The sequence below is a fragment of the Serinus canaria genome, chromosome 13, assembly GCF_022539315.1.
Source record: "Serinus canaria isolate serCan28SL12 chromosome 13, serCan2020, whole genome shotgun sequence".
Taxonomy (NCBI): Eukaryota; Metazoa; Chordata; class Aves; order Passeriformes; family Fringillidae; genus Serinus; species Serinus canaria.
In genome coordinates, this window is record NC_066327.1 from 17017006 (window position 1) to 17154263 (window position 137258).

Genomic DNA, 137258 nt, shown 5'->3' on the forward strand with positions numbered 1-137258 from the left:
GAAATTCCCAACTAACACAGAAAGAAACTAAAACTACTCAGCCCTGGAGCTGATGGGATGCTCGGATCCAACAGCTCAGCCCAGCAGGCTCTTTGTTATGTTAAGCTCGGATTTATGTAAAGAATGGGCATAAAATGGAAGATTTCTTCTTGCAAGTCTTCTGCTGGAACGCACCTTTTCAGCAGGTGTTGCTCGTGGAAAACATTCAAATGCAAATTGTTGTGTTTTCGATCCCCTGGCGTGGCCAGCAATTCCTGCGCTCCGTAGGGAACAGAGTGGGTGTATGGCTTGTTCTCTGCTTCACTGCAGTAACAGCAGATTATGTGCTTGACCCTACCGAGGGATCAAAATAAAACATAAACGGCTCCTCTGAATGTTGAAAGGTGCTGTGTGTGCTTTTAAAAAGAGGTACATCAGGACTTTTATAGCCCAGAATAATGCCCCACAGAAATACCATACCATAGGTAACTCTGCAATTCAACCTCACCAACATAGGCATGTGGATGCAGGATGGAACTTGTAAATTTAACCAAAAAAACCCTCACTATATAATTTTTTTCCATCTCAAATACCTTTGATCACCATTTAATTTCTATTTATTTCAAATCTAACCTGTAATCTCCTTAAGAAAGGATTTGCCTTAGAGACTGGTCTGCAGAGTGATTGCATAGTTGGAGTCTTTTTTTCTATCCTGGAACCTTTAGAAACTGCCAAAATAAAACTAATTAAGTTAATGAAACAGATTGCACTACCACACTCTCTAAATTAAAACAAGTTTCTCTGTGTTCAGCAAGTGGCAGGAAGGACAAAAATGGAGAGAAGAAACTATAAATTATAGAGGGGACGGAGACAATCGGAGGGAATATAACAATTAAAATGAAGGCAGGAAAAATGGTGAGCTCCATAAAGATCTGTTGCAGTAAATTGTTGGGATGAGCAGCTGAGGAAGATGAGTTTGGGTGGGGAGAGTGAGGGGATGTGGGGAAGCAGCAGATCCAGCTGGAGTTTGTGCACAGCACCCACGGGAAGGGAATTGTTTGTGTGGGACATGAGGAACCTCTAAACCCAGCGTCAGTGAAATTGATTTGCTCTGTCATGAAACTCCACTCTGGAGGTGTGAGCAGTCCCAGGAGGTCTGAGTTCTTCAGTAGGGAATAACTGATGGAGTGTGGAGTTTCCAGGTGCTGGACATGGAGAACATCCCTCTGGGCACCCTGGAAGTGCAGTGCCATGAAAGAGGCACCGCCAGTGCAGGGCTTTAAGGAGCAATCCTCACAAATGCACAGGAACCAGGGTCCCAGTGCAGCTTCCCTCAGCTCCCTTGGAGCCAGGCTGTGTCACAGGCTCCACAAGGAGCTGGCCCTGGAATTGCCCAGGGGCTGGAATTCGTGGTGCTGCTGGTATCCCAGGGCTGGAGGGGTCCAGGCTGCCTGAGCTGTCCCTGCTGCAGCTGATCCCTCTCAGTGTGGCACACAGGGCTCTGGAGGAGCGTGTGGATTTACAGGGACAGTTTGTCTTGGTGGCACAGCAGATCCCTGTCCCAATACCTGCACTGGGGGGGAGGAACTTTAGAGAGGAGGTTCTCAGTCTGCAGTTCCAACAGCCCCACTGCGGCCTTGGCACTCCCCATGTTCCAGGACGAGGTTTTTATCCTCACTGCAGCCTTTGCAGGCTCTGCTGCAGGAGCACAGAGCTCTGCTCAATCCCAACTAATGACACAGTGGCTTCCTGAGCCTGCCACAGTGACAGCAGCTTCCTGTGACCCTGGGCAGGGCCACCAAACCTCCCCAAGTCAGGTTGAGTGTTCACAGCTTTACACAGTGCTAATAAATCCACCAGTCAGCGTTTTCAAGGCATGATTGCTGGTGGGGAGTGTTCAAGGCTTTCTAAGTTAAAAAAGTGTAACCACTGAAAACCACTCTATGTGAGCAAAGGCAAATAAACTGAATATAAATCTGGGTCTTGGTTGTGTGCTACAAATTCACTGCTCCTCTAACAGATTGGGAAAGTAATGCTCTTACAACAATTGCTAATTATATTCAAGCTGGATTGAAATTTGTTAGTGAATTATTACAGAAAGTTAGTTTGGGGTGAGAAATTCATCAGTCCCTCCTGTAATGTTGGTAACTGATTTCTGTGGCCCTATGAACACGGAGCTCATTTAGTTTGGTTTAGGAATGAGCATTAAAGGATTTGAGAAACCTCACTGCAGTCTCACGTGCCCCAGAATTCTGCCCTGCCATCTGAAAAGTCAATTGTGTGCTGCATTTCCTGTGAACAAGAGATGAAGCCAATGAGTGGGGCTTAATCTAATGTCCAGATGGAGAATTGATTGAAAGAGAATTGCAGAGTTGGGGTTGCTTTAAAAAGATGGTAATTGTGAGCCCTTGGTGTGAAGGACTGGCACTGACTCACTGCTGAGATCTCACTTGGTAATTGTAAGGAAGTGGAGTCTGAAGGTACTTCCTGTCTTGTCTCTGCTCTGACTGGTTCCTGCCTTCTTCTGCAGCCTGTGCAGCTGCAGGTGCTGCTGGCAGCCACACTCCATCTCCATGGATTTCTTCATTCAGAGAAAATGGGCATCAGCACTGGAGCCAGGACAGATGGGGAGGCCAAACTCCTCAGCTTGGGCAAGGCAGCTTGGTAATTAATAGGGAATTTCTCATTAAGGTCTTCTGAGAAATTACAGAAGTCTCTTTAGCCATAAATATGTCAGAGCAACTTTTTTGTTCCTTGTGGTGTTTCTGAGGTTATTCTACATCTGCAGCCAAGCCCTGTTCACATCAAGAGTGCCCAACTGGTGAGGTGGGACCTTTCCTCACCTGTGGTCCCTGGAGATGAATCCTATTTCAAATAGGAATAGCAGGAAGGGTAAAACACCTTAATTAAGGAGTGGGAATCCTACACAGTCTGTTCTCATCGGGCTTGGTTGCTGACAGAGCTCAAGGGGACAGGACAATGGAGGAAATGGAACTGACTGGGAACCATTTGGGTCCTTTGTACTTCTGAGCTGAGGAGCAGCTGCCAACTGCCTGTGTCACTGTGTCCTTCTCTTTGGCACCTACTGGAGCCTCAGCTCTGCTGGCTGTGAAAAATGGACAATAACATTTCATCCACACAAGAGTGATGTGGTTTAATTATAGTGAAGGTTTAAAAACAACTTGAGGATGAAGTGCTGTGTAAGTGCTGAATGTTACCCTTGACAATGACACAGGGATCAGAAAATTGGTCTTTCAGATGCATCAAGTTATTCCATAAATTACAAACTAATTTCTCTCCTTAAATGAAGAGTTACTGAGGCATTCAGCTTTCTTGCTAATTGTTTGACTTCAACAATTGGATGGATTTCAGTAAATTGACTGGTGGAGACAAATGTGTTTTCCAGCTCGACATTGTGTGACATACAACAATTGGAAATGGGCTGGCTGCAGAGCAGAGCCAAGCACTGCAGGTGGTCCCCAAAAGAAAACAAACTTGTGGTGGGATTTTCTAGAGAGAGCTCAAAAGGGCCTGCAACAGGCTGTCCCTCCTGAAGGCAGCTTGCCTTCATGCTTTACCTGAGTAAAACCAGGTAACTCTTGTCTCACACCCTTGCCTGCTTCTCCATGTCACTCAGAACTCATAGGGTTTGTACCTGGACCTTGCTGGGACTTCAGTCTGTGATGGAGGCACTGCAGAGCCTGGGGTTCCACACTCCCCTGGTCCCTCTGCCTCTCTTGTGGTACTTTTGAAGCTGTTCCAAAGGCAGGGGTGGGGCATAAATGACAATGCAGTCAAGTTTTTAAAAAGCAAAAGTATTGAAAGCTCAGCTTTGCCATGCAGTTAGTCTTTCAGTCAAAACCCAAAGAAACCAACCCAAAAAATAAGTCCCAGCTCTTCCTGAGGTCTGCAGCTCTCCTGGGAGGGGTGGGAGCAAAGAAGTGCTGTCATCACAGGCAAGTATTTTTAGCTTTCTGATTTTGAAGGTAGACCTTGGTCTGTGTGTCCCTGTCTGCTTTGTGTATTTTTGCATTCTGGATAAAAATAATGAAGGGACCCCAGTAATGAATAAAAATGGCAAGTTTGTTATTATTTTAAAATATCACAGGGGTTGAAGGGGAATATGTAAGGAAGTTGCAGATTGCTCTCAGTCAGTGTTACAGACCTTGGTTCTTGTCATGGTCTCATCTTCTGGTTTCTTGTGGACTTGGAACCTCTTGTGCCAAGTGAATTTCAAGCAAGAGATGTATCCCTGTATTTTATGGATATCTGGTGGCATCTTCTCTCACCCTTTCCTAATCCAACTCCAAGTAGGATCAATTTATGGAGTGCCCAGGCCCAGCCTGAATTCCTGTCAGAGCTCACCTGCAAATCCCAGCATGGTCCTTTGCAAGTCACTTCCTTTGGTAAAGTCAGGTCAATTTTTAATTTCTCCTCCCAGGTAATCTTGTACATTCTGACTCTGAGCAACAGCATTTGCAAGGGGCTTGCACATCAAGAGAAAGAATTCTTCACACCAAGAGCTTGCTCTGTTGCCTTTCCAGGATTGTCAAAGGTTGAAAATTGTGTTGCCCTCATTCAGAGACTCTCTTTAACTCGGGCCAGGGAAAAAACATCCCATCACCTCCAGAAGAAAACAGGCTCTGATACTGGAATCAATGAAGCCCTGGGATTTGTGGTGGCAGGGTGGGTGATTGGCAGCTGCTCCACAAAGCCACAGCAGAGATGATTGACACGAGAGATGTGATAAGGACACGTGGTGATCTGTGCAAAGACAGTAAATGTTGCTTGTCCAAGAGTTTTGGGGAGTGTAGAGCTGGAGTGATGCAATCAGAAGGGGAACTCTAAAAAACCATTTTCCTTGGTCCTGTCACAGACAAGTCCATGAAGTGACAAATGCCAGGAGTGAGAACATCTCTGTCAGGGGTCATTCAGCTGTGACTCTTGCACATCTGTCTGTTAGCAGCTCCAAAGGCAGAAGATGAATGCAATTAGAAGCAATCTTGATGATTTGCAGAGCATTGTTTGTGCTTTTCACTGCACTCCCTGGGATCAGGGCTGGATCTTGCCTCTGACCCTCTTTCTAGAGCTGGCCCAGTGACACTCTCCCCACTCACCCTTCAGCAAATAATAAACAGGAAAGTGCAAGCCTTCAACACTGTGTCACTACCTTCTGAGGAAATGTGTTGGTGTAGCCAATATTTCTCTATATTGCCCTAATCTAATCCTCCATGTGGGGCTTATCACAGAGCAGGGCCTGAGCTGCTGTGCCCAGGATGTGCTGCTGGAGCTGGATAATACTTTATTCTTAACAGTTCCGTCCCCAGTGCTGCTGAAACCACCGTGCTGAGCAGCACAAACTCTGCTGGCAAAAGATACCTTTGCCAGCTTACATTTATTTCTGTTCTGGAACAACTGGTTGGAAGTGTGTAGTTGTTTCTCTTGGGTGTAGGCAAGGTTAGGCTTCCAAAACAGTGAGAAATGCTCTAAAAAATGCATTTTCTAGGCGCAGTTCATACTAGTTTAGGAAATACAGAAATGAAACCACAACAGAGGTACTTGATGCTGAAAAGGAAGCACCCAGTAATGGCTGCTCTGCTGCAAGATTGTAGGCTTCCTCTGTTTAGGCTCAGCCTAACTTCTGGAGTAAAAGGGGATGGAAAACTGTAAGGGAAACAAATGAACTGTGCCCATGTAATTGTATTTGTTCTGAGGAAAAGACTGAGAATTACAGCCACTGTCTGCAAGCAATCTGCCCTTCACCCAGGGTCCATCCCTTGTGTCTGGAGACCTGGCAGAGCCCCTGGCACTGCTCTGCTGTCTCCTGGGGTTTACTGAGAGCTCCTTCTCCACCTCTGGTGCCTCAGTCTAGGACATCTCTGGGGTGCTCTGTTTGTTCTGCTTTGGCAAAAATGTTCTGAAATCTGGAATTTCATGCTGCACCCTTCAAGGGACACAATTCAGTAGGAAATTCTCTTGGTGAACCACACAATGCAAGGTGAGGGACTGGGTCCCAAAAGAATTACCAGGACTGAATCAAGTTATCCCTTGATGAAAATGGAGAAGTCTCAGACAAGATTCTGCATGAAAGCAGCCACACATCCCCAGTGCAGGAAGGAACAGAGGAGGAAGGAGAAAATCTCTAGTCCTCTCTGAGATGAAGAAGGAAAGATGTAAAAATCAGTGTTGTTTAAAATTTGGTAAATAGAATATAATCAGTCCTCACAAAGCATCCTCTGTGCTCATCTGTGCTGCAGGCACAGAACAGACTTGGCAAGTGTCTCCTGCATGAAATAGGAAAGGTTTAAATGCTTGTGTAAGCTCTTCAAACAAAACAGCTCTCTGCAGTTAAAACACTGTTCTCTAGGACATTGTATCTGGGAAATGTGAAACAGTTTCTCTGCCTGCTCACCATGGGTTCCTGGCTGTGGGTGAGTGAGGTTCGGAAATCTTTTTCTCTGTGGTACAGGGAATTTTATGTCATTGCAAAGGGTTTTCCTCTAGGGAATAAATTTAATATGAAAGGGATTCCTGATTCTCATGATATTTTCCCCTCAGAATGAAATCAAATTGGCTGGTGGATGCAGGCTTGGACCAGTGACAGAGCAGATGAATCCTCTTCTGCCTGCAGACTGAGTCAGGAATACTTTGTCACACCAGTAGTTACAATCTGACTTCAGTTTTGCTTTTTCTCCACCAATCTCAATTTGGTTTGAATTTCTGAAGTCACCCGGGGTGAGTCAGATGTGGTCAGGCCAGAGGAAGTTCTTGAATCATTCCCAAATGAGGGAAAACATGAGTCAGTTCCGAGGGCTCAGCACACTGGGACACAAAGCTCCACAGATCTTTCCAGGTCCAGGGGGAGAGAAGGAGCCCAGGCTGGAGGTGCTGGATTGCAGGGCTCTGGTGGCTGCAGGACTGAGAGCTGTGGATGTGTTTTCCACAGGGAGGACACAATTCCTGGCACTCATGAGCATTCCTGCTGCAGCTGGAGCAGCCTGGGTGCACAGACTGCAGTGAATGGCAGTGCTTCCCCCAGAGCCCTGGGCAAACCTGGGCTCCTGGCAGGGCTCACAGGAGCAGGCACTGCCCAGCACCAGGGAAAAGCTCTCCTGCAGGACTTCACCCTCACAGTGACACAGCAAAACTCCTGTTTAAATGTGCTTGGGTTTGGGGTGCTGGTGCTTCCTGTCCATCAGCACAGGCACAACACATTGCAGAGCCCAGAGGAGCTGCTACAGTGCAGGGCACTGGGGGTGGGGCTACAAAACCAGGTGAAAAATCCTCTGATAAAGGCAGGACCTCAGTGATAATTTTAATTTACAGCCAGGAATGTGCCAAGGCAAATCCCTTTCTTTGAGCTGCTCTCTCCTGATTCGTAGCCCATTGCTGCTGCCTCATTACCCCCCTGGCCTCTGGTGGGGCAGTAAATCTGGAGGCCTAATGGTGCTCAGGGCCCTTGGAGGACAGCCCTGCCTTTTCAAATATTCATTTCTATGCGGATCAGGGATGTCCCAGTCTGGCTGTAATCAGGGGAAGAGGGAAGGAGACAAATAATCACTGAACATGACTGTTTGGGGAGCAATTCCTGTCAAAAAAACAATCAGCAGCTGAGGTGGATGCGAGCTGGCCCTGCAGCCCCAAGCACAAGGAGTGATGGGGGCCTGTTTGATCCCCATAAACTCTGATTTGCTTCCTCCTTCAGCCCCAGCCAGCTGCTTCCCTCAGCTGGGCTGAAATGCCAGTTGTTCTCTGGGAGCAGGGAAAGGTGCCAGGCTGGGGGAGCTGCCCTTCTTTGTGCAGACCCTGCTGCAGGAGCACCAGCCCTGCTCTGCAGGGACAGGGCACTGAGCACAGCTCCCTGCAGGGACAGGGACACCGAGCACAGCTCCCTGCAGGGACAGGGACAGGGCACTGAGCTCAGCTCCCTGCAGGGACAGGGACAGGGACAGGGCACCGAGCACAGCTCTCCGCAGGGACAGGGCACTGAGCACAGCTCCCTGCAGGGACAGGGACAGGGACAGGGCACTGAGCACAGCTCCCTGCAGGGACAGGGACAGGGACAGGGCACCGAGCACAGCTCCCTGCAGGGACAGGGACAGGGCACCGAGCACAGCTCCCTGCAGGGACAGGGCACCGAGCACAGCTCCCTGCAGGGACAGGGACAGGACACCAAGCTCAGCTCCCTGCAGGGACAGGGACAGGGCACCAAGCACAGCTCCCTGCAGGGACAGGGACAGGACACCGAGCACAGCTCCCTGCAGGGCACCTCAGCCCCAGGGTGTTCTTGTTTCTCCAGGTGCTGCCAGCTGGGGCAGGGAGTGCAGGGCTGGAGCAGCAGCACAGCTCTCCTCCAGCTCAGGGCTTGGGTTATTCCAGGTGGAACAGACCCCTGGGCTAGGAAATCAGTTTGCAGCAAGTTTGCAGCCCTGGGATTTGAGCTGATCCCAGACTGATCTCACCCAGCTTAAGGAGCAGTCAGCAGGAGTCATGGTGCCACTAATCCTGATTTAAATGGGAGTTAGAGCAGGGTTTGGATTCCACATCTCCAGAGTGATTCCTTGTGCCATCCAGACCTCATCAAAGTGTCCTGGGGAAAATTATTTTAACCCAGAAACTGGTTAAAATTTTTGGGTTAAAATCATTTAACTGTTGTGCTGTGTTTTGGCTCAGGAACCTGGGGCTCAGGGTGACTGAGCTCCCAGAACATCCCCCTGTGCTCAGTCCTGGGCTTTATTCAGAGGCACAGCTCCAGGCTGGGCTTTTCTTTACACTATCAGGATAACAGCCCTGGCAAGGGTGTGTCCATCCCTTCATCCTCGGGGGGTAAACTCTACATTTTTCCTTGAGGAGGGATATTTAAACATTCATATGATAATGAAGAAAAGAACCCAACCATACAAAATTTATATAAATTCATATCTGGCCCTGTGTGAAAAAGTAATCCAGAGGCCACAGAACTGCAGGGCTGGCTCAGCCAGGCAGTGTCACAGAGAGCTCTTTCTCTTTAATTTTTTATTTGGATCCTCTCAGTATGTAGGTCACAATGACTTAAAAGAGCAGGCACTGACCAGACAAAACCAAACCTCTCAGAACAAAGCCATTGTTGCAGGAGGAGGATTTTTTCCTCAGACAAGACCCTAAATCAGCACTGAAGGATTGCAGCATTCCCTGGGATTCCCACTCCCAGCACAGGCAGAGCTGCAGCCCCGTGTGCTCTGCTGGGGAGGGCTGGAGCTGCTCCCTGGGGCCTGGATTCCCATGGAATCCATCCTGGCTGGGCCCCCCTGCTCCCTGCACCCCTGGGGGAATTCCTCCTGCTTGCAGGGACACACAGCCCAAACACCTTCCCTGAGCTGCTCTCCAGCTTTGGGGAGGGAAGGCAGATCCTGGCTTTGGCCCTGGCTCAGCCTTGTGCCAGCACAGAACAGCAGGGAGTACCAACAACCTGCAAGGTTTGATTCTGGGAGAGGAGGGGGAGGCAGCCAAAGGTTGGTGCTCAGGAGGTTCAAATGCTCTCAAGGAGTCTTAGGGAGGCCTGGCTTGCAAACAATGCTGGGTGGCAACAGTGCAGATAAAAATACCCCCAAAAACCAGAGCTAAACAGACCCTGAGTACAGATCACAGGTAGAAAAGCTCTCTAGAAATGCAGATTAAAACCCAACAGATTCCCCTTTGGCTTCAAAATCTGTATTGTGCCCCAAAACTTTGCATCAGGGGGTTGGAAATGGAGGATCTTCAGGGTCCTTCTAACCCAAACCAGTCTATGATCCTGTGATCCTGAATTTTGTAAATGTGACAAAACCCCCAGTTCTGACACAGGGAGAGCTGAAATTTTGATTTCTTTACCTCTCCTGCCTTTTAGGACAGAGCTGCAGCTTGGCCCTGGAATTCCCAGGGCAGGGCTCAGCAGCAGGGAGCTGGCACTGGATGGTGCTGTGGCCCAGCACAGGTGAGCTCACCTGGCTGCCAGACAAATCCTGCTGCTCCTGGAACCACCAGGGGAGCCACAGGGACAGCCAGGATCCTGCTTTACTCCTGGGTGCAAATTCTTTTCAAAAGCAGATTTTGCAAGAGCATTTTGTGCCCGAGGAAGAAGAATTTTGGGAAGTTGGCTCCTCCCCAGTCACCGAGCTTTTAAGCACCCTGAGAGTGACCTGTGCATGTTACCAGTCTGAGCCACTGAAAAAGGCAAGTTTAGGTTAAAAATCAAGTTTTCAAAAAAATAAACCAATTTCCAGATCACAGAATGCTCTGAGTTGGAAGGGAGCCACAAGGATCATCAAGTCCAACTCTCAAGTCCATAGAGGGACTGAACCCACAAACCTGGTGTTCACAGCACCCTGCTCTGATCAACTGAACCAATCTGGCACTTTTTAGGGGCTTTCTGGCCCCAGATGCTTTCCCATTGTTTAGGAGGCAAACAGCTGTTGTTTGGTACTCTGGAGAAAAGCAGCACTTAAGTAGAAGTTCAGATTTTGAAGTGTTTTCCAGATTTTTCTTCTGATTCTTGCAGGAATCTTTAAGAGAAATGTGGCTTATTCCAGGGTTTGAGAAAATCACAGCTGTTACCAACCCAGTCTCATTTTCCCACTTTTCCATCAATGTTGTTTGATTAATAAGAGCCAGCTTATTGCTGAGCAACTCAGGAATAAATCAAACTGTAGAAGAGGGACTCCAGATGTAATAAAAGCAGCTCCTAGAACAAGGAGATGCAAAGATCTGCTTGGTGTGGAGGTGGGGAAGGACTAGCACGTGCGAGATGTGTGTATTTTCTCTGCCACAGAAGTATATTTTCTTCTCCTGATAAATGTATCCAAGGCAATATAAACAATTTCAAAGAGCTGAAAGTATGCAGTGAGATGTTGCTGTGGATCACACACATCAAAGCAGAGCTGAGGCCCAGAAGAGGCTTTCTGTGCAAAGAAAACTGGCTTTTCTTGTATTTCAAGGAAAGAAATCCTTCTCTGCTTCTCAGACTCTCTCTGTCCCTGCACACTTGTCTTGGATCAACATTTTCAGTAGGGCACTTACTAAACACTGCACTGGCCTAAGAAAAATTCAGTCAAATATTGGTTTCTCCTTTGTGCCTTTGAGGTTATTTCAGATCAAATCCCTCTTTGGCTGGTTCCTGGGGTGGTTTCTCCCCAGCTCCAGGCAGGTGCTGCTCCACCTGAGCCCTCTCCCAGGTGAGCTGCAGGGGAAGGGAGAGCAGGAAAGGCTTCAGAGGGTGACACAAACAGGAGGGGACTTGGGAACACCAAAAGGTCAACTGCAAACCAGATGTGGCCTCAGAGAAAGAAAAGAGCAGTGTCTGAATTGAATGTTCCCTTTGACAGAGCTTGGGGAAGCAGAGCTGAGGGAATGTTCTGGAACAGCAGGATTTCTCTGGGTGGGAAGCCACGGCCTGGGAGGAAATCCCAATTAGATTCCCTGGAGGATAAGCTCCGTTTGGATCTGTGTTATCTGATGTGTCAGCAAGGACAAGCACACAGATATTATCAAGTAATAATACCTTTACAACCCAGCCCATGAGCTGTGTAGATAAAGGGGGTGGGTGGGTGGCTTTGGGGTTTGCTCAGAACAGTCCAGAAGAGTTGCAATGATTCCTCTCCTCAGGGCTGTCAGTTATTCACCTTAATAGGACTTTATTTCTATATAAGAAATCCATAGAGAGAGGGGCTTTAACTCTGATTTTTGACCAGAAGACTCTGCAGAAAAAGCTGAATTATATCTTCCTTTTTAGCAACCTTTGAACTATTGTCTATATTAGACTAAAGCCATTGGAATTCAAAATATTCCACAGTGGCTCTTAATCCAAGGATGATACTTCAAAGGAATCTGAGCAGTTTTGTGGGAGCCCAATTGAGAGCAGCCAAAATCAGTCTTCCCATGCCTCTTCAGGATACACAAATCCAAACTGGCTTAACAAAATTCAAGTCTTCTGTTATAGTTGTTAAAAATCAAGGTAGCTTCCCATTTCTGCCGTCCATCCCCATCCCATTTAACTAGATATCAGTGAATTTAACTGCTGATAACATTTACTAGAGGATAACTCATTAAAGGGAAGAATCCTGGAGAAAGGAGGGAGTTGAATTCCCAAGAAGTTGTGGTACCAGGTACATTTTCCCCAGGTTTAGTTTTCTGTCTGTAACTCCCAGCCCAGACCCCAGCAGTGCCCCTGAGGTTCCACCTGGAGATCAGGAACACCAGAGGCATCCAAGCCCTTCCTACAGAGGCTCTGCCAGCCGGTGCAGCCTGGATGAATCCTTTGGTTGTCTTGTTTTTCTGGATATTTCTTTTCTGGAGGTCCAGACACACTGAAGGTTCTCCTGATGGAGTGTTATCACACAAAATATTTGACTTTTCTTTTAGGGAATCCCCAAAACGGTGGGATTTTTGGGAGATCTGTGCCTTCTTGCCCTGCAGGTGTTGCTGTCTCTGAATGTCTGTGAGCTCCAGTTTTTCCTGCTTTTGTCAGGCAGGTCCACGTCCCCTCTGGAGCAGGGACAGGCTCTGGGCTGTGTCACCTGTGGAGCTTGGCAGGTGCATTTCTGTGCAGTCTCTGAGCTCTGCCCAAGCTGTGTGATGAATATTTCAGCCCCACTCTGATGATGAATTCTCAGCTCTTTAGGGCTGGAGAGCGGCAACACCTCGGACCAGACTAAACGGGCACTTAACGAGGCCGAGTGGAACAGGGCTCCCCTGGAATTACCCAGCACATTAAGGCCAAATGAGCTCATCCTGAATTCATTAGCAATGATTACTCTGAGTGCCAGAGGAATTAATAATCATTAGCATTTCCTAAGGAGGGCTGCCGGATCCGGCTGCTCGGGGCTCCGCAGGCTTCCCCAGGCAGTTGCATTGGAGGGAGTCATTAACTGCAGCTCTGCGGGCGCTGCCGAGTTCCCTCTGATATCTTCGAGTCCGCACTCCCAGTTCAGTTGCAATCCAGCTCTAAAAGCACTTCAAAGCCCGGCACTGCCTGCCTCAGTCACTGCTGGAATTACCTCCCTTATCCTCGTTTTGTCTCCGAGTGAATCTCCCTGGCTTTCTGCAACTCTTCTGAAAGGTTAATAAACCTGGGAGGCTGCTGGGAGCCACCCAAGGGCAAGGGGACTCCATAGACAAAAGGAATGCAAAAACGCTGTGTTATTATTTTGTGCAAGCAAATTCTCAAAGTAAAGACATCCAAGGCTTTGATTTGGCTCCTTAAAGCTCCCTCTGTTCCCAGCAGCATTTGAAGACTCGGCTGTTTTGCATATCAGAGGCAGCTGACTTGGAGGCACAGGGAATTCACTGCTCACTTTGGATGACCTTTTCCTTTGGGGATGAGCTTCCACAAGAGTTTTACTTCTCTGACAACTTACTCCTGTTCACTGTCTCCAAATACCACACACTTGGAATTTACATCATCCTGGTACATTCAAATACAGCAATGAGCTTTTCTGCATAGCTGCTCCTTGTCACCAGCAGAATCAAATCATGGCATGATGGAATCTCCTGCCCATGTCTATATGGAGCTGTCAGCATTTTTGTATCTCATCATGGAACAGCTATCAATATAATCTGATCTTTATGGACAGGGAGCATAAAAGCTCAAGTACCGTTCATATAATCTGATTATCTCCTTCCTTTTGCACAGGACTGGGCTGCTCTCCTTATCCAGTTTGATCTCTGTCCCAAGGTCCCTGTGGCGTTACTCTGCCAGTGGAATTGTCCCCTGCAAGTTTTATGTGAGCAGGAGATTTTATGGCTTGAGTTCATGGACCTCCTTCCCAAGGCTGTGCAGGCCCCTCTGGAGCAGAGCAGTGAGGACTGAGGCTCCCATGGCTGTGCCCCCCTTGCCCTGCTCCCTGTGCCAATGCTGCTTTGCTCTTTACAGCTGGGGCCTCAGCACTGAGGTCCAGATGGGAAAGAAAGTTTCCTTTTGTTGGCTTCAGCAATCTTGGATTAAGCTGAAGGAGTTTTAATTAACAAACTCAGCATCAAATATGTTTTCAGGAGAGTCAGAGTCAGATTACAGCCACCTTTATATCAAAAGTGCAAAGGAAACCCTGGTGGTGACACAAGTTTCCCCAGGTGTTTCTCTGCAGAGCTGAGAACTGGTGCATGGTTCATTCATATTTTACTTTTATTCCATCCTGAATCCAAAACCAGTGAAATCTTAAAAGTAAAAATGCATATTTTGTTTTAATCTGCACTAAAGGAAAGCTGAGCCTTTGGCCTTGATTCCTGCTGATCTCCAGGTTATTGGCAAGGATGCTCAATTGCTTGATGACCTTGATTGTCCCAGGTCGATGGCATCGCTGTGACGCAGGGGCCATAAAGCTCCACTTCCAAGGGGTGTGGGCCAGGTGGGCTGAGAGCTGGGGCTGCTCTATAAAGCCAGGGCTCAGCCCAGCTGGTCCATCCTGCTCCATCCAGCTGCTCTTCTGCTTCCCAGGCTCATCCCAAGGGAACCATGGCATTCTCAGGCAAATACGAGTTCGAGTCCGACGAGAACTACGATGCCTTTGTGCAGAAGATTGGTGAGTCTGGCTGGGGTTTGTGCAGAAGATTGGTGACTCTGGCTGGGGTTTGTGCAGAAGATTGGTGACTCTGGCTGGGGTCAGGCACGGGGCATGGATTGGGAAAGATACTGGGGAAAGGCTGGGAGAGCTGAGATTGTTCAGCCTGGAGAGGAGAAACTTTGGGGTGACCCAGCTGTGGCCTCCCAGTGCCTGAAGGGGCTACAGGAAGGATGAAGAGAGACTTTACAAGGAATGGAGTGACAGGACAAGGGAGAATGGATTCAAATTTTGCAGGGTGTAGGTTTAAATGGGATATTAGGAAGAAATTCTTCCCTGGAAGGGTGGGCAGGCCCTGGCACAGGATGCCCAGAGAAGCTGTGGTGCCCCTGGACCCCTGGAAGTGTCTGAAGCCAAGCTGGACACTGGGGCTTGGAGCAGCCTGGGTTAGTAGAAGGTGTCCCTGCCCCTGGCAGGGGGTTGGACGATCTTTAAGCTCCCTCCCAACCCAAACTATCCAAAGATTCCATGTGCCTCTAGTTAAAGAGCAGGAGCAAATATCCGAATTGGTGTGTGCAGCTAAATAGCAAAGGCCCAAGGTCCCACAGATGAAACTCCATGCATTGCATGTGTAGGTTTAGGAGAAGAGAATATTTTATGCACTTTGTACATTTTTCCTGTGTATTGTTTCTTAAGGAAAAGAATGCAAGATTTGTTTTAGCAAATGTCTTAACGTACTAATATCTTCCTTTGCATCAGTAATTTCAACTCAGAGCTTTGATATTGTAAAAAAATTAAAAATAAGAAATTAATAACAAATCAGATGCTCTGAGAACAAACACACCACTACCATCCTTCAGTTCAAATTCAGCTTAGATTTGACAAACTCTGTGGTTTTGCTGTTTAAGGTCTCCCCAGTGACAAGGTTGAAATGGGAAGGAACTGCAAGATTGTGACCGAGGTGGTGCAGAATGGGAATGACTTCACGTGGACACTGCACTTCCCAGGAGGCCGCACCACCACCAACACCTTCACCGTGGGCAAGGAGGCAGACATGGAGACCATGGGAGGGAAGAAGTTCAAGGTAAATTCACAGAACTCCTCAGCTACCCAGCCCCAGGTGGATTTGGATTTAGGGTGAAAAGCAAACCTGTGTCAGGCCTAGTGAAGGTGTCCCTGGGGTTCCCTGAGTCCATCATCACTGATTCCTGGGCTGCCTGCCAGGACTGTTTCCAGAGCTGTTAATGAGTCATGTACAGATCTGGAACGTGCAGGAACTGGAAGATGAACAAGTGTTAACCTGAGAACATTCAAGAACTAAAGCCCACAGATTTCAGCCCTGTGCAACACACAACCTCTGTCTCATAAACTTCCAGCACCAGGTGTGCAGGTGTTTACAGAATCTGGCAACAGAAATTCCAGCAACCCCAGCAATATGAACTGTTTCTCTCTCACAGGCAACTGTCAAAATGGAAGATGGGAAACTTATAGCTGATTTCCCCAACTACCGCCACATTTCAGAGATCTGTGGGGGGAAGCTGGTAGAGGTGAGTGCTCAAAGATCCAGGGTAGTTCGTAAAAAACAAGGAAAATCCCCAATATTTGAAATTTAGAAAAAATCTTAAGCGAAGAACAGGTTCTGAGCCATCCCCAGGGCTGATTCCCTGGGACTCTGGGGCTCTGATTACACTGTTCAACCAAAGTTTTGGGTTGTTCTTTGTTCCAGACTTCTACCTGCTCTGGTGTAGTCTACAAAAGGACCAGCAAAAAGATTGCCTAAGGCAGCAAGGCCAGTCTCTTCCAGTGCACTGAAAGCCAACAATAAAATAAATAAAATAAAACTCTGTCTTCATCTCTGTCTTGGTTTTGCAAACGTCATCATGTTAATGCTGACCCCATTCCTAAGTATCTGACGGGGGGGGGAACTAGATAAGATTTAAGGTCCCTCCCAACCAAACCCTTCTGTGGCTCTGATTCTCTGCTCTGAGGGACACCAGGGAGCACCACTTTGTGCCCCGAGAGGAGCCCTGAGCCTTGAAAACAAGACCTTTTAATCACTTCCTGTGCAGACCAGATGCCTTTGCTATTAGAGCTGCCTTGATGGGGCTGGGAGGGATTTTACAACTCCAGCTGACAAATTCCTGACTCTTTTTGGCTGGCAAAGCCCGATTCCATTAACAAGGACTGTGCTGGAGTATGGGGGAGGAGGCCCAGTGACACAATTTCCAGCATCAGTGGCACTTCCAGCATCAGTGGCACTTCCCAGCTTTAGGAAAAGACTGTTGGTTTCCATGCTTTATTATAACAATGCAATAACCAAAGCATTCTGCACCAGTATTTGAGTTACATGTCCATTGCATGTTGGAATAATCAGGGAATACAGAATGGCTGGCTTTGGGATGGAGACATTCATGAGGCTGCTGAAAGCCTGGTACCCTGTGGAAAAGTCTAAATAGCCATACGGGGTGCAATCAGCTGATAGACCCATAGGCAACTGTGGAATCATCTGATAATCCCAGGCATGTCCCATGTAAGGCCCCACTTCATTGGATTGAGGCCCATTTCCTATTTTTTTCCCCATAGTTTCTCCTCCTACACTTCATTGAGATAATCTTGGTCAGGATAAATCAAGAATCCAGTAAATAAGCTGTCTGTCCAGTAGGGATCATAAAAGAGTCCATTTTGCTCTGAGTAAAAGATTTGCAGCCACACCTCATCCTCCTGCTTCAGTGCCAGGATGGTGGATCCAGAGGCCACGTCGTGGTTCCCGGTGTTGGCATCGAAAGTCTTGATCCGGTACTGGCCGTTGTGGACCAGGCCGATGGCCAGGTGCTTGTTGGCCAAAGTGATGTCGTAGGTGAAGTAGTAAATCCCTGGGATGCTGCAGATGAACTTCCCGCTGGAAGCATTGTAATGTCCTCCCTCATTCATCAGGATCCTGTCGAACTTGATGGGCAGCCTCTCCCTGGGGTAGCTGGTGGACACGGCCACCGAGAAGGCAGACCTGGCCCTGCTGGCCCCGCAGCTGCAGGGCCCCGGCAGCCCGGCCTCGCCCTTGCTCCCTTTGGGCCCTTTCTTCCCCGGGGCCCCGTTTTTCCCGGGATTGCCCTTTAAACCCTTGGGCCCCCGGGGCCCTGCCTTGCCAATGGCTCCTGCTTTCCCCTTCGGGCCTGGCTTGCCAGGGTTTCCTGTTTTGCCCTGGGGACCTGGAAGACAAATGATCTTATCAGGTTTTCTTATCACTCTTGAGGGAAAGAGCTGATACAGCGTGGAAGGGGGTTAGAGCATTGCAGCAGGGATTTCATTTAGGAGGGAACCTTTGCTGGTGTGAGAATCCCAATGAAATCCCACCTGAGGCTGGACTGACTGACCAGCCAAGGCAGGCAGGGAGCTGGTGTGGTAACAGTGGAATTCTGTCCTTTTTAAGGACCAAAGGACTGATTCCATTATCTGGCTCACTTGAGAAAAAGAAGGAATTAAAGAACAAACTTTAAATGTTTGGGTTTTATAGAGTGGGGCAGGTTTGTGAAGCTTTCAGATCCTCAGTTTGAGTAGGTGAACACTTCTGGTCTCATGACTTTAGTTTTTCTTTGCATGAGACTGTATAAAAACAAGGTAAAAGTAAGCCTAGATGTGGTAAAAAGCCCAGCCCAGCCCAGCTGGGGGACGAACCAGCAAACAAGGGGGGCAGGGGCAGCCTTGAGATGGGAAGGGAGTTGGGCTGGCAGTGATTCTGGCTCGGTGGTGTCTGATTTGAGCAAAACCAGGAGGATTTATGCAGTGCCTCCTGACCTGCTGTTAGCAAGAGCTGATCGAAATGCGGCTGTGGCTGGCAATCTGCTCTCCAGATTGCCGGCTGGGGAGGGAGGAGGCAGGCAGCCGCAGGCTGGGCTGGCTGGCGTTGCTGAGGCAGGAGTGCTCTCTAGTGTGGCAGAAGGAAATCTCTGCTGTGCGCAGGGCCGCTCCTGCTGCCTCTGACTCCGGCACAGCCCCGCCTCAGCTCTGCTTGCTCTGCGCTAGGTCCGGCAGGGCCAGCCCCTGTCCCGTTACAGCGCTCAGCGCAGCCCATGCTGCCTTTTCTCTCGTGGCTCTGGTTTTCCTGGGAGCAGGAACCTGAGACCAGTTCCTTGTCTGCTCTAGAGAGCCCTGAGCAGCGCAGGGCCAACCTCACTGTTTCACAAAATGAAGCCAACACAAACTGCAGCTGTGAGGACATGGTGAGAGTCTGGGATCATTCGGAGGAGTTTCCTGTGAGGTGGAGCTGTGAAGGAGCTGTTGCCCCACAGCTTCCACCCTTCCATTGTCATGCTGGGCGCCTCCCTCTTACCTTCATCGCCGTGCTCGCCCTTGTCCCCGTCCTGGCCGTCCTTGCCATCCTTGCCCGGGAAGCCCATCCTGCCCACGGTGCCGGGAGTGCCGGGCACGCCCGGGGGCCCGGGGGGCCCGGGGGGCCCTGGCAGGCTGCAGGCCAGCTGGGCACCCTCCTGCAGCTCCCGCTTGGCAAAGCCGCCCAGGATGTGGTTTGCCACGCAGGGCATGGTCCAGAGGAGCAGCACAGCAGAGATCATGGCACAGCCTGTGGGAAGCAGACGGGATAAGGGAGCAGCCTGTGGGCACCGCTGGCATGGGTGGTGTAGAAACTTGCACAAAAATGGGAGATTATTTGGCTTGTCCTGGCAGGGTGGTGAGCAGTTTGCTTTGGTGTGATGCGATTCCAAGGACTTGGCTCACGGAGTTTTCTAGCGCAGACCAATATTTTTATCAAAGTTACTCTTCTCCAAGTCTGTGTCTTTGGCCATCCCTCATTTCATTTTGCTCCCTGAGCCTCTTTTCCCCCAAAACACCAGCAGCAATGGCAGAGAGGTGCAGAAAGCAGCTGCTTGGGAGCAGGGGAGTGGAAGAAGGAGAAGGGGCTTGGTGTGAATATCCCCAGCATGATGTGCCATGGTTGGGTCACTGGGTTTCTTCAAAGCACAAAGCCCATCATGGGATGTAGGGCAGGACTCAGAAGAGAGGCTGGGCAGGTTTTGGGCCAGGCCTTAGTGCCTTTTGCCTGTCAGATGAGCTGAGCCTCATCCCCCTTCCCCAGCAGCTCAGCTTTAGCAGCTCTCCAGTACTGGAAATAAGATGCTTAAAGCACTGGCTAAATTCCATGTTGGCCTTAGCTCTCATCCTGCTCTCAGCTCCTGAGGGGTGGAAATGCATATTTAGATGCTCCAAATCCAGCCAGCTGATCCTACATATTTATGCTCAGTGGGAGCCCCCAGCTCTGTGATATTATAATTAAGAACATGCAGAGGAGAGGGAAATGCAAACCAGATCCAGGGCTGGATTTGGCTTCTTAAGCCCTTTGGTTCTTCAGCTCTGATTTGCTGCTGGTTGGTTTAATGGACTTGTGAGATGGAAAACACCACCCAGTGTTCATGTGGAAAGTTGAAAGAAGGCTTCTGAGTTCATGGGAAGAGAAACAAATGCCTGTGGAGCAGGACGTCACAAGGCAAGCTGCATCCCTGCTTCCCAGGAACCTCTCCAACAGGGCAGAGAAGTGAGAGGTGTCTGGAGGTAGATGTGACTCAAGCTGTGGCAGGGAAAAATGTCATTGTGGAGCACAACCCAGAGAAAAGCTGGGAATGCCTCATGTGGAGAAGGAAGGTGTGAGAAGGAGCAGAGGGTGGGAGAGCAGCTCCTCCTGTGACAGTTTCTTACCATAATTACTTCTGATACCTTGAGACAGCCCAGCTCATTGACCTGATGGGATAAAAAGGGCAAACAAAATCCCCTGAGGTCGGGAGGCCTGTGGTACCAGTACTTGGATAAGTGGGGAGTATCCAAGATGGGGCTGTGCTCTGGCGCAGCTCCAGAGCTGGTGCTAATTAACAGCACCACAAGAACACTTCATCCCATATCCCAGCAATGTGTGTGGGATGCAAAGCACCACCACATCCACAAGAGCATCTATAAATACCCTCTTCAAGAAATCTTTTTGAAAGAGAACAAACCTCATGCTGTTCCACCTTAAAAGGAAAATTGTTCCTCGATGTAGATAGTCCAATGAGCTCCAAAAAGCAAATTGGAAGCAGATCAGCATCTCCCCTCTCCGTGGTGTGGGCAGCCAGCCCAGCACAGGAGGCTGTGCAGCAGCAGGGCAGATTTTCCAATGACATTTTAACCAACGGCTTTGTCACCAGGGTTAGAGACCTTTGGGCTGTGACCAATGCCTGTTGTGCATTAAAGAAGTGTTTCTGTAAGAAAAGATCCTGCCTGGAAGAGTCAGGATCAGCTGTACTTTCTGCTGCTTCCAGGGCAGCTGGGCTCAAATCCCAGAGGAAAATCCCTGAGGGTTGCCAGATGCAGGGTTTGGTGGCACGTGCAGTGACGATGATTTTTTGGCCAGTGAAGCCAGCCTGTGCCATGTGCTGGTGGGAACAGAAAACTGAGGGAGTTACTGCTTGGAGGGAGGCAGGAGCAGGATGAGGGGACTCAGCAGTGAGTGAACACCATGACTTTCTTCTCTATTTCCTTTCAGTATTGGAGGCTTTCCCAAATAAAACATCCATCTTTCTGCTTCACAATTTCCTAGTGTACCTCAAGGTGTCTTAATTAATCTTCAAGATTAATAATTATCTCCATGAGCCTAATTCTCAGCTCTGGAGGCTGCCCTGCAGCATCCCTGGGGTGGAAGCAAAAGGAGCCCTTGGGTGTGAGGCTGATTTCAGTGAAATCAGGTGTGACAGCAGTGGCAGAACAGTAGAAATGGGTAGATTTAACTGATAGGAGCCAGGGAAGCACTTAGCCCACAGGGGTTTGATGTGTTCCCTGCTGCTGCACAAAGCAAAGGAGGGAAAGCAGAGGATGCACCTCCTGTCCTTGGCTGCAGGCACCGGGAATTCCTGTGCCAAACCTTTCCTAACCCCGAGCTCAAACCCGTCTCGGCAGCTGCCCAGTGCAGGGACAGGCTCAAGGAGGTGGGAGCTCCCAGCAAAAGCTGAGGAATGTTTCCCTCATGGTGTTATTTCTTTAACTGGCAACTGTTGCCTTTATGGATTCCTGTGCAGGCTTTGGAAACCCGAGTGCTCAGTGACTTAGACCTTATTTGGGAAGTTTTCAAAGTTAAGGTTAAGAGAAGGGAGAGGCAGAGGAAGGAAAAGTGGATCTACTCACCAGCCTGATCTCCTCAGTGAGATCCTGACAGGCGCTGGCAGCCCCCAGGGCTTCAGGCAGATGTCTTGCTGCAGATCCACAGCCCCGTCCTGCCACAGCAGGTCCTGGGAGGGCTGTGCAGGATTGACTTTGGTCCTTTTTATTCTTGTTTTACTCCTTCTTGTGCGTAGTTTGAGCTCCCTGCAGCAGCTCCACTTTGGCTCCACGTTGCCAAAGGCATATTTTTATTATTGTGTAATGGATCTGTGCCTCTTCCTCGGTCACGTGGCACGGGAAGGGATTTTTACGCACATGTGGCTGGAAAGCTCTTGATGCTTAGGGAGCTTTTCCCATTCTCCCTCTCCCTCACAGTCCTGCAGGAAAGGCTCAGGGGCTGCCTGGATCCTCTCTGACTGGTGCTGCCCTCTCTGCTGTAGCTGCTGCCCTCAAGAGCAAGGAACGTTTAACGTTAATCCTACTGGGGAACAACTTTCACACTTTATCCTGGAGCATTAAAGGGTAGAAAATCTTGTCCTAGGGGTGGAAACTCACTTGAATCACTCCAGGCTTGAATTTAAGGACTAAGTAATGAAGCAGCAGTTCTGCAAATGCAAATTTGTACCTCAGCACTTCTTCAGGCTGATGTGCACTACAAAATACAACTTTGTCATAGGGGTGGAAGGACAGGAATGCTTCTGTCTTGGGAAAGGATTGGGATTTTGTTTTAAGCTTGGAAAGTAATTACAACCCCCCAACAAGTGCTTCAGGTAAGGCAGAACAGCAGCTGAAGCTGGAGGAGGATGCTCTTGGATGCTGCCAGGGCTGGTATTGACCAGACTCCTCTTTGGTTGTGGGTTCCTGCTCTGGCCCCACCAGGATCCCTCATGGGCATGGGACAGGCATGTGCCTGGTGGCAGGGCTCCAAACCCTGCCCTGCAGCCAGTAAATCCTTTCTGCTCAGTGCAGAACATCAGCTGATCAGGAGAATGCTAGAATTGTCATTCCTTGCTCTGCCCAAATTCATCCTTCTCAGAGCTGTCATGGTTTATTTTTAAGCTTTCTCCTGTGCTTGCTTTTGGCACTTGGTGGGAATGGATCTAATATAAAAATGAAGTCTATACACAGTTGGCTTTGTGAGCTGGGCCAGTTTAGATGCTCCTGGGAGAACTGGGAACATTTGGCTGAGGAAGCACAGGGCTGTTTTCGTGCTGACAGTCCCACAGAGCTCCTGCAGAGCCAGTGCCCAGCCCCAGCTCCCTGGCACTGAATAACCTCCAGGGGAACAGCCCTTCCCAGCCCGTGCAATCTTCAGCTTTGCATTTCCCTGGGAAAAGGGCTGCTCTAGAAAAGCTGGCTCACCTCTGGCACTGGGGTGAACACAGCTGGGACAGACCCAGACACTGCTCCAAGGGTTGCTCTGGAAGTTGGTCAGACAGAAACTCTCACTTTTTGCCTGTTCCTATGAATTTGTAAGAACCCAGATCTCGTGCTGGGCCCCTCTGCCTGGGTGTAGGGCAAAAGGCTCAAGGCACTGCATGTGAAATAGGAAACCAGGTGAAAGCTTCCCCTGGGCTTTGCTGCCGTGCCAGTGGGATGGGCCTGGGAAGCCACAGTGGTTTCCTCAGATGGTGTGGAAAAGGAACAGTTCCTCTGCTGACCCTGCTCCTACCCCATGGCACCTGTGCTTTGGGATGGGTGTGACATGGGCCGGGAACGAGAGAATGCTTGGACACACAGCAATCCTGCCAGGCAGCTCCATGCAGGAGCAGGGAGTTCATAGTTCAGGGTGCTTTTGTGCCCAGGTCTGCAGCATGGGGAAGGCAGTGAGAGCCTGACCCAGTACAGCAGTGTGGGGAGAAACTGCTGGGAAGCTCCTGCCAGGCAGATGGAAAATCTGTCTGTGCTGCACGGCCAGGCCAGGCTCCACCAGGGTCCCAGACAGCTCTGCTGAGAACACTTGGCAGCACAATTTGTTAAATAAACAAACTGCACAGAAAATCAGAGCAGCCTGAGACTCGTGCTCAGTGCTTTTTGTGTCAGTGAGACACTGCAGGGGACATTCAGCAGAACTTGTCCCCTCTGTGCTGCTTTTTAGCAGAAGTCTCTGTGCTGTGACTGCTGGGGTGTCCCCAGGGAAGGGGGGCTGGCTCAGGGACAGGTGTGGGCTGGGGGTGCAGTCCCTGCTCAGGATGCTGTGCCTGGAGTGGGGAGGAACAACTCAAACAACGCCCTGCTTGAAAAACTGTCAGTGAGTGGAGAAGGTGTTCATGCTGCTTTTGGGGTGAATAATGCTAAAACCAGCCTGATCCATGGATGCCAAAGTTTAACATCCTGGGAGCCAGGCAAAAATGTGGCAGATGATAAAGTGCCTGATAAAGGAACAAACAAATGATGCTGCTGCCACCTCACCCACAGCTGCTGAGCTGGCACAGCTGGCCCAGACACATCTGCCTGAGAGCCCAGGCCCACTGTTTAATAGAGGGTTTTCCAACAGACCCCTCCCTGGAGTGGGGACTCCACTCAAGGCCACTCCTCAGGGTGAGCCAAAGAGATTTGCCCACAGTCATTGGTCTGGCTGAGTACCCCCATTCTCTAGCTAATACCTTTTGCTGTCTTTAGTATATATGCCTCAATATAACTGCTTTAATATAAATGCTTCAGTTTTGCTTCAAAACTAGTGCACTGTACTATAAATAGTAGTTCTGGCTACCCATACTAGGTAGCAAATAATTCTGTTTAAGGCCTTTTTAGTCTTATCACTAGCATGATAAATCATTTATTTCTATATAAATATATCTGGTTTGCCATCCTTAATCCTGCAGGACAAAGTCACCGAAAGGTTCATTCACCCTTTGCTGTTGCTGTGCATGTGCTGAGGGGGAGACGTGGGAGTGCCCAAACGTGGGTAACCATCAGTTCCCAGCCCAGGGCAGGGCTGTGTCCCAGCCTGGAAGGATTTTCCCTTGTTTACCTTCTGAAAACTCACTGGTTTCATCCTTAGGCACTGACCTTGCAGCCACTACTTTGTAACCAAATAAAATGATTCAGCAAATGCCAGAAGAGCTGAAATTCACACCAAGGCTGGAAGCAGCTTAAAATCCAGCAGTAACAATGGGAGTGTGCCTCACCACAGATGAGTGTCAGTGCTTTGGGGTTTTGGGGAGATACTAATGGGAAGGAAGAAGCATTTTTCCACCCAACAGGCCGCCAGTCTTACTGTGGGATGGTGATTTGAGTAATTTTTATTGCCCTGCATAAAAGCAGTTTGGAAGTCTGTAAGCAGCCTACAGAGAGTGATTGTCCCTCTCCAAAAGCCCCCATAAAAATGAGTCAAAACCCTGTTTAAGCTTAAAGGATGCCCTTGAGACCATTAGCTCTGCTTAGGAACTGCAGCCCTGACCCATTAAGATAAAAATAAATAGAGCTTATTTTGGGAAGACAGAAGTGGGAACCAGCCCAATCACCAGTGAGCCACTGCCAGCACTGAGCAGATGCTGTGTAAAGCTTGGGGTTATTACTTTTTGTTCCATATACCTTCTACTAATATTTCAAAGTAAATTCAGTAATTCAAAGAAAATTCAGCAACCTTTTTGACTCACCACACTTGGCCCCTGCCTTGATACCAAGTAACAGAGGTAGACAAGAAGGGATTTCTGAAAACAAGTTGTATTGCCCAATCACAAAAACCTCCAGCCCTCCTGCTCTGGAGTCTGCAGCACCAGACTTGCACCTTAACCACACCCAACAATAATGTAAAATAAACAAGACACCAACAAAATGAGAAACAATTTCCCAACTCCTACCTTAAAGCCACAACTGAAACCCCATGGCAGAGATCCTGCAAGAAGGACCAGTATAAAAAAATTCTGAAAAAATAACTCAAATCTGGTGTACAGCAGATGACCTCAAACCTCACCTCAGGCAGCAAACAGGGCAGGTAACACCAGCAGACTCTCAATTTTTCACAATTTTTGATTCTTCGGGGCTTTCTTTGGTCTTCAGCTTGTAAACAAGAGCTTGTCAGGCAGGAAAATACACCAGGGAAGCTGAAAGAGATAGTAACAAGTTTGGCAAACTCAGTTTTCCACTGCAGCACACCAAGGCAAGAGGGAGAACATCTGATATAACCCCTAAATTAAGCTACCTGTAAGATGCTCTCAAAGCAGCCTCAAACCTTCTTCCTTAACAAAACCCACAACTTTATACCCAGTGAGCAGCTAGGGGCTGGGTTCTTCAGCTCAGAGCTGATAAAACTACTCTACAGCACATGGAGAAAGGCCAAAGGCTAAGAGCACTAATATTTAGCTTTATATATTCCTGCAAATAAACCAGGATTAATTAGAGCAGGCAGCACTAACACCTCCCCAGCTCCCTCTGCGGGCTGGCACTCTCTCCCAGCCTGTAATTTCCCATGTGAAAAAGGTTAATTCAGCATTAGTATCTCTTTATAAAAAGCTCCCAGGGCCAAGGCTTAACCCAAATGCTCTGAACCTGGTTTCAGGGACCAGCTGCAGATCTTTCTCTTTGTTTCCTAATCAGAAGGAAACCTCCCTCACATTCCACAGCTGCAACCTATATAAGGGATGGGGCTCAGGCACTCTTGTTTTTCCTGGAATACTTGAGGGGAGGTAATTTTTCATCTGCAGCCCTCAAGAGTATGGAGAGCACTTGGAGGATTTGTGTTTGTTTGTACTGCTGCTTGCCCTGGCTCTCTGCTGGCACCCAGTACTCGCCTCGCTCCAGGGGCCGGGGGGGCTCTGCGGAGGCCCCCGGGTTTTTGGCAGCTCCCGAGGATGCTGCCAGCCAGCTCAGTGCGGAGCTGCAGCTGCCCCAGGGTGCGGCACCTGCCCATGCCCTCCTGCCCCCCCTGCTCAAGGTGCTGCACGACCGCGGCCCTCGGGGCTGGCACAGCGAGGCGCCGCGGCTGCAGCCGGACTCCAGGGCCCTTCGGTACATGAAGAGGCTGTACAGGATGTCTGCCACTAGGGACGGCATCCCCAAGGCGCAGCGAGGCCGCCTCTATAACACGGTGCGGCTCTTCACCCCGTGCTGGGAATGCGAGCGCAGCCCCTCGCACCTGGGCAAAGGTAGGTGTGCAGTACTGCTGCGAAGGGCACAAGGGGTTTCTGTGTGTTCTGTGCCGGCAGCACCAGATAAAAATACCTCATTTCTTTAGCTCTGCTGCTATTTTAGTCCTGGAGGCTCTGCTCCTAAACTGGGGGAGTTTTTCAAAGCCTACTTCTCCTTCAGTGGCATTAGGTACAGACTTTACAGGCTGGGGAACACCACACAAGTGCTATGTACAAGACATGCTGATGTTTCAGGCTGACTCATCTCCTCATGAGTCAGAAAAAGCCACAAGCAGATCTAAGTGAAGTAAGAAAAGTAGAAAAAATGTTGAGGCATAATGGGCAGTACACTTCCTTCTGCAGCCCATCTTGGCTTTGCTTTTTTCAAAGAACTGCAGCACAGGTATGAGACTTGTACCAAACTGCCAGAGACTCCTCTTCTTGCCCGGTACATTTGCTAGAGAAGAATCGTGACCAAACCCTGAAGGGAAGAGTAGAATTACTCATAAATTAGGCTCAGAACTGGGATGGCTGGGCACACTCTAACCTATGGTGCTTCTATGGCTATCTTAAATGTGGGCTGATCACAACAACAGCACCTAGAAATCGTTGGCTGTTAATCCTGCTGAGGTGACCTGAGTTCTCCTGGCTTGTGTTTTTCACTAGAAAGACAGATAAACACAAGCATTGTGCTGCTGCACAGGAACAGCCCTTTGAGGTAGAGTTCATGGTTTGCATCATCTGGAGCCTTTAGGTCTGTTACACCACAGCAGCACTAAAGAGACAACAGCTGACTTCCTTCTGTTCTTTTAAAGAAATTAATCCAAACAACTGTTAAAATCAGGGGTTTTCTTTGTTTTTTTTTTTAATTTCTTAATTTTTAACTCGTATGTCCCTGACCAAAGTAGAAATTTTACATAGTAAATGTAAGGGAGGGCATTGAAATTTTTACTTATCCACTACAACAGTCTAGGAGGAAAAATAAGACACACTAACACTACAGGAATCTGTTTCCTTTCCCAGGAGATGTTCACTCGGTGGATTTACTCTTCAGCTTGGATCGTGTTACTGCTTTGGAGCACTTACTCAAGTCTGTCTTGCTCTATTCCTTTGACACATCTGTTCCCATTTCCTCTTCCATTACCTGCATATGCCATTTATCCCTTAAGGAACATGATTTTTCCAGCCAAGTTTGTCCCAGCATTTCCCACTCCTTAGCTTTTAGCCTGCACTTTGATGTTAGGAAACGAAAATGGGTGGAGATGGATGTGACTTCTTTCCTCCAGCCTCTGATCGCTACAAACAGGAGGAATGTGCACATGGCTCTGAACTTCACTTGCCTGATGGGTGACCCACAAGGGAGCACGAAACTGGGAAACGCTGTGAATGTGACACTGGTTCCCCCTTCCCTTCTGCTGTATCTGAATGACACCAGCGAGCAAGCTTATCACCGGGGGAGCTCACTGGGGCACGGGAGGAAAAGCAACAGCCCGCTTGTGGATCCTCCAAAGGGTGACCGAGGCCAAGGCAATCCCCAGGGTAAAAGGGCCTCTCGCCAGCGAAGGAACGAGAATCCCAAAGCGGCCCCGGCCTCCTCACCTCACAACCTGAGCGAGTACCTGAAGCAGTTTGTGTTCCCTCAGCACGAGTGCGAGCTGCACAACTTCCGCCTGAGCTTCAGCCAGCTGCGCTGGGACCGCTGGATCATCGCCCCGCACCGCTACAGCCCGCAGTTCTGCCGGGGGGACTGTCCCCGCGCCCTGGGCCACCGCTACGGCTCCCCGGTGCACACCATGGTGCAGACCCTCATCTACGAGCGCCTGGACCCCGCGGTGCCCCGGCCCTCGTGCGTGCCCGCCGCCTACAGCCCGCTCAGCGTGCTGACCATCGAGCCCGACGGCTCCATCGCCTACAAGGAGTACGAGGACATGATCGCCACCAAGTGCACCTGCCGCTAGTGGCACTCTGCTTGTGCGCACTCCCAAACACAGGTTTTACTTTTGCATCCTCAGGGTCCTGCAGCTACGATCGACTGAGCAGCGCTGCTGTAACTCCGGGAGCTGGGATTTAGCACCGAGTTAGCAGGAGGGGGTTCACATCAGAGCACTGGTTTTTGTACTCACTCAGCCTTTCTAGAATGTGCAATTAAATGTAAATAGCGTCTTTTTATGGGGAGAATTTTGCATGTAAAATGGGGGAAAGGTTTCAACTACTAAATGTCTATTTTTAAGCTGCTTTATTACAGATTAAGAAAAAAAGAGAAATAAATGGCTGTCACACATACCCTGACATGCAGTGCCTGCTACTCTGCCTCTACAGAAACCTTGTGTGGCATCTCCAGCAACGACTAGGAAAGGGAGAAAGTCTTTAATGTCAGAATTATTTCTTCAGTTTTTCATTCTCTTCCCCTATCACATTCCAGCTCTTCCAAGCAGGGAGACAAAACCCTTCCTCACCGTTCTATAAAGATTAACAGGTTGTTTTTTGCTTTTCTTCTGTTGCACTCTTTGGGCTTTCTCATCTAAAAGAAGGGTAAGGATTTAAGGGCAGCTGTGGGTAATTTGTGAACACTTAAGGCACTTATTTTGGTAACAATTGGCATCAGGTGAGGAGGCTTCCTTTGATTCAAGAATAAGGAGCAGCTGTCCATGGGGTGAGGGCAGAGGATTGTCCACTGGAGCCACACTGCCACTGGCTTCTGAAGTAGAAAGAATTGTTTAAAAAGCTGCATCCTCCCAAAATGGCTTCTAAAAGCCTTAAATGTGTTGATGTAAATGCTGTTCAATGGGTTTAAAATTCTGAAATGTGGGGCTGCAGCTTTGTTTCCTCTCACAATGAAACTATAGGTAACAAGTGCCTCAACTCTAGATGCTTTCACACCAAATTTTTACTGTAATTGATTTATTATGATTTATTTTCTCCTCCTGGACTTGGGGTTCATACACAAAACCTCTCAGCTTTAGTGGGGATTTTTCTTGTTTGTTACAGGCTGTGGAGCAGCGCTATCTTGTAAAACTTGTTCAGAACATTCTTTAACATTGACTTGCTAATGGATTGATAAATAAATGCTGTAACTTTCTGCACTCAGCCACCCAACCAGCCCCTACCTGAGATCCTGAGCACTTCCAGAGGCTGGGAATTCAGCCTGGCAGGGCAGGGACTGCTGAGTGGTGCCACTCTGGTTCACCTGGTCACTGAACCCACGCATGGTGGGGTGTCTGGAGAGCTCCTGGAGCACAAATCTGCCTGGAAGTGAATATCCTGCTCCAGGTTTCAGTCTCTGACTGCTGAAATCAAAGTGGTTGACACCAAAAGCTCAAAACAGAACCCTGGTGTCACAAAAAACCATCCTGGTGCCAGCCCTGTGGGCAGCTGGGTCAGTTTGGATTGTATCACTTCTGCTTTTCCCTCCAGACTCTGGGAATTTGGCTTTGCTCACCTGCCAGAAAAGAAAATAAATGGAATTGTTTCCTGAGACACATCCTTCTAATTATGGTGACATGTCTAATGTAGTCCAATAATCCTAATATATTCTATTAGTCCATTAATAGGTATAATCTTTGATATTGTCTAACAATTCACTAATAATGTATTAAATATGTGTAATATAGTGTAATAATTCCAGTAATGTTGAACCTATCTAATATATTCCAATAATAATTCCAACAATGTTGAAGATGTTTAACATATTCTAACAAATCTAATACAGTGTAATATTAGTTTAAATAATGGCAAATATGTCTAATATAGCATAATGATCCAAATAAAGTTGAAAATGCCTAATACAGTCCAATAATTCTACTATAATTCAAATTGTGGTGAAAATGTCTAATATTCTAACAATTGTCATCTAGTCCAATAATAATTCCAATAATGTTAAATATGCCTAACAATTCTAGTATCTTCTAATAATTTCAATTTTGTGGAAGATAATTATAGTAATTCCAATAATTATCCATTAATGTGGAAGCTGATATACTATTACAATTCTAATATATTCTAATAATAATTGCAATAATGTTGAAGATCTCTAATATATTCTAATAATAAATTGAATAAGTTTGATGTTGAATGTATTCTATGATTCGAATATGAAATATGTCTAATATAGTTTAATAATTATAGACTTTATTAATAATTCCAGTATATTGAAGATATCTAATACAGTCTAGCAGTAATTTCAGTTATGTGGCAGGTGTCTCATATATGCTAATAATAATTCCAATATTGTTTACGATGCTCATGGCTGGGGGGGGGGGAGGGTAGTGTGGCAGGTTATTTAACCTTTAAAAGCCTTTTCCAGCTCAAACTCTTCCATAATTCCACGATTTTCTGCTTCAGACACTTCCGCTGTTCATCGGAACTCCACAATCGCCACACAAAAGTGGGTTTTTTCCTCAGACCCTTATTTATTTTCCATGGGAACTCTACAATCGCCACACAAAAGTGGGTTTTTTCCTCAGACCCTTATTTATTTTCCATGGGAACTCCACAATCGCCACACAAAAGTGTTTTTTTCTCCCTTATTTATTTCAGGCGCTTTCCCGCTCTGAGGCACCGCCCCCCCCCCGCCCCTCACGGCGCAGGTGCCTCGCGTGACCCCCCCCCCCCCCCCCTTCAGGGCAGGGCCGGTTTATGGCGCACATCATTTATTACAAACGGCCTGGTAAAAACGCACTTTAGTGTAACTGTGATTTATCACACACGCATTTCACCGCCTCTACCGTTTGTTACAAACGGAAAGCGCGGCTCGCGGTGCCCCGGAAGGCCTCGCCGAGGCAGTTCCGGGGGAAGCGCCGGCCATTGCGCTGTGACCGAGGGGACACCGCAGCCATGGGGAAGCACTTCGGGAACCTGGCGCGGGTGCGCCATGTCATCTCCTACAGCCTGTCGCCCTTCGAGCAGCAAGCCTTCCCCAATATCCTGTCCCACGGTGTCCCCAACGTGGGCCGCCGCTTCGCCTCCCAGGTGTTGAAGGTGGTGCCCCGTGAGTAGAGAGGGGGATTCCCTCTTTTTTTTAACTCCTTCGTAGTGTAAATTTGGGGAGAGGGAGCACCGGGGCAGGGTGGGGGTTGTGGGATGTTGTTGTGTCGCAGGAGGTAGGTGCTGTGCGCGGTGCGGTGTCCCCTCACTGCGGTGTCTCCATATTGTGAATATTCCGTCCTCCCAGTGTTCCCGAGTGGTGAAATCTCCTTCTCCCAGTGTCCTCGGGTGGTGAAATCCCCTTATTCCAGTGTCCCCTCCCTGCAGTGTCCTTTTGTAGGTGTCCCGTCGCTGCATCGTATGCCACTTTATTGTGAATGCCCCCTTACTGCAGTGTCCCCTCACTGCATTATTCCCTTAGAGCAGTGTTCCCTCATTCCACTGTCCTTTTCTGGAGAGTGTCCCTTTCTGGCAGTGTCCCCTCACTGTGGTGTCCCCTGACCGTGCCTGTCCTCTGTCCCTGCCAGCCCTGGCCCTCGGTTACCTCATTTATTCCTGGGGGACGCAGGAGTTCGAGCGGCTCAAGAGGAAGAACCCGGCTGACTACGAGCACGACCAGTGACCAGGAGCAGTGACCAGTGACCACGAGCAGTGCCCACGTGGCTCCGGAGCTCCCCGGGGACCTGCTGTGCTTGTTCCCATGGCCGGAGGGGATTAACAGGGAGATAAGCCTTGGCTAATAAACTGTAACTTTGCCCCATGACTCTGTGTGAAATCCGTGTCTTGAGCTGTTTGAGGTGAGGAGCATCAAATCCCTTGTCTGGTTCTCTCTGTACAGGCAGATAATCAGGCTGAAGTTCCATGTGCTCGGATGTTTTATCTTAGAGCACTTCCAGCCTTCGTAATTCCTGTTTCTTTGAAAACAGGAATATATATTCCTCAGTATAAAGTGCAGCAGTGGCTGGTTTGAAATTGTTCCTTGTCCCCTTTATTTTTCCCATCACTGGCCACTGGTTTTCCTCCAGCCTTGAGATCTGTGAACAACAAACACTCCCTGGTTTGCTATCGATTAAAACTGGATGGGCTGGCTGGCGGCTTGGGATTTGGGATGGACCCTGACCTCTGGCTGGAGGCTCACTCTTCACAGGAGCCGTGGGCAGAAGATGAAGGGGAACAGGTACAGGCTGCACCAGGAGAGGTTTCATTCTGTGTAACAAAGGAATATTTTCCAGTGAGAACAATCCGTCCCTGGAACAGCCTGGCGGTTTCAGGAGGTGACTGGACGGGGTGCCAGGTAACCTCCTCTGGGCTGCCTTCCCACAGATGCCTGCACCAGCTGATCTGCCAAGGTCCCTTCCAACCTGGGCTGTTCTCTGATCCCATGATTCTAATTACCTAGTTATGCTAATGTTAATTGGGTAATTAACTACACTGATATCTGATCAGTCGTAAGAGACTGCATCAGAACCTTCTTTAAAACTGCCAGGAGAAGCAAGACTGTTTAATGCCTGAAGATGATTAAAAATCAGCTGCTGGTAATAAAGTTGACACAGGGTGACAAATTCACCCTGTGTCTCTGAGTATAGAAACACCTTCACTGTTGGAAACTCAGAACACCTGGCTGGTTCCTTTATCCTAATTTTTTCCTCCCAGTGTTCCAGTGACTGCCTCCAGCTCCCACCCCATGCAGAGCAACACGTTGGTGTCCCTGCTGTTCTATTCCTGGAGCTGTCCTGGGAGTTTATCTTATCTGCAGGGCAGGAATGACGTTTCCCTGCGTGCTCAGGACTGGGCTGTCAGGAAGACGATGCTCAGGCTCTCACTTCAGGAAGCTGGAGTGATGCAATTTTTATAGCTCAGTGCTGGAGTATTTTGGGGATCATAGCACGTGAGACCGAGCTCAGCCTCTGGTGTTTCCTCCAAGCACAGCCTGAGGTTGGCATAAATAGCAATAAAATCAATCAGGCAGTGCTCCCAAGTCGTCCCAAAAATATTCTATGCTTAACTGCATTTTGGGTCACTGTTATTTTCTAGGCAGTTTAAGCAAGTGGGGAGACAACAAACTGGCTGCTGTAGCTGTGAGCTGGCAGAGATGTATAGAGGCAGATTTATGCCAGAAGAGACCTCAAAGCCCATCCAGTGCCACCCCTGCAGTGGGCAGGGACACCTTCCACTATCCCAGGCTGCTCCAAGCCCTGGCCTTGGGCACTTGCAGGGATCCAGGGGCAGCCACAGCTTCTCTAGAAAATGTGTGTCAGGGCCTCCCAGGGAACAATTCCCAATATCCCATCTAACCCTGCCTCTGGCAGTCTAAGCCATCCCCCCATGTCACTGTGCCTGTATAAAAGTCCCTCTCTCTCCCTGAGATGTTTCATTCAGAACGTGGTGTCCTGCTCACAGTGCCTCCGAGAGGCACAGAGCTGGTGGCCTCAGTGCCAGCCCCGTCACCGTGTGCGGTCCCAGCAGCTGCCCAGGGCTCTCACGAGCTCCCTGCTCCTGCTCACAGACGGCTGAACTGTGCCTGGCCCAGGGGCCAGACTAATGCAAACAGAGGGGCAGCGGCACCGCGGCCGCGCACCGGCCCCGGGCAGGGTCAGCACGGAGGGACAGGGTCAGCACCGAGCTGCTCCACCAGCAGACAGCTGCTACCCTGCCCTGCCCCATCCTGACCCTGCCCTGCCGTCCTGTGACCTTACCCACCCACCCCAAACTTTCCCAGCTATCCTAATCCTGCCCTGCCAACCCCTACACCTCGGATGCAGGCCCCATTCCCAGCTGGGATGGCTCCTGCCAGCCCTGTGGCAGTGGGAGTCCAACCCATGGGCATTTCAGAGAAGTTTTCACTCATTTATTTCTGTTCTCCTTTGGGCAATTATTAGAAGTGGCAACAGAGCAACATTTTGTGTTTCTTTTCTCACATCTCTGCTGTGGGGTCTTACTGGCCTGTGGGAGTTGAGGGCATGGAAAGGACCAGCTCAGTTATACTCTTTTTTCCCCCAGTTTCTTGCACAGAGCAGTTTGTTGCCTAAGGGGGACAGTCTGATGCTATTAGTGACCCAGAGGGTCAGACAACAATTCTGATCTATCACCACAAAGTACCAGCCTTCCCCAGCCAGAAAAGCTGAGAGACAATGACTTACAGAGGGCTCTGCTTCTTTTCCAAACTCTGTGCTTCTTGGAAGTTGTCAGGGCTCCTGCTCCTGCTGCTTGTCCTCCTTTGTGTTCTGCACTAGGGCCTAATGGAAACAGCAGAAATTAGTTACATGAAACAGCAGAACCCAGCAGAACCCAGTTACATGAAAAGGAAGGACTCCATGGGAAAAACTCCCACCCAAATCTAAAATAAACTTTTTCAGTTCAGCTACTTGTCTGCCATGATTTACTGTCCCATTTCCTTTCCTTCTTAAGATCCAATAAGGTGAAATAATGAAAATTTTGCTTCCTCCTCCCAAAGAAGCAAAGCAAGTAGGGCAGAGGAAGGTGTGTAAGAACCACCCTGTGATGGGAATGATCAAACAGTGATTGTACACTATGCTGGGAAGGTTTTTCTTTTCATCCCAGGGAAATTTGGGCTAAGGGGTAATCATCTGACATCGCAGCATTATCTTAATCTAAGTCACTTGCCCTCCACGCTGGCACTTGTGCCTTCATATTAAGCAATCAGAGAAACAGAGCCTGTGACATCCAGATCTGTATTTAAAATTCAGCTAAAACAGTTCATTACACACTTATTCCTTTATAAAGTATTTACTTGAATTCAAACAGTGTGTTCCAAAACCTGCGCAGAGTGACAGAGATTGGAATTCTCTATATCACTCTGCAATCTCAGATGTCTTGACCTGACAGAGGTGGGTGCCAGACAGAACCACAGGGTTGGAAAGGCCCTTAAAGCTCTTGCAGTTCCCCCCACCCTTCACTGGCCCAGGGTGCTCCAAGCCCCATCCAAGGAGATCCACAAGATCCCACAGGTGAGGAGCCACAAGACACTGGGACAGGCACAAGTGTGTAAGCAGAGGGGAGAGGAGATGAGAGGTACCAGCTGTGCTCACACCTTTCTCTGCTGCTGCAATCTCACTCCACAATGGAAAAACCGAATTTTCCTCTCAATGACAATGAGCCCCTCCACGCCCGTGGGAGCTGCTGGCACTTCTGGAAGCCTGATGGTGAGTGACACAGCTTGGGGCAGAGATGGCTCATCCATGAAAACACAGTCTGCACATGGAGCTCCTCAGCTCCAGACAAGCCCTGAGCAGCCTCTTCCATTATCTACCTAGAGATGATTATCTTTGACACCTTGGGATTCCTGGGGGAAGAGCTCTGTGAGTTATCACATATTTTGCATTCCCAAACCCAGCTGGAAAGTGTTACACCTGCTTTTTGAGCAATGTGTGCCTGGAAATAAAGGTTAAGCAACTTCCTTATGGCTCATTCATGTAGCAAGAATGAGAAACAAATCAAAAGCACAATTCTCTGCTCCACATCAGCTTGGTAAGACAACCCTTACCCCTGGTTGGCTAACTCAGAGCTACAGAAGTTAAATTAGGCTTTTGATCTTGACCACAATAATTAGGGCCAGTCCCCCTTTTGCTTACAAATAGACCATGGAGTTCTGGTAACAGCTTAGGAGGGCTTTAAAAAAGGAACAGCTGGCACAAGGGGTCAGCACAACTGACCAGACAAAGTACAAGTGAGAGGGGAGTAAATCATTAGCTCGAGACAGGCCTTGAACCAGATCACTGCAGCAGATGTAGACTTAGCAATTCCCTCTTGCTCCAAAGCGAACTTTGCTCCTGTAATATCTGGCAGCTGATATAACGATAAGAGAATGAAGTCTATAAAAATGTAGCTGACAGTCTGGGAAGTCCTGACTGGAGCTCTTTGTGCCTCCTCTGCCCACGGCTGCTCCAAGTGACAGCTCTCGCTGGGAAGATGCACTGGTGGAAAGTGACGGCAGCCCTTCTGCTCTGCTCACTGCTGCTCAGCCAGGTAAACTGAGACCATACTGAAATAAACTACTTAAAGGGCTAATTCAAAGGACAGGCAGTCCATAAAAGCTGTCATGATTTGGATGGACAACTGGCAGGAGTTAAGACGTGACAGCAGGGCTTTTTAAAGGATTCTGCATCATAAAAATGTAGAGTTACTGCCTAGTGAATACTGGGCTACTCTGAGCCACAGCTCAGCCAGTGATTCTGCCTTCACTGCCAAGAAGATGAAAACCATCACTAATTTGGGTAGATATTTCTTTGGGGTCGGGCTGCAAGCCGTGCTTTACCCAGAGGGTGCCGCGATCTGCAAACCAGAGAGATTTCAAGTTAAGCTTCATTTAAAATGAAAACTGTTGACCTCAGCAGCAGAACAGGGAGCGCTGCAGCTGCCACGTGTGCTGACGGTCACCCTGCTCTGTTTCAGAGCCACGGCGTGTCCCTGTCCCCGAGGCAGCCCCAGGCCCAGCCCCGCAGTGCCCGGCAGCGGCGCATGACGCCCTTCTGGAGAGGAGTGTCCCTGAGACCCATCGGGGCCTCGTGCAGGGACAACAGCGAGTGCCTCACCATGCTCTGCAGGTAAGCACACTCAGCACTGCCACCAGCAGCAACTCCCACCTGGGCTCCTCCAGGAGGGATCCAGAGGTCGGTCTGTGCATAAAAAAGATACCAGGAATGGGGATGGGGTAACAGCCTCAGACTCTTTAGTAAGCAGAACAAACAGAGCAGAGTCCAGGTCTCCTGAGTGCCAGCCCCAGTCCTTTCACTGCAACCCCAAATAACCCAGCTGGGCAAAGAGAACAAAGGGCTCCAGACAGCTTTTGGGCAATTTATAGACCTTCCCATTAATCCTTCCTTCTAGAGGATGTACTAATGAAAAGTGAAAAGGCCTGTATTGATATCTTACCCTAAATTAATCACTTTGAGCTGATTATTTAAGCTCATAGTTTAAAAAGCAACTACAATATCAAAAGTTATTTAATTGCTCATTAGGCATAAGCAAATTGTCCAACTACATATAAATTAGTTAAAATTATTAATTAATGACTGAAAGGTGACTTTGTATAGCACTTGCTGTACACATACACCAGCACTCAGAGACAAGATAGAAAACAGTCATTTTCTACTATATGTAAATAGCAGTTACAGATAAGTACATCCTATTATTAATAAATATTATATCCTATATATAGTATAGTATATACAATATCTAATAATATAAAGACAACATACTATACGTATATCCTATTATTAATTAATATTATTATAAATAAGCTTATTTTATATTATAAATTATCAGGATGAGTAAGTAAATAGGACAGGGTGGTTGGGCTGCTATGCTATGTTTGGAATTCTAATGGAAAGCAAAGACCAAAAAATGAATCGAGACTGAGTAGCTGAGGGGAAATACAGAATGCCTGAGCCCAGCACTGCTGGCAGAGGGGCACAAAGATGTACCTGGGACCCCTGGCAGGGCAGCCCCAGCCCTCAGTGCCTCATGATGGTTTTTGTTCCCCCAGGAAAAACCGCTGCCTCCTCTCCACGGCCTCGGCGTGAGCTGGCACCAAGCACAGCCTGCACTGTTACTGCTGACCATGCTCCACACACTTGGGATGTATTTATGGACTGCTCAGGAGCTGCAAGGGCCTCGAGCAAGCAGAGTATTTAATATTTCTGTCACATGTGCTGACAGAAGGACTTCAAGGAGCTCGAGAGCACCTCCTCCCCAGCCACGCCTCTGGAGGCCTCTGGCCAAGCTCAATAAAAGGGCTCTGCATCTCCTGCTCGTTTGTTTTTTTTTTGTAATGCTTCATATTATTTATTTGAAGGTGTGAATTAAAATATATATTCAGCAAAGCAACTTGGTTTTCCTTGTATCTTGAGCAAAGTGGATGGTGAGCAGAGCTGGGGCTCAGTTCCAGCCAGACTTTGGACATTTATCCTTCCCCCTGGCAAGAGCATCAAGTAGATCAGACCCCATCCCCTCCCAATCTGGCTCTTATCAGCCCTCTGATAAAGGCCTGTTGGAAAGAGGGAGCCAAACTGATAATACTGATAGCAATTCCAATATCCTAAATACATCCAGCAGTAAGTGGAATGAGAACTATTTACTTTTAATTACTTCTAATCAAATTTACTTAAATACATGTCCTAGACTGACTTTTGCCACTGACCTTCTCTCCTGTCTTAAAATGAATTGATCAAAATGCTGGTTTGATGTGCTGGATGTCAACTTGGAGGCTGAAAGACAAAAAAAAATATCAGCAAGTCTGGACACACACACTGGATGCTACTTTTCTTTTGTTTCACAGAGCAATAGGATCAATGAAAGAAAATTCTGCCTAAAAATGCACTTCCAGGGAGGAGAAGGCCCCACAAAACATACAAGCACAGGGGGTTGGAAGTTTAATACAGAAAATCTATTTGATATTTATTAAACTTAGTTTCTCCAGTTACAGTTTTGCATTGTACAAAGCATTTTAATGACACAGTAGTTAAAAAGATCTTTACAAATTGAAATGTGATACCCTTTTCTCCAAATATTTTAATTGCCATAAATTTGTTTAAAAATACACATTAAACGCATGTTTCAGACACTAAACTTTCTATAATCTCAATACCACAAAATACATAGAATATACTATACAGATGTGGAAAAAATCTAGTTAGTATATAATACTTTGCTCACCATTAACAGCTTTATTACGTGAAATGCACATACTGACTTAGAAATCCTAATTTTGAGCCCCAAAGTACCCTTTGAAATTTCAAATGTATTGCAACAAATAAAATCACAGTTTGTTTCTATTTTTTCTGGTTTTGGTTGAAGACAGATGCCCAAATCTTTTGATAGAAAACAAAATGTAACACATGGACTTGTCATGTACAAAGCATAAAACAGAGACATCCCATTAGTTACTAATAGTACCTTTCTGAAGGATTAATCAGGGCTTCATTTATAAGTGACAGGTTAAAAGTTACCTCCCCTCCCCAGCCCTCCCCCAAAAGAAAAACCCCTTCTTCACCAAATAATAATTTCAAATAAGATAAAGGATTTTTAATAAATATATAAGCACTTTATCCTCCATATACAAAATTTTTTTAAAACAATTTAAAAGGGGGACCAGATACAAATGTCAGGAACTGTGCTTGGAAAGTCATGCCTGGTCCTTGGAGTAGAGTTTGGGATGTGGAATGCCAAGGCAGCACCAGGAGCCGGTGCTGGGACAGGGCTGGGGACTGGGGCAGGCTGCCCTAGGAAGGGGCACACAGCCATCCATGGGGGACTCAGCTCCCAGCTGGAATGGAAGCAGGGGAGGCAAGGCCACACCAAGCCCAGCTCACACAGCCACAGGAACTCAGCTCCCAGCTGGAATGGAAGCAGGGGAAGCATGGCCACACCAAGCCCAGCTCACACAGCCACAGGAACTCAGCTCCCAGCTGGAATGGAAGCAGGGGAGGCAAGGCCACACCAAGCCCAGCTCACACAGCCACAGGAACTCAGCTCCCAGCTGGAATGGAAGCAGGGGAGGCAAGGCCACACCAAGCCCAGCTCACACAGCCACAGGAACTCAGCTCCCAGCTGGAATGGAAGCAGGGGAAGCATGGCCACACCAAGCCCAGCTCCCTGGGAGCTGCCACAGCAGCTGGAGCTGCTCCAGAGCAGCCAGGGCTGAGCCTGAGCTGCCCGGGAGAGCCCAGCCCTGGAGCCCTTCCCTCCCCAGGGGCACCACAGCCCCAAAGCTCAGACACAGCAGGATCCCACTGCCACCTCCTGCCCGGGAAGCCCCTCCTGGAACAGCTCTGGATCTGGGTGAGTTGGCAAGCAAAGCTCTGGCTCCTCTCTGTCCTTCAGGATGCCCAGCACTGACCTCACTGCTCGGAACAGGGGGTTTCCAGAACACTGACACAGCACAGGGAGAAGTTTCAACCCTGACCCAAGGATTTGTCGTGAAGGTAAGAATTTGGAAGTTTACTCCCCAATGGGTAATTCAAACTTGACTTGCTCAGGCCCTTGTGGATCTGCCTCAATGGAAACACTGCAGTGACAGCAAAGTTCTGTTCAGAAAATGACATTAAATACAGCAAAGGTAGTTTCTCTCTCTCTCCAGCAGTTTGCCTTTTGGGCAAACTCCACAATTCTCTGCCTACGGCTTTATTTTACTTGCCCCAGGCAAGTGCTACATCATTCCCATAAATTCTGACTCTGTGTGTGTTGGGGCCATTCATAAATACGTTTCAGGGCATTTTTTGTTACCACAGCAATCAAGCCTCAGCAATCTAAAGGAATATACATTGCACTCCTGGATAATATGCAATATTTATCACCAATAAGATGGTGACTCAGCACTCAATAAATAATATATCAATATAGTCAGTTGCACCATAATCTAAAAACAAGTATAACATATACTTTGGACAGACTGAGTCATATATATATACACATATATATTAAAAGACACATACAATACAAATTGCATACTGCCATCAAAGCCAAGGAGAGCCATCCGTCTGCTCTGCTTTATGGCTGAGATTCAAATCAAAACAAAACTCTTGGGCTGGTTTACTCTGGGGTCCTGAAGATTTGTTTGGAATTATAAATGGTTTGCACCTTTATCACCTGGAACCTGCAAGTCTGAGAGCAAAGTCAAACAGCACAGATAGCTGAGCAAGCCTAGTCTGATTGAGCCATTTTTAAGATTCACCAACTGGGGCCATGATCAGCAAGGGAATTAAAATTACAGCATTGATATGTATTCATCCATATTCCCTGTCCAGGGAATCATTTGGGAAGCCAGGATTGGGGAGTCCCTCCTTAGTCACTCCTGTGACCTGCACTCCCCCTGTGGTGCTGGAAGCTGCCCAGGACAGGGACAGAGCCCTCCTGCTTTGGCAGAGGGATGGAAGCCTAGGACTTAATTGCTTTTTTTTTGGCTATAAAAATCTGATCAAGTACAGAACTTTCCTCTTGGAAACAAGGGTCAATCCCAAATTAAGATATGCTTTTGGAATTATAAGGTTTGAACTGATCTGTTTGCATCAGCCCCAGCTGCACAAGGCATTTCCTATCCATCCCCAAGGCCCCTGCGGATCCCCCGCACGGACACAACGCCCGGGACAGCACTCCAGAGGATAGGCCACCATGGAGCTCACCCTTCAGCTGGGACACTTCCAACCAGCTCAGGTCCACATTTTGACATGATGCTAAAAAAGCCTTCTGGTTGTTTGAAGCCAATTTCTAAGATCCACTGCTCTAGGGATAAGCGATGCGTTTTCAAGGGGCCGATTTCGCGTGACACCAAAAGTTATTTGTGGGACTCTAGTTAAGGAAGAAAAAATTCCCCGAGATGACACCATTCCTGCTGACAGCAATGGTGACTGTGCACAAAGGAGCAAGCCAAGAACAGCCACGCTGGCTAGTGCAGCACTACACACAAACCCACCCACGAATGCAACTTCTACCAAGGGATTTCTCAGCGTCAGAGGTGTGCGAGGCACTTCAGAGGAGGAAAGGAAACACAGCTGACAGTGTCCCATGCCCACGGCGGGGAGTTTGAGGGTACAGAGTTCTGTCTCCAACAGCAAAGACTAACAGAAAGGTGACCTTGCACAGTGATTCCATAAAAAGGATGCTCCAACAGACCTGAAGAGTCGAGTCAGGGAGAGCCCCAGGTCTGTTCCCCGTTTATCAATCCGGATGTAGCAAAGCTTTTCTGGAAGTACAAAACACGCTGGGACGCAAAGGAAGCTCTACGAAGATGCAGCTACCTTGTAGTAGGTTACTAATTTGCAAAACTTCTAAACTCTTAAAGCCCATAGGACATACTGCAGTACTAAGGAGCGTAGAATTCTATTCCTTCTCTCGAGGTTGCCGTGATTTTGGCACTTAACTACACCTACACAAAAAATTTAGTGCAATAATTTTCCTGAACATGCACGTTCATATCTGGTACAGAATAAAGGGTTCAGTGGGAGAGAAAACAAAGCAGCATTCCACAATCTCACTCCAAAGGATTCAGAGTTGGACTCTGGGGAAGGAGACCACCACGATGAGTCAGTTTGTGTGACAGACACCGGGACTTTGAAAAAGGAAATGGAATTTTACCCAAGTACTGCAGAAGACCACTGCATACAGTATACCTGGTCCTGCTGTAAAACATCTTGTAAACAGTTCATAAAATCTTCATCTAAAAGTAAGGCATAAGGCACACCAGACATGTTGGGGGCACTAAGCAATACTGAAAGCAGTAGCATTTGAAACCTTTAACTCAGACAAGCACCTCACATGGAAAGGTACTTTGGTTTGCACTCGGAGAGGGGCCACCTGCAGCTCCACCACCCCTCCATGGCACCCAGCAGCCCCCTCAGGAGTGGACGTTACGTGACATGAACGGGACCTTCATTAGCACGGGGTAAAGCCAAGTTTGCCATCCATCCTGCACACAACAGTGCTTCCTGCAGGAGCAGCTCTGCTCCCACCCCACGCCGGCTGCTGCACGGCCAGCCTGTAGTGTCCATCACCCAGCAGACCCTAAGAGGACAAAATGGACCTAGAGTTCTACTAAAGATTCCTGGTTTCTCAGTCCATGGAAAAGATGCAAATGACCATTCTGGAAGGAACTGAGCTACTCTTGGGTTTGGAACCACAAAGTTCCCCAATTTCGTAACTGTCAAAAAGTGACAAGCATGGAAACAAAAGGTATTTGAAATGAAGAGATGCAAAAAAAGCACAAGATTGTCCTTTTCCAAAGCCTTTCCTGTTTGCATCGCACCCATCAAACTGAAGGTCATTCCTACACCGTTGCCTGGACGTTACATTAAATGCAATTACTGTAATGTTTTGTGATTGTTATAGTGTTAATCGATGGCTTGAAGCTGCCTGGGAAACAATCCAAGGCAGATTCAGCTAAATATTTTTCCATATAAATTTCTTTATAATTCATTTAAATGAAGTATCTCAATACGTAGAAGAATATCAGGAACTTTTCTATTTAGTACAAATTCTGCAATAATAAATCTGTAGTTGTCATTTATTAGTCGACTCATAGGCATTAGGCATGAGAAGTATGGTGTCCCTACTCGTTAGAACCTATCAACCCTAGTTGCTTTTACAGGCTCTACCACAAGACATTACAGAGTAACAAAGCTCACAAAGTACTTAAATAAAGTGTCTAGGTTTAATTTCTAAGTACTCAAAAGGGGAAATTTAGGGAAGAAGAAATAGCTAAAACCAGCCCCAAAGGGGGCTTTTCAAAATTAAAATTAAAAAAAATTAAAATAAATAGGATTTAAACTGACTATTCATGTATTGTGACTGGAATCCCAATGATCTATCCATGACAGATCAGCAAAACTACAACTTTGACGTAGCAAATTTTCAAATATTTAAATAACTTAAACCGGGAATACTGGAGAAGTCCATGAACCAGCTGATTTGGGGTTAAACACAAAACACAAATGAGGATGGGAGACATGGGAAAGCATTCCTTGCTCTTAGTGTCAACTAAGCAATGTGTTATGGCAGTCTTCCTTATTGACATGACACAGTGTTGTGGAGAGGAATCAGAGGCAGCTGCAGAGGGGCTGGGCTGGGCTCCTCACTTGGCGTCCAGGCGCAGCCAGTGCAGGCCCTGCCGCGTGTAACGCACCAGCTCCGTCATGATGCTCGTGTTAAACACCAGGGGCCCCATCACCTTGTCCAGTTCTGCAAAGAACTCTGCAACAGCACAAACACACGTTAAAGGAGCACGCTTGGTAACCACACCCAACCCCAGGTCCCAGCAGCCATGGCTGGGGTGGACAGAAAGGGAACGAGGAGAGAGAGGTGGGGGAGTGAGTGGGGAGTCAAGGAGAAAGGTCATTCCTAATCCCTGTCTCTGCTCTTCTGCACAAGACTGCTTGGAAACAACTGAACCATTGCCAAACTTCTTGGTCTTCCCCTAAAACTTATATTTCACTAGTTGAAAATAATTAAACTATGCCAAACTTCCTTAAGAAGTCTTTACTAAAGAATTTCAGAAAGGGAAATGCACCAAATTCCTCTTCCTATACTGAACATTTCACAGGAAACTGAACATTTCACTATACTGAACATTTCAAAGGAAACACAACAAAGATTTTTATGTCACAACTCCAACACTACCTTGACAACCACAACACCCAGCCTGGGGTATCCCTGCAACCCAAGGTGTCACTTTCCCCCTGATTTTGTAGAGGTTCAGCACCCAGGGTTCCATCACCAGAATCAAAGCCTGGCAGTGTTCCAGCCCCCCCTGGAGGTTTCCATCCCCCCAAGGCAGCCCCTACCTTTCTGTTCTCTCGAGAGCTGTTCTGCTTGTTCCCAGATTTCAGTGGCATAGAGGAAGTTGGAGGTGACCTGGACGTAGCTGGCAGCCATCTGATGGATGCGCTGCGGGATCGTCACCGAGGACCCGCTCCCTGAAGGGTTGGCTGCCCCGGAAGAGTAATTTCCTGAATTCCCTGGAGACAGCTTTGGAGAGACTGGAGATGGCATCCCAACAGGTTTGCTGCTCACCCAGAAGGGAAGATGGAAAGGCAGAAATGCACCAGCTTTAGACACACCATGCTCTGAGATGTCTCCTAAGATCCCTCTGCCACACTCAGGGTGTGGGATGGGAAAACACTCCCACTTTACACACCAAAAATCAGGATTTGCCCTACAACAAATGGAAATCTTGAGCTGGGAACTGCTGAGGATCCTCCAATAATTATTTATAGCTTACAAAACCTCATCACCAAACCTCAGCATCTCAGAATTCAATAGAATCTTAAATTCATTGTTTAAATGAACGTTAAAGAGTAAGAACAAAAAAATTACAGCTACCTGGTAACTCCACTGTCAGAATATTGCACTGCATATCATTACTGCAGATAACACAATGGAAATCTGAAGTGCCTCCACCCTTAAACTCATGGAATAATTTATCAAAGGTTCATTATTGGGTTTAAAAGAGCAGAAATAATTACTAAACTATGGAACAGAGAATCCTGCAAGTGCTGGTGACCTCTGGCCCTGCAGCACTAACAAAGCTCTTGTTTGGGGGAGAAGCATTAAATTAAACACCAAAACTCCCTGGGATAAATGGTTTGTGGGTTAGTGTCACACTGCTCCTTTTTTAGCTTGACAAACCCTGCAGAGCTGCAGCATCTCCCTCCACCATGATAATTGCACAAAAAATGGATCCAAATCCACACCCTTCAAATAACCACCCCAAAAGCTGCTCCCCAAGCCCCCTGGCACCCAGGAAATGGAGAAAACCTCCTTTAAGTTAAGAAATAGAAGTAACAGCTTTTACCACTCACCTTCCCATACCAGGGGATGGTGCTTGAGAATTATTGTAGCAATTCTGTGGGGAGGAAAAAGACACATTTCACCTGATTTGTACTTATACTTCACTAGTTACATTTTATCTCTGTGTTTAATTGGTTCTTTTAACCAAGTTCTTTTTTTGCAGTTGTACTTTGAAGTAATGTTCTCAATAATATCACAGTAAACTGTAATTTAGGGAAATACCCTTTTTTACTGATGGCCAAGACACAAATTAAGGGGTTATTTTAGCAAAACAAATAAGTATAAGTCCATTGCCCCTTAAGGGAACGTTTTAGTTTTTTCTGGCCCTTTAACAGGAAGAATCTGTTATCACTGGCAGTGAACAATTAAAGATATCCCAAATCTGAGAGATTTGCTGTGTCATGAGCCTGTTTCCTCTCAGCACTGAGAGCTGCAAGCCTCAGAATCAGCTGCACAGAAACTTAGATAAATTCACAGGGAATTTCCCTAAACCCAGCCAACATCCCACTGCAAACATTCCCTTCTCCTTGAAGCCTACTACATGTATTAAAGAAGATCAAATTAACAGAGTTGTCATGCCAGGACCAGCAGGGTCATGGCTGTTAAAGCTCTGCCCAGCTTTAATACACCTTCAAGTCCAGTTCTAAACAGGTGTTCACATGCAGCAGTCTGAAACTGAATTTGGGAACTTGAAGTGATGCAGAGCTTCCACACCATTAGGTTTTAATGTTCAGAAAATACAGATGCAATTACCTTCAGATGTTCAGTCAGAGTTTTGGAGTATTTCAATGCACTTTCCTTTTTCAGTTTGAAAAGCCTCAGGTACAGCAGAGCTTGGCACCGAAGGCTGCCCAAAGACAGGACAAATCAGTCACAATTCAAGTCAGGTTTATCTCAACTCAGTGAATTCCAAAAATCTAATAGCTGTGCTCTTGATGTTCTCTCTGCCAACTCAGCTCTCAAGTTGTAACTCAACCAGAAAATCCACAACCACCTTGAAATTCTGAAGGGAATCCAGAACTGGAACAGCTCCGTGTGCCTCGAGCTGGAACTGAACTCTCAGTGCTGCTGCTGGGTTTGGGAGGCAGCACCCAGCTCAGGCAAGGGGTTCATTCACTGCTCACCTGGGCCAGCACAGCCCCTGCCAGGGCCTGCCCTCTGCTCTCCCCTGAACCTCTGGTCCTCCACACCTCCTGCAGCCACTCCCTGAGCCTCAGGGCTCCTGCCAGCCCCCAGAGCCAGTCCAGGTGTGATTTATCCCTGGCTCAGAGCTCAGGAGGCACCTCCTGCTCTCACCCTGCAATGAGGCAAAGCCTTGGCCCTTGCTGGCAGCGTCCCCATCTACAGCCATCAGACACAGATGAATGTTTGTGCACAGCCAAGTGGAAATCTCCAGTGTTTGGCTCAGGAACACCCCAGAGCTCAGTGCAAAGCAGCATTTTGTGTAGGTTACAGATGTGGAGAGCAGGAGGGCACTGCAGGAAGTCCCAGCACACTCACCAAAGCACTGCCAGCCTTTTGTCTGCAGCCGTCGCATCCGGGGCCAAGTAATTCTTCAGTTTCATAGTGTACCTGCAGAGGAAGGCAGCAAATCAGCCCCAAAACAAAACCCACCTTCAGTTATCATTCACAAAACACTCATGTTCTCATCAATTTCCAGTTTCAGCTGTCCCCACTGTTTTAGGAACATCTTTCAGCCCCAGATAAAGCCCTGACTCAGCAGTAACCAGAATAATTCTGCTCCTTGTGGGTCACTCACTGTAGAGGGACTTGAAGCCTCAGCAGGAATCACCTCCCCCTTCCTGGAAATGCTTTAAACCCCAACAACTGGAAAGAACTGGTCACTGCTCCAGTGTTACTGGGAATGACAACAGATCTCAAAAACTGGGGGCAAAACCTCTGATCCCCAGAGCTCCCCCCAGCCACCTGGCCCTGCAGGAGCTCTGCAAAGCTTACTTGATTAATTCCACAGTTTCTGAATACATAGGGAACGGGGACTTGGATTCCTGAGCATTTTTCTCCAATGCATTCCCACACTCGATGAAGGACACGACAGCATCCAGGTAGAACACGGCCTTCTCGAACCTGTCCGACTGCAGAGGGAGAACAGCTCAGCCACCAGAGCAGCCAGGGAGTGCCAGCCCAGGGGCAGGAGCACGGCAGAGGCAGCAAAGCAGCCCCAGGATGGGGGCACACACTGGGGGGGCACTGCAGAGCCACTCACCAAAGCGTCTGCATTGTGTTTCAGCTTCTTTGCTTCCTGCAAATAGTGATCAGCTGAGTAAGTCCTGCAAGAGAGGACACGGACTGAGGGACTGGAGCCACCCATGGCACTGCCTGTTCTAGCTGCAGCTCACTGCCACATTTCAGGGCTTGCTCTGCCCTAACTCCAGCTACAGTACACTAAAACTGTTTGAAGGATTCTGTCAAATTAGCTGACTACTATGATAAAATTGCTAAAAGTAGTTTCAAGTTAGTTCTGTAGTTTCAGGTAATTCCAACAATATTGCAAGCAAGTACTTAAGCAGAAAGTTATTTTACATTTGGTGCAAACATAATTTCATTTGTAAAGTGAATTTAAAGAAGTGCTTTCAGAGCAAGATGACACCTGAAACCTCAAGCCCAAATGAAACCTCAAGTCTGCACAAGATGGTGAAAAATTTGTTTTACTTTCTTTTCAAGGTGTTTTTTTTTTTGACAAAGAGCTTGTGTGCAACATCTTCTGCAGAGCAAAATGCCAGCTCTGCCCCATGGGAGCTGCCTGTGCTCCAGATCCAGAGCCCCCCAGAGGGAAAGGGAATTTTCTCTCCTTACCTATCATCAAAAACAAGCTTTGCTCTCCTCGACTTCACACTTTCCGTGGCCTGAGCAGAGGCAGGAGGGCAGCTGGAGGAATTGTTCAGGATCTTTTCCTGGAAGGGAAATCCATGCCATGATTACAAGAAGAGCATTTGTTGTATAAATTCCCCCCTGGCTTCCCCATTCCATCCAGGAAGGACAGGCTGCAGGAGCTCTGGGAATAGCTCAGCTCCCAGGATGCTCCCACAGGGCTGGGCTGGGGCTCCTGCAGAGGGGAGGGTGCAGCCAAAGCTTTCCAGATACACCAGGGTCAGGAAATCCCTCCCTCCATCTCACCTGTCACTGTTTCTAAATCCTGCTTTTCTACTCTAACAGAGATGAGGAGGATTTGGAGGATTTCTATCAACAATACTCTCTCTGAATGCCTTTGCCTTGAAAAACTCACACAGGAGTAATTACTTCCTTTGAGGAAGACATGAGTAAGCACACCTGAGTATAAAACAACAAACATATCACAAATTAACAGCTGGCTGGGGGACCTTCATAGTTTTAAATTTCATCACATCTGTCTTTCCAACCTCAATCTCTTACAAACCATTTTCTGCACCATCTCCATAACAATGTTTTCTCCCCTCCAGCCATGGAGAGCTCTGTAAATTGCTGAGCTGGAGTTGAAATAATCTTTCTACAATTTCATAAAATGAGAGCCAGAGCTTCCCATGCCAGCAGTGAGCATGGACTGAGCTCCTGCTGTCCTCTGAAACCAGGACAAGCTCTGTATCTGCTCTGAGGAGACCAGAGCAGCCCCACAGTTCCAGTTCCAGCTTTCCAGTGATGTTCTTGTTAACCACCTAAACAATGACCAGGCAGCACCAGTCACAGGGTGACTGAACCCATTCCTCTACTAGCACAGGAGTCTGGCAGGATAAGCATTCATGCTCCATGATCTCTCCAAGGTGTCTTCTCATTCATGGCTTTCCAAGGCACTTGAGCTCTCTGACAGGAAACAATGCACATCCCACAGCAATGATGTTTAAACTGAACTGGAAATGGTTGTTTAGATCAAACTAAACAAAACCCAGGAGGCAGGGTCAGAACCAGCCCTTTACCTTGGCTTCCTTGGCACTGCTGGACCCCTTCCCCTCTGTCTTCTTCTGCTTGGAAGAGGAGCTGCTCTTGCTGCCACTGCTGCCCTCCTTGCCTGGGTTGCTGCTGGATTTTAGGGATGAGGACTGACTGACTGTTCTCTTCCTGGAGCTGTGTTCCTGCTTGGAATCCTTCTGCAGGGCTGGGGCAGCAGGGGAGGGCAGCAAATCCTTCTCTTTAACAGCACTTGGCTTTGAAGACCTGGAAAAGAAGAACAAATTCAGGGTTTGGGTTTCTTCCTTAACAAAAACAAAAACAAAACCACCAACAAACAAACAAAACAAAACAAAACAAACAAAAACAATGCACAAAAGTCTGATTTATAAATCTCTAACTAAACACCTTTTTTCCCCCCAAGATTTTTACTGTCAGTCCCAGCTTTGGAGAAAAGCAGATTTATAATCCTCTCAGTGAGTAGGTTTCTCCAAAGCCAGATTGAACTTGTTTTCACCATTTTATTTGTTCTGACCTGAAAGCACAGGCAAAGCCAGACAAGTTTGAACCATAAAACTCCACCCCTGCACCAGTTCTGTCCAAAAACCAGCCCAAATCCCAGCAGTGGGAGCCAGTGCCAGCGCCAGGCTGTCTGTGCACACCAGCCAGCCAACAGCTCCAGGGAAAGATGCTCCAGATAAAGCCCTGGAACCCAGGGAATGGGAAACTTCCCCAGCACAGCCTTTCAGGACACTCTCACTTGGCTGCTGAGGAATGCTGCTGGCTATTCCTGCCCTCCCACCATCAATATTTTTACACATTATTTCTGGAAAAATCATATTTAATTTAATTAAATGTCCTTTAGAGTACTCCACTGGCAGTCAGACAAACAACAGAAAAAAATCAAATATCAGGTAAAAACCAAACTATCCTTTCGTTCTGCAGCTGTTTCCTAACAAACAGTAAGACACTGTTTCATTCAGAAGGGGCAAACAAAAGTCATAGCATCCAAACTGCTGCAGCTTCTCCCACCTCTGTAATTTGGCAATTGCTCACTGGACAGGAATATTTTCCATGACACAATTATAGCAGTTTTCATTGCCTGAACTGAAACAGAAGTTTCAAAATGCAGTGGAAAAAAACTTCATCTCTCCTGTGGATTAATACTGGCCAAGAAATCAAATAAATAAAGGCAAAACAGGTGCTGCAAAAAGCATGGGGAATCCAGAATTAACATATTAAACAATGGGACTGATCTGCTCATTCTGTACTACCTTGCTTTGGGATCACACCTTTCTTGCCCTGACAAACCAAGGGGATGGGAGGTAAATCCATGGATCCAAAGCTCAATGCCATCAGCTTCCCAAAGAAAGCCAGCTCAGGAGTTTATTCCCAGTTTAAAACTTACTAAACAGAGAATTACCAGATGGGTTAATTGAAAAGCACAGATTTTGGTTTCTAGACCAAACCCAAGTCCCACTGTGTATCAGAGAAAACCAGGAAGGAAATATTCCCTTCACAGGAGGGGTCACCTCATTTTGTTAAGGAGCACAATTGTCCTTGGCCAATGTTTTTGGGGATGGAAATTCATTTCCACCAATTGCTTGTAGAAGCTCTGAAGTAAATTTGTTTCAAGGGTAAGAAAAAATGAAATTTTAGCAATTATTTGAGGAAAACTTGGGGTGGGAGTGAGAAGAGGAGGGGGAAGATGAGCACCATTCTCTCCACAGGCACCCTGACCCTCAGAGCAGGAAGAGCAGAGATACTCACTCCCTGCTGCTGGAATTCTTGTGTCCTGAGGGAGCTTTTTCTTCCAGTTTCGTTTTCTTGCTTTCACTGGCTCTGTTTTCATCCTCGTTCTGAGCAAAGCAAATGAGAAAAACATCCAGCAAAGATTCACATTTACACATCACTGAGAGTGGAGTATTTCACCCAGAGACAGCACTGAGCAGGTGTTTCACAGTTATTACAGACCCCAAAGCCACAGCCCATCCTCATCCTTACAAATCCTTACCAGACCCTGATATTGGAACAGAATGAAAATCCCAGGCTGGCTGCTAAATTACAACCTGATAAAAGCAGCAACAGCCAAGTTGTTCATTTCAGCAGAGATAAATTACAGCCATGAAGTCTCAGGAAAATCTGCCAAAGGCTCTGGCAAGATCAGGAGACAGATTTGATGTTATGGGGTCTAAAGAGGTGTCTGAGGAATGCCAGGAAAAGGTAAAAATCTAATCAGTCCTTTAAAGTCAGCTCAGAGATGCTGAAGACTAAGTATTGATATCAATTTAATCCTCAGGTCACAGGGTCCTGAAGGTAAATTTCTAAGATATCCTCACTGAGCACTGGAGGGATCAATCCAGTGAGTAAGAGGGAAATGGGGCCTCACAGAATAAATCATCTGGTAGCAAACCCCAGTTTTGTTACTGATGCTGCAGCAAGAAAACCCAGGAAATTAGGAAATCAAGTGGTGGCACTTGGGTTTGGAGCACTAACTTAAACTGCAGGGTGGGGAAAGGGGTTGTGTCCTTGCCTCACCCAGGTTTCCATCCTCTCAGGAAGCAGCAGAGCAACCTGAGGCTTCACAGCATTTACCCACCACTGTTTCCTGGGATAAAGCCTGAGGCTAACTGGTCTCACCAAAGCTTTGTGGTTTGGGTGTGAGAGCACAGATCTTTAATGCTGTAAAATTCCAAATGTGTGCTTAAAGGCAAAACTGGCCAAAGAGAGAGAAGTCAGGGAATTCAGACCCACTGGAATGTGTGAGTGCATTCCCAGGAACATCAGGAGTTATACAGCAACACCTGCAGAAGTAATTGTTCACTGTAGTGGGCAGAGTTATTCCCTTTTTACAAAAGCAGCTCATTTCTCATGCCAGAGAAAACAGGAGCCTCAGTGAGGAACAGAACAGGATAAATCTGTTTGCAGTTACACGTCAGGGCTCCTGCACACACTGACTTCAGCCAGGGATCCAGTTCACTTTGGTTGCCCAGTAGGAAACTGGTGTAACTGGGATGATCCATCTCCTCAAGTGACTCTGGAATGATCTGCCACAATCCTGGGGTTGCAGATGTCAACAAACTCTCCAACCCCTGTCAGATCCCTTGGACATGGTAAAATGGAGTTTTCAGAGGGACATCCAGAGCAGCACAGGGATTTCTGAATCCCTGCCCCAGGGCCTCATGGCCCTACACTCCTGGAAACCAGACTCCCTGGATCACTGAGCCCAGCTGACAGCCCCAGCTTTGCCCTTTATACAGGGTCCCTGTGCTGAGCTTTCAAAAAGCAGTTTAAAATTACACCAGCATTGACTTCTCACATTCCCCCCTCCAAGAGTATCCCTTCTGTTCAGCTCCCTCACTGACTCCTGCCATGGCACTGCCCCCCAGCCATTCTTACTTCTAGCTGAAAAGATGAAATGCTTTTGGGAAATAGTCAGTGTTCTTATGGAGAGATGATCCTGCTCCCAGGAAAGCAGCACCTGAGATGTTTGCTGCTGCTGCTGCCATGCCCCAGGCCCAGTCCTGCCCCATCCCTTATCCTGGCAGTGGGCATTTCCATGGCTCGGGGAGCTGATCCAGCTGAAAACTGACTTTTGGGGTTTTTTCCCAGGTGGATTTCCCATTGGCTCAGCTGCCTGAGCTGGCCTGCAGAGCACCAGGGGCTGGTTCCAGGGAGGCAGCAGAGGGCTGGATGCAGAGCTCAGAGGCACAGGATCCCCCTGAGCTCTGGCTACAGGGCTGACACTCCCACAGGTGTTTCTGCAAGAAAATCCCAACAGTCTCCTGGACCAGCACAGGGATGATCCAGGGGATCTACACATGGCAGCAAAGCCACTCCTGCCCAGCTCAGTCCCTGCCCTGAGCTGTCACCTGCACTCTGGGTTACCCAAGGCTCTGAGAGGACAGGGAGCTGTCCCCAGAGGGCTCACCAGGGCTCACCTGTTTGTGTTTCCTCTTGCCTTTGGTGGAGCTCTTGTCCGAGGGCACTTTCTGGGCCTCGCGGGCGTGCTTCTCCGGGGCGCTCTTCTTCTCTGCCTTGGCTGCCTCGGGGTCCTTGTAAGGCTTCCCTGGTATCCTGGATAAGAGGCTCAGGTCAATCTTCACAATGAGTGGGTACCTTTCATCAGGATCACTCAGTGGGGACAGAAGCTCTTTCTCTTCCATAGGAGAGAACATTCTTTGCCGGAAAAAGCTGTCATCCTCCTCCATGGAAGATTTAACAGGAGTCCTATTGCTCTCAGAGTATTTGGGTGTTTGTGAGGAAGGAGGCAGACTCTCATTTTCATCTGAATCAGAGGATGAGGTATCTGTTTCGATGAATTCCCTGGATTTCTGGGCAGATTTGCTCGAAGCCTTGTATTTCTTTTTCTCTGTTGTAGGTCGAGGGGAAGACTTGGGCTCCTTCTTTATATTGGGTTTCCTGGAGCCTTTGGTGGCTGCCTTGTGCCTGTTTGAAGGGATGTTTGTTGCCATGTCTACTGGGGTTTCGCTTTCTATTTTAAGACCTCCTCTGGGCTCTTCCACAGATGTCTTTTCTGCTTTCTTGGGCTGTTTTTTCCCTACAGTCCTCCTCTGAGTCGAGCTGTCGCTCTGGGCAGGTGATTTCTGCCTCCCACGACTGCTCTCCGAGCCCTTCTGGGTGGGTTTGGAATCTCTCCCTGGTGTAGAAGAAATGGAGTCCTTGGATCCACCTTGATCAGTGTACCCACTCCCTGTACCCTGATCCCGTCCCTCTTTCTTGTAGCCTTGGGAAGAAGGGATATTGCTGTCCACGGAAGAAGCTGGTGACACTTTATGGGAATTAACTTTGTTCAACCAGTTATCCAGCTGCCACTTGTTTGTGGGTGGTGGCTCTGGCTAAAAACAAAGTAAAAAACAGAGTTAGATAAAATATTTCCCATTTCTTCCTTCTTTTCCACGTGGCAGCTGTATCAGGCTGCACACTAAAGCATGAGGTACACCCAAAACCTGATAAATGAATAAAATGATAAATAAATGAAATACAGACCCAAATAAAACAATTTTTCCCTTTGTCTGTTACGAACAGGCAAAATGTGATGCCATGGTTTTTTAGGGTTCTGATACCATATCTAATTCTGCTCTTCAACAGACAACTGGTGGTAAAAACCACTTCAAATCAAACATCAGATATGGGCTTATCTAGAGAACTGTCTCATGCAGCACAGGAACTGCAGCAGAACAGCAGGGCCTGACAGCAAGCCCATGTTGGTGTTTTGTCTTTAGCAGGGAGAGTTTAGTGAACTTTGGTGCTGCTGAATGGCAGGGCTGGAGGCAGCTGCTGGAGGCCAGGCCCTGGCTGCCCTACCTCGGGGGATGCACTCTGGGAGGGCTCGTTGGCCTCGCTGTCACTGGAGCTGCTCTCGCTCTCCGAGTCGGAGCCGGAGCTGCTCTCGGAGCCGCTGTGGCTGCTCGAGTCATCCCTGGAGTTGTCTGCTCCTTCACTGTTGTGCTGGGAAGGCTCAGAATTACTGCAACAGAGAGGAGGGAAACCAAGCATTACCCGAGGCACAGGTACATCCTTCCAACCCTTTCATTAGAAGTAACAAAATGGAACATTTCATCAACCTTTGAGAAAAAAAATCAGCCTTAGTGAGCGAGGTTCAGCCTGGAAACAACGAGCCTTTGACCTTCCCAAAGTGGTCAGTCTCATTTGCAGGAAATATTTAATATTATATTTATCACCATTTAATCACTGATTAAATTCTCATCACTTTTGCTTTAGTACAAGCCAAAGGACAAAGATGAATTTTGGAAACAAGACCAAGCCAGGAATGCTGACTGAGCTGAACTTCCCCACGGTGCTGCAATCCCCCAGGAATTCCATTCCTACCTTCCAGGTGTGCTCCTTGGCACGGTCTTATCACAGTCCTGCAATTAAAAAAAAGAGCATGAAGCTTCTAGAAGCTATTTTAGGCTGGTATATACAATTAAGTTGCAAAACATTGGTTTAGAGCCTTTCGTTTTTAAGAAATTCATTATTTGCAGTAGTTTAAATTTATCTGCATTCTCCTTATACAGTAAGAGAAGCAGCATTATTTTCTCCAAGTTTTCAGCACAAATCTCTATATTCTGACTCCATTTGTGAGAGTTCTCATTTCCACCACTAATTTAATATCCTGGTTCCACCTTTCTGAATCAGCATTTCACAATGATTTCCCTGAGATACCCAGGGTTAAGTGGAGTTCACCAACTCCAAGTTTTCCACTTGAAGAAAATCAAGTACCAGAACTTAGAAGAAACCCCAGAGCAGTGGGGGTTACTGGGCAGCACAGACATGTATTTTATTTTTATTGAATATGTTAAGTGCCAGTCTGGCAGAGGCTGCACAAAGTTAATCCTGGAAAGAGTAAAAAAGAGACTTTTTGATAAATATAAAGGTGATCTGTACTCCCAGGGACTCCTTGTCACCCCAAACATCCCAGGGCACCAATGCACCCAGATCTTCACGCCACGGGCTCTGTAGGGATGGCAGAACACAAAGGGGTTTATCTCTAATTAAGGAGCCATGATACAAAGTGCACTATGGTAATTTGATGTTCAGAGAAGGCCCACGTGAAATCAGTTGATAAGAACTTCTAGATAAAAGCAAACCGTTTCCACAAAACCCCACATTCCCATTTGTTGGCACAAAGTTTTCCTCAAGATTACTTTTAGGAATGCCTGAGGTTTGTCTAAAACCATTCCAGGAGATTTCAGTTCCTGCTAAGCTGCCCAGGTTGCTGCTGGGCCACTGCTCCCTGCCCAGGCTGGATGAGGGCAGTGCTTTTTGGGAAGCCCTCTGAGGAACATACCTGCTCTCCATCGCTGTCTTCACTACTGCTGAGTTTTAAGTCATCTTTCAACATACTAAGGGGAAAAGGAGAAAGTGAGACAAGTTTTTCCAAGTACTTTAATTACTTCCAAAGCATTCTGCTGGATTTGAGCACGGCACTGTTTATCCTGCAGAGGCTGCGTGGGTGAGAGCCACCAGACAGCACTCACTCATCTCATGGTTAAGAATGGTGAGTTGAGTCATTCTCAGAGAAGAATGAGGATTCAGGTACTTTGGCTCCTGAGCCCATTCTGTTAAACTTAGAAAGGAAATCTGACACAATTTACTGGAGTGGGAGGAGGTAACTTGTGTTATGTGCAACTTCTTCCACACAATGGGCAAGGATTGTTTGAGATGGAGGAAAGCAAGGCAGCCCCAGTGGCTGCTTCCTGTCCCGTGGCAGCAGTGCAACTGTCCTAAGCCTTCATTAATTCCTGTACCCAAAGCCATAATTACTGCTGCTAGTCACACACACACAGCTCCACACACTGAGAATGCATGAGCACAATGAAAACACACAGCAGGGCCTTTGTGATTAGTGGAAACATTCGATTATAAACAGAAAACATCTTACTCTGTCTGGTTCGATTCACATCTGTGGAGGGAAAATGAGAAAGAATTAAAAGTCTGACTCTCCCGAGTTTCCCAGTGAGCTGCTCTGCTGATCTGAACAGCAACCCAACCTCTAGGAGCTCACTCCTGAACTACTGCTCATTGCTACCATTTTACAAATGATGCATTTATCTCCTTTTCAAGGGTTTTCTTTACCAGAACATAATCAGTTAAAAATATATATTTTAAGTTGTTTTGTCACAGCAAACTGGTAAATATTTATTGTTATGGGCAGATTTATTTGGAAACCATCTTTTAACTGCATATCACTGACATTTAAGTCTGAGAAAGGTTGAGTACAACCATGCAGAACATTCCAGTTGCCTCTGAGTTTTTCTGTGTTGCTGGGTCTGTGTTCAAAACATTTGTTTGGATCATTAAAGGGAGAGCAGAACAAACCTCACAAGATCCCAGACCCAGTTTTCTGTCTCCTCCAATCCAAAACTTTTCCTCATCCTCAATTTGTGCAACCTCCAGCTGCCAGCTCTGTTAGGTCCCATCCCATGCTGATGCCCTTTCTGATTCCCAAGCCAATTCCAAAGTCCAAACTCCTGCTCCTCTCCTGGCAGCTGACAGGAAAGCAAAGGAGCAGAAAGGCAGCTCAGGGTATTTTTTGCTCACTCCAGTGAGCAATATTTGGTTTATTGTCCCAAAGAACCTTTCCCTGCCAGCCAAGGAGAGGGATGCTGGAGTGTCACTCCCATTCCACCACACACCTTTTCCTACATCTCTTAAAACACAACTTTTATTTGTGAAGCGTTTTCTCAGCAGGCACTTACGATTTGGATTGATGACCATTGGAGGTTTTGGATGAGGGATTGTATCGTTCTAGGAGGAGAAAAGAAGAAAAGCACAGCTGAAAACTCAGGCACAGCAGAAGAAGCCCCCCAAAGGTGCCACAAGGATGGACAAAGCAAGGCCATGTGAGGGGACAGGAGGGAGCAGCACCAGGGGACAGCAGGTACCACCGCCCCCAGGCTGAGGCAGGGAGGATGCAGAGGCAAAACACCAAATACAGCAAAAGATTTAACCAAGAAAACAGAGAAAATCATTTAAATCATTGCGGTGTGAACCAATACACAAGAATTTGTTATTAATGGTGTGGAAAATTGTTCTGCTCCTAGCAAGATGAAATTCTTGCCTTACACATGCAGGATCTGGGACACAGATCCACCTGCTGAGCTCTGACTGCTCCAGCATCCCCACACAGCTTCTGATGGATCAGAACCCCCACACCCCAAAATCCAGCTCACACACTAATTCTGACAGCAGGAATACATAAATAAGTTCCCTTCCCTTTTCTTTTGTTCTGGTAAATAAATAACTGGGTGCAGCTCAACAAAAACAAGAACTGAGGCTGTTAAAAGCTCCTCAGAAAATCCAAGCAGGCACAGGAGCCTGGCTCTGTGTTTAATTAACCTTGGCTCTTCTTTTCCACACCTAAAGATCAGCTGCTCCCATAACGTGAGCCTATGGTTTAGCATCATGGAATTAAGCTTGAATTTGTTTCCTTAATTCCCCACTGTATCAGGTGTTCAGATTAAGCTGCTTGTGAATATCTAAGAATAAACCATTCTTCTTTTACTATTTAAGCTGTTTAATCACTTCAAAAGGGAGTGAAAGGACTTTTGGAAGTTAACAGCACTAATTTAATTCAATTTTACCTGATATTTACTGAGTGTCGTGTTCTTTTCAATAACCAAAATAATGACAGTTTAAAGAAATAAAAGCTATTTTTTTCCAAAGTCTAAAAGTGCAAGAAACTCAAGGACAATAGCATGTGATTAAAGTTCTTGACCAGTTCTCTCTCTTGACTTTAAAATGTCAATAAATGGTGAAACTGCCATATGCTTTTTCTACTGAAATAAAAGCAAAAGTACTCTTCTGGTTTCTAATATGCCCCTAAGCAGGGAGTTGGGTTTTTTAAGGTGTTTTGGTTTAGTACTCAGTTATTTTCAAATCAACCATAGAGGCATTTTGTAAAGAATTGGATCAAATAAAATCTGTTTATCTTCTCCCTCGAACACACCACCCTTCCACTCAGTGATAACCTCCAAGATCTGAACAAGAAATGCAAAAGAAAATCAAGCAACTGTTTAACAGCTTCAAACTTGAGAAAGCAGAGAAAATCTGAAGTCAGCCTCCATCCTGAGAGCAGTCTGGAAAACCTCATTTCCTAAAAGCCCTGACATCTTGGGAGATGCTGAGAGCAGAGAGACAACAAAAACATTCAACACATTCCAGGAAGTTTCATGTACTCACTCTGTTCTCCAGTGCCAAAACTGGACTGCTGAGACTCCTGGGGGAATAAAACATCACAAGTGGGTTTTTTCCAGTGGGAATTCAAGGTACTAAAACCAGGCTGTAAGGAAGAGATTCTTTCTACCTAATGGTTGACACTTAATCTCTGGAAAAGGGGAAAAAACAACAACAAGCAAAAAAAAAGAGGGAATCTTTCTCTGGGCCCTAGGGCACCCCAGGTGAGACCTTGACACTCCTCTTCCCCAGCCACTTCCTGCTGTTCCCAAGGGCACATCAGGGCTGAGCCTCCCAAATCCCTGTGACTTCCCTAAATCCCCTCCTCCCGTGTTTAGGATGGAGAGGAACTGTTCAGGATGTTTGTTTATGCTCCTGATTCACACACAAACTTTGCTGCTCTTTGAAGTGCTTTCCTTCCAACCCTTTCCTCCTCATTTTCCTTCTCCAGGCACACACAGCAATTGGAACAAAATATCTCCACAAAAAATATTCCTCAGCCACAAAGGAGCCTTAGGGACAAGGTGAGGCTGCAAATGGGACCAGCTCTGCACACTCTGCCCCAAGGGCTCCAGGTGGGTCCCTGGCAGGCCCAGCCTGGGTGGGCAGCACAGCACTCCAGCCCAGAACTGCCAGATCTGCTAGAAAAGCCAATAAAATGGTATTTTAGAGTCACAGGATGGGCTGGAAGGGACCTCAAAGCCCATCCAGTGCCACCCCTGCCATGGCAGGGACACTTCCACTGTCCCAGGTGCTCCCAGCCCTGTCCAGCCTGGCCTTGGGCACTGCCAGGGATCAGGGGCAGCCCCAGCTGCTCTGGGCACCTGTGCCAGGGCCTCCCACCCTGCCAGGGAACAATTCCTCATTCCCAATATCCTATAACACCAGCCAGGAAAGAGGAAGCCTTGCAGATTTCAGCATTTTTATCATCCTCAGTATTCCCATTTCAGCAACTCCAATTCTGACTCCCAAGACATAGCAGATTATGGACTTTATTGAAATCCCAAACCCCTGTTTTAACAAATACACAGAGGCTACTGAGCCACTGCAAACTCCCTTCCAGGCTCCAGTGCCTTTTTAAAATAGGACCTTCCTGACCTCATTTCAAAATGAGGACAACTGACAGCCCCAGAAAAATAAATTGAGTCCAGTATTTGCAATTTCTGGTTGTATACACACATTTTACTTACATGCTCTGGCAATGGCAAACCAGAACTGCAATTCAACAATGAATTCCATTTTTCCTGGTCCACCTGTGACCTGGTTTTCCCTCACACCAATCCAGTGCCAGGCAGTGGTTCCAGAGGCAATTTACAGAACGAAGTTTTTAAACACACAAAAGCTTTACACAGCAAAGCACCCTTGAGATGTTTTCAATTTCCCTCAGCTTTGTATTTCAAAAAAGGAACAATGCATTGAACAAGAATTTTGTGGATGGAGAACTTCCTAAGGAGCTTTGCTTGGGAGGTGTTTCCAATACCTCTGATCTTTACAAACTGAAAGGGACAATAAAAACAACAATAAATTAAGAAAGAACTCAAGAGCAAAGCGAAGATGGAGAGAGGCCTCGTGAACAGCCACACTCCCTTCCAAATAAATCCATTTCTTTTCATTTCACAGGTAGGAGGAGGCAGGTGGGAATCCCTGGTTTCCTTTTGCCATTGGCAGCTCAGCCAAGCCAACAAACTGAGTGAAAAAAGAAATAAAGACCTCAAACTCTACATTTCCAAAGCCACAGCACTGGGGGAGCACGGGATGGGGAACTGGCACCCCCTTCCAGCAGCACATGGATGGGGAAATCTGCAGAGCACACCTGCCTAATTCCCCACTTGAGTCAACTTCCTATTTCAGAGGCAAAGCACTGGCTCCCAGCTAAGTGCACTTTAATGAAGTGTTATGGTCCAATGTGCAACTTTTTCCAACTCCCTTGCCATCTACTGGATACATATTTCTTTAAGAAACTCAGAGACGAAAAAAAAAAAAGCAGCTCTACTTTCAACTCCCAGGTTATTGAGAGCAGCAGCTTCTAAAGGTCTGCTTCAGAAAGGAACTGCAACCAGCTGAAAGGAAGGAAACCCTTAAAAGCAGAGCAGGATGGACTGAGGTTACACAGGGAAGACACTGGAGCAGGAAACAGAAACACCTGGAGAGAGGAATTCTCCAGCTGGCCAGGAGGCAGCAGGGCTGGGTTCCCATCCCACAGCCCTGGCTGAGAGGAACATTCCCAGGTGACACCTGAAACCTCAGGGCAGATCTCCTTTCTGCTTCCCAGGAGGAAGTCTGTGTGTCCCAGCAGGGAAGGGATGGCAGGAGGGCTCCTGCTGGCCCCAGCTCTGCAGAGGGACAGGCACAGCCAAGCCTTCCCTCCCAGCCAGCAGCTGGGCTGCTCACTGCATTTCAGAAACACTGCCAGCATTTCTGGAGTGTCTGACTGTGAGCCCATGGACAAAATTATAGAGTGTTAGGTCACAGCATAACATTTTTTATCAAGACACAGCAATCTGCATTTTTCCATAGCATCCATAAAACTTTCCCTGACCTATTTTCATGGAGTTTTCTCTTCTGATCCAAGACTTCCTGGGAACTATGAGATATATTTATAGTAATCAGAGAGGCCCCAGTCAGGAGGTTGGGTACCTTCGAGTTACTCACTCCCTACACACAGGGAAAGTGATCCCACCCCAAGAGTCTGACAAATAAAATCGAGTGGTGCACCAAGGGCAGCTTCATTTAATGTGAGCAGGAAGAACACACCAGGCTCTGCCCACAGGGGCAGTGCTGTGAAACACTTCAGCAATAAATGGAGCACAGTATTACAGAGAAGGAGCTTTCCTCCAACAGAACTGCTTGATTAAAGCAAACCACTGTTGTGTTTTGTTTGGTGGATTCTGCTCTGGGCCCAGACTGCACAGGCCCATGGCTCACTAACTCCCTGGAATTCTGCAGAGCTGCTGCTGCCAAGAATGACAGAGGGGAGAAGGCAGAGGAAATTATAGGCTTTGGATGCAGGGAGAGAATTTGACAGAGTTCCATGGCTAAGATGTGCAGCCACAAAATAAAAAAGCTGGCAAAAAGTCAAAAAGACTCAGAGCAGCCATAAATGGAATTTTTTGCAAACTGGGTGAAGAGACACAATCCAGGTTGAGAGGCTGAAAAAGCTCCTTTTTGTTCAGACCCTGCCAGAGCTGTGCAGTGTTACATGGCCTCTGTGTCACAGCCATGGGGTCTTGTGCACACCTTCCTCTTCCCAAACTCAGTCAAAGGCCAGGGAAACTAAAACCAAGCAGCCCCACAGCCAAGGGTGCTCAAAATGCAAAGGGAAAATATCTCCCCAAAGGTTCAGGAATGAGTACTCAAAGCAGAGGAATAAGGACCTTTGTTGATGAGGAAAGGTGTGGAATTTCCTTGTAAGAAAAGGTATGAATTATTTCCAGGCTGACAGTTTTACATAGCACACAAATAAACCCTGACTAAAGTAATATTTGCAAGATTAATATTGATCTAATGCTAGGAAAACAGAAAACAGGATTTATTTCTAGGTATGCCTTCCAAAGTAAAGCTGAGAACTGAATGGTAAATTCTGCATTTTTTTGACACTGAAGGGAAGCAAAAAGCAGTGACCAGGGACAGGTCACACAGAGGTGGTGACAGCAGGACTGCCCCTGGTCTGGGATATCCAGCCAGGATGAGAACCTGAACCTGGACCACTCTGGGGGAGGTTTGTGCCCTTCCAACAGGGACTGGAACCTTTGGCTGAAGGAAGGTCATGTCAAAGCATTCACATAAAAGGATGGGATCAGAGAGATGACAGTAGAAACCTCAGTGAGAAACTCATCTCAAAATTATTCCCTCAGATGTTCTGTTTTGGGGAGCAATTTGGATCAGAAAGGAAATTAAGAGCAATTAAGTGGTGTCTAGAACAGCAGCTGGTCAGAGAGAGCAAGGTCTGAATTACTACACAGGTAACTTTTAAAAGACAAACAGGGCAATTTCTTCACTCTGAAGCTCTGCCAAGTTAGGGGTGGAGCACCCCAATTCATCCCAGAGAGATGTTGAGTCTAGAGAAAAATCACATTGTGGAGTTGAATCTTTTACTGGTAATCAGCAGCCCCAGGAAGCAGACCATGGATTCCTGGGTGAGTCAGCTCCCCATGCTGGCTTTTACCCACAGCTGCCTCCTCTGGCCTTCCAGGATCCTGCAGAGCTGCTCTTCCAGGCAAACAATTCCCAGTGCCCCCAGTGTGCCCTGGAACCCTGGAGCTGCCAGGCCCAGCCCAGGGGAGGCAGCAGCAGAATTCCTTCCTCAGAGGTGTCAGCTCCAGCAGCTCCCCTGGCCACGTGCCCTGTGCTCTCAGCAGCAGCAGCAGAGGTGGATTTCTCTCTGGAATTAACTGCTTAAACCCTTCAGCACTTCTTAAGAACACAGGAGGTTGGGAAGAGGATCTTTTGGAACAACTGATTTCTTCAGCAAAACATGTGATTCCTAAACTGTCCTAATTTTTTTGTGATTGAAAATGCAAAAAAAAAAAATCTCACACAACTGTTAGTGGACTTCAAACTAAGAGGAAAATTCAGTTTATGCAGAAAAGCCCATTCAAATTTCTCAGCATTTGCCATTCAGCCTCTGTTTTGCTACCTGGAGGGAAACTCACTTGGTTGTACACAAAATGGTGCAGAGCATTTCCCTGTTAGGGAAAGGGCTCAAAGGCATTTCCACACTTCAAAAGTTTGAAAGTTTGAATTTATCCAACACAAATTAAAAAGGTAAGTTGTATCACAGATAACTTTGCAGACTGTCTGTGCAAAGCAGAGGAAAACCAAGGACATTTTTCATAAGGCCACTGCTGACAGATAAGGTGAAGATAAATAAAGAGGGCCAAAGCACTGAAACAAACCCAGATTATACAGAACTGAATGCAGGAACTCCAAAATCCTGATCTTTAACTGGAGTTACTTTTTCAACAGCATCCACTGCTGGATTCAGCACTGACCTTGGTTGGAAAGGGGAATTTGGAGGGTTCAGTTTTGCAGGGGGTGTGGATGGCAGTCAGTGGAGGAGGCCAGGAGTGGGTCATCTCCTGAAACACAGCAAAAACAAAAGTTATTAACAAAATAAATCAGGTTTCAACTTGCAATCTGGATTCTCTCAATTTTCAGTTCGTTGTTCACCCTTCACTAAGCTTTATATTCAAATCTTAATTTCCCAAATGTGCAACAAAGATTTTGCATGTAAACCTGAATGTCAAATTGCTCCCCAGGAGAAGAGAGAGTTATGACATAATAACAGGCAGCAAGGCATAAATCAATCAGCTGGGCTGGCCTGAAGATAAACTGCAGTGCAAGTCAGAGTCTGATCCTTTCAGAGTGTGTGGGAAGAAGAATCCTAGGAGAGGGAAGCCTGTAGAGTTTGAGGAAAAGGGGGAAATCAAATGCCTGCAGCTGGAAAGTGCCTCCTATGCTCTCAGAGCAACCCCAAGGTCCCTGGAGGACTGAAGGTCACAGGAAGTAATAAGCCTTGGAAATGCTCCAGAGGGACCTGCTGATCCTTTTGTGAGAGCAGACACAGGACAGGACATCAGGAGGTGTAAAAGGACTTGGGAAAATGACCCAGGTATGGGAGGGGGGAAGTGCTGCCATGGGGCAGCAAAGCATTGACTAGGTTCTAAAATACCAGGACTAAGGATTGTACTTTGGTGGAAGACATGTAGTTCTGGTTATCAGGGAGGAGGAATGCAGTGAGGATCTCCAGGAGATGATGTGCACACCACAACACTCAGGGCCAGCTCTGCTCCCAGTTTGGCCCAGTCCCCCTGTGCTGGAGGGGCACCAGGAGAGCCCTCCTGTGCCAACCTGCACCTGGACAGGCTCTGGCACTGCAGAGTCCTTCCCCCTCCTTGGGAGTGGCTGCACTTTCAACAACGTAGGGAACAAGAACACCAAAGAACTTACTTTGAGGATTTCATCCACGCAGCTGACCTCACCAGAGGCTGATGCCTACAAATCAAAACTCAAAATTAACATCTCCCAAATTTTCCAGGGACTAGAAACAGTTAAAAACAAACTTCAATCCTTATTGTGACTCATGTGGACTCTACACAGACACAAACAGCCCTTGCTAACTCTTTTCATCAATTTGAACATCAGATAGATCCATGTTTTTATGGTGTGAGTCACAGTTATGAAAAGCAAATACATGACATCCATAAAACTGTGATAATAATCTCTCACTTTTCACTTGACAGTTAAAGTGATCACAGGCAGGCAGGGATATTAAAAACTTGTAGAGAGGGGAAACAGAATCACAGCTTTCAGTCATTTCCTGGAAGCAGCCCCAGGATAATATCTGAATTCAAGTGCAGGATGGTGAATGCACAGGAATGACAAACTGCATTCCCAAGTAAAACACTCATCACAGAGAGATCCCAGAAACAGCAATAATTACCAAACTATGAATCCTCTGCATCCCTGGCTGCCACAAGCAGAAAGAAGCAAAGCTACTTCACGATTCACTGCATCAGCATTGATGTGGCAGGCCTTCACAAATAAAGTAATTTCTGATTTCCTTACCTGTGTGCTGGATCTTACTTTGCTATCTGTTGCAATCCCAGGAAAAAGAGCTTTTCTCTGGCTACCATGACTCCAGCAGTTGGACAGGAGATGAAATGAGACTTTATTACTAGCAAAGGCACTCTCCTTGTAAGTGAGCTGGAGTCAGAGGCTGTGTCCTAATGGTTTGGGAATTACCAAACTCCTCCAAGTTGTTAACCCAATAGTATTTTATATCCAGCACAACTGATAAAAGTTCTGCACCCTGTTCAATGTGGGGTGAAGGTATAATAATCACATCTAGTAATTGCTACTGACTTCAAAAGAAAATCTGATATAGGGATATTGTATCAACAACTTTAAGTCAATTCAGCTCCTAGGAACAACAATGTATTTACCCAGCTTGTCAAAATATTTGTGGATATCCTACAATTTCCCTAACTCCTGACTAGAGAAATACTCTGTGAAAATTGGCCTCTGGGGGTTAAGTAAGCCTTTCTGAGTGTCTCAGCCTGTATTTAATAAAAAACCCAGTATCCACACTGAAGAAGCAGAAGACAAAACCAATTACTTTTGCATGCTCCCCACTGAAAATACAGCTTAGGTGAAGGTGCTTTGAGTAACAAAAACACAGTGTTTACTAAAAACTCCATTTGGGTTAGGCAAATTGGGATTTTGGAGACGCTGGAAAATCCCAGCCCAGGTGGATTTACACTTAAGAAGACAGGACACAGCCAGCAACTTACATCCAGCGGCTGAGAGGGAATTTTCAGCTTGGTCAGGTGCGCTTTGCTGCTGGGCTTCAGCTCGTTGACGCCGCCGCCGTGGCTCTGGCTGCTGTAGTGTTCCGAGGAAAGCTTTGGCTCCATGGACTCCTGCCCGTCCATCGGCCTGACGTAGGCAGTGGGTTTCTGTAACATCGAGCTGGATTTGGACATCAGCGAGGGGGGGAAGGACTGGGTCGAGTGCTGCCCGCTGGCGAAGGAGGGCACGCGGGAGGGAGAGTCCCAGCTGGGCTCGGGGTCCCGGGGCGACTTGGAGCGCTGGTGCTCCTTGCCGTGGTGCTCGCCGCCGTGGGCTCTGGAGTGCCCGGGGGCCAGCGAGGCCACGGCCGGCGGCTTCCCGGGGCTGCCGGAGCGGCCCTTGGAGTGCTCGGAGCCGTGCTGGCCCTTCTTGCGGCCGCCGCCGTAGGAGTCGCGCTCGTGCCGGGCCCCCGCGCCGGCCGCGCCGCCCCCGGAGCGCTGCCCGTGGCCCCCCAGCCCCTGGGAGCGCTTCTGGGACTGGGCCGAGGTGCTGGGGGCCGGCCCCACCGGGGTCCATTTGCTGCTCTGGTGGGAGCCCGCGCCGTGCCGCTGCTCGCCGAAGAAGCCGGGCACGGGTTTGTCATCGGGCGCCGCGGGAACCGAGGGCTTGGGGATGGCGACGATCTTCTGGAGCGGCCGGTCCCCGATGAGATCCGTCATCTCATCATAGTTCCCCAGCATGCTCTGGATGCGGCTCGACAGCTTGTCTTCTTTGCTGGTCTGGGACAAGAAGCCACCAAAACCGGGATTTAGAACCGATCACAACTTCACAGGAAGTTAAATGGGCTGGTAACTGCAGCACTCAGCCTGGATTTCAGCTAGAATACACTTCCTTCTAGCACTCCACCAGGATTTCAGCTAGAATACACCTCTTTCTAGCACTCCACCTGGATTCCAGCTAGAATACACCTCTTTCTAGCACTCCACCAGGATTCCAGCTAGAATACACCTCTTTCTAGCACTCAGCCTGGATTTCAGCTAGAGTACACCTCTTTCTAGCACTCAGCCTGGATTCCAGCTAGAGTACACCTCTTTCTAGCACTCAACCCGAATTCCAGCTAGAATACACCTCTTTCTTTGCCAGTGTTTCCAATTCTGAATTTTACCTCTTAAAACAGCAATTTGACTCCCTAAAACATATTAAAAATATGTAACAATAAAGATGTAGCTCCCTAAAACATACTAAAAATTCAGCAGCAGGGACAGCTGAAGCAGCAATAACCAAATAACGCACTGCTGATCTGGATGCCAGTTCCACAGCTGCAGATGCTGTCACCTTACAGACTGTAACTTCTCTAACACAGAAAGCATCAGTCCTAAAAGGTTTTAATTAGCAGTAAAATAAAATCAACTTAACCTCACCCCCATAAGTCATTTTTAATTGGTGTTTATATTGGCACAACGTTTGTTGCACACAGTTAAAAGGGTTCTTTGTTCTTTAGAAAACAAACATTTTGTTTTCTAAATCTGGGATCCTGGATCATTCCCCCATGCATCCCAGCTAACTCCAGTTAACTTCACACATGTGGAATTTGGTTATCAAGCACAGGAACAAAAAAACCATCAGGCATTTCTCAACTTTCCTCTTGCAGGAAGAGAGTTTGCAGTCATGTTTTACTTCTTGCAAACCAGCTGAAATTGCAGCAAGGGAAGGGTTTGCCTTCAAAGAGTTTTGAAATACGTAATTAACCTATTAAATAATATTTTATTAGTTATTCCAGAATTAGGTTACTTTTTCCAGTACTGTTCAGCAAAGCAACCTGGAAGGAAACCCAGAACAGGCTGAAAGCTGTGCAGGACCACAGACAGAATCAACTCCTTCAAAACAAACTAAAACATCAGATACAAACTATTGGAGCACTAGTTAGAGCTGAGAATTCATGTCAAACATAGTCATATCAAACATTCCAGCACTTTAAATTAACCTCCTATTTAAACTTTTTCTTTGTGAATTTATCCAGGTCTGGATTATGTTGATGAAAGGTTAGAAAGTTTAGCAACAGTCTAAAGCACCCCAAAAATGGCAATTTGGCATCACACAATGGATAATTTAATTATTTTGAGTCACTGTATAGAAGGCAAAGGAAGGAAGGAAATATTTTTGATGGTTTTATTTTCCTTTTTCTCACTCCCTATAAAGGCTCCTCCCCTTCCCAAACATTATAAATCTGCCAGTGGAGCTGTGACTGCCCAGCTTCATTTTCAAGCCCTGCTTCAATATTTGGTTGCCCTAAGAGCTTTCAAGAACAGAGATAAAAATAAAGCATGAATTTGCAGATGATTTCTGTTCTAAAGCCTGCATTTTCCTGAGGTGCAGGAACTCACCACTTTGTAGGGTTCAGCAAAGAGAGGAGAGTTGGGTGGGAAGGCTTCGTCACCCTGCTGAATTTCTTGATTTCGCCTTTCCCTTTCTTTCATACGCAGCACATTCCGGTCTTCACGGTTCATGTTGCTACGAGCAAAAAGATCAGTGCTGATCACACAGGGAACCAGGAGGGATGTGAGGGCCCAGGGGAGGGATGAGAGTGCCCGAAGGAGGGATCTGAGTGTCCCCAAGCAGCCCCTGGCCCTGTTTGGCCACGGAATGATCTCTGTTAAGAACCCACTGAGGGCCACAATTCCTCAGAACTGTCCAATTTCAGCCCCCTCCAAAGGGCTGTAACCCCCAACCCACAGCTGGCTTCTAACAGGGAAACTTTATACAGCAATAAAAAAAAAAAATAGGGAAAAATCCCACCAGGTCCTCAGGCAAGCAGCAATTCCAAACCACTTCACCCGCTCCAATCATCTCGGCTCCAGCCCACGCCAAACATCTCCCATTCATTTCTAAAATACCTTTTCTCCCCCACATCCCCCAGATGTTCTGCCACCCCCCCACGAAGCAGTGCTTCACTTGTTCTGTAGATTAGAGTTATTTTTGGTGCTGACATACCTTTTTTTGGCACCCATTCTCCAACATATTCTAACCTCAAGCTTTGATGTGGTTTCCAGGTCTCTCTCCCTCCCTGATTCCCAAAAGGCATTTCAACTCAAAGCAGTAATTTCAGGGAACTTCTGGCAATAATGCACCTTTTGCCTTGGACCATATCCTCCTACTGCAAAAATGCAGATTAAGAACCTGCCAATCCCCCTTCTTAACAAACTTTCCTTTGCACTTTGGTCTTGCTGCTTGTGTTAACAAAAATACATCAAATTCTTGCAAAACACACACAAAAGTTGGAAAAGATTCCCTGTGAGCTTGACACAGCATTGGGAGACATAAATGAGTAAACAAAATGAGATGATAAATAAGGTGCCGCTAACTCCTTTAACATCAAACCCCAGGATGGTTTGGGTTGGGAGGACCTCAAAGCCCACCCAGTGCCACCTTTGCCATGGCAGGGACACTTCCCAGTGTCCCAGCTGCTCCCAGCCCTGCCCAGCCTGGCCTTGGGCACTGCCAGGGATCCAGGGGCACCCACAATATGTGCTACACTCTGCATCAGGAGATTTAGAAATGTTCCTTCCTGATCTGCACAAAGTAGAGTTGGTGCATCCAGGAAAGACACTGATGCTCCACCACATAATTTGCAGTCTAAAATGAAAGTGCTGGCTGCTTAGAAAATCATTATTTCATGTCTTTAGACAGCTGATTATTAAAAATAATAAATGACTTGCTACAGCATGACTCTGAAAGCTGTGCAAACCCAGCTATTGCATTCTCAACAAGAAAACTTTAACCCATCAGTCAGTTTTTAAAACATGAGTCTCCTCACCTCAGTAACATTTCTGCCTCTTTCATTTCTTCCCCATTTGGCTTCACCTTGCCTATTGCTCTGTAAGCAGTGAAATCTCAGAGGCTGCCCAGAGCAGACCAAGCCCAGGGTGGAAGCTGAGATCTCTGATGCCTTCCAAAGCATCAGCTTTGTTGTCTCTCCCTGCCTTGCAAACAAGGTACAAGCACTGGCATAACCCAACGCTGTGCTGACACCAAAGCCAGGAACACAACTCACATTCTACATGAAAAATCACTTTTCTCTCCAGTTCTCCTGTAACCTGCCAAACTCATGTAACCATAAGTGGCCACCAGGGCTGAGAGAGGGACTGGCACTGGAATGTGGCCAGCAGACTCCTGGGATCATTCTGGCATTCGTGACAAACTTGTTTTAGAAATCTGAGGCTTGAAAAGAACATTCTTGAGACTGCAGCCCAATTTGTCACATATGTAGGATTTCAACACAGATAAATATCAGATTTAATTGCAGACACTGATCAGTTAAAGCCAACTGGAACAGTCTGAGTCCATGGCATTCAGAATTAAAGGCAATTTTTGAGGCAGGGAATGGGAATGCTCTGGTTCTGGGTGGTTCATTCCCACCAATACACTAAGATCAGGAATTACATACAGCTATATATCCAGAATATTATAATCTTAACAAATAACTTTACCTCTCTGGTTTCCAAATAGAGGGTTAAATATTTACCTTCACTATTTTTTACAGAGATAAGCATCATCTTTTAAAATTGCATCAACATTTCCTGTGACTCTTAGAGCTGAAGAAAAACTATCATTTGTACCAACACTGCCACAGAAAAGGCACATTACAACAAAGATTCACTTGAGATCTGAGTTGATGCAAACCCAGAGCTGGTCTGGCTGTACCTGCCCAGGTCAATGTAAAATTAGTCATCAGAAAGCCACCAGTTAATGACACTTTTAACCACTCCTCCCCAGCCTTTTGTAATAGAGTCAATGATAAACACCCTCATGGGGAGTCACCTTGACTGTGTGGGGATTTAGTTTAGCTTTCTTTAACTCTTTTACATTTTTTATTAGAGCAAATAGTTTGACTGTGATACAAGTTAGACTTGTTGGTATCTAATCATCCAATCTCCACACAGAGCTATTTTAAGTGCCTATAATGTGTACAAGGCCATTAAAATCACACCAGATGAAATGTGTAAATAGAGGAAGTTCATGTGGCTTCCTTAGCTCTGTACCTCAGACAACTTCCCAGTCCAACCCAACCCTCCACAGCCACCAGCTACAGAAGGGAAATGCTCCCATGCCCAGGAAAGCAAGCAGAGGTACTTTGAAAGGCAGATGACCAAGGCCTGGCTGCTGATCAGCAGTGCTGGCAATGAACTCCAGCAGGAGTTGTAACAAACCTTTAATATCCACTAAAATGCCCTGCTCCCAGCAGTCCTACCCCATCCCCTGGGAACAAGGACAGCACCTCTGCTCCTCCCTGCACAGGCCTGGAAGTGGAAGATGAAGAACCTGGTGCCTTGTACTTTATGCTACCAAGATAATCCTGCTAAAATTCCCCTTTTTCCCAGGTGGCCTGAGCTAAAGAGTGAAGGAGGAGCAGAGCCAGGCTGAGAGAGCCAGAACAATGCCCCTGCAGCAAGGGCCAAATCTGGGAAAAGAGAAGTTAAAAAAATTTTTAAAAAATCAGAGAACTGGCCTCAAGCACAGGAGAGTATTTCCATTTTTAGGAAGTTGAACTCCACATGGTTTGAGTCACTCCTCCTGCAGTGTCCCCCTGTACTTTGAACAGTCCCTGTGTCTGAGACTTCCCTGCACAACCAACCCTTCAGATCTCATGCCTCTGCTCCAGCTCAACAGGAAGAGCTGAAAGCAAGCAGGAAATCCAGCAGGGAATTCACAGAAACTCCTGGCCCAGCCTCCCCCGTGTGTATTCCTGAAGCACCATTCCAGGCTGCTCCAGGCACGCTGAGCACATCAACACCAGCACCACCACATCCCCCAGAGCAGACACAGCTTTCCTTTCTCCTTCCAACCTCTTCCTAAATCCCACCTGGTATTTCTGCTCTTCCCTAATCCAACAAGAGCATGCCTTTGGTTTGAGAGATCACCACCTCGGGTGTGTAACCTGTGGGATGAAATGGCTGAGCTGGTGCTGCCTTCTCCTCCCACTCCCTCAGCTCTGGGCAGGGGGCACATCCCAGCTCTGGGGCTTTTGGAGCACAACTCCAGACTAAAGACAAACCCCAGCCAGCACACCCACACTGCCTGAGTTTTCCTGGCAAAGCAGTTAAAAGAAAAGAGGACCTTGGCCAAACCCTTCTCACCCCCTGAACCACATCAGGCACCCAAGTCCTCGCTCCAGCTCAGCACCAGCAGCATCTCCTCATCTTGCCAGGCTCCAAGAGGCAAACCCATCAAAGGCCAGGCTGGCCCAGGAGCCCTGCCCAGGCAGCCCAGCCCCAGGGAACCGACCCCAAACACCTCCCCAGCCACCAGGGCACCTTCAAAGCCTGCTGCAACACCTCCACTTCCTTCAAGACCTCCTCACCTAACTCCAGGGCTTCTTCAGTCTCAATGGGTTTTGTGAGCAAGAGGAACCAAACAGTTAATTGGTTAATTGGCTGCGATGAAAGCCCAATTTTGGCTACCAAGGATAAACAGGCTGAGAGGGAACGTGCAGGATCCCGGCTCCGTGTGGGGCACACCCAGCTGCAGGGGCACACCCAGCTCCCATGATTTCATCTTTTTTTCTTAAAAGGAAGGGGGAAAAGAGCTGGAGAGCATGCCTGTAACAAGGAATGATGTTTTCAGGAGGCATTTAACAATACCTGAAGCTGCCTTAATGCTGCATCCAAAGATGCCTGTTGATTATTTTAAATATTCTTTTTACCATGGGCAAGGGGTGTCTCAGGAGCTGGCACAGGACACTTCTCCCAGACTGTGCATCAAGTAGGACATCACCACAAATCCTGCCCTGAAATCATGTGCACGAGCCTAAAATGCTACTCTGTCAGCTTTTAATAAAACACACCCCCAGAGGAGCTGTTTAAAAAGGGAGACATTGAAAAATAACTGTCCTGCAACAACAAAATGAACACAAAAACACCAACACACAAAGAGGAACATGCCCTGGTGTCATCAAGAGCTACTTACAGAAGTGCCCATAGAATCTTTACTTCCATGTTCTATGTGATGGTGAAGAAGAAAAACACAGAAAAAAAGACAACATTTCCTACTAAAACAATACAGCTTTGCCCAAAAAAGCACAAACAGGATGATTCTCCAGGACAGGTTTAGAGGATAACTGTGATGGTGCAAATACAGAAGCAGCAGAGTCACCTTCAGAGTTTTATAACTGAAATAAGGAACACAATTAAAAACAAGAGTTTACACAGAATTCAAGTAGTTTTTGAATGTGTCCAGACAGAGAAAAAACCCAACTTCTCAAAAGCATGAAGTTTTCTGTTTCTGTCCCTCACCTTCTGACACAGAGGCTCCATGCCAAGGGAGGGGATTTGCTTTGGGATGGCTCCTGCTGCATTTGGGACCTGCTCTGCCAAAGGAAAGGCTGGGATACCACCAAGATCCCAAAATTCCATCCCAGGAACTCAGAATCACAGGAAACCCTGAGCCACCATCCTGCTCAGCTATTTTGATGAGAATGAACTTTTCCTCAGCTCCATCTCCCTCTTTCCAAGGTTTCATTTGAGCTCTTGGGAATACAATTCAAATACAATTGTACTGGTAATATGATACAAACATAAATCAGATTCACCACTAACTGAAACATAAACATTTCTCATTCCTACAACACAAACACAAATGCTTCTAATCCCACCCCTCACATCAGGAGTTCCTACTGCACATTCAACAGGGAGAACACAAAGTGCCCCAAGAGCTGTCTGGGAACACCTTTGGACGTACCGAGGGTGGGAGAGCTTTAAATAAAAATAATAAAAAAGTGAGTTGGCCTAGGTCTGGTTAATGTTTGACAAGAACTCCCAGGGAGGGCAGAGCCAGCAGTTTGCTGCAGGCACTTCTCCTTCCCACTCAGCTCTGGAGCACCCAGAAATCCCCAGCAAGCACGATGTGCCTGGACTTGTGCTGCTCCCCAGACAAAGCAGCACAAATCCTTCACCACCGTTAGCTGAGAGAATTCCAGAGCACTTCTGTGGGAGCACTGCCTTAATTCCAGCATCTCAGACAAGTGATGGTGCAAGTAATTACACCCTGCTCTTGAGTTTGAGCTGCCTGAGTCCCCTTCATCCCTCAAATATCAGGTTACCTGAGGATCAGTCAGCATCTTCCACCTGAGAAGCCAACGCACAGCGATGGTGGATAAAAGAATTACAGTGATCATTTGTAACTCAACACTAACCACTGGAAAAGGACTTGGGGATCCTTTAGAAAGAGGCTCTGTAAGTGTAAAATTTCATTTAACAAGTCCAGATGAGAACTGGGTGCATCAATCATCATACATGAGATTCAGCACACAGAAGCATGGGAGAAATGGAGTTTGGGTTGGAAGAGCCTTTAAAAATCATCCAGTTCCAAGGTAAGGTAGAAGAACTAAGGTAAAAGTGAACCCCCAGCAACTGGATTTTAGAAGCCAAGTCAAGGAGGACATTTCTAAATTCAGCACTTGCTGTGCAGTTCATTTAAAACCATTTTAAAGTCAATTTTAAAATCATACAACTAAAACAGCTTAAAATTGTTTATATCCAAGAATTTGCAAGACTGGTTTGATGTCATTCACTCAAGGGACCTTAAAAATGCACAACCACACATCTTAAATGTCTCCTTTTTGTGAAGTACTACCCAGGAGGGAACATGTCTGGTCCCCCCTCCCTGATGAACACAGAAATTAATTCCCAACTCTTCTCCTTCACAGGGAGCAGAGCTGCTCAAAGGACACCAGTCCCCCCTTTCTGTCCTGCCTCTTCAGGAAGGGGAGAGGAACAGGAAAGGCCAGCAAGTGAGAGCAGAGCCCTGCTCCCTCCTCCTCTCTGCACAGCCAGGGAGCAGAGGGAGGGTCACTTCCCAGCCAACTTCAGCCCAATTCCACCTCCCACTCAGCCAAGGACATCCTCATCCTCCCCATCTTTTCCACTCTCCATCGCTGGGAGAGTCTTTAATTCCCCCAGTGCAAAGATGGACCATCAAAAATGCAACATTTTTACATGCAATCCTTTCATGTCCACACAGGCTACCAAAGCATATTCTAACACAGTTTCCCAACAAATTTCTGCCCTTTAATTGGGCAGAAACTTAATAACCCAATTCCTGTGCCTACATGCCCATCTGCTTAAACTTTGAAGCCAAGACAATTGGCATTTAGATTTTATTAAGCAATAGTTATTCAGACATCTAACATTAATCTGGCTATTATCATTCTGACTTCCTCCCAATAATTTACTTTCATAAAAGACATCATTACATTTGAGTGCTATGAACTCTGAGGCAGAAGGATTAGGAAAGTATTCACTTGACAGAAATTCTCAGATAAATCTGCTCCCTGTAAGATTTGAAACAGCAGACAAGGTTTTAATGAGGTGCCATCTATACCAAGAGTGAAAAGGCAAAAGGGAAAATCACACTCAAGGTTCACATCCTTCTCCCACCTCAACTACAGAAAAAGAAAGGAGAGAGAAGTTTGTCAGACCCTTCAGCCTGGTTTAGCTGTCACCTCCTCCAGCCCTGGTGTAAGATCAGGAATGCACTGTCTCTCAGGACATTTATCCTGGACTTCCCATCGTGACCAAGGTTCACCCCCTGTGCTGCATCCCCACTCAGCTGAACACAGGGTTTGAGATAATAACTCTGCAATGAGCTTGTGAGGGATGGAGGAAGAGCAGGAGGATGCTGGGGAGCAGGGCAACCAGAATTAAAAACTGCATTGCTCAATGATTTAACTCTCCCCAGGACCATGGGAACCCACTGGGGGTGAGCCACAGAACAAGTGAGAGGCCTAAAGGGAAATCTGTCCAGGCTGTTCCCAGCACAACTGCAGGGGAAGCCCCAAAGCCACCAGGGTGGATCCAGGGCAGCAGCCATGGATTTTCTGCATTAGCACCAATTCATTATTATCTGTACCTTTTCAAAAGTGCTGGCTTCAACTCTCACAGGGCACTGCTCCCCCCAGCAGCTGCAGCAGTTCTGGGACTGCTTTACAGATTTCACAAAATCCACAATTCTGAGTACCAGAGAAGTGAGAACATGAGTTTTCCCTCCCAGTTTTCAGCCCTAACTGGCATTCAAAGGGCTCACCAAACTCAGCATCATTTCCTACTTGTCTAAAATCTGCTGTCAGAACACGACAGCTTTGAGACCTAGGATGCTTCCTGGTACCTTCAAACTTTCTTTTTCAATTTCAACACGCTGAAGATGAGAGCACAGAGTAGTTAAAACTCTGGAAAAACCTCGGGAAGAGGAGCATTCAAGACTTGCAGGCAAAGCAAAAAACTTTGGAAGCGAGAGGAAGGGCCCAGAACTCTCTACAGAGGGAGGCTGAAATGCAGCAGGAAAGGCACAGCTTTGATGTGCTGTGCTTCCAAACAAACACTGCTCAAAACCTTGGAAAGTTTTCACTTTTCATCCTGCCTACTAAATACCACCTGTACTTTACAATCCCCCTGAGCAGATTCAGAAAAACATTCACATTTCTGCCCCCACTGAGTATTTAGTGGGGCATTAGTGAGGTATCTTTTACCTCAGGAAAACAGTTGATAAATGTTAATTTAGCTGTACAAACTCTTTTAATACAAATGTCATCATATTTTCCCAAAATAATGCTGTTTGGGTTTTTTTCCCCCCAAAGTTCTTACAACTTTTTGCACTTTTCTGGCTGTGGCCCTTAACCAAAACACCATAAACTACAAAACACAGAATTCTACCAACACATTTCACTTCCAGCCAGGGAGACTCGGTGAGTTTTGCCACCAGAAAGAGAAATTCAGCTTTTTGTGGCACGAAGGTAAAGACAAACACAAGGACATTGCAAAAGCTGAGTCAAAATTCAGTTGGGTTTCAAAACCCTTCATGCAAGAAGCCACTTCACACTGAGCTGGGTCAGAGCTGGAGCCTGGAAATGTCTCTGGAAGAGCCAGAACTGCCTCAATGCCACAGAAATTCCATGGTGGGAACTGCTGCAGCTCCAGGCTGTGCTGGGCAAACCAGCTGCAGCTCAGCAGGCACCAGGCATTGATGGACACCCCAGCCAGGGGCTCAGTTAATGGGATTCTTCTAAGCACAAGTTCAAATTAATTTTTTTTAAGGTATGATTCACTATTCATAGTGAGAGTCACACATAATAATTTTAAAAAATTGAATAATGCATTGAAATAAATTGTATAGCAAGGAATCAGCCCATTAGAGCAGCTAATGAGATCCAAATCTCCTACTCTAAAATAGCAATGAAGATTAAACCCCACCCATTTCTGACCATCTTGTGCTTCCAGTCTGTCAGCAAATCATGACTGGACGGATTTAAACATTCCTCTGAATAAATAAGAAAAAACAAACAAAACCATTTCTGCATGCCAATTCAGCATGGACCTTGCTTCACGTGGCCAGGAAACAATGCAACTTTTTCCACTAAAAAAAAAAAAAAAGAAAGCTGAAGTAAAAATCCTGAAGAAAAAAAACTGAAGAAAGTAGTTTTTAGGAGGTTATTAGTGATTAACAAATTTAAGCTGAAGACTACTTGTTAAAACTCTCCTATTAAAACATATTTCTGGTAATTATGGCTAAGAATGTGTCACCGTGCAAAGCCCTTACTTGTGTTTTTTGCTCATTAAATATAATTAGTGGTGCTCTTTCAGCACAAGCAATTGCTCCAGGAAAAACCTTTTCACCCTTTATCTTTTAAAGGCTGCTTCACACCAAACACCAGCTTCCACCATGGCAAATCAATGCTATAATATGATGCTAATTTATCCTATCAGCATCAGAAGGCTAAATTAAATCTAAATTAATTAATTTTAAAATAAATTCATTCACTAGAAACCCCAAAGTTCACCAGGCAATTGAAAGCAATATTCCATGTGGCCACAGTGCCTTTCACCCACAGCCAGGGGGATTCCAGCAGCTCCACACCCGGGAGAGTCAGAGGTGAACTGGAAGGCTCAATGGGAAATGTCAAACAAACACAGCACCTCCCTCCCAAACAGAAAAACCTCCTCAAAACACACAAACAAACTCTCAGAAGCTCTGTTCCATAGAGGACAACTCAGAACATTAAAAAAAAAAAAACCAAAAAAAAAAAAAAAAACCCACCAGGAGAACGGAAAAATATCAGTACATGAATCCATTTAACCTCCTCTTGGCCAAACTCCCTGCTTCAAGGCCTCTTGAAGTTACAAAAATACAATAATATTAGGAGATCTTTGTAAAATCCAGCATTTTTCACTCAGCAATTTCCATGAGGTTCATTTTATTTATGTCAAAGCACATGACAACTTGCTGAAGTTACAACATGTTCCTTTAAGTTCTTCAACCTGTTTCCCATATTCAATTCTCTGAAATTTCCATCCTAATGTTTTCAAATCTGGATTTTGACCAAACAATTTTAAAATTATCTTTAAATAAGGAAATGCTTATGTTAATTGTAATGCAACACTGGAAAGTTACATTGGCAGATCTCTCAAATCATTTTCTTTTTCCACAGAAACTCTGGTTATTCCTCTGCCCACGAAATGCACCACGTCACACAACCCAAATTCCCATTTTGATGTAGCTTTTTTTGACTTGCTCTTCCCCTTCCCTGTGGGAAAAACAGAATTATAGAATTGTTTGGGCTGGAAAAGCCCTCCAAGTTCCCTGAGTCCAACATTCCCACTGCCAAGTCCCCAGAGTGCCACCTGCACCTTTAAAGCCAGGCAGGGATGGGCTCCAGCCCATTCCATGGAGGAATTTCCCCAATATCCAGCCTGAGGCTGCTGTCCCCTGTCCTGTGCCTTTGGGATTTCCTGAACACTTCCTCCTCCCTGAGTTCCTCTGCAGCCCAGGCACACAAAGGGAACTGGGGACTCTGATCTCTTCATCCTCCTCGCTTTAATGATTTGTGCACATCAAAGCCTGATTAAAACCATTTAAGCACTTCCATCACTGAAATCTCTTTAACGTCTTTTGGAAATTAAATTAAATGCAGATACAAAAAATCTCCATGTGAATGCACAAAGCTGGACAGTTATGGTCAGGTTTGAGCCTTTATAGTCAGGCCAGCAGGAATGGGCAAATACAGCTTCTACTATGGGAAGGGGACTACACAGCTTTGGAAGCCTAATTGATATAAAAATATAGCAGAAAACCAATAAAAATATCTGACACTCATTTAAATCAGATACCTTCAACAGGATCACACCAAGGAAAGTGAACATTAGAAATTTCAAAGGAAAATTAAGTAAAAAACTGAATGACTGCTCAATGGCATGAAATTTCCACAGGAACCAAGTGTTGAGGGAAATATCTACTCTGGAACAATTTAACTCTGTGAAATCTTAGAATCCCAGCTAAGCACAAGTGGAAAGAGTTTCTTCTGTCTCAGGAGTTTAACTTGTCACTGATCACAAACACTGTTTTCCCAGTGTCTGATTCTGCAAATTAAACATCCTTTATTTTTCTTCTTAAACTGGAAAATGTCTGTCATTGAAGTGATGTATGACAGTGAGGCACCAAGGCCTGCCCCCACTTCCAGGAGATGACAAAGTGACACCAAAACCTGGCTGCCCTCCCATTTTACCACCAAAGGTTACAGAGTTGGAAAAGCTCGAAGGTTTGGGATCTGCTTTGGTTTGGGACCTTTTCTGACATCCCCAACCCTCAGGAAGCTGCAGGAGGAGCACAACCATCCCCATTTCTGCTCATTTCTGCCCCTCCACGAGGAACCCACCGAGCTGAAAAGCTGAGGGGAGTGTCCAGCCCAAAGGACAAACAGCTTCAAGCTGCTCTTGGAAACTGCAAACAAGGTGGGAACATCAATCCTTCAGAAAGAGCCACCCTGAAGAGAAGCACACCATTGTCCTGCCTCTGGTCTCCTTCCCCTTCATGCTGCCAGTGCAGCACTGGGAACAGTCAGAAACTGCTGTGGGGCTGCAGGGGAGCTCACCTACCCACAGGGAGAGACATGGAATGATAAACCAGCCTCTCCTGGAGAACATGATCACTACAGCATTGCACATTAGTAAAAGTACACTCTACATGCTTAATTATGAAACATGAAAGCAGCAAGTTCAATTAATTTATCAATAAATGTGACATGAATAAAAACTAAGATGAACTGTTAAAAAAAAAAAGGCAGTAAAAGGGGGCTCTGAGCTGCCTCATGAGGTGTTGTTTTCCATAAAAAGATGAGCAGGAAGATTTCTCTTAATGAGCTGCTAACAGAAGAAAATTAGTTCAAGACTTCAGGGCAAGAACTTCTTTATTCCAGGTTTGTACAGTATGGAGTACAAGGAGATTTTTCTTCCTGCTGGTACCTGGTGCTGCTGGCAGTTCATAACCCAGGCTTTACATTCATCAGCAGGAATTAATGAACCCAGTACGAACACGAGACAAGACAACCCAAGGAAAACTCCAAGCAAAGACTGAGTGAGGGAAAAGGGGGCTTGAAACTCAGAGCTGAAGAAAGAAACTTGGGAAGCAGTAGAAGTCTGAGAGCCTGGGGAGTGGCAGACCCTGAAGGACACACAAGTGCACCAGGCCAACAGCTCCAGCTGCAGGGAACACGGAATTCTGGCTGGCCCAGCCCCAAGGAGCTGTGCCACACTGAGCTCTGAGCACAGGCCACCTCAGAGAGCACCAGCACTGCTCCAAACTGGCAAGGGCTCATTCAGCTGGCACCCAGTGCAAGCAGCTCCAAGAGCATAAAGTGGATTCCTGCAGGAGAGAGGCACAGGGAGAGCAGCACAGCTGCAGCACTCGGGGCTGGCTGTGCCTCGGTGACAGGAAGGAGCAGGGGCTGCACTGGATTTCCCAAGCAGTGACAGCAGCCCTGTCATTTCACAAGCTGCAGAGCATCTCCTTAGTCATTAGTGACTGCAGAGAAGGAGTCACTGCTCTCATCCTGCCACAGAAGAGTAACTGCCACACCAGTTCTTTCATCTCGACTGTTGCAATTCTATGAACTTGATTGCTTATTTTCTTAGTTTAACACAGTTAGCAAGATATTTTACAAAAATCTAACCCTGCTCTAGCTAAATGTAATCTGGTAAAGTTTCTCAACTCGTTTCCAGACATTCCCTCTTCATCCTACAGCCCCTCCACCTCCCCACAGCTCGGGTGTTCTGTTCCCCCAGTTCAGAGAAGGTGACACCAACCTCAGTTTGGTTTGGGTACAAACTCTGAGGTAGACACTGAAGGTGAAGGAGGACAGGGGATCTTGGTGGGAAGGGACCTCAAAGCCCAGCCAGTGCCACTCCTGCCGTGGCAGGGACTGTCCCCTCCCACTGTCCCAGGCTGCTCCCAGCCCCAGTGTCCAGCCTGGCCTTGGGCACTGCCAGGGATCCAGGGGCAGCCCCAGCTGCTCTGGGCAGGCCCTTAGATCCTCACGGGGAAGGATTCCTCCTGCAGATCTAATCTAAACAAGTTTAGATACCTAGTCTCAAATTTAGTTATTTCTGAGCCTCTGCTGAAGATAACTGTGACATAGTAGCGAGAGAAAGGAAACAGGCCTGTAGAACAAACCACAGGTGAGTAACAAACTGAAATTATGTGGCCAAGAACAATTATTGCCACAGAAAAGAAACCTCAGTCACCAAAAACTCCAGACTATTCCTACATCCTCACAGAGGGGGACTCCAAACAGGACACTGCAACTCACACTGCTCCCGGCTCAGCACACACATTGCTGCAGCCTCTTGGAAGCTGCTCAAGCTCTCTCCACATGCCCAAATCTGCCCATGGCAGAGGTGCTGCTTTCCTGGCTCAGCTCTCAAGACTCAACTCTCAGTATTTCTGCCCTCAGCACTGCAAACTTCTGATGATCTGGAGCAAAGAGTAAGAGCAGTGATGATGACCAAACTCCCAAAGCGAGAGGATGAGCAGGAAGGGACGGGAGGGAGGCATCAGAACAGTCACGAGCAGCTTCTGGAAATGCAGTGAGGGACACGATGACAGCAGCTCCACCACCACCTGGTGACAGAGTCCCTGCTGCCAGGCAGAAGATGCCAAGGGCTGTCTCAGTCAGTAAGGTCACTGTGTATGCCCTTAGTCACATCCGACACGGGAGCACCCACGCTGGAAACCACCGGGGCAGCACACACCCACCAGCAGCCACTGGAGCAACTTGTGGCAAATGCCACCCTGTCATGGGCCAGCTGCAGCCTCAGGACAGACTTCTGCTGCAGCTCTTTATCTACAAGGCCCTCGAGAAGCAAACTCCATGGTTTGTGCAGACAGAAATGTGGCATCTTCTCACTAAGAACTGGGCTGTAACCGTGCAAAAGCATCTGCACATTCCAGCTTCCTAAAAAAACCATCCTAGAAATCCACACCATATTTCACTGGCTTTTATCGTGGTTTATCAAGTCCAGGTCACTAGAACTAGCAAGAATGCTAAACACATAAATATGAATTATTTTTCTGGGTTGTTGTGTGGCTTCTCACAAAAAAACTTACCCAGGGGCTCAGTCTCACTCGCTCAATGTTTGAGACAAGGAGAAAAGTCATAAAACAAGAACTGCAGAGATGTTTAGAGGAAATATCAGGGACCTGAGACAGCTTTTGAGATCAGAGTTAAAAATCTACTCTTTTCCTTCATTGCTGTTAAACTGCACTCGAGTCCTGGGGGCACTTTTGGTTGCCACAATATGAAAAAAGATTTTAAAAAGATAGCATCCAAAGAAGGGACATAGGGATGAGGAAGGGTGTGGAAGGACCAAGAAGGATCCGCTGAGGGCACTGGGATTGTTCTGCTGGAGAAGAGGAGCCTGAGGTCAGAGCTCATTGAGGGCTACAGCTCCAATCTCTGCTCTGGGCCAGGGACAGCACCCAGGGAAGGGCTGGAGCTGGGCCAGGGCAGGGTCAGGGGGGATTTTGGGAAAGGCTCTTCCCCAGAGGGTGCTGGGCAGTGCCCAGGCTCCCCAGGGAATGGGACACTGCTCCAGGGATGCCCAGGGTGGGATTCTGGGGCTGTGCAGGGCCAGGAGCTGGGCTGGATGATCCTGTGGGTCCCTCCCAGCTCAGGATATTCCAGGATTGTCTCACTCCTGAACACAGGAGAGTCTGCTCTCACACAGAGCTGCAAACACACTATGCAGGAGGCAGCAAATGCCAAAAATCAACACTGACACACTAATAAAGCCAAGATATTAATACTGCCAAAAAATAAATTTTCCCTTTTGCTCCTGACCAACAAGACCTGCCCCAGTCCCAGTCCAACCACTGAGTAACTCCATTGTGACACTGGGACTGTCCCACACCTCGAGGCCAGCAGTTTAATCACGTTTTCCTCATTAGAGGAGCCATGAAAGGACCAATCAGGTGCACAACCACTCCTGCAAAGCACTTCACCAGACCCTGTTTTGCAATAACCCCCCAGGGTGCAAATCCCCATTTGCCAGGGACCTGAGAGAAGAATTCACTAGTTTTGAAGGAATGCCAGGAACTAGAAATACTCCTGAGAGATCAGCAGCTGGAAGGGAGCCCAGGTGACAAACAAACACACAGGGCTGAGCAGAACCAGCTCAGGGACACTGAGGAAGGGCCTGCTCCGTCCCACAGGGCCACTGGGGGCCTGGCTGAAAACACGGGGATGTTTAAAACCACCAGTATTGCTGAGAAAATGATCAGACAAGGCAGTGAGGAGGTGAGAGATGAGCTGGGGGCACGGCAGGCCCCACACCTGCCCCTTTTCAGGCTCCTTTTCCATCGTGCAGCACCTGCCCAGGCTGTGAGCAGGGTTTAGGCACAAGCTCTGCCCCAAAATTCAGTGAACCACTTGCCGGTGTCCAGAATACAACCACAGACACAGCACTGAAGGCACCGATACTGGGCCACACACCTCAACACCTGCTGGCTTTGTTCTGTTCATCGGGAAAGGGAAAAAAAGGGGAAAAGTCAGCGCAGAGTGCAGGACTGTTGAGCGAGTGCTCCTTCACCGAGCCCGGTGTAAGCCCACCGGGGAGGAGGCTTTACATAACAGCCCCCCCGGCTCCGGGTGTGTCCGAGCCGCGGCTCTGCCTGCCCTGCCCGAGGCCGGTGCCACCAGCGGGCCCCGCCCGGGCCCCCCGAGCCCCGCGGCCCGTCCCGGAGCGGCTCCGGCCCCGAACCCTTGCCGAGAGCAAAGGGGAAGGAACAAAGCCCTGACGTCAATTACCGGAACAGGATTAAATCCATCACCGGGGCGGGCAGCGCAGCGGCCCCGCCGGCACCCAGCCCAGCCCGGGTCCCGGTGCCGGGAATGCCCCGGCGGTGCCTCCCGGAGGGACCCCCGCCCTCCGCACGGTGTCACCGCGGGGCGCGACCGGCAAAATCCGCGTTCCCGGCGGGAGATGCGCCCGCAGCGGCCGATCCCGCCCGGGGGCCCGCCGGTTCCGCCGCGGGGGGCGGCCGGGATGTCCCGGGAGTGCCCGGAGCGGGGGCGGCGCGGCCCCGCTGCCGGCGGGAGGCCCGGCCCAGCCGCGCTCACCTGCGCTGGCCGCTCCGCTAGGCCCGGACCATCTCCTGGCTGCCGCCACCGGCGAACGATGAGGCCCGAGGAGCCGCCGGCGAGTCACGGAGCGCCGGGAGGCGCGGGGCGGGCCCGGCCCGGGGGCGGGGGGGGCGGCTCACAAGCGGGCGGCCGCTCCGTAGGGGTCCCGGCGGTCCATGGCGGGCCGGCGCCGGGCTGGCGGCTCGCAGGGCGCGGGCAGGACCGCGGCTCGGCCGGGGCTGCGCTGGGCCCGGTCCCGGTGCCGATCCCGATCCCGGCCCGGTCCCGCCTGGCGCTTCCCGGCGGCCCCCGCGCGCCGCCGCCGCCCCGATCACGTGACGCGCGGAGAAAACCACGTGACCCCGGCGGAGCGCGCGTAGGAGGCGTGGCAAGGGCCCGACCCCGCCTCCTTCGCGCGGCGGCGGGAGAGTCACGTGGGGCAGCGCGCGGGGAGCGCCCCCGCGGCCGTGGCGCCCCCTGGCGGCGGCGAGCGGGACGCGGCCCCCCCGGGAGGAGCCCCGGGAGCAGCGGGAATGCTGGGCAGGAATTCCTGGCTGGGAGGGTGGGCAGGCCTTGGCACAGCTGCCCCTGGATCCCTGGCAGTGCCCAAGGCCAGGCTGGACATTGGGGCTGGGAGCACCTGGGACAGTGGAAGGTGTCTGCCATGGCAGGGGTGGCACTGGCTGGCGGCACTTTGGGCTCTTTCCAACCCAAACCATGCTAGGACTCTGGGATTCCCTGCTGGTGTGGTGCCAAGGGTGCAGCACACACGGCTGCTGAACAAAGGAGGCTGTGAGGCCCAGCTCAGGCAGGAGCCATTGTCCCAGGGGCTGGTAAAGGCCCAGCTCGCACAAACAGAATTTCACAAGGCAAATCCATTCGCTGGAGAAGCTCCCATTTATTAAAGACTCCTCCCTAAGGAAATAAAGCAGTGCACTACCCCACAGGGACTGTGCAGTGCACTTGCACCCAGGACACCCGAAGGCTGTTTCTGGCTGGGTTAGTAAGCCCTGCACTCTGAAATGGGGCTGTCTCCCCCTGCTCCTGCTCCCCTGTTTCTCCTTGAGAGGTGAGAGCTCTTCCCGAGGCTGTTTTCCTGCCAGGCTGCATCAGCTGCTCCCCCGCAATGAGCAGTGGCAGCTTTGCTCGGAGTGGGAGGGATGAAACAGGGCAGGCCCTGGAGGCACTCCTGGCTAACAGGGCTTTTATAAAACTCCTCATCCGCCAGCAGAGCAGAAGTGAGGCACTGGCAGATGTAGGAGGGCAAGGCTCTGGCCAGGCTGGGGGGTTACTCTGTAAAATAACAACACCTAGAGACAAAGTAACCAGAAAAGGCAAGAAGAAGGAAAAAAAAAACCACCACCAACTAATATAAACATTGTATTTGAAACTAAACTTTTTTTTTTTTTTATCTTGATACACAAGGACTTCTGGCTGGAGAAGTTTGCGGGGAGCAATCCTGCCCCTATGTGAGGGAATGCCAGGGCAACTCCAGCTGAAACCTGCACACAAACACCACAAATAGTTTAGATATTTGCAGTAAGCCTCAACTTAGCAACTAGTGCTTAATAATTGATTCACTTTTCCATTAAATGGCACACCCACTGCACAAGACTTGAACACCTTTCTGGTAGTTTTATTTACAGCCTGCAGCGTGTTCTGTAAAACACAGGAGTGGTCACAGACAGACACACAACATGGGGATTTTCAATCATTTAAATAAGCACAGTTTATTCCAAAGTCTACACACTACTCTTTCCATAAAAATATAAAAAATAGTTTAGTTACTGTATTTAACCTAAGCCAAGATATTGGGAATTCTTCCACAAGTGATGCCCCCTCCCCAAAAGGGCACTCCAACAATAAGAAATTCAGGAGACTGCATCACCAATTAAAATACTAACAGCAACTGCTTCAATCCACCAGAAAACCAAATAATTCCCACACGCCATCCAGCAATCCCTGTTCTGCAGCATGTTTGGATCTGCTTTTGTTAGGTTTGTGGGGTTTGCACTCACTTGCTTCTCCAGGGCCAGTCCTACAATCAAAGAATGACTGGATTCCTGCAGACTGCCCCTCAGCACAGCCTGGCAATGCTGCATTTCACACATTCCTGGGAAACACATCCAGAGGGGAACACTTTCCTTTGAGCCCTTTACTTCAAGGAGTCTCTTTTTTACCGAGCATCCAGTGAGAACAGTGCCCAGTTCTGTTTGTAGTTATTTCTCTGGTTTTGCTGCCCATATTACAGATGGGAATATTCTGATGGAGTTCTGCCGGACACCCACTCCAGCCCTCGTCTCTGGGGTACACTGAATTTACAAAAAAAGGCACAAAGATGAAACTCCTAAAGCAGCAGCAGCCCCAATTCACTGAGCTGCTGCTCTCCAACACCAGCCCTGTGTCTTACAAACACTTCCAACACAGCAGCCAAGGACACAGGGCAAGGAAGAGCCCAGAGCCTGTAGGCAGGACAAGCACAACACTCAGCAGGGACAAATCAACACAGCTCAGCTGGGTGGTGCAGTTAAGACTGGACCTGGAAGCATCAGGAAAAGCCACTGGAACACAAGCTCAGCAGCACAGAGCCTGTTTGTCACCAGTGAGATGGGAGGCTCTGTGTGGGACACGTTGGGCATTCAGGTTCAACAATGCCAGAGCTCCACAGCAGCACTGAAAACTTCTGCTTTTAACAGTTTAGAGGATTTTTCTCAATGGAAGTGAAGCTGTCATTAACAGAGGAACAGTAACAGAGGAACAGTACATGATGCACAGCATAATCTGCAACAACAACAAAAAAAAAAAAAAAAGCTTTTGCTTTCCAGCCTGTAAACATCCAGGTTTAGCTGCTACTGGACTTTAGCTCTTATAAACAAATCTGATGATAGGATTTTTTTTTTTTTTGGAGCTAAAAAAGTAAAATCTTCCATAAAAGGATAAACCACAAAAATACTCTCTCAGTAAGTCTCACGTGCCATTTAATACCTTCCATGTCCTACGAACAACTAGGCAGAACACTTAAAAATGGGAGCAGTAGAAATGTTGACCATTGAGTGCTTGGCAGCCATGTGCTCCAGCCCCTGGGAGGGCAATGTCACTCAGTCCACACCAGTCCTGCTCCTCCCCAGCTATTTCTTCTTCTTCTTCTTTGGGGGCTCATCCTCAGAGCTGCTGTCGGTGCTGCTGCTGCTGCTGCTGCTGGAGGAGCTGGAATCCGACTCGAAGTCGGAGGAGGAGGAAGAGCTGCTGGAGGAGGGGGAGGAGGAGGAGGAGGAGTTGCTGTCCTCACTGTCACTGTCTGAGGAGGAGGAGGAGGAGGAAGAGGAGTCCTCGCTGTCAGAGGAGGAGTCACTGGCTGAGCTGTCACTGCTGCTGCTGCTGGAGCTGGTCACACTCTTGGACCTGAGGGAGAACAAAGAGCTGAGCAGAGCCCTGCCAGAGCCCATCACACACAGAGCGTTCCCTCTGCTCTCTTGCAACAATCCAAAGATCAATTACTTGCCTTGAAAATGTCCACATCTCACCATCGAAATTTCCAGGCCTCACCATCTCAGATGAATCCCTGTGCCCTCCCCTCCCTTCTCCACTCCTGGACGAGTGGATTTGGACTATTTGAGCAATGGCAGGGTGGCCCCAGGACCTGACATAACCCAGGAGGACAGCAGAGAGGGGCAGGGAGGGAAAGCTGGCCAGGATCTGGTTCCTAGCCCTGAGCAGGGGCTTTGCTGGCCTGACTGCCCTGACCTAGCCAGGCCCAGTCCCTGCCTCACCACTGCAAGAGCCAGGGGAGGTTTCAGCAGAGATTTCACCAAGGTCAGAGCTGTTCCCAGCAAAAACTTCTTAGATTACTCCTGGCAAAAGAACCCAAAGCACCTGCCACTACAGGATGCTTGTGTCTTCCAGGTGGAGAAGGGTGGAAACAATCCAAGGTTAAGACAGAATTATGAACACAGCAAAGAGGATTTCTGTATGCTCTGCACTTTTTTTTCATGTTCAGCCCTTCCTGGGGCCATTGTTCTCAAGACCAACATCTCTGATTTAGGGGGATGATAGGAATTCCAAGAAAGTACAATTCAATTCTCCCAGAGATCTTTCCCTGAAGTACAAGACACTGATTCACCTCCCTTCCCACCAAAGTCAATCAAAGAGCATCCAAAAATGCAAATTATGATAATGCAGAATCTTGTTCCCATTAGAAAATTAATGCAGTATTTTTTATCAGAGGGATGGTTCAATGTAAGAGCTCAGGAAGTGCCTGTGTTAAGGTTACTGAAGAGGGTGAGGTTTTTTCATCATATCAGCCCTGTCAGCTGACAAACGTGGGTGTGCATGAAGCCACAAAGCACTGAAGTTTCTGTAATACATCTGTAATCTGCTGTCTCTGTGTGCAGACACAACGACTGTTCCTTACAGATAAATCCATGAGGGCTGCTTCAACACTGACTTTTCTGGGGAAAAAACAGCACTAAGATGAGGAAAATAAATGAGGAAAAACAGCTCTAAGATGAGGATCCCCTGAGTAACTCTGAACTTGCTGTTCCTGATCACCGTTCACAGAACCCATAGCAGCAATCCATGGACAAACAGTATTTAGGTTTGCTCCAAAACCCACTCCCAGAAACATCAGGATATTGCACTTAGAGCTGCCTCTCCCAGAGGAAACAGGCAGGAACTTGTTCTCAGGAGAGGCAACACATGGGCTGCTGGTACTGACAGCAGACGATGGAGATGGGGACAGCAAAACTCAAAATACAATCTGGGAGTGTGACAGTGCAGAGCCTGTAGGCTGGTGATCTAAGATTGTGGGGTTTATCACACCTCTGGGAAAGCACAGAATTTTTACAGTAGGTACCATTCATCCTCCTCAGGACAAGTTTCCAAGAGTACACCTCAGGTTCTGTGCCCCTGCTGGAGCCCAGGCTGTCCCCGAGGCTGTCCCTGCTCTGCTCTGACACCCCAGGGGTTTCCAGTGCCACTGGCACCCAAAAGCCACAATTGTGGGCACAGCCACAGCTGGGCCTGAGGAGAGCAGGGAATGAGCAGGGAATTCAGGCATACTGGGTGGGACATTGAGGCCAAGGAGCACCTGGAAGGTGGCTCTGTCACCTGAGGTCACAGGGCTCTGCAGCAGCTGCTCTGCCTCAGCCTGTTTTTCTGGTTAGGCCTGAGCTCCCTTATTAGTGTTTACATCAAAACAAACACACACTGTGGAAAAGGTTCGTGCTCCTCCTGCTACAACCCAAACTTTTACAGATTTATTTTAAATCTGGAACTTATAAAAATGCTGGATCCTCCACATGTTATAATAAAAATCTAAATAGCAAACTGCCTGGAAAGGAATTTCTATTGATGGATTATTCTGGGCTTGCATAGAAGCAGGAGAGTAATTCAAATTTACAAGAGTTTTAAAATTTCAAGGAAAAAGTGCCCAAACCACTCCCCTTCCCCAAGAACCCTTTTGCTCTGTCCATTTTTGCATTGGTTTGGAGCTCAAATACTCTGTAAATAATTATGCCAGCAAAGGCTGCAGTGTCTGAGGAGACTGAGGCAGGAAGAGGCCTGAGCTGCCCAGCTCAAAACCAGTAAATTCATGATCTCACCAGTCCTGAGCAACTCCAGCCATAAATTGGTACTTTTGGGAAAGCAGCCTTTGCTAGAACACACTGAGACAGCCCATTCCAATAAACCACATTCCACAGGACAGCCTGGAATAAAGAACACTTTAAAGATCTGCTCTGCCTTATTTACTGCCTGCCACACACAGCAAAGGCCTGGCCTTTAAACACCTCCTGAAAACTGGGTTAGATCAGGCTGGGACACAGGAGTGACACTAAAGGGGAGGAGATGCTGGGCTGTTACTGCACAGACATTCCCTGGTGGAAAACTCCCAGCACCACTCCAGCAGTGTCACAGCCACAGTTCTGGCTGCTCCTCCTTTCCGTTTGCTAAGAAAGCAAATTCCCAAGTAAACATTACTGCAAGGTAAAGTACAAGCAATGCCAAAAGAGCTCCTGGCTCCAGCCAGGACATGGAGAGGGCCAGGGTCATTTCCTGGATTTTTGCTTTACTTTGGGATCAAGGGGGTTTTGTTTGGTTTTGGGGTTGGGCTTTTTAAGATGTTTTATTTCATCCACTAGACAAAGCTTGAGAGAGAGGGAACTGGCAGGAGAAGGGAATGAAAAGAGCAGAAGCAATCAGAGGCCAGAACCCCCGTGCCAGTCTTGTTTCAGAGACTCCTGATGGACTCTGAGGCAGAAATGGGAAGACTTTTATTCCTACAGCAAGATCGTGCAGGGGGAGGAAAACCAGCAAGGAGAAAAACAGAGAATAAAATGTTGGGAGATTTTGGACAGAGAGGAGTAGAAATTCTCCAGATGCCTGTCAGACAAAATCTGTAACACCCTCAAAGCAGTACAAGCAAAACCAATTGCAAAGCTGACTTTTGCAGCCCCCCTCCCAAAGCCCTGCTGGAACAGCCAGTGCAGGGCCCAGTCCCCACCAGGGCAGGGACCTGTCCCCACATACCCCACCAGTCCCCACATACCTTTTTTTCTTGGTCTTCTTTTCTGCAGCACTTTCTCCAGCGCTAATTAAGGGGGGGAAATAATGGCTTTGATTAGTGCAATAGGAAAATTGAATAGATAGCAGCACACTGAGGCTGAGTTTAATACTCAGAGGGCACTGGGCAGCTCAGTCCTGTGCAAAGCAGAGCAAAACCCACCTATGAGCCAGGGGAGGAAAACCCAGCAATTCACCCTTGATTTTCTGTGCTGTTTATGCTCTGCCCTCCCCTTTGTACCATTCTGTAGAGACGGGAGGAGCTGGGATGCAAAAGGCACAAGAGGAAAGGATACAAAGAAATTGTGTGTAACTATATCTAGCAATAAGTGAATTGATTGGAATCAAGGGTAAAAGCTTGAGTTAGTCTGTAGCTTTCACATTTCTTTCAAGTGCAAAAAGAAACAGAAGTCCATTTAGATTGATGCTTTCCAGCTGTGTGTCTGTCAGATTCCCAAGGGTTCATTCCCTCACAAGATTTTAGTGGTGCCACAGAAGAAAGTTCTTTGTGTTCCACCAGAAAAATGAGATTTCTCCAATTTTTTATTTTCAAACACAAGGTATGAAAACATTATCAGCACACAAGAGTTCTCCAGACTCCCCACACTCTCCTGTGAGCAAGGGGAAGACTCTCTGATATTCAGATTCCAACCCTCCCATCCATATTTATATTCCTAAGGCCTCAGACCCTCTGCAGGAAACCAGGGGGTCCCAGGTAGGAGGAGTCACTGTGAGAACAGAATTCAACCCCACAGCACCTTTGAGGAGACAGGACCTAGCTCAGGGAGTGCCTCCCTCTCGTGTGTGAGGAATGGGTTACTCAAGAGTTACTCCAGGAGCTCCCATTGTGCTCAGGCCAGACCTGCTCTGGACACTCCCTCCATAAACTGAGACACAAACCCAGCTCAGGGCTGGGCTCAGAGCTCCAAGAGCCCCAGGAGTGAGCATTCCCCCAGCTCCAACAGCCCCAGGAGTGAGCATTCCCCCAGCTCCAAGAGCCCCAGGAGTGAGCATTCCCCCAGCTCCAAGAGCCCCAGGAGTGAGCATTCCCCCAGCTCCAAGAGCCCCAGGAGTGAGCATTCCTCCAGCTCCAACAGCCCCAGGAGTGAGCATTCCTCCTGCTCCCTGCCCTGCTCTAGGCTGGCAGGCACTGGGGGCTCCCTGACACCACCAGAGGGGCCAACACCAGGCAAGCACAGGGAGCCTGGAACAACTGGGAAAGGAGTTCATGCTGGAAATGCCTGGATGAGGCTGTCAGAGGTAAATATTGACCTTTCTAGGCTGGGTTTGCCTTCTGGTTAATGATTCCTGTGTGGCTCTTTAAAGGTGGTGACACAGGCTGGCCAAAGCAGACCTGTGGGAGACCCAACTTCTCCAAAGGCAAGGAGAACCTCCCAAAGCAAGTGCCACAGAAACCACAAGTGTGACCCAGGAAGTTGTTTCTCCATGAAGAAAAAGCTTCATCCTTGCAAGTGCAGCCCTGGTAGCTGAGGAACAGGATCCTCCTGGCACAGCTGAGGAGCTCATGACGACACCACCCCGGGAATGCTGGGCCAGGTTTAACTGCAGATTAAGCACTGCTCCCTCCTGGGGATTGCTCAGGCTTTCTTTCTCAAGAGGATTTTCCCCAGCACCTGCCCCTCGCTGCAAGAGCCCCAAACCTCCTTCTGTGCCAGACTGGCCAGTCCTGTTACTCCCACACAAAATGATCCCACAATCAGGTTCAAGCCCAAGGACAGAACGAGGAATTTCACTCTCAATTCATCATCCTCCAGTGGTAACCTGCAGAATCCATCAGAATAGGGGCAGAAAAGCAACAAGGAAATAATCTGAGCCTTCAACTCAAACTTAGCCTAGAAATCCTGAGTCTCTGAAGAGACTCTGCCTCCAAATGGAGCCAAGTGTCAGAGTCCAAGCACTGCTGATCTATCTACAACACTGGGTGACTCTAATTACTCCACAACTACTCACTGGATGAGAATTAATTTCAAAATCAATCACTTTACATCACTCTCCTCCCAAGCTAATGAGTCTCCACTGCAGGCAGGGTTTGAGCCCTGTGACTCAGAACTGCTGCTGGGCTGGAACAGCTGAGGAGCCCAAGGAGCCCTGCCTGCCTGAGCTCCCACCCCTCCCTGTGCCACCAGCAGGGGCAAAAGCTGGGAATGCTCTCCCCACCTCCCATCCTGGCAGGGGCAGTGCCTGAGGACACCTGGCCAAAGCCTCAGGAATTCCAGGTGCAAGGAGTGGCACTGGGAGTGACCCTGTCTGTCCCTCTGCAACACCCAAACCCAAACTGGAGTGATAGAAAGGACCCTGGCACATGGAATTGCATGCAAAACTGAGCTGCTGCATCACTTCAGCTTGTCAAAACAATTATTAACTTGGGGGGAAGAATTAAAGCACTCCCAGGGCAAAGGGGAAAGGAAATCAGGTGCCACAGGCAGAGCTCTGTTCAGGTTTCTCTGCTCCTTCCACTTTTGGGCTGTCACCAGAGGAAATAATTGTGCAATTCAGTGAGCTGTTTTCACTTCAGGCTTGGTTAAAGCTGATAACCCAACTCTCCCTCACCTGTCTGAGCCCTGCAGCTCCCAGGGAGCAGCAGGGCCAAGTTTAACTGCAGCTCTGAGCAGCAGATCTGGACACAGGGCAAGAATTGCTGCTTTGCTAGAAATAAATCTACAGCTCTCACTGCCTGGACAGCACAGAAACATGAAATCAAACAAGCAAGGAATTCAGGCCCCTGCTCCACTACCAAAAAGGCTCCAACTGATTTAACTTTGGCTCAGTGCATGGCTTCTGTTTCAGACAGGCCAAAACAGTTTTAAATGTATTTCAGATGAGCAGGTGTTGATGAAATTAAAATGTTGATTTCAATTCTCTGGGACCTGAGTGCACATAATTCACCTAACACACAAATCACCTCCAACATTAAATCAAGCACACATTCCACAGTCTGGAGGAAAAGATCACAGGAAATGGTCTGGGACAACATCTTTTATTTCAATCACAAACCAGACATTTTATCTTGCCAGTCTTACCTCTGCTGCAGGAGGAGTTGCTTTTCTTTCTCCTTAAGGATTTTGGCCAACTGAGCTGTCCTTGAAGGCCTGTGCAGGTATTTTCTCTTCCCTTTACATTCATACGTCCAGTGGCCAAACTCTAAACACTTCTGACACCTCACATGCTGCTTGTTTGCCTCCCTAGAAAAATGCAGAATTGCATAAGTAACTCACTCCAGGTCTGCTCTACCCAAGGAAAAAATATTTAGTTTTTTATCATGCAGCTTTAATCAAGCTATGATTAAACCAGATGTTCACAGGTGCTTCAGGTTTTCTTTTGAATCAGGACATGGGCAGTAACACCAAGCAGACACAGAATTCAGGCAGACAGATCTTCATTAATTAAAACACTTGCACATGGGAACCATGGGAACAATCACACTGCTCACTTTGCTGCTATCCAACTCTGCTGCAGGTGGTTCTGGTTCCAGAGAAATCACAGAAATTCTAGTTTAGAACAAAGAGCAGCAGCTTCATTTCCAGTTCCTGAAATGTAACACCCAAGTCCCAAACTGCCACACTCTCACCCAGAGCCCAGGACTCTCTGAGAGGCTCTCAGGCTCCCAAATAAGCTCCAGCCAGGAGCTGGTAAAGCCTGGCACAAGGTTTATCTTTGGGACAATCAGATTCCTGCTCATTCCTGCTCCCTGCCTGCATGTCCCCAAACACCAGCAGCAGCAGGAACATTTCACACTCTATTCCAGTTCTCACTCTGCTAAAATCCCATGGGCATTTTCAGATATCAGGGAAGAGAAGATACTCCTGTTTTCATGCTGGAGCTCTTAAGGAGCTCTTCTGAAGTTCTACAAAGCTGTTTTTCCTCCTGTCCCAGCTGCTCTCCTCCCTTACAAAGAAGGGAACTCACTCAGCCCAGGAGCTGCCCAAGGTCACAGCCAAAATTAGTCCTGAGCTCAGGGCTGTGCCACTTCAGCTCCCTGCCACTGCTGTCTCTTCCTGCAGCCTTCAGTTTTTGTTCCAAGCACCAAAACATGAACTTTTCAAGGCCAGCCCATCTAAACTCTCTGAAATTGCAGCCTGGCTGATCTAGGAAGCTCCCAGACTCATGTCTGAGGATGAAGTGAGAGACCAGCAGACAGCATTTCCCCTCTTTCCAGCCAGGCTGGGAATTGCTTCTCCCTCAGCTTCAGCCACCACTGTCTGAGCCAGTTCCTGCAGGGAACCTTGTGCTGAGCATTCATCCCTTTCTCAATGCAGAGCACCTGGCTTCATCCTCAGGCCTCAGAAATACTCAGCTAAAGCAGCACGAAAATCTGATTAAACTCTCCCCTGCAGAGCACAATGAACCTGGCCTTGGGCAGGAGCCACAATAGCTGGGAAGGAGCAGAAAAGGCTCTGCCTTTGCCTCCTGGCCAGAGCAGCTACAATCAGCAGAGTGATGGCTCCCCCTCCTCAACTCAAACCCAAACCTGTATTTGTCCCCTCAGCCCCTCCCCAGCTGTGCCCACAGGAACAGCCCCAGACTCGGGGCTGCAGAACTGCTCACCCCAGCAGAGCCCACGGGAGGTAAAAGGGTCAGGAGAAAGCCCTAAAGCCAAGGAATGAACAGGGGAACACCAGCCCTGCTCAGCAGCTGCAGCCCTACAAACAGCACAGCAGCACCAACGAGAATGAGTCTGACAGCAACAAAGAGCACAGAACTGAAGGAAACTTGGAGCAGGGATCAGTGACCCCAGGCCTGGAGCAGAGGGACAGCTCAACACAGACCCAGCAAGCACAAAGACATCAAAGCTAAAAACGAGTCCTCAACTCCAATAAAACAGCAACTCAAAAGAACATGTGTTCCAGGAGCACTTTGAAATCACAAGTTACTTTCCACTGGAAAACAGAAATTACTACTAAACCATGAAGAAATTGACCACATTCTGCACATTGTGATTGGGCAAAAATCCCACACTGCAAAAATTTAAACAAGAGAAATAAATTAATTTAAGGAAAAAAACAACACTCAAACCAACAAAGAGCTGAAAAACCAATGCCAGCACCCCACGGGTGGGACACACATTTGCTGCACAAAAAGAAAAGCAGAAGTGTGGTTTCCTCGTTCCAGGGCTCTGTAATCGGATCCCCTCGGTGCTGAGGGAATTCCTGGATTACAACACCCCCATCTAAGCAAGAGTCGCCCGCTTGGCTTTTCTCTGCCTTTCCGACATCTCCGCAAACTCATCGTAACAACACGAGCCTGAAGGTTACCGTTTCACGTTTGAACTGCTGGGTCTGCGAAGAGGAGCAGGGAAGTGACCCCAGGAGCTCCTTCCGAGCCCCGCTCCCGCTCCCAACGCTCCCCACGGCAGCGCCCAAGGCCAACAACTCCCTAGCCTCAGCACCGCCACTCTCGCGGAACCCCCTGAGCAGAAAGGGCCCAACGCGACCCTCGAGTCCAAGCCCCGGCCGTGCACCGACACCCGAGGCCGCACCGTTTCGCCCCAACCGTGTTCTGGGGCGGTTTCCCCTCAGCCAAGCTGCGCCCCCTCCCGAGACAGAGCGCAGCGGCGCGGAGGCCGTAGAGCGCCAGGAAAACGCCGGGAGCCGCGGCCCCTGCAGTGCCCGCCGCTCCTCAGCCCGAGCCCGCCCCGCGCGGCCCCCCCGGTCCCACTCACGCCTGTCTGCGGGCAATCAGCCGGTGCATGGGCGTCGCCATCTTAACGGCCGGGCCGGAAGTGAGGCCGCCGAGGAGAACGGCGGGACTAGTGGCGGCCGCGGGGCATGCCGGGACATGCGGCCCTGTGGGCAGGGTGCGGCCGCCATAGAGACCTCCGGGGTCATAGCGAATTAGACCTCCAGGGTCATAGAGAGCGAGACCTCCTGAACCATAGAGAGAGTGCCCTCCGACGGCCAGAGCGGCAGAGTCTGCCTGCCTTCCCTCTCTACCGCCCCTGCCGCTCCCGCCGTGTCATTGCAGCGCCCGGAGCCGGTCCCTTTTCGTGTCTCTCTGTCCCTGTCCCTGTCCCTGTCCCTGTCCTCTCCCTGGCCCTGTCCTGGATATTTTGCGGTTTGTTCGGTGGGCAGTCATCCAGCTCTGCTGGATTAATTTGGAAACCCATGATATGTAATTCTCTTTCAGGTTTGATGGAAAGCTGTGAAACCAGAAGAAAAGGAAATTTATCATTTTAATATTTATTTCTCTGCAAATTCCTGACCTAACTGAACTGGTGGAAACAGCTCCTGGGTAATGCTGGTAGCAGAGGGAGGTGGGATTTTGAGAGCTGGGTGGTCTGTGATGTGATTTGTCTGTGTCAGAGCTTGGGGCTGCAGATCCCTCAGCAGAGGGGATCACAAAGCCCTCTCCTATTTGAATATCCTAGAATAGGCCAGTGAGCCTTGGGCCAGGTGACGTGTAAGGGCTATTTCCAGCAGCCCCAGGAAGAGCCTGTGACAGACAGCAGCCAGGGATTATTTTAAGGTCATATTCGTGGTCCTGTTTGGCTGGCGTTAATGAATTCCGAGACTGAACTGGAATGGCAATCAACTGTAAACTGAGGCTGCAGCTTCTGAGAGGACACTGGGACGCACCATGCTGGAGGATTCCAGAGAAATCACAGATCTTATTCTTCTGCAGATCACAGGAAAGGAGGGTGTTGGGTGTGCCAGGCAAGGATTTATCATGAATAAGTTTTGGGCAGGTCTGGGGTCAGGAGTGCCCAAAACCCAGAGTGAGCCAAGGCCTGAATGAAGCCCAGGGTGGATGCTCTGAGGAACAGAGTGTGGCCAGGACTGGCTGCTGGGGCTGGCAGGGCCCCTCTCCCCCAGCTCTCTCCCGTGCCCAGGGCAGCAGCCCTGGCAAGTCCCAGGCTCATGTGCTAGCCCAGGGTCACTCCGGGGCACTCTGATCCCCTCTGACACCAGGCTCTGCTCCCTGGCTCCATCTGGTAAAACCAAGTAAAAATCCTAAAAGGAAGCTGGGCTCCCGGGCTGTGGCTGCACCACATTCCCCACACAGGGCAGCAGCCATGGCTGTTCCTTGGCACCTTGTGCTATGCTCAGGTGATGCCTGAGAGGCTGCCTGGAGCAGAGGCTGGGCAGAGTTACAGCAATAAATAGGTTTTTATGGAAATCCCTTCACAGGGCACACCTTGGGCAGTGCCAGAGCCCGGCCCTGGCTCCACCCCAGATGGACTCCTGGCCATGAGTTCTCCCCCTTGGATAGGTTTGGCTCCATTTCCCTGCTGGGGTTCAGTGTCCAGTCCCAGCTCCAGGGGATGCAGTCCCACCCTCCCAGGTTGCTCTCCTCCATTCCCTTCTGTTTGCACTCTTTGGGCTGAAGCTGCAGCGGTGTCCTTGGTGCTGGGGCTGGACAAGGATTGTTCTGTGGGACTGAGCTGGGAGGAGACCTTGCTGACACTTTCTAGGGAGTTCAGAGTTATTCACCAAGGCAGAGTCTGGAAAATAGGAAAGCTCAAACTGAAGGCATCACAAAGATGCCCGAGGTCAAACACTTCATTAATATCATATCATTAGCACCGTGATGCAATTCCTGAGGCAATTCCCAACCCACTGCAGCTGCCAGAGTGGAATGGCTGAGGCAGGCAATGGCTCTGGAGCAGGATTTCCTCCTGCCTGCACCAGTGAGTGTCTGTGGGTGTGTGTTCTGTGTCCCTGAAACAAGGGGCAGCCATGTAAATACAGTGCCAGGGCCCTGGTAAGGCACTCTGTTTGTGACACCCTGCACTGCCACGCACACTTTGGCGTGTTTCATCATGGAATTAAAAGTATTCCTAAACATTCAGTTTCACGAAACTCACAGATCAAGGTTAGGTTTGTGTTAGGATGAATCCACCAATCCCTCATGCTTTCATCCCAAAATGCTTCCCTTGGCAGAACTTTCACACTGCCCAAGAGGAGTAGCTCCACTGTCCATGCCCCCTCCACTGCTGGGACCATGGAATGTCCCAGGAACTTCTCAAATTATGACACCTTGGATTTTCAGCCTGGGATCATCAAAACCAGCCTTGGGCTTTCTGCTGTAATTCAGGAATAATTAGAATGCCAAATTCCAGAATGGTTTGGGTTGAAAGGACCCTAAAGCTCACCCCATTCCACCCCTGCCATGGGCAGAGACTCCTTCTGCTATCCCAGGGTGCTCCAAATCCTGTCCAGCCTGGCCTTGGACGTTTCAAGTGATGTCTGAATCACAAACGAAAAATTCTAAGGAGGCGTTAAAGTCCTTTTTTGCAAAACCTGTGTTTCCAGAGACTGTACTTGTAGTATCATTACACCTCATGGTGGGTGCGCTGTTCCCGTCCGCACCTGTCACCCTCAGGTCCTTACATCACGGGCAAGCAAAAAGTTTCACTAAACAACTTTTCTGTGGCATCGACCGCTTCGGACCGAGGGCACAACTCAGCGACCTTTGCAGTGCTGCCAAGCTGTGCCTTTATGGCCTTTTTCTGCCATTCCTGACGCAAGGAAAAAATTTTGGCAAAGGGAGAAGGCGCCGAGCGCCCTCAAAGCCCGCCCAGACCGCCCGCCCTCAGCCCCGCCGGGCGCCCCGCGCTCTCGCGAGATCTCTGCCGCCCTCAGCGCCGGCGCGGCCGCGGCCCGACGGGATCTTTCGAGAATTGCCGGTACCGCGCTCCCCCCTCAGCGCCGCCGCCATGTCCGTGGTGGGCATCGACCTGGGCTTCCAGAGCTGCTACGTGGCTGTGGCCCGCGCCGGCGGCATCGAGACTGTCGCCAACGAGTACAGCGACCGCTGCACGCCGTGAGTGAGCCCGGGTGCCGCGCTGAGGCTGCGGCAAGGCGCCCGCGGGGCCCGGCGTGGCGGGGCCGGGGAGGGAGGGAAGTGGCGGGGCCGGGAGGAGCAGAGGTATAAAGTGCTTGCAGAGATGCGGTAAAGCGTGGCAGACACGGAGGGGGCTTCGGGAGGCCCACTCAGCTGTTTTTTGTAGAATCACGGACTCATAGGATGCTAAGGAGGCGGAAATGACTTTAAAGCTCATCCACTTCTACCCCTCTGCCTTGGGCAGGGACACCTTCCACCATCCCAGGTTGCTCCAAACCCCGTCCAGCCTGACCTCGAATACTTCCAGGGATGGGGCAGCCTCAGTTTTTGTGGGCACTCTGTGCCAGTGCCTCCTGACCCTCACAGGGAAGAATTTCTACCCTACATCTAATTTAAATTTCCGTTCTTTCAGTCTGGAGCCGGTCCCCCTTGTGCTGTTAGTCCAGTTCCTGATGCAAAGTCCCTCTCCGGCTTTCTTGTAGCCCCTTGAGACGCTGCAAGACGCTCCGAGGTGTCCGCACAACCTTCTCATTTCCAGGCTGAGCAGCCCCAGCTCTCCCAGCCTTTCGGTGCAGTACGGCCGGTTTGTCCCCCCCGAGGCGGGGCTTTGCCCTTGGGATTAGAAGGACGGGGGCTGTGAGTGTAGAGAAAAGCATTCCTGGCTGCTGGAAGTGCCAGACCTTAATTCCCTGTGTGTTCGTACGCTGTGTTCTGGTAGCACGGCTGTCATTCCCCTGCCCTCCCAGCACAGCAGGACCGGGGAGGGGAGAGCTGGGCTGGTGCCGGGCTTGGTGTGAGCCATGGCTTGTTCTGGGATCAGAGTTTGGAAAGCTGCTCAGCAGCCTGCAGTGTCAGGACAAGGGGAATGGCTTCAAAACTGACAGAGAGGAGGTCTGGATTGGATATTGGGAAGTAATTCTTCCTTGTGAGGATGGGGAGGTTCTGGCACAGGATGCCCAGAGAACCTGTGGCTGCCCCTGGATCCCTGGCAGTGTCCAAGGCCAGGTTGCATGAATCTTGGAACAGCCAGAGAGTGGAAGGTGTCTCTGCCCATGACAGGGGGACTGGATGAGCTTTAAGGTCCCTCCCAGTCCAAGATTCCATGATACAGTGTGGTCAGTATGTTCTAGCCCTGCTTGTGTCAGGATCCCTGCTACCACATTCTCAACAGAAGTGTGCATTGCCTCCGTTTATTAAGGAACTCCCTAAGGAAGAGAACTGCTATAAAACTCTATGAATGAGTTGCAAAATGAAGGTGGAAAAAGAATTTGCATTGAGAATTGGGCATCAGACCTGGAGAGGAAACGGGGGGGGGAAGCTGTCCTAAAAGTGCTTCGGGAGCTTCCCCTCTGCTGCAGGGTGGCTTTATTTAAGCAGATCCTGAAGTGGCTGTCTCCGTGAGACAGCTGCATCATCTTAGATGTTTGGGCTGTTTTAGATCCCTCACATCACTTCAGAAAGCCCAGAGTGACCTTGCTTCTCATTAGACCGCACATCACTGTTTGCTTGCTCCTGTCTCTAAGCAATGAATAAATGGAGAAGGAAATTTTGAATTCAGCATATGTGCCTGAATATCTGGAGATCTCTTAAGTGTTCTCAATAACATGGAAATTTAAAGGTTAGATGTACTGGGAAAATATTGAATGTAGAGAGGATCAGAGCTGGGTTCTAATAGCTGTAAGTATTTGGCCCTCAGGGAGTTGAAGTTCTGCTGATAAATATGCCTGTATATTTGAGATGTGAGCACACATCTCCCTTGTTGAAGGAGATGAACTAAGTAAAATATCTGACACGGTGCATCTCTTGGGAAATAATTCAGTTATGAGAGCCTGAAATTGGAAAAAATGAGCATAATGCAAATGAGAGGGTTTTAGCAGGGCTTAATCTCCAGGTCCTGTTCTGAGGAAATGCAGAAAAGCGTTCTGCAAGCAGACCCTTCTATTAAAAGAACTTCTGCATGGTTTTTAAATGACTTAGAATCAGAAGCCTGGTTCAAAAAGTCAGTGCTGAGCAGTTGTTACAGTGGGAAGTCATGCAAGGTGTAGTGACAGGTTTCCTCAGGCACGGGCTCATGGTCAGGGTTAAACACTGTGTTTTGTATGTGTTACTGTAATAATTTGTATTATTAAAATAAACCCCTCTGAGTGCATTGGACTGAGTCCAGTGGCACAGATGACATTCCCGCAGAATCTGCCTTCAGCTCTGGTACTTGGATTCTTCTGGAGCACTGTGAAATTTGAACTTGTCATCCCAAAGCTGTGCAAACTGTGTTTGTCTTTGGACATGGGAAAGTGATAGAGAGAAAGGTAGTGGGAACTGAGAGGAAAAAATAAGATAGTTGAATTATTTCTGTAGGGATAAAGGGTCTTGAGCTAAATGAAATCATTGTGATTGATGTTCTGGAGCTGGTGCTGATGATCAGTGCAGGGGACATGAACTGTCAGGGGACAGGGGATCTTCCCAAGAAGTGGCAGTGGGTGGGAGGGTGAGGAGGTGCCTCCAGCTGAGTGAAGCAGGGATTTAAACTTTCTGAAGTTGTTTCATTAGACCTCTGATGACCTTCACTATGAATGTTTCTACTTAAAATGCACTGGTTAGTTTTCCAGCCCCCAGAAATTGTGTCATAGTGTAATTTGTATTTCATGAGTTTACTGGTTCTTGTGAACTGATCTGGGGAATGAGGTTGGTTGAAAATTCTTCCTTCTCTCCCTCCTTCCTCCTAGTTTCACTCACCTCTTTGCTGGGTCCCTGCCAGGGCTCTCATCTAAATTTGTGCATTTGTGTTAGTGAGGGGATCTTGGTTTGTGAATTCAGCAGTGAAGTAGCTGTTTTTTTTTTTTTCCCAAGAGAAGGGCACAATTCATGTCTTAATTCCTTTCAGGAGACCAGAGTAAATGAATAACCAGCTCCCTGCTCCGGGCTCATTAAGTTTTTACCTCCTGTTCTGTTGGTGTGGGCCTGAGGGTCTGCAGAGCACAAACTTAGCTTTTTTTTTTTTTTTTTTTTTTTTTTTTTTTTTTTTTTTTAACTAATGTCATGAATAGTTGTTTCAAACAACTTCAGATATATTCAGAAATGTTAATTCTGTTGCAGCACATACTTTAAGGTAGCCTTGTTGCATTTGTGAAGTTGTCAATAAATTGGAAAAAGATACAAACCCAATGCAATTCTGTCACCCCAGCCTTCAGGTTGGTTTTGACAGTTTCTGCTTGGAACACCCAATTCCAAACCTCAGCCTGAGCTGGAATGTTTTCTGTAGCAGCCCTGTGGCATCACCCTGCTGTAAAGCAGATTCTTAACCTGCTGCATGGAAAGCAGCTTAATTAGACTTAGCTGGCATGTTGTGTGAACACTAAAGATCTGCTTACCTAATGGCAGGATTCCCCCCACCAAGTTTGCCTCAGTGGTATGAACAACTTGGATTAGAGGGCTGGATTTTGTTTTGTTAGGGCTCCTACAGTTTGTTAAATATGTAAATCAAGAGGCTTAATCAGCCAAGGAATTTCTTCTAAAAGGGGAATTTCTCTATTCAGAACTGCAGGCTGTGGCAAAGCAGGGGGGAGTAAAACATAATTTCTCTTTTTGTGCTCCTTGTTGTTTCAGTGGGTACAGATGAAACTATAGAAGACCAATCTTTCTGTGCATGCAGTTTCTTTCTGCCCTTGAAGGGTTTGTCTTAACCTGGAAAGCTTAGTTAGCATCTGCTGCAGACGTGTAGGAACGATTTCCTTAATATGTGATTTACCTTGTGTTTGTGTGCTGAACAGTCGAATGTTTCTCGTGTTATTCGCTACCAGCTTATCCCTGAGTGCATCACACACGCAGGCAATTTCTGAGCTCAGGGTCTGCCCAGTCAGTGCTTAGGTGGGAAGCTTGGAGGAGCATGGATGAGTCTGGGGTTAGTCTGTTCTGCAGGGAGGACTGTTGCTGTTTTAAATGCAGTTATAGTGCCTGTTTTTCCCAGAATCCACAGAATGTTCCATGCACAGATTGCAGCAAGTGACCAACGTTTTTATGGACCAAATCATATTAATTACAGTGGTCTTCCAGACAGTGTCAGTATTTTTACCCAGAAGATGTGCAGTAGATGTGCAGCTGTAGAGTCACTGACTGAACTCACTGTTCCTTGCAGAGCCTGTATATCCTTTGGGCCCAAGAATCGCTCCATTGGTGCTGCAGCTAAGAGCCAGGTGAGTGTGGGGTTTGGGTAGAGCAACTTCAGAGCAGCAGTGTGAGGTTTGTCACTGCACATAACAGATGTCCCTGAGCTGCTGCCCTGCTGCCTCCCTAACCAGTGAGCAGCTGAGCTGCTCTCAGCTGTTCACCATGGGCTGCTGCTTTGTCATCTGCCAAAGGACTCTCAGGGTTGATCCTTGCACATAATGAAGTGTACAAAATAAAGCTGTGCCTCTTAAGAAATTCTCATAACTGTTAATTTTTTTTCCTAGTTGCGAACCTAAATTCGCAAGTGGTGCTTCACCCGGCCCTAGTTTGTTCCAGTCCCTGTGCTTTATGATGGCTTTTAATTATGTGACACTGTTCTATAGAATTCCATTAAGTGCATGATTTTGGCAGAAAGGAGGCATATTTAAGTGTAAATAGAGCTTTCTTGACCCTTTGTGACTGTATTGCAACCTAAATATCTCTCTTGGGTGTTCTTGCCCATAGTCGGAGTTTCTGTTGCTGTGGGCAGGTAAATGTAATTTAAGGACTGGGAAGAAGTTAAGGTGATATGTCCTACTCATGGTATTTGGGTCTTGCTATATCAGATTTTATGTTGCTGTGTAAGTAACTCCTATAAAAGATGATTTTTTTTTTCAAGTCTTCTGCAGGAAGTGAGTAGTCAAACAGTTGTTTTTTCTTAGCCTAAAAAGCCTAGAGATGTGTGAAGATTTTTCACCTAAAATACAAAAATCCCTGGACACAGCCATGTTGTTCAAGAACAGCACAACTGTACTAGAACCAAACACAGCTGTTTTTTCTGGATTTGAGTCTGCTTAGCTTAAGGAAATCCATTGGTGCAGAGCCCTGTAGAGATGAGTTTGTCCTGCACAGACTAAACTTAGAGAACATCCAGCCCAAGTTACTTAGGAAGTAGACACCTGCCTGAGCCCAGATCCCAGGTAATGCTCTGTGGAACAGTGCCTGTCTGCTCTCAGTGCCTGTGGTTTTCAGTGCGTGCCTCCCTCTGATGTCAGTGACAGAATTCCCTTCACTTGTGCTACGTGAAGCCAGCTGGGATGGGCTTTCACTTCTCTGTGCTGATCTTTGCTGGTAATGAAAGTCAGTCTACCTTTTGTCAGTTACATCAAGGTGACAGCATCATTTTAGGGGACCTCCCGACCTCCTAAAGCTTCATGAGCAGGTCCTTGTGAGAGGTCTTTTGTGAGAATATCTGTGTTGAGTGTCATGTGCATGTGATGAACTTGAGCTGGAGTTTACATCCATGTGCTTGTTATGTTTGGGCTATCACTTATTGTAGAAAGGTAGGGGGTAGAGAACAGGTAAGTGGGAAAGAGATTTTACTAACAGTTCTAAAGAGTTTCCTACATGTGCACTATGAAATTTGAGTGTGGTTGTAATCAATATTTTATAGACTTGGCTCAGTTTTTAGTGTACATTTTATTTTCCATCTCAAATTGCTATGGATTCCCTGAGCAACCGGAGGGAAGTTGCCTCCCAGCACCTGCCCAGATGCTGTTAAGATACAAATGACAAAAATACTCTGGTGGGAGAAGCATGAGAACAAAACTCTGTCTTCTGTTTGAAATTCAGATGTTTCCCTGCCACGTTGTATTAAAGATTTCTTTTCCTCTAGGTTATTTCAAATGCAAAGAATACAGTACAAAGTTTTAAAAGATTTCATGGTCGTGCATTCTCAGATCCCTTTGTTCAAGCTGAAAAAGCAAGCCTTGCCTATGAACTTGTCCAGCTGCCAACAGGCTCAACTGGCATCAGGGTAAGTCTGGCGTGTTTGAGGAGCCAGAGGAGGAAACTGATAACGTTTCCTTTTATTTCTCTGTTTTGAATCTGCTCACTGTGGTTTGTGTTCTCTTTTGAATGGAAAGCCTTAATAGGGAAGGGAATAAAAGGCGGATAATGGGGATGGTGCATGAGTTCCACTGCACTGTAATGAGTGTGCACAATTTTTATTTGAAGGCTATGTATATGGAAGAAGAAAGAAACTTTACAATTGAGCAGGTGACAGGAATGCTTCTGACCAAATTAAAGGAGACTGCTGAGAATGCGCTTAAGAAGCCTGTGGTTGACTGTGTTGTTTCTGTAAGTATGGAATCCAACAAAACACACAGAACTTAGTTACTGTCTGAACTGAAATGGCTGCAGCAATAAATTAAATCTGATTAAATTGGCCAGTAAACTTGAATGTCCAGGTATCTTTCTTTTCTGTTTAAACTGAATCTTACACCTCTTAGAAACTAAACTTATATCATTAATGGTCTTAAAATGCTGCTAATTAGCAACATAAATAATATTTGATTCCTATTTTCTTATTATGTGCTCCAGAAATGAGTGGCTTGTGATATGGAGTAGAAAAAGGAACTTTGTCTTTATGTAATTTTTTTTTCTGTTTTCTATTACAACTGAAATCAGCACTGCATTTGAAGGAGGCCTGTGCTCCACGAGCTTACTGTCCTGTCCACCCTTGTAACTGTTTCCTGAAGGTGGCTCCTGGAAGTATTAATATTGGCTCTCTGACTTCTTTGCAGGTTCCTTGTTTCTACACAGATGCAGAAAGGAGATCTGTGATGGATGCTACCCAGATTGCTGGTCTCAACTGTCTGAGACTAATCAATGAAACAACTGCAGGTAATTCCTTCCTGTCCCTCACTCAGTGTTGCAGTTTTACTCCATGAAAAGGCTTTTATTCTGCCAGTGAGCCTTGCTTTCTGGAATTCCAGCTGGTTTTATACACTTGGAATAGATGAGTTGATCAGAAAGTTTCTTAAATTCGGGTCTGTTTTTTCATTGCTTTACAAAGACATAACAATATTTGGTGAATATCTGTTTTAAGGCAGCGGAGGGAGGGGTGGTACCGTTTAATGTTCTTCCGTGTTTCTTTAGCATTGAGAATTCTGTTTATTCAATGTCTGTAGCTTGAAGAGCACAATGAAATGCTCATGTTGATTCCTGATTACCACTTATTTCTTGATAATTACAAACCTCTATGTCCTAACTATACTTTTATTTCTGTAGTTGCACTTGCATATGGGATCTATAAGCCAGACCTGCCTACCTTGGAAGAAAAGCCACGGAACGTTGTTTTTGTGGACATGGGGCATTCTGCATATCAAGTTTCTGTTTGTGCATTCAACAAAGGCAAACTGAAAGTAAACAAGCTGTTTCACATCCATTTTGATTTTCTGTAGAACATTCATCAGCACACCCATGGACTGTGGCAGGCAAGCCTGCCTGGCTTCACACAGGGGCATCCACACAGCTCAATTCTTGTTCTTAAAATTGCACTTTGTCTGGAGCAAAAAGTAGGGCAGGGAGCTAGAGAGCTTTTGAGAAGTGTGTGGAGGAAGAAAACATGCCTTAATCAGCAGACTCTGGAAAAGAATAAAAAACCTGGATTAAATGGTTTGTTCAGAAGTTATCATATCTGACTGTGCTGCTTTCAGAAGAATACTCCAGTTCAGTCATGAGATCTAGTGTTGAAGCAGGAATTCCTGCAGTGGTGTGACAGACATTGTTTCTGAACCCTCACTGTGGTGCTCATGTACAATGAAGAAACATTCCTGATTGCTTTAAGCTGCCAGTGGGAGATCAGCAGATGGCAGTGTATTTGTGAGTGTACATTGCCAAAGCATTGCTGTTTTGCAGCAAACACTAACATTTCTTACTGGCATTTTATTATTATTATTGTTAATTATTACAATTTGGACTTAGCAGTTACAATACCTTTCTCATGATTGGCTGGAGAAACACATGCAGAATTTAAAACATGAGGAATTGAAATGCAGAGAAATGTTTTGACAACATTTTTTTTCTCATAGTTTAATTTATGTGAGGAAATGTAACCTTTGTGTTTCTCTTGGATTTGTTTTTTAAACTTGGAAGCCATGGCAGTGTTGAAAGGATGCTTTGGGGTCCAGAGTGCAGGGCTGTTAGCCAGTGTAGAGGCCAAAGCCATCTGAAGGGGTATTGAGGGTAGTGAGTTCTGTTCCTAAAAAATAAATTCATGGTGTGTTTACAGAGCAGAATGAGCTGAGGTGGGTGGGCTACAGGTGTTCTTTGCAGATAATTCCTTCATCAAAAAGGAGCACCTGTTTTAGGAGTTAATATAACTTATTTTCTTCCTGTTTTATTTTTAGTTTTGGGTAAGCATCTTCCACCCTTAGGAGGCATCAAATATTAAACTGGAATATGACTCAAACTGACAGTGGCTAAGCAGAATTTGGAACAGAGATCTGCTCCCAGCACAAGCTATGGAACAGATTGTGTTGCTAAGTCCTGCCCAATCTCCCTAAATTCCTTTTAAAGCAGTTGTCACCTCATTCCAGGAGGGCCGATTTCTTTGACTTAGAGGTGAACTAAATCTGAAACAAAGCACTGCTTTGAACTGCTGGTTGCTTTCATTGGGTAATGGCACATTGTACTGGTACTGAAGGGTTCCCTTCCTTTAAGGTTCTTGCTACAGCGTTCGATACAACCCTTGGAGGCAGGAAGTTTGATGAGGTGTTGGTGGAATACTTTTGTGAGGAGTTTGGGAAGAAATACAAGCTGGACATCAAGTCCAAGATCCGAGCACTGCTGAGGCTGTACCAGGAGTGTGAGAGGCTGAAGAAGCTGATGAGTGCCAATGCCTCTGACCTGCCCATGAACATAGAGTGCTTCATGAATGATATAGATGTGTCTGGAACCATGAACAGGTAACCTTGGCTGCTCTTCAAGGGGAAACTTCAGAGTGCCCTTCAGGCAGTTATAAACTTGGTATGAAGTGTCAGCTCTTAGGGCTGAAGTGAGGTGAGAAATCAAAAAATATGTGCAGGAGTGCCGCTGGAAATGAAAGTGTTTAGAGCCTGGTCAATGGCCTTGAGTTAGGAGGGAGGGCTGGGAATGTTGAAAGATGCCAGGGTGACTGGAATCAGTTTTTGTCTGGGAGAACATACTAAAGTATAAAGCTAGGACTGGGGGAGAGAAAGCCCTGCAGTACACAGTGAAAGTGGCATTCCTTCAGTTTGGGCATCCTGTTTGCGATGTTGCTTATGGTGTGCTGGAGCTTTGTTTATGGATTCTTCCAACAGAAGCAAATTTTTAGAGATGTGTGAAGGACTCCTGGCAAGAGTGGAGCCACCCCTTCGCAGTGTGCTGGAGCAAGCCAGTAAGTGGGGGTGTGGGGGGGGCTGCACTGCATGCAGACAGGAGCCAGCCAGACTGCAGGCTGCCTTTGCATGTTGGACGCAAGAGTTTAGCACAAACAACAGTTTCTTGCTTAGGAGTTACAGGATTAAAAAACTTTCTCACTCAAGCTAAGAGATGAAATTTTTCCTGCTTTGAAACTCAGCTTAAAGTTGGTCTACTAAAACTTCTGGTTTATGATGTCGGTGTATTAATGTGAAAGAGAAACATTTCATCTATTGTCTGACTCCTTTCTAGGGTTGAAGAAGGAGGATATTTATGCAGTAGAGATAGTTGGTGGTACCACAAGAATCCCCGCTGTCAAAGATAAGATCAGTAAATTTTTTGGCAAAGAAGTCAGTACGACCCTGAATGCAGATGAGGCTGTGGCACGAGGCTGTGCGCTGCAGGTAAAAAGTGCTGTTTGCTCTTGCCGTGAGAATATTAAGCAGCATCAATAGCTACTTGCTGAATGAAATGCTTGTTCACCTGAAGTCTGAACATTTGTACTGTGGCTTTTGTGCTCTTGCAGTGTGCAATTTTGTCCCCGGCTTTCAAAGTGAGAGAGTTTTCTATCACCGATTTGATACCATACCCCATCTCTTTACGATGGAATTCACCAGCAGGGGAAGACCTGAGGTAAAACCAGTACAATCTTCTTGCATGTTACAGCTTAAAATTACTGGTGATGGTTAGAATAAATAACAAACGTCAGTAAATACCCTTAGAATAGGGTATTTCCTGGGTTAAGTGCCCATTTAACACTTCCAGTTTTGATACTTCTGAAGTTAATGATGGCAGAAAACAAAACCAAGGTTGAGTGGCTGTTTGGCACTTCCTGCATGGCTGTTGTGTTACTTAACCTGAAAGATCAGGACAGTCTAGTCACTTCTTAAGGAAGCTTTTTCCCTAAGAGTATCTAGAAATGTTTTGTTACCTTATTAGATGTGTTGTCACACTGAACACAGGCTGTGTTTTCTCTTGCAGTGACTGTGAGGTCTTCCCCAAGAACCACCCTGCTCCCTTTTCCAAGGTCCTCACTTTCTACAGGAAGGAGCCCTTCACTTTGGAGGCCTACTACAGTTCCCCCAAGGAGCTGCCTTACCCAGACCCTGCTATAGGTCAGCACCATTTTGTACCTTTAATTAAGAATCTTTTCTGTGTTTCAAGCCTCTTCTGTCTAATTATGTAGTTTGGACATGCAGCCTACTGCAAATGCTCTCAGGACAACATTTCAAATGAATTTGCAGTAAAATAGGTGGAGTAGCATGAAGTCCATGGGCAAAAAGAGCATCCTAATACTGGAGCAAATGTGGAAGAGCCATACTGAGAGTTGTGCAGGCTTTTGCTCTGACAGAAGTAACACCAGGTTTGACATAAAGAATTCCCAATAGCTGTGCCCCAGCATTGCTGAGTAAAAATCTGGGCTGTCCAACTTGAGTAGGTTTTAACATTCCCTGAGCACATTGCAGTGAGCTGTGTCAGCGGCAGTCGGGGTTTGCTTAGCATTCAGAACTGTGGTTAATCAAAAGTGTTTGGTTTTTTTCTCTCTGTGTAGCTCACTTCTTGGTTCAGAAGGTCACTCCTCAAACAGATGGATCCAGTTCCAAAGTGAAAGTCAAAGTCAGAATAAATATCCATGGCATCTTCAGTGTTTCAAGTGCATCTCTGGTGGAGGTTCATAAATCTGATGAGAACGAGGAGCCAATGGAGACGGATCAGCACGCCAAGGAGGAAGAGGTAACAGACTCACTGCTCCCAGCTGCTCAGAATCCCCATGAAGCACAGCTGGCCAGGGGCTTAGGCTTGTCTGAGGATTTACTAGACATGCCCACAACTGAAATATGAGACCGAGTACTCATTGTAGTATGTTACACCAGTGATAGATCTCTTGAAACCAGAACTTGAGGTGTAGATCAGGTTCTTAATGATGGAGCTGTGGCTTGCTGGAGCAAAGACTGGGAGCTCATAATTCATTCCTGCCATTTTCATTCTGTTTGTTTTGCCTAAAGAGCATTAGAGGTGTTAAGGGATCAGCCTAGGAACTGAAGCAGTGATCTGCATTTGTTTAATGTGTGAAATTGGATCTCTCTGAATTTTAGAAGATGCAAGTAGACGAGGAGCAACAAAAGGCTGAAGAGCAACAGCAAACCCAGCCTGAAAACAAGACGGAGTCTGAAGAAATGGAGGTAAGAAGAGTATTTGAGACTTTTTTCATGAAATTCATGAGAATATGAGGAGTGTGAGCACATCTGCTGCCTTTGTCATAGTTCTGGAAGCTGAACTTTTATTTCAGTGCACTGGTGGTCTATTGTGATTAGAGCTTTAGAAAGGACACAAATGGTACTGATAACTGCAGACGTGTCAGGTGACCTGGTACTGATAAAATGGGGGAACTCTCCTGTTCAGGGAAGAAATAATCATCTGGTTTTCAATAACTTGAATACTAGAACAGGTGTCTACCATGAGCACCATCCCCTATGAATGTAGAGTGCCCAGAAAAGGTCAGTTTATTAATTGTCTGCATTAATTGTCTCAGGCTTCAGCAGCTGAGGTGTCAGAATGGCAGGGAGTGCTTGGTTCTCTTGTTGAGGTGCTAACTCAGTTTTTCTGATGTAAATCTTGACTGCTCCCCTTGAATTGAGTGGTGATGTGTTTTTACTGTGGATGTAATTCTATTTTAATGCAGACTTGTCAGGCTGACTCAAAGGACAAGAAAGTGGATCAGCCACCTCAGGCCAAGAAGGCCAAAGTGAAGACGACCACAGTGGACCTTCCCATCGAGAACCAGCTGGTGTGGCAGATAGGGAAGGACATGCTCAACTTGTTCATTGAGAACGAGGTAAACTCTTCCTGCCCAAGCTAGAAATGTCACCTGTTGGTCTCCAGAAATGCTGTTTTTTGTTAAACATAGTTAAGGAAGGACAAGGAAAGGATTGAAAGGAATAAAACAAGCTGTTAGAAGTCTGAGGTGAACAACAGTGCCCCGTGGAGGCAGAATGCATTCATTGCTCCTGGCCAGGGGAGCTGTCACTCTCAAAGGGCTGTTCTGCAGAAAACCTCCACTATCACCTGCAGGTACAAGGTGGAGGTTCCTCAGCTGGAGGAGGATTGTCCTGTGCTGTACTGGACATCACACCAAAACTGAAATCATCTTTCAGTCATGTGCTGTGTTCTGTAAATCGCAGTTTGGCAAAATCTTGATCTGGTTTGAGCCTTTGCAAACAAGGTGTCCTGGAAATAATTGTTAAATAATGAGCTTTTTAGCCAATTAATTTGACACTTTGTTCACAGGGTAAGATGATAATGCAGGATAAGCTGGAGAAGGAGAGGAATGATGCCAAGAATGCAGTGGAAGAGTACGTGTATGAAATGAGAGACAAACTCTGCGGTGTTTATGAGAAATTCGTCAGTGAGGATGTGAGTACTGCTGCTTGACTGTCCTGATACACTGTGGTACAATCAGCCGTTGGATTTAGTAACTTTTGACCTGTATCACATACTCTATGTATATAAGTCACATATTCAGACTTTAAATTTGAAAAAGTAATTGTAACCTTTCTGGCTCTGAGGATAATCTACTAAGTGTGGGCACCTGTATCTGAGCTGGTTGCCTAAAAATTTCTTGGCATTATTAGTCAGCTTTCCCTGTTGTACTGAAGGAGCTTGGTGTGTAATAAATTTAACTCTGCTTCTAGGGATGAATCTTTGAGCACCTGACTGCATCTCCATTAACTGCAATGGAGCTTTGCCAACCAGGTGTCTGCAGAGCCCAAACCGGGACATGCCAGGTGACATTTAGTGCACCTTTGCTAAAGAAAAGTTTCCCTCTGTTCTCAGGCTTGCTCATGTAGTGACAATGAAAACATACAGGGGACAAAAAAGCCTTTGATGTGACAGTATTTGATCTGAAATGTGGCTGTCACACATGGTTCTTCCTTGGGCCTGGAATCCACCACAAAGCTCTACAGAAGAATATTTTATTTCTTATTTTTCAATAAAATAGCATAAAGAGTTCCAAGTAGAGTTATTTATAGTCTAAAAATACAACCCTCCCAGAAAGGTTCCAGGTACCATTTAATGCCATTTGTCACCTAATAAATGATGTCACCTGCTTGTTTTGTGTGCATTGCTGCAGGATCGCAATAGCTTCACTCTGAAGCTGGAAGATACAGAAAATTGGCTTTATGAAGATGGTGAAGACCAGCCCAAACAAATATACATTGATAAATTGGCAGAACTGAAGGTGAGTGGTTTTTACATTCCCATGGGAATTTACCAAAGCTGGAGAACTTTGTTCCAGCGAGGAGCTGACTGGGGTCTGCTGATTCTGAGGTAACGATAGCTTGCTTTGGAGTGTGTGTGGGGAGTAGGTCTCCAACAGACCTGTAACAGCAGGGCTGAGGGAGGCTCAGTCTTTGCTGTAAGTTGAGGGAAGAGTCAGAGTTCTGAGGAGTTCAGGAAAGCTGATGTATCCTGTCAAACCTTGAGGATCCCCCAGTGATGCTCTCTGAGTTTTGATACCTGTTGTGCTTTGTTTCAGACTCTGGGTCAACCTATTCAGGCAAGATTCCAAGAATCAGAAGAAAGACCAAAAGCATTTGAGGACTTGGGGAAGCAAATCCAGCAGTACATGAAAGCTGTTCATGCATTCAAAGCAAAGGTATTTTCATGCTTAATTTCTGAAAAACGCAAGCAAACAAATGGTACAGATTTTCTGAATTTAGGTAATCTGCTTCAAGCAAAAATCTGGTGCAACCTCCCAGTGAGCTTAGGAGTTCTTGATGTTTAATAGATTTTCAGAAGTGGATTTTGGGCCTTGCACATCTCAGTCCCTTTTTAATCGGGTGTTGATTTCCTCATGGAGGCAAAATGCCAGCAGCAGGAGATCTTCAGTCTCTGGTTACCAAGCTGTGGGTGATCAGTTCTGTTGATTTGTCAACCACAACAGATCTTGGCTAAATGGTCTTTTAATATTTTGAAGCTAAGTTTTCAGGAAATTGGGATGCAGTTTGTGCTCAAACACTGACACAGCTGCTCCTGTTTGGGTGTTGCAGGATGAACTGTATGAGCATCTTGATGAAGCAGACGTGGCAAAGGTGGAGAAGAGCACCAATGAAGCCATGGAGTGGATGAACAACAACCTCAACCTTCAGAATAAGAGGAGTCTTACTTTGGACCCAGTTATAAAAGCAAAAGACATACAGTCTAAAGCAAAAGTAAGTTTTTCTACATAACTCACTGTATTTCTGTGAGATTTTGTGTTTATTGCTCTATCAGAAAAGTCTGAGGTGAGAAATCTTAAAAGTACCAGGGAACATCAGCCCTCAACTGGAGTATTCCCAACAGTGTTTTCAAAAGTTCAACTGTGGGAGATAAAACCATTTCTAAGGATGTGTTGTTTCTGTGTTCTCTAGGAATTGGCAAGTATTTGTAATCCCATAGTGAACAAACCCAAACCCAAGGTGGAGCTGCCGAAGGAGGAGCAGAAGCCGACGGAACCCAACGGACCATTGGACGGGCAGGGGGACGCCGGGAGCGGGACCCAGCCCCCCGAGCAGGGCTCTGCCCCCACAGCCACCGACAAGAAGCTTCCAGAAATGGACATTGACTGAATTTCAGCACTTGTTTATATTATTGCAAACTACAATAAAGCTTTAAGTTGTCAACTTTGTACGTTCTGAATACAAACTGAAGCAAGTGAATCCCGCAGCACTCTTGGTAACTCTTGGAGAGGTTGGGCAGGGCAGCAGGTCAGAACACAGAGGTGGCGAAGGACTCGCTCAGCTCAGCAGTGTTTGCCTTTACTGATTGTATTTAGAAGTTTTGGTAGTCTAACTAGACCTCTAGGAACAGCCATAAGCTGCTTCTCCATTTTTAATGTCCAGGCTGAGTCAATTCTCCCTTGAAGGAAGGGGACAGCAACATCTGAAGTCTGATGTGCACCCTGCTCTTCCCTTTCCCTGTGGATTGCAGCAATGGCACTACAGGGAGGGCAGGGGAGAGCCAAGGCAGAGTCTTCCATTGCTCTTGGTTTAGTGTGAATGCCTGCTCTGGACTCACTCTGATTTGCACTGGAACAGTTGATGGTTACAGGAGGTTTGCAGAGCAGGAGGTGGCTCATCAGCACCTTTATTCCTTAGCCCAGACTGCAGATCAGACTCAGAATGTGCTCCTGGACAGGGGAGTGGGTCTCTCACAAACTCCCCAGCTAATTAGGCCCTGTAAACTCCTTGTCTTTAGTTAAATTAGCTGCTTGTAGAAAGAGTGAATACTTGTATTTCAGCTGCCTATGCTGATAGTTGATTCTGACTTGTTCCTAACTTTTTCTGGCAGGGGTGTGCTTGCTTCCACGAGGCCTTCATTTGGAATGCTTGGTTTTTTTGTTTTGGTTTCTTTTTTTCCAGGAAAACCAAGAACTGACGGATATGTTGTTTTGTTTTGTTTTGTTTTGTTTTTTCTATGAGCTTTATACAATGAATTGCTTCTAGTACTGATTGTCATTAAACTTGCAAAAATTAATTTGTATGTGTTAAAATCCAAAGCTGAAAAACACCCATTCAGTTATTGCAAGAAATAAATGCACTGGATTCTACTGGATCACCTGCTGCAGCTGTTGATTGCAATGCAGAGAGGCCGGGCTGGAGGGAAGGGCTGTGTCCCTGGTTCTTGGGGTGTGCGAGGAGCTCTGCCGGGCTGCTCCGGGGCTGTGCGGCTTCCCACGGGGTGTTGGGTGGGTGCGGTGGCTGTGAGTTTAAGCTCTCTGTAATGAATCACAACCATGGAATGCCCCGCGTTAGAAGGGACCCACAGGGCCTAGCGAGTCCAGCCCCTGCCCCTGCACAGGCACCGCAGCGCTCCACCGTGCCCCTTCCCGGGGGAGCCCATCCAGTGCCCGAGCCCCGCTGCTGGAGGGAGCCGCTCGGTGCCCGCTCGGTCCCTACCGGGGCCGGGGAGGGGCAGCAGGCGGGGCCCGGAGCGGCACCGAGCACCGCGGGCTGGGCCGGCCGGGCCCTCCCGGCCGCCGGGGGAGCTGCGGGGCCGGGCCGGCCTCTCCTCCGCCTGCCGGCGCTTCCCGTCCCTTCCCGTGCTTTCCCTTCCCGTCCCTCCCCGCCGCCGCTCCGCGAGGGGCAGGGCCGGCACCCCCTCGCTGTCCCCGGCCCGCGGGGCCCGGCCGCGGCTGCCCCGCTGAGGAGCGGGTGAGGAGCGGGTGAGGCGGGGCCGGGCCGGGCTGTTCCCCCGGGGCCGGGCCGGGGCGCAGCGGTGGCAGCGGCCGGAGCTACCACAGCCACGGGAGCTGGGCCTGGAGCACGGGGTCGGGCCCGCAGCTCGGTCCTGCTGCTGCTGCGGCTGGAAATGAGCCTCGAGCCCTGGGCGAGCCGTCGGGCCCGGGGCACGGGCGGGACTCTCCCCCCGAGCCCGTGCTGACGGTGGTGCTGGTGTTTGTCCGCAGCAGCCCCAGGCCGGGTGTTCCCCTCGGCAGCGCCCTGCCCGTGCCTTGAGGGAGGAGAAGCGTCCGGCCCTGGAGGAATGCTCAGAGAGCGGCTCCTCGGCTCGGCCTCCGCGCTGCCCTGACTCGAAAGGTAACTCAGCAAACTGGATTTATTTACATAAAGCCTCAAACTGGCTTTATTTCCCCAAATGGGGAGCTGAGATGCTCCACGAGTGCATCTACAAGATGCCTGTGCGGGATTTGAACCTTTTTCTGATATTTTCAATCACCAGTGGGACTGTTTCCCTGCTTGCGTTAGAGCACTGGGAGAGAGCTTCTGTTACTAATTCATTTCTCCTGTTTTTTTGGGGGGGTCTGTTTTATTCCAAACATCAGTGAAATGTCCCTGTGTCACCTGTTCCATCTCCATATTTCATTATTTCCCCTCTTACAGCTGTCTTTACCTAATAACACACAGTTTGCTTTCTGACTTTTCAATATTCTGTTGGGGATTTTTTTAAATTTTATAGAGCTACCAATATTTTTTTTCAACCTGTAAAATACCTTAATTATATTTCACATTGTTTTAGATTGGTTACCTGGGTTTTTATAAAGTTTACTATGCTATAAAATAGCTGCCTCAAATTGATAATTTGAATTGGATGCATTAACTTGGTTGATGTTGCAGAGTGGTGGCAACTCTACAGAAAAGTTAAATGTCTTCAGAGGACAAGGAGGCTCAGGAGGACGAGCTGCTGGCTCTGGCCAGCATCTACGATGAGGATGAGTTTAAGAGAGCAGAGTCTGCCCAAGGAGGAGAAACAAGAATTTGTCTGGAGTTGCCTCAAGACTTTAAAATTTTTGTGAGGGGTGAGTTGAGATGTTTTGTGTTATCCCAAGGGAGGCTTTACCAAGCTCAGGTGGTTGCTGGGGAGTGACCTGAGGGACCAGTGACTGGACAAAGCTGTGGCTCACCCTCTGCTTTGTGTTTGAGCAGTTTAACCCTCATACACAGAACGTCCTCAGTAAACTCTAAAATCACAGATGAGTAATAGCACTTCTTCAGAATAATTAAGTTCATTTATTGGGTTTTTATTCCCCCGAGGATATGTTTCCAGGCTCCTGGTTTGTGCAGAATCTGACATTTCACAGTGCTGCTGTTTAACTGCTTTAATCACAGACCTCCAGCCCTTGACATTTTACTGCGCTGAGAGTTTTGTTGTTTAGGGTGGAACAAATAGTTTTAACCCCAGAAATACATCAAATTAACAGACATTGGGTGCTGTCAGAAACAGCAAGAGTTGGTTTGTTTTCATTTTTCTGTTATTTCTCCCTGTGCCTCGGTGGCCCTGGCTCAGGCAGTTCCACAGAGAGCCTCCAGAGCAGTGGCTTCGAGTACTCCGTGTGCTTCCTGCCTCCCCTCGTGCTGAACTTCGAGCTCCCACCTGACTACCCATCAACCTCCCCGCCCGTGTTCACCCTCAGTGGGAAATGGCTCTCCCAGGCCCAGGTTTGCTGGGGATTTTTTACATTTTCACTGCTAAGTTAATAATTAACAGTTAAGCAAAGTAAAAAACAATGACGTTGCTCCTCAGTTGGCTCTTCTTTTGTCTCTTGCTGGTTTTCATTTGATTACTATTCTGAGGAATGAAAACTTGCATCTGTGAGAACTGTTTTATTCAGCATAAAAACTGCTGAGTGTGAAATCAAAGCTTGCACTAAGGACTGTGTGAGGGGAGGAGCCCAGTGAGGAGTTACAAACTTCCTGAATTCTTTGTTCTCTCCCAGCTCAGCGCTCTTTGCAAGCACTTGGACAATGTGTGGGAAGAGAACCGAGGCTGCGTGGTGCTGTTTGCCTGGATGCAGTTTCTGAAGGAGGAAACACTGAATTACCTGAATATTTCATCGCCATATGAGCTGCAAATGTGCCCTCAGGGGAAGGGGCAGGGCCGGACACCAGCGGGGCCCCTCGAGGCTGGGAAGGACTGTGGGGGTGCCACAGGCTCTGCCACAGCTGAGGAGGAAATCGTGGATGCCAGGGCTGTGCAGGATGTGGAGTCCTTGTCCAGTCTGATCAGGGAGATCTTGGACTTCGACCAGGCCCAGAGGAGGAAGTGCTTTAACAGTAAGATGTATTTGTGCAGTATCTGCTTCTGTGAGAAGCTGGGCAGTGAGTGCATGCACTTCACCGAGTGCAGCCACGTGTACTGCAAGGCCTGCCTGAAGGACTACTTTGAGATCCAGATCAGGGATGGGCAGGTGCACTGCCTCAACTGCCCCGAGCCCAAGTGTACTTCTGTCGCCACTCCAGGCCAGGTAATTCCCGTGCACAGGGGCTGGGAGCTCTGGAACCCAAGCTGAGTTCAGGGCCTGGCCCTGCATGCTGGACATTGGCAGTCACAGAGTCATTTGGGTCAGAAAAGACCTCCAAGATCACCAAGTTCAGCCTTTGACTCAGTCCCACTGTGTCATGAAGTGCCACATCCTTGGGCACCTCCAGGGATGGGCACTCCAAACCTCCCTGGGCAACCCCTGCCAAGGCCTGAGCACCCTTTCCATGGGGAAATTCCTGCTGATGTTCACCCTGAGCCTGCCCTGGCCCAGTCTGAGGCTGTTCCCTCTTGTCCTGTCCCTGTTCCCTGGGAGCAGATCCTTGGCCCCCTGTGACCTCTTGGAGAATCTGAAGTGGATTCATCCCAGTTCTTGGTACCTTTTCACTGACTTGCTGTTTGTTGCTGCAGCAGGCTCAGAATTACAGGTGCAAGGAATCAGGGAATCCCAGACTGGTTTGGGTTGGAAGGGACCTTAAAGCTCATCCAGTGCCATGGGCAGGGACACCTTCCGCTGTCCCAGGCTGCTCCCAGCCCCAGTGTCCAGCTGGGCCTTGGGCACTGCCAGGGATCCAGGGGCAGCCCCAGCTGCTCTGGGCACGCTGTGCCAGGGCCGGGGTGCGTGGGTGAGGATTTGTTGCCTGCGTGGGCTGTGTTGGCAGGTGAAGGAGCTGGTTGGGGAGGAGCTGTTTGCCCGCTACGACCGCCTGCTGCTGCAGTCCAGCCTGGACCTGATGGCTGACGTGGTTTATTGCCCCCGGCCTGGCTGCCAGACCCCCGTGATGCAGGAGCCTGGCTGCACCATGGGCATCTGCTCCTGCTGCAACTACGCCTTCTGCACCCTCTGCAAGATGACCTACCACGGGGTGTCCCCCTGCAAGGTCACTGCAGGTCAGTCACCTCCCCCTGGGCTCCACTGTCACACCCACACACGGCTGAATTTGGGTGGAAAAGTCCAGAGCTGGGCAAGGCAGCTCCTCACCCTGAGCTTTCTGAAAGGTGCATTCCTTTGGAGGAAGGCTGTTGCTGGCAATTAAATATTCCTTTGGTGAGACTCCTCAGCTCAGGAGCTCCCTAAACTGCTGGTTGTCAAATGCTGAGAGGCTGTAGCAAGGGAAGAATTCCTTTATATTCTCACTACTTTGTATTGTCAGAGTTAATACTGGAATCAGGTGGAGGCTTCTCTCTCTGGCCTTAAAATCCTGTGACAGAATTTCATTAAATATGTAGTCAGAAAAAAATCTTTCCATTTTCAGTTTATTTTACATTGTTCTAATTCCATCAACAGATCTCTTTTATAATAAAACAGTGTAAAACTGCGGAATGTTGGGGCAGAGTGATTTTAATATTATCATCTTATGTATTCTAATAGTTTTCTTGCTTTTTAATTCATGACATTATTGTTCTTTGAGAATCTTTGTGCTGCAATTAGCTGGACTTCTAAATCTAATATCTTACAAAAGCTGTCTGGTTTGGTTTGATTTTGCCCCCCAGAGAAATTAATGGATTTGAGGAATGAATATTTAGAAGCGGATGAGACAACGAAAAGATTTTTGGAACAGCGCTATGGCAAGAGAGTGATTCAGAAAGCTCTGGAGGAGATGGAGAGTAAGGAATGGCTGGAGAAGAACTCCAAGTCTTGTCCTTGCTGTGGGACCCACATCGAGGTGAGTGAGGAGGGAAAGGCTGGGAATCATGGAACAGAAAATAACCCACAAAAAGGCAGTTCTGGGTGTGTTGGAGTCTCCAGGGAGAGGAAATCTCTAGGAAATACTAAGAGAATTTTCCAATTCTGTGTGACATGGAAAAGGAGGTGAGGTGATATTTGTGGATCCCAAGGAGTGGAGTACAAACAATGACTGATGGTCAGGCTCCCACACTGAGCAGATCCAGGCTGACTCTGGATCTCTATGAATCCTTTTATTTTCTTGGTGTTTCAGGCTACCTCTGGTTCACACTAGAGCTGGAAATCAATCCAGCTTCAGAAAAAGACTTATTTCCAGTATTTTTAGTATTATAACCAATTTCCAGTGCTGGGATCCCAGCTCCCAGGGAAGATGTCAGTGTGTGGTGGAGCAGGGGGGATGTGCTCACTGACTGCTGTGCTTCTGGGTGCTGTTGGCAGAGAGGGAACGAGGCCTGCCACCCTGGGGCTCTGCTACCACCATTTCTTGTTTTTCCCCCAGAAACTGGATGGCTGTAACAAGATGACCTGCACAGGGTGCATGCAGTATTTCTGCTGGCTCTGCATGGGCTCCCTGTCCCGGGCCAACCCCTACCGGCACTTCAACGACCCCTCCTCGCCCTGCTTCAACAGGTTGGTGCTCAGGGACCCCCGCCATGCTGAACACACGTTTGCTGTTCTCCTTACAGTCTCTCCCAGATTCTTACCTGAAATGTGTAGCTGCAGTTTAAGGCACAGTTTCTCCTCTCAAATATTGGCACTAACAGTAAAAATCAGGAGTGATTCAGGATATGGTTTTGCTTTTTTAAGAACTCTAGTTTTGAAATTCTGGAGGAGTCTTCTGAGCCTATTCCTGATTATTTTTTGGTCAGGTCATGGCCTCACCCTTTCTGTCCTGAGTTTCCCTGAGTGTTTCCCTGGCAATGCTCAGGAGCAGCTCAAGGATTTGGGGAAGAGCTGCTTTAAGGAGCTGTAGATTTGCCTGACATTCCCTTGGGGAAGACCAGGGGACAGAGGTGCTGCTGTGGTCACAGGCACAGCAGGGGGACAATGGCAGCCTCTCTTGCCCCTTCCACAGGGCATGGATGGTGGTTTGTGAAACTGAAAAAACCAAGGGAACCTGCTGTACTGTGGTTGCATTTAGGGTGATACTTTTTTAACATAGTTGATTTTTTTTACGGCCTGATATCACTGATTTTCTGTCTTGCAGATTGTTTCAAGCCATGCACATTGATGATGGGGAGTTCTGGGAAGGAGAAGATGATAATCAGTAGCTTCCTCCAGCACCAAAGGTGAACAAACCAGAGACAGATGCTTTTTGTGTGTCCTTTGTTTGCTTTTCACTTCCATTGTGTGACAGAAGAGTGGTAACTGCACTGCAGGACACTCACACCTCAGAGCCTGTTGCCAAAGCCAAAGGAGACCTTTTCCCCATCCTGGGATCAGGATCATCATGGAATGCCCAAACAAACATGTCCATTATTAAAGTCAGAAATTGGAAAGCCATTGGAAAAATATATACCAAGAGGTGTCCCTTTTTAAAAGCCAACAGACAAAACTGAAGCCTCAAATGCTGGAAGTATTTTGGGGGTTTCCTTTAGGGAGACTGACCCTTGGATCAGACCCTTGAATATTGTAGGGTTTGGGGTGGTTTGGTGGAGCTGTAGTGCTCTCTCTGGGGCTGCTTGGACTGGGGGAGTTTTCTGATACAATACAGAAATTTCTTCTGTATTCAGCAACAAAGTTTGTTGCTTTTATGAATTTCCTGATGTGCTTCTCTGAAAAGCAGCTCCTGGCTCTGTCAGTGGTACTTTCTATTGACATTAAAGATGATTATCCCCAACCCTTCTCATTGGCTGTCGTGCCTGAGCCTTTGCATCCCTGAGAGCTGGGGCAGAGAATGACCAACAGCCATTTCCAGGGGTTTCTGTGAGGTTGGTGACTCCCTGTGTTACTGTTGGATTCCCTCATGTTGCCTGTCCTTGTTTTGGCAGGGATGAGTGCCAAGCCAGTGAGCTGAGGATGTGACCAGAGAGAGGGTAAAAAGTATCAGGAAGAGATGAACTTGAATTCTTTAAGATACTGACAATTACCTTGTGTTCTCAATTGATGAAGTAATTTATTTTTTATTAACTCTTCATATAAGAAATTTGATGGTTGATATTTTTGCTTCTGGAGTAGATTCTTTATTTCCACTGGTTTTGCACTTCAAATTATTGCAGAACCAAATTGTTTCCCCTAAAATCTCAGCAAGTGGTTTTGAGAGTATGAAGGTGATTACTGGAGGCAAACACTGATTTTTTTTTTTTTTGCACAAGTTTTTCCACTTGCAGAACAGTCTAAAAGTTTATTTGGAAACTAAAGCTGCATGTGTTGTGTTCAAGAGCAGTAGGGCCTGGATGGAAAGCTCTGGAGCTGAGACTCGTCAGGAACTGTGTGTGATCACAGCTCACTGAGTTCTGACTGAGACTTAATAAATTTATCCTAGGATGTGTGGTCAAAACCAGTGGTGCTGCACTTCCCTGTGCAGAGGAGCAGTCTGCACTGTTGGAACTGGCACAGAGATTAAAAAGATGGAAGAAAGAACAAATTCTCACCTCAGCTGAATCTCTAGGTCAGTGTGTAGGAAAAGTGTACGTTGTGTATGGTTTGAGTTGTTTTCCTGCACTTTTCACATGCACTAAATTCACTTTAAGATGGTAAACACAGTGTCCCTGTTTGTCTTCCTTCTGGCATGGATTTGGCAGCACAGGTGTGCCCAGGTGCTCCTGGGAGTGGGACATGGAGATGAGCTCCATCCCTGGAGCTGGCAGGGATGTGTTCTGCTCATGGGATTTAATGCATGCAGAGTGCCCTCCCACCCCGAGGGCCCTGCTTTTCCCTCTGAGGAAAACCTGCCAGCAAACACTGGGCAAGGAAGGGGGGAGCAGCAGGAGCTCTTGCCACCAAACTGCCTCCAGGACAGCTTTGCTCCATGAGCACACTGAGACCGAGCACCAGACACAGTCAAATGTCACCATTTAAAAAATTAAAGACATTTAGTGAAGAAAGTTACATTACAGATCAACAGCTTACAAAACTTCTGTAAAAAGAAAATAAATGTTGCCCAGTTTTCTTGCCCCTCGTGTGAGAGCACTGGACAGAAATCCCAGGAGTCACATTTCAGAATTGGTGGGGGTCTTGGCTGTTGTCCACCTATGTGGGGTGTCTGTAATTAAACAGAGGCTGAAGCCAGTGGAAACAGTGTGTTTCCTGTGGGGCTGGTTTGGCATTTCCTCAGTAAAATGGAAAATTCTGGAGAAGAGTGAGCACCAGGCATAGCAAATCATACCTGGGCCTGACAACAGTGACATCCTCAGGTGCCTGAGCTGCACCCTGGACTCCTTGTGGGGGATGCTGCTGGAGCCTCTTCTGCTGAGGGTTCTCAAATCCAACATGTGGCTCAAAGCCAGGCTCAGCCAGGGCTTTATCCAGTCAGGTCTTGGCAACCTCCTAAGGAGGGAGCCTGCACCATGGGGATGCTGTCCCACTGCTTGGCTGTTCCCACGGTGGGGTTTTATCCTCTCCAGCATGAGCATCGTGTCTCCACTCCCACCCCAGTGTCCCTTCTCTTCTTCCCCCTGGCTCCATCTTCTTGCTGCCCTCTCCTGGCTGTGGGTGCTGCTCTGAGCTTTCCCTTCTCCAGCTGGACAATCCTCTTTTCCAGGATTCTAATGTACGAATGTTTCATGGAGGAGGAAGGAATAACAGGAGATACTTGTCCTAATTGCAAGGAATACACCCCAAAGTTACCACCCACTTGTTTCTGAAACATTGTACTTTCATTTATCCTCACATTTCCGTTCTGCAGCCTTCAGTCTGTGATTACAGCCACTTCACAGATCAAACAATTCATTCTTCATTTCCTTCAGAGAATGAGTTGGTGGCAGAAGTTTGTGGAACACAGAACACTGGATCCCATCATCCTTTGGTTAATTAAGGCAGGTGTTTGGCATCTGTTTCTTTAATGGAGAGAAGGAACCATACACTCATTCTGCTAATTTAAGAACAAATATGAGATCAGTTTCTGCAGCAATTCCCTTTTCTCCCAGCTGTTTTCAGCAGCTGGTTCAGCACTGCCCCAGCACATTAATCACTGTATGGCTTCTTGGACTGGCTCCTCTCTGCTCCCATCTCCTTCATGCTGTACAAGGGCTCCACGAGCTTGTTGTGAACCAGCATTAAACCTGATGGAGAGAGTCAAAAGGCAATTTAAGCAGACATAATAAAGGAAAGTTCTCCATTGTTGGATGCTAATGGAATTAGACATTACTGTTGTCCTTGTGCCTTTGCTCCCACACCAAGCATTAAGCATGTACCTTCACACATACTACTCTAATATATTTAAGGAATATACTCCATTGGGAGTTACTTATACAGCAACACCTCTGCAAAGCATGGCTTGTGCTCCTAAAAATATAACAGAGCAGCTGCCTGGCCTGGTCAAACATTCACCTTTGAAGTATTTCACTGTTTTGACTTTGAGCTCCAGCGTGGCGTCCTCGTCGCACACGAACACGGTGTTGGGGTGCTGCTGGAAGGCCGACACCGTCCACATGTGGTTGACACCGTCCTCGATGGCCTTGTACAGAGCAAAGGCTTTGTGGGCTCCTGTGATCAGGATCATCACCTGCACCCCCAGACACAGAGAGGGGCAGTCAGGGAGAGCCCAGCCACACCCTGCCAAGCTGAGAATGGGGGCACCCCTGTCACCGTCCCCACAGCCACTTCTCTGTGCTGCTGCTGCTGCTCTGGCTGCTTCAGCTCTCAATGAAATCACAGCCTGCTGGGTCACTGCAGGGGTCCTTTGGGCACCTGTACACTGAGATTTCACAAGTGTAGATCAAGAATAGACTCCAGTAAAAGTGGTGCCACACAGTTTTCATGACCTGCTGGTGTGACATCAAGTCTCCAGTTACTCTCCAGGTGAGATTCCTAACCAAAGACACCCTCCCAAACCTTCCTGGCTTCCTGTGGGCAACAGCTGCTGCAGGGTTACACAAACACAAATGCCAGCAGAGACGGAGCAAGAGCCTCTCCATGGTGTTGCAGGATGCCAGAGGACAGGAGGATCAGGTATTCTGTGGCAGGCATATCCTACACCAGAGGACATGTGGCTGCTCCATAACAGGATAACCTTTGGCTGCTCCAGAGGAACTGCAGGAAGCCACTTCTTATTTCCTCACCTCTCTGGCATCCATGACAGTGCCTACTCCAACTGTCAAAGCCATGGTGGGCACTTTGGAGAGGTCACCATCAAAGAACCTGGCATTGGCCAGGATGGTGTCCATGGCCAAGGTCTTCACTCGTGTCCTGGACACCAGGCTGGATCCCGGCTCGTTGAAGGCGATGTGACCGTCGGGGCCGATGCCTGGACAGGGACAGCGTGAGCAGAGGGTCAGCTGTGGCAGCAGAGCCAGCAGCTCTCCCAGGAGAAGCACAGGCAGTGCTCCCAGGAACACAGAGCTGAGAAAAACCCCTGCAGTTCCTCTGCTCCAGCTCAGATTTGTGTCTGCTAGGAACAACCAGACAATGCCCTGATTGTGCTGGGACAACGACAAAGCACAGGAGGTGGCAGAACCTTATGGCAAACTGATGGCAAGAGCTTGTGTGGGAAAAGCTACTCCCAGCAGTTTCTTGTTGCCATTGATAATTGATAAATACCTCATATTTGTACAGTTCTAGTCCTTTCCATTTCTCCTGCTAACACTTCCTGAACAATTCACTGACTGCGCTGAAAGACCTAAAGGTGGGGAAACAAGGCTGCCAGGACACTGCAGTGCCCAGGGCCATGGGCTGTGGGATGGATTTCACTGCAAATGCACTGAAAATTAACAATCCTGGCAATAAATGAGAGCTGGCACAGCTTTGGGACAGCCTTAGAGGCTGCTGCTCTCAGGTTCTCACCTCCAACAAACAGCTCAATGCCTCCAGCTGCTTTGATTTTCTCCTCAAATGCATCACACTCTGCCTGGAGATCATGGGCGTTTCCATCCAAGATGTGGACGTTTTCTGGTGAGATGTCAATGTGCTTGAAGAAGTTATTCCACATGAAGGAATGGTAACTTTCTGGGTGATCCCTTGGGAGACCTGGTAACAGAACACACACGACTGAGGCCAAATGGAAAAATATCACCCATAGCAAAGCACTTCCACACCCCTGCAGTGGCTTTGGTGACAGAGCACTGCTCTCTCTGTCCTTTGTCATACCCTCAGCTTTCAGAGTTGTTTCTATTTCCCTAAATACCAGAATTAAAATCAGCTCCTGTAAGACATATTAATATACAACAGATGTTCAAAAAGCAGGTCTGTGCTGTGCTTCATCTGTCAGTACCTTTCCAGCCCTTTTCTCACTTCATATTAGTAAGAATTATTAAAAAACTGCAGAAGCCTGGGAAATAATAATTATTATATAATTACCCCCCTTGAATACTGTAAACCCACAATGCACTGCTTATTCCCTAATGCTGCTTGATTGGGGTTATTCACAGAAAAAAAACCCTCCTGACCAGGATAAAATTAGCATTAGCAAATATTTAGCTTGTATGTTTTTCACCTTTGGATCTATTTCTTCTGAGGAGACTGCTTCACCAGGACTTCAGCAACAGCAGTCCTTTGCTACCTCAGCAGAAGATACCTGAGGGCACTCAGGGGACACACTGGTCTTTGTAAGGGACCTTCATAACCCCAGAACAAAGGTGAAGGTAATGCTGCATGCTGAGCCGGCAGTGACAAGCTGTTCTTGCCTGCTCAGTGCCTGAGTGCAGCTAACACACAGCAGCGTCTGTAATAGTGTATGCAATACTGGGCAACACCAGCATCCATTTTTGTCCATACGTTTCCAAATCTATGGAAAAATTTCAAAGTTGTTCCATAGGTTTTCAAATTGTCTCCCTTTGCTAATTCCCTGGAAGTGTTTAAGGAAAGACTGGACATGGCACTCAGAGCCATGGTTAAGCTGACACCGTGGTGTGGGGTCACAGGCTGGACCCGATGGTCTCAGAGCTCTTTTCCATCCTAACTGATGCTGTAGCTGGGAAATGCTGATGCTGTAACTCTGTGAAGTGTTGATGCTGTAACTCTGTGAATGTTGTCCCTCTTACCTGCACAGGTGGATTTCAGGCACCACCAGCCTCTGCCGGGGTAGGGGCCCAGCAGCTCCCGGGCAGGGACAAAGGCGACAGGACAGGTGGCTGCGGCACTCACCCACGTACTCGTCCATGTTGAAGGTCTTCACGTACTTGAAGGAGAGGTCCCCGTTGCGGTAGTACTCCACCAGCTTGCTGTAGCAGCCCAGGGGAGTGCTGCCTGCGGGGAGCGGCCGCCTCAGCCGGGGCAGGGCCCGCGCTCGGCCCCGGCCCGGCCGCCCCCCGGCACCCACCTGTGGGCAGCCCCAGCGTGAAGAAGCGCCCGGGGCCGGGCCCGAACTGCACGATGCGGTTGCGGATGTACTTGGCCGCCCACTCGCTGGCCTGCGAGTAATTCTCCAGGATGATGAGCTTCATGGTGGGGCCGCCCGGCACCGCCGCTGCCTTCGCCGGGGAGCGCCGCCACTTCCCGGATCGCCTCTGCCCGCGACCGCCGCCGCCTCTGCGGATCAGCCCTGCCCGCAACCTCCGCTTCCTCCCGGCTCGCCCTGCCCGGGATCACTTCCGCGGGTGGGCGGGGAGCGCCGGGCCCGGCCCCGCGGGAGGGCCCCGGGCAGGGCCGGAGCGGAGCGGCCGAACGGGGCGCGCCGGGAGCTGCGGCTGCGAGCGGCTCGGTGAATGTCACCGCCCTGCAGCGCGCCTGTCGTCCAGGCAAAGCTGCGGGAAGCAATGCTTCCTCCAGAAACGTTCAAACGGCCCTAAATATCTCGGTGTGGTTCTGCTGGAGTGTCACCGTCACAGCAGGGATCCCCCCGACTCTGTCCTTCATTCAGCTTTTCAGCCCTAGAGAGAAGCTCCCAGCCTTGTCCCACCAAAATGAGCTGCTCTCACGCTTGAACTCTTCTGTAGGTACTCGCTTTGGGGCATGTTGGGGTCGCTCTGGGGGATGGAGAGACCACGATCTCTGTCTGTCCTTGCTCCTGGCACAGTGGTATCCCCAAAACACCTTCCTGCTGTTGCTCCAGCTGCCTTCAAACTCTCATGGAGATGTGCCCGAGCTCTCCTTGCACAGGCTTGGTTCACTGTTGGGACACAAAGATCGTACTTCAAAGTTAGACCGATATTCAATTTCATCAGAAGGAAGAATGAGCTACAAATTGCTTTGCTGGGACCCAGCCCATGCAGTTACTTTTCATTTCAATAATTTAAATGACCTGGCTAGAACCAGTGCTCCCGGTATTGTCTCATCCTGGAGAGCCCTCGGGCTGCCAGTGGGAATGATGGGTGTGGCGGGCTGTGGGCACACACTGGAAGAGTTTTAGGCCGCAGAGACTAAATAAATTCCACGGACAGGTGTCTCCATAGCAGTGTCAGCCCACGGGCAGGTCTCCCGGTGGCCGGTGTTGGGTGAGGAGCTGCAGCAGCGGCATTCCCGGCTCTCCCGCAGGGCAGGGCAGGGCAGGGCAGCCTGGGCTCTGGCTCTGTGGGACAGTGCTCACTTGTGCCGTGGGGGCCATTTCGGTGCGGCAGACCCATGGGTTCCCCGGACACCTGGTGAGCGCACACCTGCCCTGCACACACACCTGGGAGCTCCCACATCATCCCTGTTGTGGCACAACTGCGGCTTCTGGTGTGCAAAGCCAAAACTGCGGCAGGGCTGGACAGGGAGAGAGCCCCGGCCCCGCCACTCCCCACAGAGCCCTCAGCGGCTCGCTCGGTTACCCTGGAAACGCGGCCAGCGCTCGGAAATTTCGGAAAAGCAAATTCAGGAGGCACAGCCCGCATAGGAACTGATGGCAGAGACACCACGGACTTCCCTCGGCGGTGAGCTCTAGGGAACAGCCGGGGTGACCTGTGGGTTGTGGGCATTATCTGTCCTCAGAGCGGTCCTGGAGAGCATCACCTCAGCCCCTGCCTCCACCTCCCCTGGCCCGGCTCTCCTGGGACGAGTGGAGAGCTGCTGCCCTTGGTGCCGGCCTCGCAGTCCCCCAGCTGCTCACACAGCGCCGTTGTGGGGATGGGGTCGATGAAATCCGAGTGTTGGAGGGCTCTGGCTGCACAGGTTGGCTTTCAGCTCCCTTGCCAGTGGCTTGGGCAGCTGCAGTGCACAAAGATGCAAGAGGAGCCGACAGCTCCCCGTAAAAGCAAAATATGTTTTGGTGAAAGCAAAAGCTGCAGCGCAGCCAGGCAGGTGCCCCCGCGCTGCCCACACCCAGCACATCCTATGGATCCACACGCTCCATCCACCCCGAGCTGCTCCGGGGCTGGGCTATGCATGTGACTCGCATGCTGGATATTTTTAGGTATGATAATTTCTGCCCGTTATTGTTCCTGCATTTACAGCGAGCTGTTCCCATGCTGAAGAACTTCCTGGTGTCTGAACAGGCTGATTTTCCTTCCTTGCAAAAGCAGCAGATGGAAGGAAACAAACACTTCTCTTCAGGAGAAGCTGAAGTTTAACGGGGGAGCTCTTAGAAACCCAGCATTTTCTTTTGCACCATCTTGAAGGGACTGGAGTCAGCAGTGCTCAGAGACCAGGGCTTTTGCTATTGGGAACTGCTTGGGAGCACTGGGATTCTTTTCCTGAAACAGCAACAATTAAAAAATTATCTCCATGAAGAATCCTCTCTCCAAATCCTGTAATTAAAGAGTATTTTTAATATCCACCATCAGTCACCTCTTCCTGCTCCAGCATGTTCCATTTACCTTCTGACCCCAATTTATAAGAAAAGGAGAAATAACAGATTGGGAGGGGAGCTGCTCTTTCCTGCAAGCCCCACTCACATCTTAGCTCTTCCAACAGCACCCAAATCCTAGTTAGGATTTTCTGGGGTCACAGCAAGCCTATGGGTAGGGCAATGAACAGGCAGCTCTAGAGAGCACCAGTGCCAGTCCCTTCCCATTTTGCAGGTGATGTTGCCATGACAAAGCTGTCAGGACCTCACTCCTCACCAGGTTCAAAACTGCCAGCCTAAGCAGTAAGGGATTTAATCTGGATAGCAAGGTTAAATTAACCGTTGGTTAATTGTGATTCCTCCAGTAGGATGAAGAAACAACAGAGCAACAAAGGGCATTGGTGAAATCAGTGAGCTGGGGCCTCTGAAGTCAGGCTGGACTGAGCTGGCTGCACTGTGTGGAGGCAATTTGGAGCTCAGCTCTGCTTGTCCCATGCACCATCCAGCACAACTCACTGCATCCCTCCATATCTGCCCCTCGGTTCTGCTGCTGGGCTTCAGAGGAAGAGAACTCCCATTGGGAAATTCTTCCAATTCAATGCCACTGTTGTTTTCATTCCTCTTCCTCACAATACTCGTGGCTTATGGGGCCATAATTTTCCACACCAGTGAACAAGGCCCTGCTTCCACTCGGCTGTGGGACGTGTGGCTGTGCTCACTGGGGCTCTCCTCCTTCCAGCAGACCCCATGTGACCCCGTGGCTTTTGTTATTGTAACAAACACCGAAATTGCAGCTGCCTGCGTGTTCAGAACCCCGTAGGGAGCCCACACCTGCAGAACCTGCTGCTTCCCTGGGCAGGGGCTGTCAGAGCCACAGAATGGTTTGGGTGGGAAGGGACCTTAAGATTGTCCAGTTTCACCCCCTGCCATGAGCATTCCACCATCCCAGGTGGCTCCAAGCCTGATCCAACCTGGCTTTAGACACTTCCAGGGATGAGCCAGCCATAGTTCGGCTTTTTTGGGCAAAAAGATCAAAGATTATTCAAATAGAAGATAATCCCAAACACAAAAAGTCTTTGTGGCCAAGTGATATTTTTGGGAGGAGCATCTGTTAGAGAGCATTTATTAATCCTTAACAAATCTCTCCAGATTAATTACACAACTCTAATTCAGGATGTTATTCCACAGTGGGGAATGGCATCTATGGATGTTCAAACCCTGTGAATCCAATTCTTGCACATGGAGTGTTTCTGCCTCCAGGGACACAGGAGTACTTTCAAATTGATGACAAAATGTTTCTGTCGTGTGAACAATTTTATTTTTTTAATTGAATAATTTAGCACTAAAAGGTTAGAAGAAAGATCTAGCTTTAATGTCCTGATAAATTCTTACTGGTTTAGCTTACACGCCCTGCTTTTGAGGTTTCTTATTTAGCATTTAGTGTTCAATATTTATTACAAAGTGCAGATTAAAAGTGTTCCCTTTACTGCTCAGTTGTACACAATAATTAAAGGAACACATGTACAGCTCCAAGATTTCAGAGGACTCAGTCCACTCCTTGTCATACTTTCAATTGCTTTCAAATACTTTCACAGCACATCCCGTACGGAAGTCACTAAAATCAATGACTTCAAGCTTCAAGTGTCTCTTGGGAGAAAAGACATTTTGTACTGGAGAAAAAGACAAAAAAACCAGAGGCATGAAGTGATTTGCCTCAAACCACTTGGGAAATGAAAGCAGAACCAGTCATGTGCTGTAACCACAGCATCATCTTTCTACTGAGCTTCCCCACCTTAGAAAATAAAAATAAATACAGGGAGAGAAGCTGGAAGAAATTGCCCTTACCCCTCCGGAGTCAGTCATGCTCAGACTAGATGGTCTAATTAGCCTGTGATTTGCCTCCACTGGCCCCAAAATGGCTTTGACACAAATGGTTTCACCATTTCTCCAGGATACGTTCCAGTGTCTTCTCTGAGGACATGCACAGGTTGCATCTTATTTTAATCTCTGTGTTGTCCAAGTCAATCACTGTGCAGCTAATTACCACTGCTGCTACAGCCTTACTTAGGGGTGTAATCCCACCTCAGCAGTGAGTAAATCCATGCATGTCATCAGGGCAGCTCCTCACTGCAGGGAAATTCTCAGTGCAAATCGAGAGTCTTGTGGAAAGGTGAAACCAGAGTCTGTCAGTGCCTGCAGCTCTTGTTCCAGCTCCTTCAAAGGCATCTGTGTTGCAAGAACCCTGCCTCGTCCTTGTGTCTCCAGCATTTCTCAGGAGTCACTCTTTGAGGTTATTCATCGCTAAAATCCTTCACGGTTCCTGCCTCTCCTTCAGCATGAGAACTGGGATGTTCATTCATCTCACTAAGACATCGATGAGCTCCCTACCCCTCAAAGGCAAAATACAGGGAGAAAAGAATCCAGGCTGATTATGGTAGGGAATAATGAGCACTGAGGCCTGTATTTATGACTGAGTGTGCAGCTCAAAACCATGTCCTCGGGCTTCAGTGCTTGCAACTCTCTGAATTTGCAGTTTGGAATCCCAGTGGGGCTGATTCAGCCTTCCTTATCCTAAAGCTGATATATTTAAATCTCATCCACCTTAGGGATTGATGTGGGTAATTTTCTGCAAGCCTGACTAGAGCTGAACCGCGCTTGTAGAAAACAAATGTTACACAAGCTGAGAAGTGTTTTGGCCAATGTAACGCTGAAGAACTCAGAATAAACCAACTTCTCTCACCGCGTGGTCTGCTACACGTGCTCCTTTTGGAAGGAGGGAGCTCAACACCATCTGCTCCCTGTGGATATGGAAGAGCTGATGGCCAACACCTTGTGTTGGTGCAGCTGCCCTGTTCCCTGCCCCCGTGATGGGACAGGGATGGCTGGGGTCATGTGTGACCCAGGCTTGGTCAGTGTGACTCACATAGGGCTGGTTCCCCAGGGCTGGCTCTGGTGAGTCCCTGCTGAGGCAGCATGGCTTTACATCAATTTCCTGACCCCCTAGGTTTCACTATCACATCCTATGGCAGCTTCCACTCTGAAAATTATACTTGAGTTCCACAATGTACATGATATGAAGTGCACGAAGTTTGTGGGGTCACTCCTGCAGCTGCGGCAGTGTCGGGGTCGTGCTGCTGGCTCTCGGCATTCCCGCAGGCAGCGGCACACCGGGTCCCCACGCACAGCCAGGCTGGCTCTGCTCTGGCTCGGGTCACCCTCCAGCCCTGGTTGGGACCCAGCCTGGCAGAGAAGGACCCCGGGGTGCTGCTTGACAGCAACTGAACATGAGCCCAGATGTGCCCAGCTGTGCCAGAGGCCAATGGCACCTGGGCTGTCTCAGCACTAGTGTGGCCAGCAGGAGCAGGGCAGGGACTGTCCCCTGTGCTGGCACTGCTGAGGTGACACCGTGAGTGCTGTGTCCAATTCTGGGCCCCTCATGGTGAGAGAGACATTGAGAGGCTGGAGCGTGCCCAGGGAAGGGAACGGAGCTGGAAAAGGGCTCAGCCTGGATAAAAGAAGGCTCAGAGGGGACCTTGTGGCTCTGCACAACTCCTGCCAGGAGGGGACAGCCAGGTGGGATTTGGCATCTGCTCCCAGGGAACAGGGACAGGAGCAGAGGGAACGGCCTCAGGCTGGCCCATGGCAGGCTCAGGGTGGGCACAGCAGGAATTTCCCCATGGAAAGGGGGCTCAGGCACTGGAACTGCCCAGGGAGGGTTGGATCCCCATCCCTGGAGGTGTCCAAGGAAGGGCTGGAGGTGGCACTCGGGGCTCTGGGCTGGTGACAAGGTGGGGATGGGGCACAGCCTGGACTCGCTGGTGTTGCAGGTCGCTCCCAGCCTCGGTGGTTCTGTGATTCCGTGGCCGTTCCAGGAGCGCTGCTCGCGGCCCGGGGCGGCTCCGGCGGCGGGCGGGGCGGGAGGCGGCGCGGCCGAGCGTGACGGGGAGGGCGGGAGCGAGCGGAGCCCGCAGCGAGCAGCGACCGGGCCGCCGCCGCCTCCGCCTGCGCATCGCCCGCACCGACCCCGCAGCGCCATGGCGGCCGCGGCCGCCGAGCCCAGCACCGGCCGCTACCAGCAGGTGAGGGGCGCCGGGGCCGGGCGGCTCCCGGGGCGGCGGGGCCGGGAGCGGGGCCTGTGCTGGCGGCAGCGCCCGGGGCGGAGGCCGCAGGTCCCCGGGGGGTCAGGCCGGGCTCGGCCGCGGAGCCGCTCCCCGCCGGCTGGGGGCTGGGTGTGCCCGCGGCCGGTGTTTGCCCAGGCCCGGGGCTGGTGTTTGCTCTGTCCTGGGGCCGGGTGTCTGCCCAGTCCCGGGGCCGGGTGTGTCCGGGGCCGGTGTTTGCCCAGTCCCGGGGCGACCTTGGGCAGGGCGCTGATCCCGCCGGTCATTTCCCCCCACGGCCAGCGACCCCCCCACCGGAACGGTCTCGTTCCGCATCGTCCCGAGATCACCGTTACTTTTCTTCCATCTTTTACGTGTGGACTCCCTCTAGGCCAGGGGCTGGCCTTAAAGAGCTCCCTGGGGAATTCGGGTCGTTCTTCTCTTCCTGCCTCCCGTTTGTCTGCAGCACCGGCCCCACGGAAAGGGCCGGGTGTCGGCTGGGCCCCCCGGTGTGACCCCGTTCTGGCAGGCGCCTTTCTGACATCAGACATGGAGAATTCTTTACTTAGGGTAATGGAGAAATCCCTCAAAACAGCAGACAGCTCGCTCCTGCTGAACCGAGGCTCTCCCAAGAAATCGCTGTGTTGTGACTTTTCCTGGGTAGCGTTCCCGGCGTGGGTAGGCTCCTGCTCGGCAGAGTTCGAGATACACCCTCCCATGGGATGGAGTACTTGTCTCGTCTGACAGCTGCAGGTCTCCGTGTTTTTACATACTGGGAATGTAGAAGTTAAGTAAAACTTAGGATTTTTTTTTTCCAGTGCTAAACAGATGTGCTCACTTACAATGACACATCTCTTTGTGTTGTTCTGGGACCTGCTAGGGTCTGATACCAGGTCTCTGCACTAATCGCCTTTCCTGGCAGAGTCCTGCTGGTGGTGTTGACCCCAACGAGTGTCTTCACAAATGTCTTTTCCCAAGGGATGTGCAGCGTGTCCCATCACCCAGAGCAGTGGGGATGGGTGCCACAATTGCTGAAGGACACCATTGCCTCCTGTGGTGTTCCCTGGCTGATGCACACACTCCTGGTATCCCCTGAGAGGGGTGTGTAAAGCTGTTGTTTGCCCGCTCAGTGCTGTGTCTGCTCACACCTCGGGCAGAGCCGGGGCAGACTCATCTCGGAGCCCTGCGGAGATTAGGGAGCCAGGCTGTGCCAGAGGATTTGCACTGCTAAAGACAAGCACATAATGGAGGCCTGTGGAGCCACTGGTTTAACTGGAGTGAGAGGCAGATTCTCACATGTAAATGAATTTACTTTTGTTTAGAAATTGCTTCTCTTTCCTTGCCCTCTGCCAGAACCCAGGTGTTCCCGTTGTAAAGTGTGTTATCACTGAGCTGGCTCCTAATGCTTGTGTTGCTTCAAAACCCTGCAGGCTGTGGAGATGCAGTTGGGATTTAGATAGAGAGGATGAGAGAGTGGGAGAGTCTCTGTAGCATTGAATGTGTCAATTTCCCCCCCATATTTTGAAACTTATTGTGTGTGGGAATGTACAATAATGAATGTACCATGTGCCAAGGAACTGATAGTGAAGTGATAACTGCAAGGGCTAGAGTGAATACAGGACCCAGTCAGTGGAGATAGCCTGCAGAAATTCACAACAAGCTCATTTAATCCTTTAAATTATTGGATTATGAGTCAGTGGAGGAAATTTTAAGGCTTGATCTTTTTGGGTGATGGGGTAATGCATTAAAGGAGTTGGTTGTGCAGGTAGGTGGTTCCTGTGCTGGTAAATGTGATTGACTGTCCAAGCGTGCTAGGGATGTGCAACCCTCCCTCTGGGGTGGGTTCCTGATGTATCCATGTGTAAGTGGGAGCAGCACTGAGGTGTGGGCACTGGGGAACCTGTACAATATTTGTAGGATTCCTCAAGTACCTGTATTTTCAGGAAAAAAAGGTGAGAGTT

The 137258-nt window shown here is 48.2% G+C and overlaps 11 protein-coding genes across 18 annotated transcripts in view; 7 read left to right on the forward strand and 4 right to left on the reverse strand.

Annotated features, from left to right (window-relative positions):
- Window positions 1-3768: 3768 nt before the first annotated feature.
- Window positions 3769-16674, forward strand: FABP6 (fatty acid binding protein 6). Of its 2 annotated transcripts, none has more exons than XM_009091551.4 (5): window positions 3769-3935; window positions 14426-14510; window positions 15398-15573; window positions 15947-16036; window positions 16216-16674. In XM_009091551.4, the coding sequence occupies exons 2-5, from the start codon at window positions 14444-14446 to the stop codon at window positions 16267-16269; spliced, it is 387 nt and encodes a 128-aa protein (XP_009089799.1). In that variant the 5' UTR covers window positions 3769-3935; window positions 14426-14443; the 3' UTR covers window positions 16270-16674. The 2 variants fall into 2 exon arrangements, with proteins under 2 accessions (XP_009089799.1, XP_050835816.1); XM_050979859.1 differs by lacking the exon at window positions 3769-3935 and adding an exon at window positions 13558-13715.
- A 95-nt stretch (window positions 16675-16769) lies between these two features.
- On the reverse strand, window positions 16770-38119 carry C1QTNF2 (C1q and TNF related 2). Of its 2 annotated transcripts, none has more exons than XM_030229369.2 (6): window positions 37225-38119; window positions 34762-34857; window positions 25546-25675; window positions 21651-22069; window positions 18817-19065; window positions 16770-17695 (listed from the first exon to the last, which is right to left on the reverse strand). In XM_030229369.2, the coding sequence occupies exons 5-6, from the start codon at window positions 19055-19057 to the stop codon at window positions 17082-17084; spliced, it is 855 nt and encodes a 284-aa protein (XP_030085229.1). In that variant the 5' UTR covers window positions 19058-19065; window positions 21651-22069; window positions 25546-25675; window positions 34762-34857; window positions 37225-38119; the 3' UTR covers window positions 16770-17081. The 2 variants fall into 2 exon arrangements, with proteins under 2 accessions (XP_030085229.1, XP_050835815.1); XM_050979858.1 differs by lacking the exon at window positions 37225-38119 and adding an exon at window positions 35673-36299.
- On the forward strand, window positions 26144-30603 carry GDF9 (growth differentiation factor 9). Its single transcript, XM_009091553.4, has 2 exons — window positions 26144-26716; window positions 27722-30603. Exons 1-2 carry the CDS (start codon window positions 26287-26289, stop codon window positions 28654-28656), a joined length of 1365 nt encoding a protein of 454 aa, XP_009089801.3. The 5' UTR covers window positions 26144-26286; the 3' UTR covers window positions 28657-30603.
- LOC103817388 (cytochrome b-c1 complex subunit 8) lies at window positions 31322-32384 on the forward strand. The gene is made up of 2 exons (XM_009091554.4): window positions 31322-31685; window positions 32149-32384. The coding sequence occupies exons 1-2, from the start codon at window positions 31532-31534 to the stop codon at window positions 32241-32243; spliced, it is 249 nt and encodes an 82-aa protein (XP_009089802.1). The 5' UTR covers window positions 31322-31531; the 3' UTR covers window positions 32244-32384.
- On the forward strand, window positions 36405-38388 carry LEAP2 (liver enriched antimicrobial peptide 2). Its single transcript, XM_009091555.4, has 3 exons — window positions 36405-36607; window positions 37034-37185; window positions 38127-38388. The coding sequence occupies exons 1-3, from the start codon at window positions 36551-36553 to the stop codon at window positions 38161-38163; spliced, it is 246 nt and encodes an 81-aa protein (XP_009089803.1). The 5' UTR covers window positions 36405-36550; the 3' UTR covers window positions 38164-38388.
- On the reverse strand, window positions 37077-85543 carry AFF4 (ALF transcription elongation factor 4). Of its 2 annotated transcripts, none has more exons than XM_050979857.1 (22): window positions 69175-69301; window positions 66793-67569; window positions 65450-65494; window positions 64492-64578; window positions 59507-59543; window positions 58024-58072; window positions 57207-57227; window positions 56613-56667; window positions 55652-55689; window positions 55127-55289; window positions 53740-54657; window positions 51569-51657; window positions 49828-50065; window positions 48734-48831; window positions 48144-48207; window positions 47876-48012; window positions 47420-47491; window positions 46673-46766; window positions 45931-45974; window positions 44914-45134; window positions 38781-44323; window positions 37077-37257 (listed from the first exon to the last, which is right to left on the reverse strand). In XM_050979857.1, the coding sequence occupies exons 1-21, from the start codon at window positions 69295-69297 to the stop codon at window positions 44205-44207; spliced, it is 3489 nt and encodes a 1162-aa protein (XP_050835814.1). In that variant the 5' UTR covers window positions 69298-69301; the 3' UTR covers window positions 37077-37257; window positions 38781-44204. The 2 variants fall into 2 exon arrangements, with proteins under 2 accessions (XP_050835814.1, XP_030085228.1); XM_030229368.2 differs by lacking the exon at window positions 37077-37257 and adding an exon at window positions 85227-85543 and having other exon boundaries at window positions 39026-44323.
- Window positions 85544-86844: 1301 nt separating this feature from the next.
- ZCCHC10 (zinc finger CCHC-type containing 10) lies at window positions 86845-97708 on the reverse strand. The gene is made up of 4 exons (XM_009091557.4): window positions 97468-97708; window positions 94829-94990; window positions 91774-91815; window positions 86845-88631 (listed from the first exon to the last, which is right to left on the reverse strand). The coding sequence occupies exons 1-4, from the start codon at window positions 97506-97508 to the stop codon at window positions 88358-88360; spliced, it is 519 nt and encodes a 172-aa protein (XP_009089805.1). The 5' UTR covers window positions 97509-97708; the 3' UTR covers window positions 86845-88357.
- A 2679-nt stretch (window positions 97709-100387) lies between these two features.
- Window positions 100388-116552, forward strand: HSPA4 (heat shock protein family A (Hsp70) member 4). The gene is made up of 19 exons (XM_009091559.4): window positions 100388-100568; window positions 104722-104779; window positions 106408-106548; window positions 106749-106871; window positions 107318-107417; window positions 107805-107938; window positions 109239-109483; window positions 109859-109935; window positions 110211-110362; window positions 110485-110591; window positions 110940-111073; window positions 111511-111692; window positions 112055-112141; window positions 112642-112794; window positions 113247-113372; window positions 114091-114198; window positions 114496-114615; window positions 115010-115171; window positions 115370-116552. The coding sequence occupies exons 1-19, from the start codon at window positions 100462-100464 to the stop codon at window positions 115565-115567; spliced, it is 2514 nt and encodes an 837-aa protein (XP_009089807.1). The 5' UTR covers window positions 100388-100461; the 3' UTR covers window positions 115568-116552.
- Window positions 116553-116979: 427 nt separating this feature from the next.
- RNF14 (ring finger protein 14) lies at window positions 116980-124517 on the forward strand. Of its 5 annotated transcripts, none has more exons than XM_030229246.2 (9): window positions 116980-117535; window positions 118073-118254; window positions 118743-118894; window positions 119173-119700; window positions 120377-120605; window positions 121209-121381; window positions 121901-122031; window positions 122609-122690; window positions 123887-124517. In XM_030229246.2, the coding sequence occupies exons 2-8, from the start codon at window positions 118101-118103 to the stop codon at window positions 122670-122672; spliced, it is 1431 nt and encodes a 476-aa protein (XP_030085106.1). In that variant the 5' UTR covers window positions 116980-117535; window positions 118073-118100; the 3' UTR covers window positions 122673-122690; window positions 123887-124517. The 5 variants fall into 5 exon arrangements, with proteins under 5 accessions (XP_030085106.1, XP_018771155.1, XP_050835628.1 ...); XM_018915610.3 differs by lacking the exon at window positions 123887-124517 and adding an exon at window positions 123393-123561; XM_050979671.1 differs by lacking the exon at window positions 123887-124517 and having other exon boundaries at window positions 116981-117162; window positions 117406-117535; window positions 122609-123241.
- GNPDA1 (glucosamine-6-phosphate deaminase 1) lies at window positions 124414-129078 on the reverse strand. The gene is made up of 6 exons (XM_009091564.4): window positions 128819-129078; window positions 128644-128745; window positions 127345-127527; window positions 126624-126808; window positions 125893-126067; window positions 124414-125624 (listed from the first exon to the last, which is right to left on the reverse strand). The coding sequence occupies exons 1-6, from the start codon at window positions 128940-128942 to the stop codon at window positions 125527-125529; spliced, it is 867 nt and encodes a 288-aa protein (XP_009089812.1). The 5' UTR covers window positions 128943-129078; the 3' UTR covers window positions 124414-125526.
- A 5901-nt stretch (window positions 129079-134979) lies between these two features.
- NDFIP1 (Nedd4 family interacting protein 1) overlaps window positions 134980-137258 on the forward strand; it is a 15764-nt gene continuing 13485 nt past the window's right edge. Inside the window, exon 1 of the mRNA XM_050979722.1 lies at window positions 134980-135279. Within this exon, the coding sequence (XP_050835679.1) occupies window positions 134995-135279 (285 nt within the window). The 5' untranslated portion in view covers window positions 134980-134994. The remainder of the gene's footprint in view (window positions 135280-137258) is intronic.

Coding starts and splice junctions, on each gene's coding strand:
- FABP6 (XM_009091551.4), top strand. CDS start 14,444: ATGGCATTCTCAGGCAAATACGAGTTCGAGTCCGACGAGAACTACGAT. Junction 15,574..15,946: donor TGGGAGGGAAGAAGTTCAAG/GTAAATTCACAG, acceptor TCTCTCTCACAG/GCAACTGTCAAAATGGAAGA. Junction 16,037..16,215: donor GTGGGGGGAAGCTGGTAGAG/GTGAGTGCTCAA, acceptor TCTTTGTTCCAG/ACTTCTACCTGCTCTGGTGT.
- C1QTNF2 (XM_030229369.2), bottom strand. CDS start 19,057: ATGATCTCTGCTGTGCTGCTCCTCTGGACCATGCCCTGCGTGGCAAAC. Junction 17,696..18,816: donor GGGCGAGCACGGCGATGAAG/GTAAGAGGGAGG, acceptor TTTGTCTTCCAG/GTCCCCAGGGCAAAACAGGA.
- GDF9 (XM_009091553.4), top strand. CDS start 26,287: ATGGAGAGCACTTGGAGGATTTGTGTTTGTTTGTACTGCTGCTTGCCC. Junction 26,717..27,721: donor CCCCTCGCACCTGGGCAAAG/GTAGGTGTGCAG, acceptor TTCCTTTCCCAG/GAGATGTTCACTCGGTGGAT.
- LOC103817388 (XM_009091554.4), top strand. CDS start 31,532: ATGGGGAAGCACTTCGGGAACCTGGCGCGGGTGCGCCATGTCATCTCC. Junction 31,686..32,148: donor GGTGTTGAAGGTGGTGCCCC/GTGAGTAGAGAG, acceptor TGTCCCTGCCAG/CCCTGGCCCTCGGTTACCTC.
- LEAP2 (XM_009091555.4), top strand. CDS start 36,551: ATGCACTGGTGGAAAGTGACGGCAGCCCTTCTGCTCTGCTCACTGCTG. Junction 36,608..37,033: donor GCTCACTGCTGCTCAGCCAG/GTAAACTGAGAC, acceptor GCTCTGTTTCAG/AGCCACGGCGTGTCCCTGTC. Junction 37,186..38,126: donor TGCCTCACCATGCTCTGCAG/GTAAGCACACTC, acceptor TTGTTCCCCCAG/GAAAAACCGCTGCCTCCTCT.
- AFF4 (XM_050979857.1), bottom strand. CDS start 69,297: ATGAACCGTGAAGACCGGAATGTGCTGCGTATGAAAGAAAGGGAAAGG. Junction 56,668..57,206: donor TGTGAATCGAACCAGACAGA/GTAAGATGTTTT, acceptor TTTTCCCCTTAG/TATGTTGAAAGATGACTTAA. Junction 46,767..47,419: donor AAAAGGCTGGCAGTGCTTTG/GTGAGTGTGCTG, acceptor GTCTTTGGGCAG/CCTTCGGTGCCAAGCTCTGC.
- ZCCHC10 (XM_009091557.4), bottom strand. CDS start 97,508: ATGGCGACGCCCATGCACCGGCTGATTGCCCGCAGACAGGC. Junction 94,991..97,467: donor CTGATTGCCCGCAGACAGGC/GTGAGTGGGACC, acceptor GCATTTTTCTAG/GGAGGCAAACAAGCAGCATG. Junction 88,632..91,773: donor AAGAAGACCAAGAAAAAAAG/GTATGTGGGGAC, acceptor GTTCTCCCTCAG/GTCCAAGAGTGTGACCAGCT.
- HSPA4 (XM_009091559.4), top strand. CDS start 100,462: ATGTCCGTGGTGGGCATCGACCTGGGCTTCCAGAGCTGCTACGTGGCT. Junction 109,484..109,858: donor GTGTCTGGAACCATGAACAG/GTAACCTTGGCT, acceptor TTCTTCCAACAG/AAGCAAATTTTTAGAGATGT. Junction 112,142..112,641: donor CGGAGTCTGAAGAAATGGAG/GTAAGAAGAGTA, acceptor ATTTTAATGCAG/ACTTGTCAGGCTGACTCAAA.
- RNF14 (XM_030229246.2), top strand. CDS start 118,101: ATGTCTTCAGAGGACAAGGAGGCTCAGGAGGACGAGCTGCTGGCTCTG. Junction 120,606..121,208: donor CCCCTGCAAGGTCACTGCAG/GTCAGTCACCTC, acceptor TTTGCCCCCCAG/AGAAATTAATGGATTTGAGG. Junction 121,382..121,900: donor GCTGTGGGACCCACATCGAG/GTGAGTGAGGAG, acceptor TTTTTCCCCCAG/AAACTGGATGGCTGTAACAA.
- GNPDA1 (XM_009091564.4), bottom strand. CDS start 128,942: ATGAAGCTCATCATCCTGGAGAATTACTCGCAGGCCAGCGAGTGGGCG. Junction 128,746..128,818: donor CACGCTGGGGCTGCCCACAG/GTGGGTGCCGGG, acceptor CGCTCCCCGCAG/GCAGCACTCCCCTGGGCTGC. Junction 127,528..128,643: donor CAACATGGACGAGTACGTGG/GTGAGTGCCGCA, acceptor TTCTGTTACCAG/GTCTCCCAAGGGATCACCCA.